We start from the raw sequence: 144179 nt of genomic DNA, 5'->3' as shown, positions 1-144179 counted from the left end.
CCTTATGCTGTAATGCCAGCCCTGCTGGGGGATGGCTGCTGCAAGCAGTGAGTCATGTATTGTTTTATGGAGTGAGAATTGTTGTATTCATACATGCACATTTTTTAGTGTCCAGGGCTAATTTTTTTACTGTGGGGGCTCACCTGCTGGACCATGTAAGCACGCGGAAGACACTGTCCTTAAAATGCTCAATTTTATAGCATAGTGAATTAATTCTTCGCACGTGATTTAGAAATAATGGCAAAGGTGAGGACCTTTCAGTGAACTTTCAAGGGATGTACTTAGGGGTGAAACACCTATTTATTTCAGAATGGGCAGGTTCCACCCATGGCTTTTATTTTCCTTTAAGCCCAGTAGAATTTCAGCCTCAAATATAAATGAAGAAGCTGATTACTTTTTCCCTTATTTCAGCAGGATGGTATTGCCAGCAAATGATTCATAGTCTCAAAGGTAACTGGAGGGAGTCATTTACAAATGCATTAAAAGAAACAGCTAATACCTGGGGGATATGTTAGCAAATATACCTTCGGCAGATAAAGGAGATGTTGCTTTGTTGGTAGAGATATTTCTTTAGCAAGAAATCCGATAACTCTCTAACAGCATGCCACAGCAGTAGGATTACTGCAACAGAAATCAGCAAAAGAAAGTTTTCCTAAGGTTGAATATCATTAGAAGTGTGTATTTTTATGCATGTGCCCTTTTCTCAATACTCAGTGTATAATTCCCATTAACGGTTGTGGAAGTTAGATGCATCTATCAAGAGAACATATCCCCAGGGTATTAAATTCTGTTATTCTGCTTCTTTGCATGTAACTTGACAGAGACATATATAAGCATCCAAGCTACTGAATTTGAGAAGGATGTGTATTTTCCCCCAAATCCATTCAAAGTGATTCTACTCCCAAGGGATTACATTTGAGTCTAACTTTCCTCTGATTTACTATTTTAGCTGAGCTGATGGATTATGAAGGAGAGTAATTTCTTTTTCATACTGTTTTCCTGAACCTGCCATTCAAAACTTCTTGTGTGGGGACAGAATGGTTCATAAACATTATTTTCCTGGAGGAAAATGGCTTCTCACAGTAAAAAGGAACTCTGAACAGAGCTTATCCATAAACATGTTTGCCCATCAGTGACTGACAGAGAAGCCACTGTGTGTTAAGGATGTGGACTTGTTAAATGAGACTTCTTATTTGGAAAGTTTTTCAAACAGACTCGGAAGGATGGGTTATATTCAGGTCTAGAGAAAGAAATTACATAGAATTCTGTTTTACCGGAATCTGTAGATTATATGGTAAACTAGTACCATAGTAGGAGCATCCTTTGGTCAGGGTACATGCCTTAACTTAAATTCCAGATCTCTCAAATATTCCTCAAATTCAGAGGTCTTCAAAAAGCTAAGCAAAATGAGGTCTTCTATGCTCCTTGCATTCTTAAGTTGTCTTTTTACATTAAACTTAAACCCAAATCCCAAAGTCTTAAATTGTGACTACAAATTTTGCACCCTAAACACATCCTTGTTTCTGTTTTGTTTCCTTGTTTGTTTGTTTATGGCTGGGAGGGAGGGAGAGTGGCAGTGAATGCACTTAAAAAAAATCCTGCTAATATCCTCCTTTTATCCAGAAAACCAAATATTTATAAATCCCTCTGAACCATGTAACTGTGTAATGATTGCAAGTTTGAAAGCACAGTTGTCTGGTTAATCCATTTAAATGCTTATTTTGAATGGGCAGCTGTGAGTCTTTGTGCACACATAGCTTCTCCCCATACTTACTGGTGCGTTATAAAATACCATGGAAATTCTGGTTTGGTTCAGTAGCAACCAGCGTACATGCATATAGTTTTCTATTGTACAAGATAGAGACTCTCCCCGCACAGAGCACACCCTTGCTTAAGGTGCACTTTAGAGCTGTGGCTGAAGCCAGTTTGCCTGGTCACTTCCAGTCTTGGCTGTATAGGTTGCTGAGATCATGCTTAAAGAATGTGGGAGTCCTGGTCAGAGGCACAAAGCACCCCCTAACTCATGACTTGAACATGCTCCAGCAGTTGACACAAAAAGTGCACTTCCGAAGGGCCAGTACAGAGGCACAATACAGAGCTGTGGATGGAAAAAGATCGAGGAACTTGAGTTTTAATTTCTCTACCTAGGTAAAAATAAAACACTGAACAGCAGGACTGCAATTTATGAACATACTCCACACCATGCCATTGTGCCTAAAATCTTTTGACGTCTTTCTTACGCTATTTGTTCCCTTTGTGCTTCATAGTTATGAAGTATTTCCTACTTGTGAATGTGACAATTAAACTGATATTTGAACGGATGCAGCCCATTCCAATTACTGTGTTCCATTTTGAGGCTGCTTTTGATTGATTTATTTTTTTTAATCCCAAATCCATTATTTAGGTATGGCTTCATTTGACTAAAATTCTGTTCCTTGGTCCGCTGGATCATGCTTCCAGTTTACAGAAAAGGAAGTGTAGTCAGAATCAGGCCCTTTGAAATCAGAGATGGGAATTACAGTTCAGCGAAAGTTTCAGAGCAAAAGGTGAAATTCGGCCAATACTTTTGTCTGGGTTTACAGAGCATTTTCCCAGCTTAGTGATATTTTCAGGTAAATGGTCATCAGACTTTTCCTCCGAAACAAAGCAGAATTGGGGTGACTGGCTGAATTTTATTTTTGTGCTCACATTACAGATCTGCAGCAAAATCAGATGTTTCACTTCAGACAGAGGACATCTGTCCTTCACAGTACTATCAGTCCCTTTTATGTAGTCCTTTCTCTTGAAAAAAAGTGTATTCTAAAAACAAGACTGCTCTGACTCTTTCAGCATCCTGTGAAGAGGAGGCATCTGCTAGGACTGTGTACTGCTGAGGAAACAGTCACAGAGAGTAATACCGGTCTTCTCAGATGTCTCCCATAAAAGTTCTAAACTGACTTGAGACACCAGAAGTTCTTTTTCTACACTTCAAAGTCAAAATAACCTCCCATCTACTTTCATAGTGGACTGAAACAGCTATGGGGCCCATCCTGAGGTGCCTCTGCAAATATTTCTGGGGAGAAACATCAATCCTTGGAGTGCTCCCCAAAGTGTCATAACCCATGCAGATGAGTCCTAGGCAAGTCCCATCTGCCCTTGCAGTGACGATGCCTGGCAGAAACAAATAACCGCGGAGCCCTTGTTTACTCTCCTGGAAGGGCTGTGACATTTTCTGTTTCAGGGCGAGTGGCATTTGAAAGCAGACTGCGCTCCGGTTGGAGACAGCAGCAGAGAGCATGTCCCCCATGTCCCCAGCACAGTGGGCAGCCTGACCTTGCCCCAGAAGTAACTGCAGGCATAGATCCACAGAGACTTTTCTCTGCCCTCAGCAGTGCTGCTGCTGGTGAAATATGCAGTTTTGCATTACCCTAGCTGTGGATTCCCACTCCTCATACCACATTCTTTATTGTGTTTGTGTAGTCAAATAGTTGTCTAGACTGTTCTGGGTCAAACTGGCCTTTTGGAGGGGGGGGGAGGTGTGGTAAAGGTGCAGTCTGATTCCTCTGTGAGGGAGGAGAAAGTGCAATGAGGGATGTGAACAAATAACCAGAGCAGGGAAGCAGGGCTGCTGTTATTTGCAAACTGAAACTGTGCAGGTGTTTTCTGTATGGCCTCACTAGGGAGAAAAGGAAAAGGAAAGATCTTTTGTGTTCACAATACTTAAGAAACAAATCAGTGCTTTTTCTTAAAATGGTCTGAGGACTTCTTCATGAGGCAGACAATTGTTGTTCTCAAAATATGTGTTTCATTGCATCAGAAAGGAACAACATTAAAAATAAGATGTCAGAAAAGGTGTGTGAGTGTGAAGGAAGCTCTCCAGTGGCATCCCCAAAGGAGGGGTCTGCTGAGGGCTCTGGAAGGCTGCATGTGGCAGGAGCCTTTCAAAAGGGAAGATGGATATGGCCTTATGACTTCCAAAACCTGTCAGGAAAGTGTGTCAGTAGCTTTAAGGGGATATTACTAAAGCAAATAAAATGAAAAATAAAAGCATGAAATGGCAAATACAGGAGGGATACTTCTTCTGATTCACCACGCAACCTAGCTGTATCAAAGGGAACCTGGGGGAGTCAGACATAACTTTGAATTTCCTGTTTTGTGTGATTTGTCACAGTCTTAATGTCAGCACTTCATTTTCACTGCTTTAAAAAGCAAGCAAAAGTCTCCCCCCAAACTAACATCATTCATGACCTTTCCTGGAGGTTCTTCTCCAAGACCTGAGAGGGTTTGCAAGTGCCTGCCAGTCTCCTTAGTGAACAAACAGTATTAATAAACATCTGCTCATCTTCGTGAGGGACAGCCGCTGCTTTTAGGTGTTATTTCCTACAGTTTCCCCTACATTTTAGTTGTCTTAGTCTGCTCTTTTGAATACACTAAAGTCCAGTGGATGTACATTTAGCAGGAGTTTAACTGTAGCAAGGGTTAACTGTAGCAAGAGTTAACTATAGTTTGAGAAGGATTTGGCTTTTTGCCACCTGAATTGCTGCATGCTGCCAGCATAGAGATCAGTCTTTAAATCATTACCATTTTCCATTTGGAAGAGATGATTTTCTGCCATCTAGCTAGCCTTCCTTATTCCTGTTGAAAATGCTGCAGGTAGACAGTCAAGTATCATGAAAGCTTTTTCCACATGCAGAGTTCACACCTCTTGAGCTTATAGTTGATTTAAAAGTAATTGAGTAAACCACAACAACTTTGTGTGCGGTAATTCTCAATTCTGACACTGGCTAGACTTGTTCCTAATATAACCTATGCTGAGGTAAATCAGCTTTAGATGGATTTGAGGATCCACATGCAAAACTGTAAAACTTCCATCCCTTTAATTTAATCAGTTAAACTCATGTGGTGGTGTGTGTATGCCAGGCCAGCACTTTGTTACTTGAAGCCATTTGGAAAGTTAAGCATGACAAGGCCATATACTAAATAATGAGTAAAGCCCTGTAAGGAGTGTCATTTGTGAGTGTTTGGCCAAGCAAGTATGTTACTATTTTTGATTTCTGTGTGGCTTTGTGCAGTGGTCTGTGGGAGCTGAGGGCAGGGCTCCATCTGCACAGCGTGCTGTATGGCTGCCTGCTCTGGTGTCACGGTGATGAGCCAGCACGACAGTTGTCTGTGTAAGGGAGAAGTAGGAACTGTACCCCTGTGCCCACCTACTCTGTCCATCACAGGTAGCACAACTTCAATTCCCCATGGGAAGGATGGCAGGGTTAGGCAATATAGTATAGCAGGAAGCTCATAACACTTTTTAAGTTAGCCTCGTTGCCCCAACCATTGATCCTAATGTGTTCTGCTGCCCAGAAATTTAGCAGAAGAGGCAGTCACTTGCCCTGTGACATAGACTTCAAAACTTCTCTGCCTTCCTCCCACCCGTAGCTTGTCCAGTGAGGATGCTCCTAAAAAAGCAGACAAGATTTGTCTTTGCGTTAAGCAAATATCACATGACAGATACTTAGGACTGCTAGTAAGCAATAGAGGGATGCCTTTAGATAAGCAGCACTAATACCTTAAGAATATGATTCTTTTTTTGATGATCTTATGGATTTTTTCGTTTGTATGTGGCACTGAGCACATTCAGTAGCCTTGCAGATAAACTGAAGAGCCAGGATGTGTCTCTATGGAATACTTCATGGCTAACAGAAATAGCTTGGCCATAACATTATTAGAAAATGTCCTAAAGTACTGTTCCACCTGTACTGGGTGGACTCTTGAATTTCCCTGTTGGAAACTGGGAGTTTAATAAATAGGCCCTTGAAAATAGGGTTGAATGACTCTTAAAGGTGGACATTCCTCGTTTCTGTTGTAGTAAGAGAGATAAAGGAAAGAAGTATAAACTAAGCTTTTGGAGGCAGTATGTGCCTCTTTCAGGAGAAATGATTCACCTTCCCCAACACCCTTATGAAGAATGAAGAGCCCTATGATACTTTGAAGCAGGTTGTTGGTGGTAGTGTGACTGTTGAGGGGTCAGGAGTGGAGAGAAGCATGCTTCTATAAACAGGCTTTCTTAACTAGCTGAAGGGAAAGGTACAGTGGGTTCAGAAACTCCATTCAACCTACTTATAACATTCAATTGCATGGTTTTGTTCTGGTGAGGCTCTGTAGCTGAGAGTGGAGGAACATTTGTGTTTTTCTGAGTCAGAATTGTTCCTAATTGTGTATGGTTTAGATGTTGGGGGTTTTGCCACAGAGACTCTTCTGTCATGAAAAAATCTTTGCTTCCTTGTATATCACAGAAATAACTGTGTAATGCTTGAATGACTGCTGTCTATTTTCAGAGCATATAAGTTGGAAAAATAATATTTGTACAAAGCTGAAGTGTTTATACTCTTTCGGCTCTGCTTCAAGTGAGGTAATGGCAGCTTTCAGTGGGCAGGCAAGGATACAAAAGGAGGCGAAGTTACAGGATATGCTTTTTAATGGACAGGTCAGAATTAGCTATGCAAATGTCAGTTCTGAACCATGAATCATGCTCATTCCGACAAGGCAGGAAAGCTGTTTTCCCTGATCTTGTGAACCAGATGAGCATTGCTGTACTTGATACTCACCATATATCTGAAGTCACAGAAGGAGTTAACCACCAAAGACAGCTTCCAGTAAATTCCAAATTTAATGCATTATGCAGGAAAAAACCTAGACCCTGTAGTCACAGTTGAATAAATTGATCTTCCTGTTGTATCACACACGGTTCTCCAGTGCTGTGTGCTGTTTACTGGCCGTGTTAGGGAGGCTGCGGGTTAAAGTCAAGAGAAGATGAAACATCCCTCTGAGTGCCCTATGGGAAGCCATCATTTAGATTTTTTTTCAGCCTTTTTGCCTGGAGACAGTATTCTTTTGTTCCGCCTACCATGGAGTGCTAAACAGTGGCCAGAAAATGTGGAAGAGAGCAGCAAATTAAAAATCTGCAGGTAAAAATCCATCTCATTATTTGAAGCATCACAATAATGTTATTTTTATTCCCTGTTTTCAGAGTGTGTTCACCCTTCTATTGTAAGTGCTGAGCTGGAGTCTTCTCACACCCGCACTAATGTGAGTCAGGAGTCATGGCAGCGAGCTCCATTCTTGGGCGTGTTTGAGGCAGTTCACTGCCATGCCCTGTACCAGTGAGAAGAGCCCAGCCCATGATCAAAACTGCCAATGCTAGCTCATTTTGGAAGTAGTGGATAAAAATAGTGTTATTTTAATGCTTTAAATACAAGAATGATTTTTATCTTCAAGATCTTCAGCTTAGTATGCTGTTCCCTCCCTTATTTTCTCTGGTTGTGTCCCTCCCCCCAGCTCCTGCCAGATTTGATTCTGTTTCTGTGTCAGTGCCTGCAGCAATCCCTAAAGCAAAGTTTTGCCAGTTCCACTTGCTGTTAAAAGCCAGGCACTTCCACTGCAGAGACAAGTTAAACAAAGTTTTCTAACTCCTGCTTCTTTTCCTTTTGTCTTCTCCCTCTGCACATGCCTTCCCCTGCTCCTTGCCTGCTGGTAGGTGGGATATAGTGGTTTCCCACATTTCAGTGTGGTTCATCGGTGGCCTTCCTGCTGTGAACTGGTTCTTCTGCTTTGGCCTTCCTTCAGCTGGGGGTGGCCAAACTACTTCTGGCAAGGTCTAGCTTGTCAGAACGGCCTACCTAGTCTCCCCTCTTCTTTCCTAGCAAACTTCTCAGTCATGGCTGAAGAGCAGGTTGTAGCCCACACAAACGGTTCAAAGGTCAGTGGGCCCCACCAGACCATTTCCCCCCCCCCCATCTCATAGCAGCTGCTTTGTGGTAGGATGGGTTGCAGGGCTCTGTGTGTGTCTCATTTGCATTAACAGTTGTATTGTTGCCACCTGATAGGCGTGACTTGCATTTTTTTCATATGACGGGCAAGAATGTGATAGGCAGAAGCCATGACATGCATCTTCTCCAAGAACTTCACAAGAAATGGATTCATAAAAAGGAAGTTATTTTGGTCTTTATCCTTTGCAGAGCCCCGATGAGGTTTGATCGGGCACAAAAGCAACACAAAGGTCCCAACCACTTTGCAAACAAAAGTGCAATCAGTACACCTAAAGGCATGTCTTTAAGTATTGACTAGAGGCAGCTGTTGTGGTAGGCCGGAAGCCTAAAGATCAAAAGGAAACCTAAGAGGTGAAACAGCTTCCGAGGGGAAAAAGGGAGTAAGTTGCTAGGGGCAGACCAGGGTGGAGTCAGTGATCTGCGACTATACATGATACAGATCGAGGCAGAGAGATTCTGCAAAAGAATCTGTAAGAATGTGGTTTTCTGGAGTCCTGCCACAGGGATAGTTAAATATCTGGTGAGCTAAACTTTTATGGAACCTGTTTTCCTCTGACACATTTTAGTTGTATGTAAAAGATAGCTCATATTTGGCTTTACAGAGGCTGTTTCAGCTCTCTTGATAATCATTGTTGTTAATCTTAATAGAAATAGTCACAGAAGTCTAGTGTCCGTGGTAATCCTACTGGGGTAAATCATAGTTGAGATAAAGGACTGTAGCCCAAAGCAGCATCCAAAACAGTATGAACTATGTGAGTTCATATTCACTATGTGAGTATGGGAGTATGTATCACAGAGTGACACTCCATTTCAACTCATGATGACATTAAGCTCAGAATTGGCAGCTGTAACTGAAAAATTGAAAATACATATTTCATAGGGTTACTCCTGAAGATATTGTCATGGGAGTTACTAGGTGATCTGCAGTGTTGCCAGGTCCTGTGATTTTATGATGAGTCATATGATAGTTGACATTTTTCTTGAAGATCAAGCTCCTGGATTCCAGTGATTTATTTTCTTTTTGTCTTTTCATTTTGTAAGTTAGACAATAATTCCAACCCTCCTGCTTATGGCCAAAGTTTCAAAACATGACTGAAACGCACTCTAAGAGTCCAGGCAGCAATGGCAAATAAAGGAGAACCCAGCAGTTGTTTTGTTGGGATTTTTTTTCCTTTCCTTTATTTCCATGATCTCTCTGGCTAGTTGTGTGATTTTGTAACTCATGACTTTTGAATCTTTGGGGCTGATTATGGTTCTATCTTTTCTTCCTTGTATTACTGCACTAAACATAATCAGTATAATTAAGATTAACCATCAGGATATATCCAGGTCTTAAAAGCAAAGCTCGGATCATGCATTTGCCCTGGCTCCTTCCCTCCTGCAATTAATTCATCAATATTTGTAAGGCAAAGAATGTCCTTTTCCACTTTCATGATGCTGTCAGTGTCCCCATCACTATCAAAGTTCTGCTGAGGTTACAGATTATGTACTGGCGGTAATAGGCAAAATAGAAAAAATGCTGTGTGTAGTACTGTTCCTGGCAAAACCTGATGTCTTTCTGTTGGATGAGGAGGTAATGCAGCTTGGACGTTCTTCATAGCTGCTACTGTGCTTTCCAGCCACTGAGATATGGTGTTGTGGAGCTGTGCTCTTTGGGAGAACAAGGACAATCTTCTTCTAGGCTTTCTGATAAAGGCATCCTCTTCCTTGCAGATTTCCATGATGTAGTGGAGCGAAGTCTTAAATTCAAGTCTTTCCCATCAGGTGGAATTATTTCACAGCAGCTGAGTAGTTGAGTTCCCATCCCAACATCTCCCTCAGCAATTTTTTTTTTTTTCAAGGCATGGAATCTATCTGCTCAGCAATGCTATTTTATATGTATACATCTGCCAGAGGCACTGGATGAGAGAACAGAAATGCAGTAGCAGTATTTTACAAGACAGGAGTAAGAGAAATTGGCTGCTGTTTCTGAAATGCATCCTAAGACATAAATAAAGTTTTCCAGTGTAGATATTCCCAAAAAGACAGCATGTTGGTTTGGGCTTTATTTAAATGTTGTTGGCTTTTGAGAGTTCTGTAACAATACTAAAAAATAAGAGGAATGTAAACTATAGCCTGCTGATACCTCAATGAAAGTTACACATCTACAAACAACAGACACAAAGCAAACAACTTCAAGACAGTCAATAGACTTTGGGTGAGGAGTACTGTTTATAAGGTCCTGAGAAATCTTAAAAAAGACGTAAGCATAGACTAAAAGTGTTGTCCTGCAAGCCTGGCTCAGCCAGAATTCATGGAGTTGATATTTCTTACGTGGCTGCTCTAGTGTCTCTTCCATAATATCCAGCCCACATGTTGGCTTGCATGTTCCATGCATTTTAACCACGGTGACTGATCTATGCTGAACTGGTTGGTTGAACGATTCATAGCCAAGAAACCACAGCCTTTTATTTGGAGCCCTCTACATGGACAAGGAAGCACAGAAAGCTGGAATTAGGCTTCCTGTAGAAGTCAAAATAAGAAAACTAACATTAGAGAGTGGATGGCAAAACTCAAATTTTAGGAGACAAGCACACATTTTAGGATGGCTTCCTTCAGATGTGCAAATCTGTGTTTTCTCCATTGACTTTCCCATTATATCCACTCTTTTTTTTCATGCAAAATGAAAGGTTGCTTCTGTCCACAGTCTTCGAGTGACTTTGGTTGTCTGAATAGGAGAAAACCTTGAGGAGTTGGCTCTAGGGGTATGAAGTGTGCAGCAGGATAGTCAAGCATTTTTAGAGATGGACATTCAAGTGACTACAAGAAGAGGAGCAATCTTGCTGGTTATGAACCACTCATTGCTTGTGGGCCCCTCAGGGAATGAGTGAATACACTTCCTTAGGGAAGAACCCTACCAACTTGTCATTCTCCAGGCAGGATTTTGTTGATTAGAGATAGGTTTGAGTTCATGTGGCTTGGAAGGAGACCAGTCTTTCCTGGATTTCTAAGTCGTCAGAGTCTAATAGCAGGTTGTGATCAGAAGAGAGTGATGTTGAGGTTCACATCTGACTCCAGATTTCAGGCCCTTTTGCAGAGGTTGATTTCCGTATTGGTCTGATAGGAGAATTTCAGCATCAGCCTGAAAGGGGAAGGGCAAACTTGGCTTTAGTTTGGAACTAGATGGGTTATCACAGTGGGCAAGGCCGAGCTGTATTCATGAACAACACACCAACACATGCTAGAGCAGTGTGACAGTATTAGGGAAAGTAAACTGCAGTCTAACTTTAAATCAGATGCTGAAGCATGAAAGAAAGTTTGTCCACCTGCGCAGTTTATCCAGTACCTTGAACTGCCAGAGGCATGAATAGAGAGGCACTGCACTGTCAGCCTGTATTACAAGAATTCTGGGGAGAAAATTCAAGTGTAGTCAGTTCTGGAAGTCCTCAAATCCTGTTAGCTTTTGCTATTAATTTAACCTGTTCAGAAATTAGCTGGCCCTAACTACTCAGCCTTTTGCTAGTAATTGAATTGAGGCCTACCACTCTAATTTAGAAACTTAAGGTTTGTGACCTTGCAGTGGATTGCTGCTTTCCAGATAGCTTTTTTTAAAAAAATCAAGTTGCTTGGTTTGGAGATCCCTCGTTGGAAGAAGTCCAAATATATTTTCATATGTTTGTTCCAGTGGGTGAGTCTTGGCAGAAGCTGGCATGGCCGGGGATGGCACAGGAACGAGCCCTGCCTCTCAGCAAACATAATGTGTTTGAACCAGTTCACCTAAAGACCCACCTTCATGTGGCTTTTGGCTCCAATGCTGTGGGCACTAGAGAGGACTGAGTCGTGTCTGTGGCAGAGGCATCCATCGCAACATGGCTGCCCAGTGAAACATGGAGCCGTGTGAGCTCAGAGCTGAAAGCAGTGTAGATGCTGCTATAGTCTTTGCAGTCTGAACAGCAGATGTCTTTCCCCTGAGCAGCTTGGCACCCTGCCACAGGTTTCCTGTGTGAACTTGGATGAGTCACTTCATCTCTCCCTTGATATTTGTCTTTATTGTTCATCCAGGCTTTTAGGAGCATAGATTGTCTCTTACTGGGTAGAGGGACAGTCCCTCATTATCAGGTTGTTTTGATCGTTACTGGAACCTAGATAAATCGATACAGCTATTAGTTTCTCTTCAACATGTGGTAAATAAGAGGTACTATCCAGAAAAGAGGAGCAATTTGCCATAATGATTATTATATTAATGCATATTTTATAGAACACTAGATTCAAGACCTTTCGAGTTCCTACCACACCTACTTCAGTGAGGCTTTGTTCTTCTGCATGGCTTCTGGGAGTTGTTGCAACACAAATAATTAAGAACAAGAAATGTTTACCTGGGGCTTAAAATTCAGAATGTACTGCTAGCATTCTCCACCTGAGTAAGTGCTCCCAGTGAGCTCATCATAGTCCTCCCCTCTGTGTAGGAGCTTCTTCTATACCACTAAAATCATTGGGAGTTTTGCCACTGGTTACAATGACGGTAAGATCAGAGACCTTAGGTCATGCTAGTGATGAGAAGGATGTGTGATTTGGCTGAAGAGGGAAGACTTTTCTCTCAGTCCCTCACAATGGCTCAGAAATCCATTGAAAATCTTAGCAAGAGGCCTTTTTATTTCCTTCTGGAAAAAGCATGTATATTTAATTCCCATAATAAAATATTCTAATGGTAGTAAATAGTGACGTTCTAGAAGGAAAAAATTGATTTCTCAGCTAATGGAGGAGAGAGGGGGAAATTATGAATCCCTGGTTGCCTGTATCGGTTGACTAGCAACATTTGGCCACAGAGAGCAATATGAACATAGTTTTAACACACAGGTGGCTACAAGAGAAGGGCTGTGCTATATGAAGCCCAGTATCTCCTTAAAGTGGTTCAACCTACTTTTCTAAATATATTATGAAGTGAGTCAGAGTGAAACTGTTGTAGATAGTCTGCTCCACTTCAGATAGTTGCATATTCGTTTTAGCTTTAGAAAAAAGTTTATGTTGGCATTTTCTGTTCCTTGTAGTCATGCTGGCTTTTCAAAATAGTTTTTGAACTAAACATATGTTTCCTGAAATTCATACACTGGGTCAAAAAATATCTCTTCCCTTACTGCTGCCACACACTGAAGCAGATCGTGAGTACTAACACTCTGAACCAGTAAGCAAGTAATTCTTCAATGCCTGGGTGCAGAAATGTAGCTGTTGGGTCAAAGTAAACTTCTACAAGGCAGACTGTCATTGCAAGTTCATTTGAGTTCAGGTCCCCTTGAGCTGGCCCAGGAGGACTCCAGTAGCAGATTACATGGCTGCATAGATGCCCTAGTGCATTTCCAGCTTGAGTTTCACTCACAACCTCTGGCAGACCATCCACCTTAAGTTGAAAGTCAGTTCCAGCTCTGTGTTTTATTATGTGAACAGTAATCAGATTAAGGATGACACCTAGGTTATGCCTCAGGGTAGTAAAGACAAACTTGCAAAACTCATCATGATCCATGTCATAATGATGTCACCCACCTAACGTGCATTCCCACGATGATATCCATAGTTACTTTGGCACACAGACCACGACACAACATATTGTACAGCGGGGACAGATATGTTGCCTGTGAATAAGGCAAATGGGTGACTGCAGAGTAGTTATTTCAGTGCAAACTGAACTCAGAATAAGCTTGATTCTGCAAATTACAAAGCAACTTTTGGTCCCTCAAGTCAATAGAATTTGATTTCATTTTTCAAATTCACTTTGGTTAACCTGGTCTTGACACTGTGGCACTTGTCCTGTTGTAAAGAAAATTGGTAGCTGTGAAAGATCAAAGATTTTCTCATTTAAGGTGGGAGGGAATACTTGCTGCTGATGAAAACCTTATCTTCATAATGAGCAATAACACAATCTGATAATCTCCATTATCGAGTTTTCTTCTCTTTTTTTTCCTTAAGCTGAAATTATGTCACCTGTAGACAGAAATAAGGAAAATGGATTGCAAATGCCAAACCTATGCAAATTTTGTGACATTAAAGTAACAACCTGCTCAAACCAACATCAGTGCAAGAGCAACTGCAACATCACTGCTATCTGTGAGAAGAATAGTGAAGTCTGTGTCGCTATATGGTAAGTTATTTCTTCATACAGGTGGGGAGGGGAGCACACCCTCATTCATCATTACTTAGTACTTTCCTTGATTGCTCTGATATTCAGAATGTCCCTGCTATTTCACCAGGCTTTGCTCTCTTGCTTCCAACTCATATCTCTGCTCAGCATACTGAGAGTTGCTTGAGGTTAACAACAATTCTGATATGAAATGTTCTAGGGATTTTTTTTTTCTAAAGCAGTTCTGTTCCAGCTTACGCTGTTATTGGAAAAGAGGCATGTTTTTGCTCAAACCATTAAGCTGCATCCACCCACAGCACTCAGAGTAGAAACAGATTTGAGACTCAGAGAGGATTGTGGTGGCATTTGCTGAAGAAAGACAATTCTCTCTCAGGTTTCGAAGTTAACGAGAGTATGTAGATCTATCACAGGAGGGTTATTTACCGTGTTATAGGTAGAAATACTTTCTCTTAATGGTAAAAAAAAATCTTCTGTGTATATAGTGACTCTGATGTAGGCATAGTGCTTTTTATATAGCATCTGTCTAGGTTCAAAGAAATCAAGAGTATATGAAAATGAGTTGGATTTTTTTTTAGGATTTGTTGACCCTAAACTTGCATTCCAGTCTAAAAACTGGGGGTTTGCCCTTCCATAAATGGTAAGGCAATCCTACCAAAGAAAACCAGAAACACTCTTAATGAGTTCATAAGTGGACAAAAGGAACAGAACTGAGTATTTGCAACATTGCTGCTGATTCAGGAACATAATTAGAACCACTTACAGAAAGGCATAATTAATTAATTTATTGAGGGATTAGTTGTGTCCATTGACTTGAAGAGATGTTCAGCATAATTGGAAGTAGACACTTGAAATGCAGGATCAGTACAGTGTGCTGTTCCATATTTGTCCTGTGCTCCTTTAGTAAGTGGTCAGTGCCTACTATTGCCATACAAAGTGGCTGTAGTACAATTTAAGATATATTCTGGATTTTTAATGCCAACTTATCCAAAAGGCAAAAGAGTTGAGAACTTTATTTAAAGTGCTCTTTGCCTCTGAGTCTTGTGTCAATGAATTGAAATCTGTGGACCAGGACAAAACATGGGAATATGGTCCAGATTATCAGCTGTAAATATTTCCCTGACAGCGAGGCAACACTAGCTTGCACCAGTTCTATTGTTGGTCTTGTTTTTTGTTTTTTTGGCGGGTTTTTTTGAATTATAAGGATAACTCCTTCAGTGCAGAAATTGTGCTGATTGTAGGCTTCAAAAGCAAAACAAAAAGGCCAACTCACTAGAAATTCCTCAGATTTTGAGGAAATATTTCAGTTTTAAACATAATTTCCCACAAATTTTTACTGTCTGCACAGTGACCACAAAAACCAAAAGTATGTTCTGAAGTTCACAGCAGTTCATTGAGCATTAGCCTGAATAATTCTGGGTGAGATTTTCAAAGGCACTTTTTGGAGCTTAGTGGTAATATGATACAGGAATAGCCGTACCATTGTACAAATGCCCCAGTGTGAGGAGCCCAGACACAGCCAAATTTACCCTGTTCAGGAAAGCCGAAGAAGGACATATGATACTCTTTAAATCCCATTTGAGTTCTCAAAAGAGGCAAATTTCGGGCAGGCGCAGTCCTGTCTGCTCCCTGTGTAAAATATTGCTTCTTTGATTTCAATTTTCTCCCTTTCATTTTTAGGAGACAGAATGATGAAAATGTGACATTAGAAACAATATGCCATGATCCCCAGAAAACACTGTATGGTCACATGTTGGATGACTCCAGCTCAGAGCAGTGTTTGATGAGAGAAAAGAAGGAAGATGGGGGACTGATGTTCATGTGTTCCTGTACAGGTGAAGAATGCAATGATATGCTCATGTTTCCATCAGGTAGGTTTGATAATTTACCCGGCATTCCTAAACTATACCTTGCAAGTACTATTAACTGTGTCATACCAATGGACTTTGGGATCTCATTTTGTGGAGGAAACCTTCTAGTGGCAAGAGCTATTTTGGTCTCTTCTGATCTCTTCTGAGTCTTGCAAAATCTCAACCTTTCTTTTCTATGTTCAGAGGTTATTTCTTCCTGCCAGGCTGTCTTCCTTTTGAAGTAAGTCTGATACTCAGCTCAAGACATTGCACTTAAAAGTTGATGAAAAGAAAGATGAAAGCAAGATGTTTAGAGCTGTTCTGTTGACACACCAAAATGCAACATATGCTAAGTACATTATAAAACATAAACAAGGGGCAAATGCCATATTTAAGGTCTTGCCTCTTCTAAAAGGCTGTATTGCCATAGTGTGACATCTGTATATACAGATACTACTGAGTAACTTGATAGGATGTGAATTTAAAGTCAGCTTCTCTGATGTAACTGACCATCTGCACTTCTTCTGTGGTGGGCATGAAGTAGCTAGAAGGTTCTTTCACTAGTGGATACGCTACCTCATGCTTACTATGGGACAAGGACATGTACGTGAGTTCAGTTAAACTATTGAAATCTGAATATAGGCCAAATCACAAGTGCATAACCTGTCCCCACTGTACTTCATGAATGCCTATATACACCACTGCAAATACAGTAAAGGTAGTGCAGGTGTGTGCAGTGCTGGTGGACCTCATCTTGCACACACAGATATGCATGTGTGCATGCATGCACCTCACTTTATTTTCTCCTGCCTGCTGGATCCCACAATGATTCTTTTATTGAGACTAAGTCAGGTCTCTCGCAAACAAGTGTGAGGCCTAATGTGAAGAACTTTGTGTGCACGGACATCTAAATGAGTATGGCACACAGAACCCATCCTTATCACCTCCCAAGTTCCTTAGAAAAGGATATAATCAGATCTTTGTTATCTGAGATAATGAAGGGCTGGGACACTCTTTCCACTCCTGTGAAACATGGTGTGTGACTGCACTGAGGCGGACAACTATGTGAGTGGCTTCTAGCTCTCGCTTCTCAGCCCTCCAAGAAGGCTAACTAGTTAAGGTTGCAAAACCACACCAGAGTAGCCAAGAGCAAGCTAGAAAGTCTTTGCCTCTCTTGGCCCAGGCTATCCATATCTGGTGCCACCTCCTCCCCTCTTCCTCATGCCCTCCCCATGCTTGATTTGAAACCAGACTGCTGATCCATGGTTGTATGACCTACCCTTGCTTGGGTGGGCTTTAAAGGAGTTGGAATAAATACTGGTATTGATGTGAGCACAGGTGGTAGACCCAGGACCTGATTCTAACAGATTGCCTTGATTTTGTTGAAGAGAATGTGTTCCCAGTGAAAAGGTCTTACTCTGTGTCAGCTGTCTGGAGTTTTTATACAAAGCAAACCACGCCCTTGTGGATTTTGGCTAATTTGTTATAAATTAGTCATGTTATAGCTGTTTCTCCTGGAGCTATGTAGCTGAATACAATCGCTCTGACAAATGTGTGTCTTCTATGTGTATGTTTATGAAAACTGTTCTATAAATTCAACACCAAGTGCCTTCATTCATGTCAACTCTGCAGCCCCCCTCACCCTTCTAGAGCAGCCTAAAAGCAGCTGTAGTATAAATTAAAACCCAGTCTTTTTACCCTGATTTCTTTCACTCTGGAGCGGAGCATTTCCTTCTAGGTCATGTGCTGTAAGCACTCTAGGTGACTCCTGAAAACTGTGCCCTGCATTCACGTGTAGTAAGTGAATAACTACAGATAAAAATTAATGTAAAATTTCAGTTTGTAACATTTCCAGTTCATTCACGAGCCCAAGCATTAACTCCAGTTAGGAGCGGGGAGAGCTGAGGCTTTGTCATTCCTTTTTTATTGTTGTGGATTAGTGTTTCTTTTAAATGAAAACAGCCCCTTTGGGTTGCTTGCCTGGTTAGCCATGGCAGGAAGACAAACGATTTTTACAGTATCAGACATGCGGTTTCCTGTCTGTGTTTAACTTTGAGCAGAACATCACAGCCAGCTGGTCCACGGCTCCTCCAGACAACTAGATAATAGCCTGTAATAATTTTGCCTTTGGAATGACTGTCATTCACATCTATTCTGTACACCTCTTGCCTTTTTTTCTCTCTCCATTTCTTATACACCAGAGCAAGAATTTTTGCAGTGTTTTTGCACATCCTGTAGTTTTAGAGAGTTGACAAAAGCTAGTCTAAAAAAGCCTGATCAAAAAGTGATTGATTGTACTCATTTATTAGCAGAAACTGAGATGATAAAAAAGATTGTAATTTTTCACCTGATAATCACAGCCTTTCCTTTCAAGCTATTGGTATAAATGATCAGTGTTCTAGCTCCTCTTCCTCCTGGGTGCACACTTAATACAGACCAGATTTAGTTTGTTCCTGGTGTTTTTAAGGTAAGAAACAAAATTGTCGGTAAGGCAACAAGTTCTAATTTCCACCAGAGGTTAGTCACTATGTTCCAGTGATTCACAGCTGAGCTGTTATTGCTTACAGAAGAATTGGTTTATAGCACTGTTGGCTTGTATCACTTTTGACTGTGAAGAGTAAATCTCCTTAGTCCATTTTTAGACACAAACATCTAAAGGTTTTGGGTAGTGGTGTTACCAATTAATGTGTATAATATGATTGAAATAACCAGGGAGCTGGTAAAGTCCGTGTACAGCCCCCATCAGTTAATATTTAAAACAGGGAAACAATAACTAGACATGATTTTAGGGTTTAGGAATAAACTATTAGACAATGGGGCTATGTAGATAGGTAGAATGCTTATGTCAGAAAAGAGGATAGATTGTGGCCTGATCAACAAACCTTGAAGAACCGCTTGGAACTCCCAAGACAGAGTAAGAAGTAAGTAAAAGGTAATTCCTACAGGGGGAGATCACAACCACCGACTCATTGACCACCTACTCAAATGATACCACCTACTCAAAAGAAGACAATGAAGGAAGAAGATAGAGTCTGCACACTAATTTACATGAGAGGCGAAGAAGAAAGAACCAATCATTTAGGGAAATAATAATGAATATGTATTACTTAAGTATATAAATGTGGGAATTTTTGAGACAAGGGTGTGCTGTCCTTAGACAGGCACCCATTCATGCGCATCAATGAAATTAGAGTGAAAATACCTCGACTCTGTGTGTTATTGGCTTGCACACTGGGTAAACAAACCCCATTTGTGGGACAACAGTTTTCTGGTGACCCAGATGGGACCTTGCTGACAGCCTTGCTCGGATCATCTTGCCGCACCCAACGGGGAGAAAAGAACTGAGTGGACTCCAGCACGCACTGTCCTGTTGAGCGGGGATTCCATCACCTCCTCTCCTGCTGTTGGGCGGTAAGCGACACAATGGTGCAAAGCTATTTAAAAGAGGTATTTTTTTTTTTTTTTTAGAAAATGAGGGAGAGGAAAACTACTTAGAATCAGTGGGCATTTGGATCCTGCATAAGACGTATCAAGGAGGATACGCAACAGAAGACGAAGGGAGATGTCCCTCGTAAACTGTTTTCGGTACCAAAATGGATGCTACTGCTTCTCAGAAAGTGCCCTCCTGCTCTCCCTTAGGATGCATCCTAAAGAATTGGAATAAATTTGGTGGGGATCCCCTGACAAAAGATAAATTAAACCGTTATTGTAATCAGTGGTGGCCACAATACCAATTAGAGGACGGTGAGAAGTGGCCAGAAAATGGATCTTTGAAATATAATATGCATAGGACTGAAAAATGGGATGAGGTACCTTATGTTGATTTATTCTTTACTTTGAGGAATCATTGGAATGTTCAAAAAAAAATGTGGCTTAGTAGATTCTAAACATCAAATTGATATATATGCATTAAAAAAAAAAAAGAAAAAGGAACTAAATCTTGTTGTACAGGATGTAGGGGTAAAAAAACTGAGACTGGAGAAAATGAAGAGGATGTACAATTACTAGTATACCCCTCTAATAATTCAGAGGCAAATAGTTTGAGTGATGAAGAAAGTGATAATATGAGTCCAGTCTCAGGAAGAAGGAGACAACAGAAACCTATACTGCAGGCTCCCCTTAGACAAGCGGTGGGACCAGAAGGAACACCAGTACGTGTACATGTACCATTTACCACCTCTGATTTGTTAAATTGGAAACAGGTGATTGGATCATATTGAAGCAATCCTGAAAGGATGCATAGTACTAACAAAACTGTGATGATGACTCATAACCCTGATTGAAGAGATATACAGGCCCTTTTAGAATATTTGTTCACTACTGAAGAAAGAAGAACAGTTTTAGAAAAAGCTGGGAAAGGAATGACCCAACAGCATGGCAGGGTGCCTAATATGGACATTTACCTCCCAAAAGAAGATCTTCATTGGGACCCTAATATGGGGGGAGAAATGAAAAGGCTAAAAGAGTACCAAAAATTTATTTTATATGGTATTCAACACAGTGTACAGAAACCTAAAAATTTATCCAAATTATATGAAATAAGACAAAGGGATAAAGAGACCCCTTCTGCTTTCTATGAGAGATTGTGCAAACTGACACAAAAATGGACTGATTTAGATCCAGAAAATCCCAGCAATTTGAGTTGTTTAACATGTTGTTTATTGGTCAAGCTGCAACAGATATTAGAAGAAAATTGCAAAAAGTAGAAGGGGCAGATAGAATGACAATTTCACAGTTATTATCCATTACATATAAAGTATATAATAATCGAGATGAGGAGGCTGAGAAGGAAAAACGAGGATGGGCCAAAATTCAGGCATCCCTAGTAGCTGCCCTAAATGATGGGAGAAGTAGATGGTAAGGAAGAGGACGTGGAAGAGGTGGATTTCAAGGAAGGGGAAGAGGACAGGAAAGTTATGATAGAGAAAATTACAATGTCCCTTTAGGAACAAATCAATGTGCATATTGTAGACAGGAAGGACATCGGAAAAAGGAATGCCCTAATCTCTCTAATGATAAGGGAAAAAGGAAGGAAGAGGCTATTAAAGTACTGACAAAAATCGGGTTAGACTGAAGGGGACTGGAAGAATGTATTAAAATCTCCCCAGCCAATCCTCTGGTTCCAGTTAAGCTGGGGAATGAGATAATAGATTTTTTAGTTGATAGTGGAGCCACACATTCTGTAGTAACTAGTTGTAATGGACCCTTAAGTAAAACTAAAATAAATATTTTTGGTGCGACAGGGAAAAAGACCTTAAGACTGTTTAAAACCTAGGAAGTATTCAACTGGTAATACTAAATTAACTCATGAATTTCTCTATATGCCAGAATGCCCTTTACTACTGCTTGGACAAGACATACTTTATAAGTTAAATGCACAACTAACCTTTTCTGAAGACTCTGTTCAGTTGCATATGCCTGCAGAGACAGCTTGGAAAGCCCAGATGTGTTTAATAACTTAAGAAAATCCTGATGAAGAAATTAATATTCCAGAAGTACTAAAAGCAGTTACACCTTTGGTACGGGCATTGAAGATACTTGGACGAGCAAAGAATGTGATTCCAGTAAATACTGAACTTAAACCGGGACCCCAGCCGGTAAGAAAAAGACAATATCCTATTAAACCAGAAGCCAAAAGGGCTTAGAACCTATGATAAGCTCCTTTTTGGAATATGGACTGTACAAAATATAACACTCCAATTTTACCTGTAAAGAAACCTCATTCTTCAGAATATAGGCTGGTACAGGATTTACGAGAAATTAATACGACAGTAATACTTATTTTACAGTGTTGGGCCTAAAAGATGCTTTCTTTTGTATTCCTGTGGATAAGCAAAGCCAGATCATCTTTGCCTTCAAATGGGAAAATCCAACTACAGGGCGAAAGACGCAACTATGTTGGACTGTTCTTCCCCAAAGATTCAAGAATAGCCCCACCTTGTTCAGTAACATACTGGCTAAAGAGCTGGAACAATGGCAAAGTGGTAATGATGCTGCGGCATTGTTGCAATATTGGTTCTGATAGTTATGAGGCATGCTTGGAAGCCACCATTAGTTTGCTTAACTTCCTGGGCCTGGTGGGATATCGATTTTCTAAGAAAAAGACACAGATTGGAAAAGAAGAGGTCCAATACATGGGGTTTGAAATTATGAAAGGACAAAGAGAATTAAATAATGAAAGGAAGGAAGCGATTTGTAGGATTGCCGTGCCTACATCAAAAAGACAATTAAGAGGATTTCTGGAAATGGCTGGGTAGTGTTGTTTATGGATCCCCGATTTTGGACTAGTTGCCAAACCATTGTATGCCACCATAAAGATCCTTGAATGGACACCAGAATATAGAAAAAGTTTTGATGAAATTAAGAGAAAGCTTATGGAAGCCCCTGCCTTAGGACTTCCAAATTTAAGAAAGCACTTTTATTTGTATGTACATGAAAGACAGCATGTGGCACTAGTTTTGACACAAAAACTGGGAAGCTGGAAAAGACCAGTAGGATACTTTTCCAAGCAATTAGATAAAGTCAGCAAAGGATGGCCAGCCTGCCTGAGGGCAGTAGCAGCTACTGTAACATTGATTGAAGAATTTTGGAAATTAACATTAGGCCAACCAATTACTGTGTTTGTATCACATGCCATGTCATTTCTCCTCAAAAACAAAGGATGTCATTGGATATCACCAAGCAGGTTAGCTAAATATCAAGCTGTGTTACTGGAACAAGATGATGTAGCAATTTCAGTGACTTCTGCTCTGAATTCTGCTACTTTACTCCCGATTTCTGAACCCACCGAATTGCATCATGACTCTTTGACTACTATTGAACAGGTGTATTCCGGTAGACCTGACCTGTGGGATGAACCCTTGCCTGATGCGGAGTTGGAGCTGTTCATTGATGGAAGCAGTTTTGTTTTGAAAGGAAAGCAAGAAGCTGGATATGCTGTGGCAACATCTACTCAGACTTCAGAAGCTAAATCTCTGCCTAATAATACTTCTGCCCAAAAGGCAGAATTGGTAGAACTAACACAAACCTTGGAACTTGGCCAAGGAAAAAGTGAATATCTATACTGATTCTAAATAACCTTTTGGAGTGGTCTGTGCACATGGAGAGATTTGAAAAGAAGGAGAACTTCTAAGCTCGCAAAGAACCCCAATTAAACAAGGAGAAGAAATAATGAAACTTTTACAGGCAGTTCTTCAACCCAAGGAAGTTGCAGTAATACATTGTAAAGCCCATCAAAGAGGGAACAGTGAAATAGAGAAATTGAAAAGCAGATCAGGTGGCGAAAGAAGCAACTCTAAGTCAAAATTTGAAGGAGCCTTAATTCCAGCACCTCATTTAGAATTATCACTTCCACAATATACTGAGAGAGAACATCAATCAGCAGAACAATTAGATTGTTCTAAAAATGATCAGAGATGGTGGGTGACACCTTTAAGATTCTTGCTAGTTTCTATAAAGATGATGGAAATTCTGCTTAAAAGATTGCATCAGGAAACACATTAAGGGGGAGATGCATTAATATTGACTGCCAAAAAAGATATGTTGTAGGACCAAAAATGCAAAATCTAACAGATATAATAGTTAAAATATGTGCTATTTCTTGTGCTAATAATCCAGAAATTACCAAGAGGGTTATAGGCGGAGTTGTGAAACAAGGAATAACTCCTGGGGAATACTGGCAAATAGATTTTACAGAACTACCAAGATGTAATTTATACAAATACTTACTGGTGATACTAAATACCTTTCTGGTTGGCCAGAGGCATTTCCATGTCGTACCAACAAGGCTACAGAAGTAATTAAGGCCTTATTAAAAGAAATTATCGCTAGGTTTGGTATTTCAGAAAGAATTTCTTCTAATAAAGGACCCCATTTTATTGTAGAAATAGTACAGGGAGTTTCTAGATTTTGGGGTATTTAATGAAATTTACATACCCCTTGGAATCCAGAGTCCAATGGCAAAGTAATCATGTAGAAATATGAGAAAGGCAACGGAGACAGGGTAGTTAAATAAAATCCTGCATGGGTTTGGATTCTCCCAGACTGGATGATTACAAAGCTTACTACAGAATCTAATCATTTGGGTTATTATAGTGATTTTTCTTTGTATTTTGTTTGGATGTCTTAAGAGTATCATCATGAGACAGGTATCTCAGTCGTATGTATTAATGATAAGAGATAGAAAATGAGACTTGTTGATGTTAAAACTTCCCAAGTCTTAAAGGGGGGAAAATTGTTATTAATGTGTATAATATGATTGAAATAACCAGGGAGCTGGTAAAGTCCGTGTACAGCCCCCATCAGTTAATATTTAAAACAGGGAAACAATAACTAGACATGATTTTAGGGTTTAGGAATAAACTATTAGACAATGGGGCTTTGTAGATAGGTAGAATGCTTATGTCAGAAAAGAGAATAGATTGTGGCCTGATCAACAAACCTTGAAGAACCGCTTGGAACTCCCAAGACAGAGTAAGAAGTAAGTAAAAGGTAATTCCTACAGGGGGAGATCACAACCACCGACTCATTGACCACCTACTCAAATGATACCACCTACTCAAAAGAAGACAATGAGGGAAGAAGATAGAGTCTGCACACTAATTTACATGAGAGGCGAAGAAGAAAGAACCAATCATTTAGGGAAATAATAATGAATATGTATTACTTAAGTATATAAATGTGGGAATTTTTGAGACAAGGGTGTGCTGTCCTTAGACAGGCACCCATTCATGCGCATCAATGAAATTAGAGTGAAAATACCTCGACTCTGTGTGTTATTGGCTTGCACACTGGGTAAACAAACCCCATTTGTGGGACAACAGTGGGAGGTGTTGTGACTCACCCAGGGGTGGCTTTGGAAATGTTTGAAGTAGTGACATCCAAATCAAATGCCTGTTTCTTGTGTGGACTCTCATTTAAATTGGCAATCTGCAAGATAAGCAAGACACAGTCAGACATGTGCCTAAACATGCCTGTAAGTTCTGCTGTGTCAGGGGGACTTCTGACCCTGATTCAGATCCCTGGCATTTCAGGCCATGGGCAGCTGGTGGAAAACACTGTGTACAGAATCACTCCAAACAATGTTCTGTAGTTCTTGGAGAAATAATATGCAGGAGACAGGTGGCCATTGCAAATCTGAGTACTCCGTGTTTATTTTTTATTCCCTCTTTTTTGCCAAACAAAATTGTGGGTGACTGGCAAGCAGCTTACACCCCTGTGGTGGAAAAATGCTTCTCACAGCAAAACTCAATGCCAGTCTGTTTTAATTATTATTTATTCAAATGTCTAATGTCAGTGTTACCAAAAGGCAAAGCCAGGGAGCAAAACCACTGGAAAAGATTAAACAAAATTGGGGGAAAAAAGGCTCTGGCTGGTTAGAAGTTGGCTAGGTGGCAGACAGAGGCCTGGTCCGGCTGTCATGGAAAAGATGAGTGCAGGACTGGACTATCAGGGGTTTTTCCTCCCTGATGTCTAGATGTGTCTGGTGGATCTTCTGCACCTTGCTTTGCCTTCTTATGTTTTGATCTGTTGTGATGAACCAGGTCTGTCTATAGCTGTTTGTACAGTTCCACGCCTCCCTTGGTGTTTGGGCAGCTTTGTTCCTCAGCCTTCCATTTGCCACACCATCTCCCAGCCTCTATTCATCAGCCAGTGCGAGGATGACAAATGCCTAGCAAAGTTCTTCTTTATTAAGAATCCTAAGCTATTTGGCTAAGGTCATGGCTTGTTTACCCAAAGGGACCAAGTAGGACTGTGCTCTTTGCAGCCTCACGTCTGACCCATTCTCCGTGCGCAGAGATGACCACACATTCATTGTAGCTGAGGAAATGGGATACCTGCATGTTACACAGTGCACGACCTACCTGCTATGCAGTGCAACTTCTTCCTATTGTGCAGGCTCATTCAGACACATTGATTCAGCAGTGTGCAAAAGGGTGACCCCTGCACTGGAGACTGCAGACAGGAAAGCAAATCCTTTAAGTACTGTTGTTGTTATATATGCAGTTGTTATCGTGGGCATCAGGTTCAAATCCAAGCAGAAATGCAGAGATCTCAGCATTTGGAAGTAGGATTTGCAGACCTGTAGCACAGCTCTGTTGTGTGGTTTAGAGTTGTTTCATTCTGATAACTTGCATGGTGATCATCTTTCATCCTCACCTGTCTTGCCATGCTATGCAGATCTCCATGCAGCTTGCAACCAACGTGTCTGTGGGATTGTTCAGGTTGACTGTGTTTATTACTCCTGTACTGCAAGATGAGGTCATTACTTTGGGCATTCCCACCACACCCGGTCATAATATGGGAGAAACCTTTAACAGCAACAATGTATACAAATTTTAATGATTATCTGAATCATTCAGTGACAGAGATGACTGACAGGTCAACAAGGGTTCATGAGAGTAATGAAGCTAATTGGGGAAGTGTGTCAGAGGAGGGGAGGGTGTTGTGCTGCTAATAATCTTCTCATTGATCATGGTTTTACTGAGTTTACTAATAGAGAGCGTAAGAGATGTATTTGATTAATCAACTGTGGCTGAGTCATTTGCCTGAATGAATTACAGCCTATGGATTGCAGTGTGTCAAGTGCTGTGATTGCTCACTGTGTACGGTTGTTACCTGGGAGACCTGGTATTGTTCTGCTGCCTGAACCACCAAAAGCATGCCTGTGTGATGCCTTGTCCTGTGCCCAGATCACAGGAGATATGGATAATGTTTTAGAGTTTCCTTAACTTGATATCTCTCACTTGTCTCTAACATGTTGCCCCTGTCTTTTCCTTTCTTTCTCTCCTCTTCCTCTCCTTACTAGAGTCAAAGCGTTAGTGATTTTACTTGCCTACATAGGAGGATCTCAGACTTAAGAACAAACTTAAGATCTGTGCACAAACAGCCGCCAGGCCATAAATACTCATGTGATGAGTTGTCCAGTGCTCAAGGAACAGCAGAAGGGAGATGATTACAGCTGGACTGCTTCCAAGTGGATTTTAACAAAGGCTTTCATTAATCTGTTTTTCTGTTATCCAACTAACATGTTCAGAAGGTAACTGTCTTCCAGCTGCCCCATAAAAGAGGTCAGTAGCATTACATAACGTTGCACAGAGCCTCTCACTGCTTGTATATTGGCATTGTTCTCATGGTTTCCTCTTAGGTATTTGCAGCCACAGAGTCCCACCCAATGCCTGCAGCTGTATGTAACCAAAGGAGAGGCTGTCTAATACTGAATGTCTGATTCACTCAGTGGGATAGAAAGGAAATAGAATGGAAAGAGGCAAAAGAAGCCAAAATTTTGTTTTGCTCTGCATTATTTATATTGTTTGCTTCCTAGGAAAATAACCATGCAGAGCTCAGTTACAGATTTGTGTAAAAACAAACTAGGCAGAGCTCTTCCAGTCTGGTTGGCATATTTGTTACAATTTGCATCACTTGAGAGCTTAATAAGTGTGGGAATGTGGCCAACCTTTTATCAGGTTGTCATGGAAGAGACTTTAATAATTACAGACAGAAACAAACTGTAACTAACACTGGCAACATAATATTTTGGGAAAGGTTGGAGGGGTGAAACTCAGGCTGAGAATAAAAATAGTGGTTAATGTGTGGCATCTGTTGGAACATACTGAAACTGGAGAGATTGATTTGTTCCAGAAAACCACCAGCAAACAGCAGCAGACGCTGAGTTGTATAACTGAGGCATGTATCACAGAAACACAGCCACATCATGTAAAGTTAGAATATGTTGGCTTTCATATCGCTGAGTAGGAAAGTTCAGCTATAAAAGTCAAAATGTGTGAAATATGCCATGTACGCACAGTGAAGTGACCTGTTAGAGTGGGAGAGATAAGAAGGGAATGCATCCAGGGGTGGGAGATTTTAAACAAATGGGTGCTGTGCCAGCAAACCAAGGAATTACACTTTCTAGCCAGCAGTGAGGGAATAAAACAGCAACAAACTATTTGTTCTTTGAGCTTAAGAGTTTCTTAAACCTCCTGGGTGCTGAATAGCATACTTGGCAATCAGTTGAAAAATGAAATTCTGCTTACAATAGGTAAAATATCCATTACATCATTGCTGCCCAGCCTTTTCACTGAAGTAAGCCACCCAGAGGCTATCAAATTGCCTGCTTCTTGCTCCCGTGACTAAGATGCAGCCATTCCCACTGGGTCATGGATGCATATGCATGACTCTTCCAACAAGTAACACATATAACTGAGTCATGTAACTGGGGATTTCCCCCGGGCATAACAGAGAGTCCTGATCACTAGACTGTGGGTAGTCATGTGCCAAGGGCAAAACTGTTGGCCCCCAGGGGAGAGCAGCAGTGAGTATGCCACAGGTCTCCAAACCTGCTCATATTTTTGCCTTTACTACCTGTCAGGAGAAGCGGTAAGTGGTGGCACTGGGGAATGGCCTGCATTAAGTGCTCTGAGGGCTGGGTCTGGTTTGCCAGCCATATGTTGACTGCAGAGCAACATTCAGGCTGGCAAATAACCAAAAGGTCAAGTGACTGAATTCCCACACCTTTGAGCAAACATCCTTAGGGCCCAAATTCTGAGCCATGCGGATGGCAGTGCTTTAGAAGGACAGCTTTAGAAACAGGCTCTAGAGATGGCTTTACCTTGTTCCTTCTACTATTTGAGCCCCTGTAGCAGGCCAGGCAGACCTGCCAACTACCAGAGCTAGTGCCTCTTCAGGAGGCTGCTTCAGCACATACTATGTATTGGATACCCTGGCAATATCCTCTTTAGACTGAAAGATGAAGACATACAACTCAAACACAAGTTACTGGCCTTGACAGACTCAGTCTACCTAGTCCAAAAAAACTCTTGTCAAATTCAGGAACTGGCTGCAGGAATTTAACTTTCAGGAAAGTCTACAAGAAATGTCAGGGTTTATTTTCCACTGGATAGCAAGATAGAGTCCACTCTGGTTTTAAAATCTAGTAATCTCTGTCTTCTGCCATCAGATGGTTCAGCACAGAGCTGAGGGAGGGGTGGAACTGATTTCCTGCCCCACAAAACTATTAAGGTGAAAAAAAATTCTTCATCTCCAGCAAGGATGGAAAATTAAAATGTTTCCAAGAAACTGTCAAGATAAAAAAATGAAGGTTAGTTTGAGGTGCAGCATTTGAGTTTGATTATTTCCAAGTATTTTGTGTCAGGATCAACCATTGTCATAAGGAAAAAGCCCCCCCCAATAAAAAAATCTCCCTCACCCCCATCCACAAAGCCCCCAAAAAACCAAAAAACAATGCCTGTAAAATTAACAGAAGTTTTTAAACACAAAAGTTGGACCAACTTTCAGACCACTTTTGTCCTAAAGATAGGGGTTTCAGGGAAAAGTACAGGAATGTCAGAAGCAGAGTTTCTGTTTTGAAAATCAGCATTTCCCATCTAAAAATGTTTTGCTGAAGATTTCCAAGCCATTTTAATTCTAAAAAGACCAAAATCAGGAAGGTACATGAGACACTGATCAACCGAATTTCATTGTCACTTGAAGATTCTTCAACAGAGATAAACTAAATTACCCCAAACAGCTGCTCAGAGTGAAACTTCATTCCACTGAAAATGAAGCATTTTATGGAATTAGTTTTCATCCAGAAAGTAGCACTAAAGAGATGAGCAGACTTTTCTTTATTTTATTGCCTAGTGTCTTGCCCAGAAATCGGTACATATGTAAGGCTCAAACTCACATTTTGCTTGATTCAGAATAATCGGAGATGAAAAGCTCTTCCCTGAATCAAACAGAGCAGAACTTGAACTTGGAGCTCCCATAACCCAGACTAGTCCCCTCACTGGTCGGGATTCAGCACTCACATGTCTTGGCAAATTGAAATATTTGAACAGAATTCTGTTTATGCAAAAACATTCAAAAAGTGTTAGTTTTCATTCCAGTGTGGAATTAAAACCAAACTTTGAAACCTCAGAACTGCTGCAAAATGGAGTTGTCCTCCAGTCAGCTCAAAGGGCTGCTTTGTATCTCAAGAGCTTGCAAAATAACTGGATCACTGTCCCAGGTCTGGGCCCATATTTAGTCACTGTGTGTTTCTGGGGGTTTTTAAGACACTAGACAAACTTGCAGTACATCTGTGTCGATATGTTTAACCTGAGTTCTGCCAATATCAAATAAATTCTTGCCCTGCTGTGCGGCTTTGATTAGCAGTTGAATAGGCAGTAACTTTAGAACTTGCACAAGCAGCAAACAGCACCAAAGTAGTTCTGCTGGTACTGGCTGGGCATTCCTGCTACCCTGGGCATTAAAGTGCAGGTCCTAATTTTAATGCCATTGTTTTATTTCTTGTTTCCAAAGTTCAGCGACACTGAAGTTCAATCAAAGGCACCCGATCCAACCTAAAGGATTTGCACGCAAAGCAATGTTGTGCTTTGAAGCTTCCTGACTGAACAGAGGCTGTACAGCATTTCCATTTTCCTTGGCACCTGAGCCCTATTCCCTAAGGGCTTAGGTAGTGTTAAGGGTTGTGCAGATGGCTTGTGCTTAGTTCAAACCGCATACAGGAAGGTTTCTTTTAGCTCAACTTCTCTATTGTTATGCTATATTAATAGGCTCTTTTGAAGCTTAAGAAAGGACTAATCTGCCTAAATAATAGTTCTGGGTGGGGAAAGTTATTTAGAAGCACGTTTGCAAAACCTGAAAGGCTGTTTCTTTTAACCATTTCCTTGCCTGCCTGTGCTGCCAGGTTTTGCTCATTGCAGTGCTCAGAAAGAGGAAGCAGCACTCCCATTTTTGAAATTGTGGGGTTTGAGTCATAGGTATTTATTTATAAGCAAATGAACATATTTATTCTTAGATTCCTGTAGTCAAGCCAGAAGATGTTGGCTAGCCACTATGCAAACATACAGATATGCTCTGAATTTTGATCCTGCCCTGACTTTGTACACAAAATCAACAGAGAGGTACCCCAACCTCAGCTTGTGCTGGAAGGGCTGATTTTGTTCTGCTCGTATCAGCAGTCAAAATCAAAGGCAGTTCCAGAATTGCCTTGCTTGGACCAGCCCTCAGAGCCACCAGCTCTTTGCTGCTGCTGTCCCCTTTAATTCTGCTGGCAGGCAGCTCAGTGCCCTCCTAAGCTCAGGGTTCAGCCTTGTCAGTCCTGACACTCAGTTCTCCCTGTTGAGTGCCCATCCTTGCACTTCGCAAGAGTTGTGTGGGACTTGTCTAGTGTCTTAAAAACTGAAAATGAGCATACCCTTCATCCGTGCTGCTTTAGGGAGGGGCTGTGCAGCTGTATATTTTTCACCCCTTGCCTCTCTACTTCCTCCAAGGGACAGTGCCAAAGCGGATGTGTCACTTTGCAGCAGGGGGGCAGGACCATACAGCCCTCAGGGGAAGTGGCCAAACTGCTCAGCTTCTGCTTTGATTAAAATTTTTTTTCATTCTTTTTCAAGTGACATTTGGAACATCAACAGCTTCTCCCTTCCACCCAGAAATCCCCCTGCACCACAAGCAGAGCTTTCTCTTGTGTAAAAAGAGGAAGAGCCAAAGGGGCTGTGAAGTCTGCTGGAGGCAGTAGCCCAAAATAATACAGCCTGCTCTAGGGCACTATAGGAATGATCAGAGACCCTCACACAGGTAGCCATAACAGTCAAGGAGTGGCGGCTTTGCATGAGTTTTTTTCTCAGAGATGAACATGCACCCAGCTACCTCCAACTGCTTGGACTGATGGGGAGAAATTTCACAGAGAACTAATACATCTTGGGATTTTTGTTCCTCATTTAGAAAGACATTTGTATTTCAAATATCTGGGCTACATATAAACCCCTGTGGTAAAGAAAAAGGGCTCTAAAGAGGCACATTCATCTTTGTTAAAAAGTATACCATATGATATAGATGACATACTACTCAGTTCCAAGAGCAGAGTCCAAACTTCAAGCATGCTTTTCTATGGTCAAGAAAAAAACAAAACAAACAAACAAACCAAAACAGAAGCCCAAACATTCATCAAAACTATTTTATCTGATTGTTACAGATCATAGTTGCATTCATGCAGTTGTGGCCTGCTCGCAGCCAAAACTCCGAAACAGCCATCCCACAATGTAGTCAGTTCTCCTCCACCAGGGTGTTTCCCAAGTTTCTTTATAAAGCAGATTTTCTGAGATCGAAGAATGCACATGAGCATAAGCAATGCAAATCTTCTATTTACTGACAGTGACATTGGACTTTCTAAATATATTCCTCCAGTAAGGGTCATTAAAAAAATGGAAGTTTTTTCCCCTCTTCAACATCTTAAGAAGCAGAAGGGGTACCTGTAATCTGTGATGAACTTTTAAGTATGTTTTTTATTTAAAATTTAGAAAGGTTAACTTTTACTAACATTTTGTCACCAAGGGAAATCACTTGAGAATAAGGATTTGTGGTTTGCATAGGTGTGGAAGAAGGGATTGGCTTAAAACATTCTCTTGCATAAATGAAGGAATTACGTTCTTTGTAGGTGCTGCTAGTGAATGCCACTGACTGTGTCCTAGCTGGGAGTGTCAGTGCTGGAAAGGTACTTCCTCTTCCTTGAAACCCTATGAGAGAGGCTAGGATTGAATTACTTGCTCTACATCTGGTTGGTGAACCTTTCAAACAGAGGAAGCACATCCTGGTTCAGGATTCAGGCCTTCTTCCAAATAAAGAAAAATATACTCTTCAGATGTCCTGTCACCTGCCTTTGAATAGCTGATGGCTCCTGCTGCTTGCCAACTAACTGTGTTTCCAACAGAAAAGTGACTACAAGTGAAATTGGAGGGTCAGAGGTACCACTTGTTCTAACTGTAAACTATTTTCCGCCACCCCTTTCAGCATTGCTCACCTTCATCTTGAGAGGCACAGAGTAGGGGAAACAGAGGCTTGTGCCTAATGTAGTTAGTGGCAACTTCCCTTCAGAGCTTATTAAACTTTCCATATTGACGTATTTGGCCCGATACACAGAACCTGAGTCAGTGACATTTCTGTAAGCATCCACCAGACCATTGTGCTGCCAACGCAAGCCACTTGCTTAACTGTGGTTGCAGCTTCAGTTGTTTTAGTCCATTCAGGTTAGGCTCCCAGGGCGTCTTCCAACCAATCCCTTCCCTCATGGAAAGATAATATCTTTCCATGTGTCCGATCAAATCAGGTTCAGATAAAAACTCTGACCCTCCTTCTTTAATCTATTTTCAGAATAAAACTGTTCCCTTTTAAACTGTTTTATCTTCCCTAAGAAATACTGAACTAGAAGGCCACTTCTAGAGGTGAGAGGGCAGCTCTCACCTCTAGAATAATGATCTGTATCCTTCCCAGAACATCTATTCTAGAGTATGTCCCTGTTGTTCTTCTGTTCCCTATACGTTCCACCTAAGAATGTCTTAGTGTGTGGACTGCACCAGCTATGGAGTTTGGAGTGAACCATCCACTGCTTTACAACAGGACAGCCAGTATGTGACACATAGAGGAAGTTTTCAGATACATAAATGCATGCAAAAAGTACATGGGGGTGGGGGGGACAATTCTGATGTGTCATACATGCCTGATTGTGCCTGCAGGATTCAAACACCTGTGTACGTGCAGCTGTTTGAATTTGTTCTAGCAACACTTTCACATACATCAAAGTATGAGAGCAAGCTTTGTTTTTCAGATGTGTATGCAGGCATACATATTGTGCGTGAATATTAACATGCAGTAGTTGTGTGTGGACAGACTTCCTGAAGATGTCTTTACATGGATCCCACTGAAATATACTGGATCTGGAGTGATAACTGGGCAAGTGGGAGTTCACATGCTGCATTGTCTATTTATTTATTTTAGAAAAATTAATGTGTTCTAGTAATTTCTGGTTAAAGGGGCAGATCTGTCAAGAATACATCGACAAAGTAAGTGCAGGAGACTTTGGCTATTGTATTCAGGAAAATGAAGCTTTCATCCATAATGTATTAAGAGCCTGAGAGAAGAACAAAGCTATTACATTACATTAGGTTCTTGATTATTCTGTTCTGGCTTTTTATAAAATAAGCAGCCAGGGAAGTCCTGGTAAGTGGAGGCCTATATGCCAAACAACATCTTGAAGTAAGAAAGCAGTGGCAATTTTTATTATTTACTGTTAGTGGAAGAGATCATGTATTGCAGTCTGGATAAAAATTATAATTATTGACAGCCTCCTGTATACATAAAGCTATGATATCATTTAATGTATGCCTTCCTTCTGTTCTTCTCTACAGATGACCCTCATAAGCCGGAGGAGAAAGATGAAATTTACAAAGTCACAATCATAAGTCTTGTCCCATTACTGGTGATTTCTGTTGCTGTGATTGTTATCTTTTATGCCTACCGTACTCATAAGAAGAGGAAGCTCAACAAGGCATGGGAGAAGAATGTTAAGCCCAGGAAACATAAAGACTGCAGTGATGTTTGTGCCATTATGTTAGATGATGACCGCTCAGACATCAGCTCTACCTGTGCCAACAATATCAACCACAACACAGAATTGCTGCCCATTGAGTTGGACATTGTTGTTGGCAAAGGAAGGTTTGCTGAAGTGTATAAAGCCAAATTGAAGCAAAACACATCAGAGCAGTATGAAACTGTGGCAGTCAAGATTTTCCCCTATGAAGAATATGCATCCTGGAAAACTGAGAAAGACATTTTTTCAGATGTAAACCTCAAGCACGAGAACATCCTCCAATTCTTGACAGCAGAAGAGCGTAAGACAGATCTTGGTAAACAGTATTGGTTGATCACTGCCTTCCATGCTAGAGGAAACTTGCAGGAATATCTCACACGGCACATTATCAGCTGGGAGGACCTCTGGAAACTGGGTGGGTCCTTGGCCCGAGGGATTGCCCATCTGCACAGTGATCACACACCCTGTGGTCGCCCCAAAACACCTATCGTACACAGAGACCTAAAGAGTTCCAACATCCTGGTGAAAAATGATTTAACCTGCTGTCTCTGTGACTTTGGGCTATCCCTGAGGCTGGACCCTTCTCTGTCTGTGGATGACTTGGCTAACAGTGGGCAGGTAAGTGAAAAGTTTGAAAGGAGGGATGGTATTGTACTAGTTGGTGTGTCAGTTCCAGGGGTGGAAAGAGGAAAAAAAAACTTATGCTGCTATATTTACTTAAAATCATTAAAAATTAGTATGAAAGTGTTCATAAACAAAGAGGCTCTAAACTTCATATTAAAGCAACAGTGAGAGAAGTGCAATGTAAGTTTTGTTATGATTGGAGAGCTGCATATCTATATGATGCAACCATCCTCTCTATACACTTATACTAAGCATGTACCAGCTTGTTAGCAACCATTTGTGGTGCTGCTGTGATGCAGACACACACATATGATAAGGAGGTGCTTCACATTGTGAGGTTGTGCCACAGTTTTCATGCCTGATGGCATTACAGTTTTGTGTGAGTAGACCCACTCCTGGTGTACCCCAGCATATGTGAAGTCCATCTTCTGTCCTCAAGAGGTGTAAGCAAATAACTAGAGTGATAGATAATAATAACTTTAAAAGGCCTAAAATAAACTTGTTTAAGATTATGGTACATTCTGCACATGCAAGCAAATAAAAGAATATCAAATAAAAATAATTGCCCTGTTGTGCTTTTTCAACTAAGTGGCATTGATAATACTCATCTACTTCACAGGGATGCCAGGAGGATGTTTCTGAATGCTTTGAAGATGAAATTTTTCAAGTACATCTCTAAATATTGGCTCTTCTAATTAAAACTCCGTTAGTATAAATTCAGACCATTTGTTAATTAATTCCTAATTATTTAATTATACATATATTTGCATGTATATTTTTTAATTTACATTTTTATACATAGGTCCCATCAAAGCCTGTCCATTTACACTGACTTTTACTTCACATGGAACTAATATTTTGGTTTAGAACGTTTTCAGGGACAGCCCTTCAGTCAGCAGTATTCTGTTGAGTTCACAGGAGATTTTCTGTTGTTTATCTAATGAAGATCTGTGAGAGGCAACTGTCCTGATCTCATTTTGAGAAGGTTTATTAACCAGAGCTGGGAGTGAATGATAACCAGTGGAGCCGTATTTAAAATAATACAAACACCACTCACAGTTACATATCATTTCTCTCCAGCATGCCAGACCTTTTTGGACTTTGGTGAAGTCATACCATATTGTCAAGTCATAAGACTGGTCCCATTTGGAATAAAGTCAAAACAGAGTATTTGGCAGTGTAAGGCAGGGGTTCTGAAACTGAACCCCACAGACACTTTGATTGCTTACAGCCGACCCTTATTTCAAGCTGATTTCTCTGGCATTGCTCACAGACACTTGGAAGTAGAAGGATAGCGTTGATACTGCCACTTCCACAGTCCTCACCAACACTGATGACAAAGTACAGTGCTACCCAGAGCAGGTTACTGCTTTGGAGTCAGTGTCCTTGGGCACTGGTGTTGAAACCCACTGTTTTGTTTAGCTCCAGTGAATCTGTTTGAGGGTGACCCAGCTAGTGTCATTCTTCTCTGTGACAAGGAGTATGATGATGTGAAGTGACTGCACTTCAGCCTCCACCTTGATTCTTCTAGAGACACAAGCACCACCCACTTAAATTCCCCAACATGCCAACTTTAGTGCTGTAGCTTTTGCTAAAAGGGTCTTGCACCAGGATTTGCCTTATGCATAATTTCTAAGCTTTACCCTTTGGCTCAAAACCTTCTAACCAGGAGATCCAATTTTTTAAAGTATATGATGGAGCTGACCCAAATTTTAATTCAAGAAAAGCTCTAGCTTCCTGTGAAATAAATAAAAGAGTGTTAAGTATTTCACGATTTTTTCTGGTCAGCCTTAGACAGTAATATTCAAGCAAGTTGTTGGGGTTACAAAGCCATCTCCTTTCCCATCTACCCAACTATCTTCCATATGCAAATGTAGCCATTTTTGATCATAAAGTACCAGTGCCCTTAGTGACTGGCTGGAAACCATCTTTTTCTCCATTAGAATCTTTGCAGTCTTTTCAGTTTGGCCACCCACAGTGGTTGATATTTGCAGACATTACTTAATGTGAGTACATAAATCGGGACCTTTGTCCCATTGTGTTCAAAGGAGAAGTGGGTGCCAGCAAGGCCAGCAGTTCCTCACCTCAGCAGCATCAGCAACCTTGTAATAGATGGTCTCCCTAATCAGATAAAGAGGGATAGCTACTGCCCCTCTGAATGACACACCTCAGGGCACAAAACATCCCCCAAGAGCTTGAAAGAAATGTAAGGTCTCCAGTAAAAAAAAATCCAACAGTCACAAAAATTATAATGTACCACAGAAAGAGAGATGGTCCCTCACTAGAAGCTTTGGAGAAGCAAGAACTGAAAGCAGACTGGTTTTGGCAAAGAGAAAGCATGTCCAGACTCCAGAGGGACAGCCAACTCTGAAATGCTGGAGTTTAGAGACCTAAAACACCTTTGAGACTTAGGATGCAGGTTTCTGTGAGATACAGGAAAAGTATCTTTGACCCAAAGACCTAATAATCTAAATGCAGATAAAAGGACACAAGCAGTGTGGAACACATGATAAATCCTAAGCAGGATGGAAATGGGATTGATTTGATACTATTCTTCAAATTATTTTGAATTTTCTCTGCATTTCCCACGGTACTTTTTAGTTATAGGGTTTGATCCTCCATTCTTGAGCAAAGCTGCAGAATAATTTTCACCACTGCAAAGAGGGTATGAAATGCCAGACCAGAACAGCACTTTGTGACAATGTTAAGAATCTGTATTTAGGCACCACTGTGCCTTGTTAAAATCAGCAGGATTTGGGAGTGTGGGCCTGTGGGCCATAGTTTACAGGTAACCCTTCTTAAGCTTTGGATGGGATCTGCTTGGGGAAGAAGTTCTGTGTAGGGGAAAGGATGGGAGGTAGGAACAGCCTCTGCTGCGGAGTTACCATACGTTCATGTTCTGTAGGGGAGGGAGATGCTGGTCAACTCAGTGGTGCTGAGACATGATTACCCCACATACCTGTTCAGTATATGGCTGTCATGCTTGGCCTTAAATTCTTCATACAGTCCACGTAATAGGAGTTTAACTTTGGGACTGATAGCACAGGGTTTTTTCTGTCCTCTATTTATAAAGGCTTTGATCCTACAACCATTTGGATATTTTTGACACAGAAATCCTCTGCTGTTACAGGGTCCTATGACAAAGCTATGTCCTTGATCTTTCCTGCTGTCTTCTTACAGTGCATTGCACTTTCTGTGGAACTTCTTCCCATTTGCCCTGAGCCCAGGGTTATAAGACGTGTTTACAGAAGCTTGTAAAAGGGATGTCATAGGGCTCGCTCAGGGACTGTACATTTACTATGTGTCTGCCTGCAGTTGCAGACCCAGTAACTGAAATGAACTTTTGCAGTCCTGCTTGCCGCTGGGCTCTCGAGTGATTGCTGTAGTGCAGTCTACAAATTGCTCATTTGAATCACAGATCCTACTGCATCACCCACTTGTGCTCGTTCATCTCTGTGATTAACCAGTCTCCAATTTGAAACTGTCTTTGTCTGATCAAAGACTTATTATGTTTGCAGCTTTTCAAGGGGGATAATTTTTTTATACCTACCCTGTGAAGAGTTTGTCATTTGAAAGCAACTGTTGAGTGATCCAAAAATTCTTCCTTAAATCCTTTCTTGTGATAAAAACAGATGTTTAAACTTTGCCTTCTGTAATGCAAGGTCATAATCTAGATCTCAGCAAAGCTGCTAAAATCATTGCTGAAAATTGCTCAGCATGAATAAAGTTTATGAGAACGGCTTTTCAAACAAAGGGGCCAATTTTTGGTTTCAATTCAAATGTGTGCTTCTGCATTCAGTATTTGTGTATTTGCTTTCTTCTGCCAGGCCTGCATTTACCACTTTCCTTTTAAGCCTACCATGAAAAGAAACAGCTAACACTGTAATATGCAGAGCAAAAGAATACAAAGTGTTTCTTGCTAGTGGCAATTGCTTCAGGCCCAAAGGGCAGAGTTTATCTGTGAACAGCCAAAGAGTGAGAAAGCTTGTTAGTGTCAAAATTATTTGCTTAAGGAACAAAAAAGGGCTTCTTTTTTTTTCTTTACCAAGGGAGGTGCAAGTAAGTTGGTAGTCAGGACAGTGCCAGATTCCCCTGGCGGCAGAAAATACGATCAGTGCCAAGTATGGCCTGAATTTTTGGATACATGTCAAATGGCACCATTTCTGTGACAGCTGAAGTTAAATCACAGCAGAATCCAAAACATGAATTACGACTGCAGCTCCTGAGGTCTCCCTGATCTCCTCTCCTGTAGGTTGGCACAGCAAGGTACATGGCTCCTGAGGTTCTGGAGTCCAGGATGAACCTGGAGAACGTGGAGTCCTTCAAACAAACAGATGTGTACTCCATGGCTTTGGTCCTCTGGGAAATGACATCTCGCTGTAATGGTGTCGGAGGTAGGTGCCATCAGTTTTCTTCTCTCTATGCTCTTGTGGTTGTCTGGGGAGGGGATGATTCTTTTTAACTTTCACCAATTGTTCTAGTGTACCTGGATGCTGTAAATTAACAGGCCTTCAGTAGTATGAGATGCACATGTGCATGAGCAGGCTTCAAGGGCAGGCACCTGAGAGCACAAGAAAATTGGTTCTCGATTGGTGTAAGGATAAATCTGTTGTTAGGTAGACCACTTTTAAAGATAATTAATGTCTTTTTTTTCCTGTAACATCTTGAGCAGCCATGGATTGACTCAGTCTGGTTGACCTCACCCAAACATGATTGGAAACATAAGACAACTTGAAATATTAAGACCAAGAAGTGATAACTGCCTCCCATTTGCTTTCATGGAATGTTAATTCTGAAACCTAATGAGGGCTAGTTAAGTGTCACAATTACTAATTGATCATTTCAGTAAGAGCCATCATAGTGATACAGAAACCTTCCTGCTTTCCCAAAATCCCCAGCTGTGGCTCATCATTTTTTGTGATGTTGCAAGAGATCATCCATATGCAAAATCAAGGGGTGTTTGTTGTATGAAGTGCAGTAACAAAAAAAAAAAATGATTGGAACTGACTGTCAGAACAGCTCCAGGAAGAGCTGCTGTGCTTGTTCATATTCAGTTTGTTCACTGAAACAAAATCTCCATTTCTGCTTTGCTTAAAGCTGCCCCAGAATTCCCAGTGTGCAGCACTGGTATATGCTAAAAATCAGAAAAGTTGCTGCTGAGATATCTCCATTACATATTGCCATGTTTGAAGATTCTCACCTTACTTCAGGGACTAAAATGAGACTAAGTTATGTATAAAATTCTTCAGTCTGCTGGTATTGTCTAACATTCATTCTAATAAAAACTGGTGCAGAGTCCAGGGCTCTCACAGGCAGTCTAAGGAGCGGGGCTGTAAAAGATATCACTAATGTGGATATTATAGTAGATATGCAAATATGATTTGATATGTTACCCTTCTTCCAAAACCAAGAGGCTCCCTTTTCATCAGACTTTGCATGGTTGCATCTCAAAGAGCTGCCACAGAGACAGGACAATCTTGCAGGCTAGAGCACTACAGTATGGGGAACATAGTGTCCAGGAGGGAAACCAGTGTCCCATGGGAAGATGTGCATAGCTGCTCCTTGTTTCTCTACTAACATCAGTGGGATACCACAAGGGTGTCCATGGAGGCCTTTGAAGCCGCTCTACACAGCGGCTGTGTGGCTGCATCACGGTGTCCATGTGCAGGCGGGAGGAATGCCTCCACCTCAGTCTCCTCCTATGTCTGACCAGCATTTAGTCTGGCTGGGTGGGCTGGACTGTGGGCAACAGATTTGCCCCTGTTTGCACCCTGCCAGGAAAGCTACAAAGCAAGTATGTGTGCAAACAGCTAGTGCTAGCATAAAATCATGAAAAAAATTTCTTTTCTAGTCAAGCATTTCAGGGAAAAAACATTTGGTGCTTCAGGAACTAAACCTCAGTCTGGCATATTCCAAGGCAAACCTATCCACATTTAACTGTTGTGGTCATGCTTGTTTCTAAATGCATTGGCACAACCTCAGCCTTTCATTAGCACTTTGTAAATGTGGCTGAGGAGATTTAAAACCCAAGAAAAAGGATCTTTGCCCCGTCTCTTGAGCTCTCTCTGTTTCTTGCATTTAGGAACTCACCTTATTAATATAAATATGAGCTGTTCACTGTGGAGTCTTTCATCTTTGCTGATGCCTGAGTCCCTTCCTGTTCGTATTTGCTGAGTACAGTGAAATGGAGATTGTGGCAAGAGCAAACCTTATTGCTGCTGTTCTCAGAAGGCAACTCCCTAAAAGAGGATATAAAGAGTTTCATAAGGAAGGAAAATCACCAGCGTGTTTAACTAGAAGAGACTGACCCATTATAACCTTGAGAAGAAGAGCTGAAGTCATTTTAGGAAAAGGAAAGATTTCTCTGGCCCAGCATCACCTTTGCTTTCAAGGTGGAGCTTAATCCCACCCACACCCTAATTTTCCCTATTAATTTCATCCCTCAGACATCCTCATCTCCAGAAACTCTTTCCTTGAATTTTGTCTCCCTGTTTCAGTCATCTTTCCAGGGCCTGAAATCCCCAGCAAAATCACAGGAGTACTTGGGCAGATTTGTGGGGGTTGGAGCTTGGGCTTAGTGTCTTCACCCAGAGCAGTTAAATAAAACTTCCAGGACGTAGCTCACTTAACTTGTTACTGGTACTGAGCTGCAGCAGCATTGCACGGTTGCTCTCATTTCCTTCTTAGATGTTCCCCTGGTTTGTGCAGTCTGGCTATCTTTGCAACCAGCTGGTGAAATACCCTTACAGTGATTCACGACTACAGCTCCCCCTCTGCTTTCTCTTTCCATCTGTCACTCGTGAGACTCCCTCCTCTCCTTGGAGCCTTCCCGAGGAACTGCCTTCACTCACACAAATCCCTCTTTTCTTCCTAAACTGTTAGGCACCAAGAGAAATGACCTCCTGCATAAGCTGGAGTAGGCTGACCTGATTGCAGCCAGCCTTTCCAAAGGAGCCTAAAAGACGTAGGCAATGTCTTTGCAGGTCAGGCTTGACTGTGGTGTCAGCTCCCTGTCGCTAGAGAAACCTGTGCCAGTTTAGAGGGCAGGAGTGGTAGTCTAAGCTGAGGCATCACATTAGCAACTTTAATTAGGAGGGAAGCATGGGGGGGGCTAATTGCCATTCAGCTGTGTAAAGGTACAGTGACTTATTTCTTTTACAAAGGGAGCTCTCAGGATTCATTTGTGAGCGTGCAGGTGTTCAGTGAGCATGGGAGGTGATGGAGGCAGGTCCTTTCACTACAGCAGCTTTGTCAAACACAGTCTCCACGCTATGCCAGGCCTTTTCAGTCAGCAGACATTTAAACAAAAATACCCAGCAGCATAATCCATACTGTGAAGCTGCCGTAGTAAATAAGCAGGTGGGGATCTGCTTTCAAGAAAGGCCATGCTGTTCATTCTTACTTTGTTGTGCTAAATATGGAGAAGCAGAAATGGGGCACGAGGGAAAGGGAGACAGAGGCAGAGATCGAGTTTGACTGATTTTTCACCAGAGTATAATTTAAGAGGCATATTTAGAAACTCAGCAATATTACTTTGGGGAGAACTTCAACTGCTCCATGCTGCCGTTAACTTGGTATTTCATTCAGTGCAACAGCTGTGCACCAGATGCTGCACGTTGCAAGAAATATAATTTTCATCTCAACCACTTGCTTTCAGAGCGACACAGCTTTGTCGACTGAGGCAAGTGTAATTTCTCTGACAGCCTCCTAGAAAGAAAAGAAAACCATCTGTCTTGTATCAGGGCTGCTACGGGTGGGGGACTGTTGGGGGGGGCAGGGAGAAGGAGAGGAAAGGGAACTTCTGGATACGTGGGGTTGGTGAAGAGGGAGAAGAGAAACCCCTCAGAAAATGGCGACGTTGCTTGTGCAGTATTGTACTGCCTGGAGTGGTGGCTGGCTTCGGTATAGCAGCAGAGCTTTGTTTGAAATGGCAGCCTTGCTTTACCAGAGCTGTGTTTAATGTGAATAAAATCACTAATTAATCTTACGCTTACTTGGAAAGAGTCAGCCAAGAGCCACAGTTTGGTAACTAAACATTTGTGCATCTTGTACCTCCCTTGTGAAATGCTCAGCTTTCACCATATTGTCATAGAGAAGTGACAGTTTCTGGCGGCAGGGAGCATTTTGATAGCCTGTACGGTGGGGTTGTGCCTGTGCATTGGGCCCTGAGGTGGCTGCAGCTGGGGCCTGATTTAAGCTTATCCCTCTGTGGAGCGGAGCCCAGTTAGGACACATCTGCACTGCACTGGCTTGTGGTGGCATATAACGCCGAGCTGGTACGTCCACATGGTGTGGCGTCACCCTGTGACAGTAACTCATGTCTAGAAATTCTCTATGTGTCACCACACTACTACATATAAGGTAGCAAGTGCTTTCCTTCAACAAGCCCAGGTAGCAATAGATAAGATCGCTGCACTACACTCCATGCTGGGTGCTGATGTACTCATGTGCTCTGTGTTCCTCTATTTTCCCACCTCAAGATCACGAGAGAGGGTCGACAGGGTTTGCGGGTATGCTGTTCTGACCCAAAGGAAGAGAATCTCACTGCAAAGAGCTTAGAGTAGAAAAAGATCACATGAGCAAGGCATATTTTTCTTGAGGAACCCACAGCCAAATTTTCCAAGTCATTCATTAGGAACAACAAATAGATTTTCAGTAATGTCTCTGGGGCTAAAACTCTAGTCCCAGCCTTTCTGAGAGTTCTGGCCAGGCCAGTGTCAAAGGGAACCAGAGGTACAGCAATTATTAGTGCAAGGTAGCTCACAACCATGAAGATTAAATGCTGGAGGTTAAAGTTGAAGGAACCCTGCCATTACTGAACACTAAAGGTGCTGTAGTTCATGGTACCTTAGGTATTTATGGTACTTCAGTCAGTTGTCATTTTTAGTGCCTGACTGGTCTAAAAACAATAAAAAAAAACATATAAGGCATGAAAAAGATTCAGCATCTGTATACAGCCATGCACAAGCAGCCAGGCACAAACATTTTAACCTGCCTCAAATTGACATCTGTTACATCTCCTGTAGCACGTCAACATGATCCATGTATAACCCCACTGCAAAATGTGCCTGACACCTGAGATTCCACAGTATAAGGATGATTTACTGCAAGAGGATTCAGTGGGCTTTTCTTTCTAAGGGAAAGAGAAGCAAGATAATAAATAACAAGATGTTGCATGCTTTTCAAACTGAGGGAGGGCACTACTGTATACTATGAAGTTATTACAGCAAATTGGCATCTGACTTCAATTTCTTTTTCTTTCCCATTAAAAAAAAAATATATATTAACCCCTCGCCCCCACCAAAACCCCAAACCTGAAAAACCTATTCAGTCTTTATATTTGGAAGAGTGCTCATAGCATAGAAAGACCTATCAATTCCCCAGGAAGGCTTTCCCTTCCCCAACTCGGACCATCTCATGAACCTGAATGGCCTTCAGATTAAGCTCAGTGAGAGGGAACAGGTCAGTGCAACAGCACCAGCTTCCCTCTGTTGGACATTCAGGCTCCTCTGACTCCTCATACTGCAAGAAGGTCTCAGAGCCTTGGCTGGTGTCCATGACCACTACCATAATCAAACCATGACTGATGGAGATGGTGTAGGAAATGGCCGTCTAGGTCATGCTATTTAAATTTTCCCAGCAAACTTCAATATTTTGGTTTGCTTTGAAAGTAGAGGTATCTGCTTTGTAATCATTGTGCATCCACTGCACAGGAATCCAGGTCTTACCAGCAAGATGGCAACTTCCCAACTAACTCCTAGGGCTGAAGTCTTGTAAATTTACTTTGGCTAAGTAATCTCTAACTCAGATTAATGTGGGTGAAACTGGTATGACTTCTTGTAGAGGAAAGAAAGCAAAGCAGGCTTTGGCCCTTGAGTCTTAAAGAAAGTTATTTATGTATGAGAAGATAGGAGTTGTGTTTTGGGACTATAGCCACTCTCCAGAGCATTGTGTGGCCAGTGGCCAGCACCAGCTGGTTCAGGAGAAGGAGAGCGAGCTCTGCAGGAGGCATCTGTAAGGTGATGTGCTGCATTGCACACACAGTTGTTTGCAGCTGGATCTCTAAATGCTGAACTTTGAAGCACAAGGTTTAATATCCCTTCCAAAATGTTTGTTATTGTATCTATCTTGGCTATTCTTTTTAACCATTAGAAATTACCTCTCTTTTTCTGTAACCTATAGTCTTCATCTGCTGGCCATCACATAGAAATGAGATCTACAGCCTGACTCTAAGGTTTTGGATAAAAGTCCACCTTTTAGTTATGTTCAATACTACCTTGTTTTTATCATGAGACATGACAATCACAAGGATCTGACCTGTTATCTTGATCATTAGTTATTTTTGGTATTTTACCATATGAACTCTTACCTTTCTCTCCAAAGGAAACAAAGCCAAGCTTTAGAGGTTCTTCCCATTTTTTCTGGGCCTTTAATCGTTGTTATCACCCTTCTTGGAGCTTCTTTTTACCCCTTGAGAGGAGTAGCACTGGACACTGCGTTTGAACTTAGGTTGTAATATTACACAATAGTACTGTGTCTCCTGTCTCGTTCATCTCTCTTCACACATCTTCTGGGCACTCACATGCATTCTTCAGACTGCCTTGTGGATTACACTTCAGTTTTTCTTGCCCTCAATTAATTCCTAGAAAGAAATAAGAGGCAGCAGAACAGGCCAACTTCATAAATCTTTATCTAATACTAGCAAGTCATTAGGCCTGTGAGTAAAGTCTCCATCTGTTCCCAAAGAAACCACAGCATTTTCTACACTGTGTCAGCATCTACTATAATATTTCCGCTCTCAGAGATTTCTTGAGTTTTCTCCAAAGGTTCCATATGTCTGCCTCTTCGTTTCTTGCTCCAAAGAAAAGCAAAGAAAAATATGCAACATGCAAACAAAAACTGGAATGGCAGCAGCCCCTTCAGGAAGCTGTGCCCCGTGCATCATGGGCCAAAACTGACCCATTGTGGGAAAGAGGCCTAAAATAAGAGCAGACTACTACTTTCCTCAAAGGAATGTGGCTCAGTAATAAATAAGGACAGCCTGGCAGCTTCCAGCGCTGCTCCTTACTGTATCTTTGTCCTTTTCAAGCAACTGTTTCCTCCTAGCAATCTGGCATATTAACATCTGTTGTGACCTAGATGATAGATTTCGGGTTATATTTCACCTGGTAAGTGTGTGGGGACTCAAGGGGACTTAAAGGTGACTAGTTCTTGCAAGCCTGGCTCAAGCAAAACTCACGTTGAATCTCCTGTGTGTTTTGCCTCAGCACAGATTGAAAGGCTTACAAACCATAATAGGTTACTCTGCTGCTCTGACTGTTGCTAATATGATTATGTACTAAAGGGTTTAAATGAGAATTGTTTGTTTGGCTAGGAAAGAGAAGGGGACGGAGGGGGCATGTGGGAGAAACACATTTGAAACATTTTTGAAAATGCCAACTGGCTTTGCTTTGTTTTGAGCTGGTCAAGCAGAAGAGTGGCACTGAGCAGCTAATCAGTGGCTCCTACTCCTCCAGAGAACAGTAAGCTCCCTTCACACTTGGCACCAGCACGGCCCAGCTGAATACCCTTGTGTTTGCTTATTCTCTTGGCAGAAGTGAAAGAGTACGAGCCCCCATTCGGCTCTAAAGTGCGAGAACACCCCTGCGTGGAAAGCATGAAGGACAATGTCCTAAGAGACAGAGGGAGACCCGAGATCCCCAGCTCCTGGCTTAACCATCAGGTAAGAGCACCACATGTGAGCAGCAGGGAGCTGCACTATACATTTAGCTGCTGCCTGGAGGCTGAGCCTTAGTGCAGTGTCCTGTCCAACAGGCTGGACCTCTCTTTTGCACGGATTAGAGCTCTGTCACATGGTGACACCAGTGCTGCCATGGTTCAGACACCACAGTGCTCTGTACCATGCCTACCCCAAAGCCCTGGGATTCCTGCTGCCTACGAGTGTAATCTAGAAGTCATCAAAACAAAAATATTGGAAACCTGAGATCCGACAATCATTCAGACAGCCACAGAATAATAAGGGCCTTAAAGCGCACTGTGTGCAGGCTCTGAAAGGTCAAAGAGAACAACTTTGCACATGGGCCCCTTCAGCAGAGAAAACAAATCTCATTACTTTATCATGGAGACCAGTCATAGTTGTATCCCAGCTGTTGACAGGTTTAAGAAAATAGGAAATGAGTCTTCAGCAAGCCAGTCTGGTTTTATTCAGGTTGCGCATTAGCAGTCCGTTTCCCTTGCATGTCGTGAAGCACTCTGTCAGTTTTCCCCATTCACAGACACCATGGTTGCCCTTCCTAGGCGACAGTAGATTTCTCAGTAGATGAAACTGAATGGAAACAAGCCAAAGGCATGCATTTCTTCACCTTTGTTCTGAGTAGTTTTATCAGTAGAGATAAAATGAGAATCGTATCAGAGACGAGGTGAGGCTTGGTCATTCCACTTGTCAATGAAATATGTTGAGTGGTCTTTACAGACAAAAGGAAAGCATCGTAAACATTTATAAAAGCCCAGGCAACCAAGATCAGCTAGTATTTCCATCAGGAGCAATGTAACACTCCCTTTTTCATTCCAGTAGAGATGTTAAAATCACAGTCCCACACCTACTTAGGAAAGGCCAAGTGAGTGGCCAAAATCAATCATCTTTCCAACCAAGAGCAACGCATCTGCTGCCTGATGACTATGGCAGAGTGTAGCACCTTCCTGGACCACAGGGACTTGCTCCTTATGTAGTCATCTGTGATGAGTAGGGTTATTGAAGAGGGGTGCTTTAACTTGGGAGGCAAGCTGTATTTTGAGGGACGCCTAGATAGCTGATATAATGAGTACTAAAAAGCCCTTGACAATTCTAGGAGCCATAGATACAATCATCTTCTAAATGACAAGTTGAGCTGGGATGGAGGGATTATACTAATGCTCATCTTTCTAGAAAAGAACTGGTTGCAGAAATTTTATAAAAATTGTGGGTGACCTGGGAAAAGGAATCATGAGTTGACTGCAGTTGTTTGTTTTCCATGAAGCCAAAATGAAGCCCAAACTGGTAACACATATGTGGTACTTTAGAAGAGCCCAATTAACAATGTAGAAAAGAATCCTGAGCCAGATCATTTGGGAGGTAAAAATTAAATAGTAGAAAATGCTTAAAATGAGGAACAGTGTGAGAACATTTCTTGGGATATTCAAAAGACATGATCTCATGTGTGAAAAAAATGAAAGTAAAGAAGGGTAGAGAACTGATTAAGGAAACAGAACAACAGGAAGATCTGTGGTCAGCAAGTTTGAGGATAATCACAGTTTTCTCAAGAGCAAAAGGAAATCTAACTTAGTACCAATCTGTTGTTCATTATGAAAGAAAGATACTGCTTATGCTAATGCAAAAGCAGACATGGTCAGCAAATATTTCTGTTCTGCATTTGGGAAGAGTCAGATGATGTACATGTAATAGAAGGTGATGAAAGCTCCTGTAAAGCAAGAGTCATTGGCACTTAAAGCAGGCCTGGGGCAGTGTTAGGTGGCCCTGAGACTTGTCTGCCTTCAGAACAGGGTTAGTCCTGCAGGCACTGCAGCAAAACACTGCACTATGTGGCAGTAGAAATGGGCAATACCGCCGGTTATGCCTTGGAGAGAGGTGTCCAGGAGCTTGTTTCATGCACAGCCAGGCATAGCGGCAAGCGTCGGTGTGCCAGCATGCCTGGGGTGCCTGGGTGAGGAAGCACCGGGCTCGGTATCCCCGCGGTGCTCAGGCATGGGGCAGGCCCATAGCTGCTCTCATGGCAGCAAGCCTGAGTGTGTGGAGGGCTGCAGCTCAAGGTACTGGCGTAGAGCTGTAAGACACACTGAATTTTGTCACCTGGGTTTACGTAGCAGGTAGAATGATTGCAGATTTGGACCTAGATGTCCTGCATTTGACTTCAGTTTTCTTCCCTGTGTAAAACCCAGACCTCAGTCTGCCCCCAGTACGGGTCACCCACCGACTGGGAGGACCATGCATCTGCGCTTGCGTGTCACCTGGATGGGCACAGCTGGCTCCAGCAGGGTTCGGCTAAGAGTCTAAGGCGGGAAATGGATGCCTGATAACACGCTCACAGGACATTTAATGAAGGTGGATTTAATTCCCCTCATCTGAATCCCTTCAGCATTTCACATTGTGCTATTTAAAATGCAGTGATGCATCAGCTTCCATGGGGCTGTGACAGTTTGCAGCAGCTGAGGACCTGCTTTGAACTCCATAGAAGTTGCTCTTACTGTAACGGCTCTTCCATATTCATTTCCTTCCTCTGCAGTCATGTTTTTGTAATGAACTCATTATTCATCGTGATAAAATTCTGGAATGGATTTACATATTACAATTCCCCCCCCCCGCAATGAGATTTGTTGCACTATTGATTTCAAGTTAATGTTTAATATTTAATTTAATTTACTGCTTGTAATTTCAATGCCAGCAGAAAAGTAGTGTTATTTGTATACAGACAATGAGATTCTGCTATTAACATTGACATCAGTCAACATCACCAATTAGGTAAATTATGCAATTAATGCGGTGTTGTGAAATGTTATTTTTTTAAATAAGAAGTTTAAGATAAATCCTACTTAATGGGCTTTTAGTGTCATAAAGCAAAGCACACAATTTCCTGGCAAATACCTCATGTTTATAAAATGCATTACAGAGATGCAACTGGTTTTTTGTCCTGTAAACATGTGCATCAGCATTGAAATGAAGATTAACTAGTTACATCTGTGAGTGACGTGTGTTTAAGTGTTTGTGGGTCTGTGGCCAATATTTGCACATAGGTTTAGTTAGTCTGCAAGGAATCCATAAAGGGCTGATGTAGGGCCTGATATTGCTGGCAATCAGAGTTTTGTTCGAAAAAACCCAAACAGAATTCAGGCATGCAAAGGCACGGGTTGAGCAGGAAGCCGTGTTATCCAGGAATTCCGATCATATTTCTTAAAAAAAAACCCCTACTTGATTCTATAGTCCAAAGCATCATTTTTCTTGTTATAAGGTATCAGAACACATGCTCAGAAATGACAGTACCAATTAAAGTGCTGAAAAAATTGTAGTAGGGTTTCTTTTAAAAAAAAAAAAAAAAAGAAAAGCATGCCCCCCCTGACAGTAGCAGCAGAGCCCATGAAGCACCTCCAGGACACACGTGAATAACCCCCTGAACTTCAGAGGGCACCAAAGCAGCTCTGACACATGGGCTTTGGCGGTGACTGGCCCCATCACGGCTGCTCTCTCTGTGCTCTCCGCAGGGCATCCAGATGGTGTGCGAAACTCTTATTGAGTGCTGGGACCACGACCCCGAGGCCCGGCTCACGGCGCAGTGCGTTGCGGAGCGTTTTAGCGAGCTCAAGCACCACGACAAGCTCTCGGGAAGAAGCTGTTCGGAGGAGAAGATCCCCGAAGACGGCTCCGTGACCACCGCCAAGTAGCGTGCACCCAAGAGCTCCGAAATGGAGGAAAGTTGCTCCTAGACGCATTCACCTTGGCAAAGGAAGAAGTCTCGATCAGTGCCTTGACTTGCTTCCTGGAGGACTGAGGCTGTCACTACTCCCTTTAGGCTCCGGCTCTGGACAGGGAGATGTATTCATGGGAATTAAAAGCCAGGGAGTAGGTGTCATACCCTAGCATTGGCTGCCAGCATCATGTCATAGGAGGAGCTATGTATGTTAGCACTTCCTCAGGAAATGAGATTTGAAAATAGCCAATAACATTATGCACTTTATTAATGCCTGTATATGACTATGAAATTGCTATTTTTATATATATATATATGCATATATATATATAATGTGTGTGTATGTGTATATGTATCTATCTATGTATCTATAAACAGCCATGCTCTGAAAAAGAGTTTAAAAAAAAAAAAATGCTTCCAGAAAATTACCAGTGCATGAGAGATCCCTCCCCTTTAGGGAAGGAGCCTGGGGAGACTGGCATAGCACGACACCAGCAATTGTGCACTAAGCACCCTGCCAAAAAGATAGGAATAATATGCAATAAGAAGATGGCTTTCAAAGCATGTGCTGTAACCACCCGGCTGTGGCTTGGCAGTTCACAGTTGCAGGAGCAGTCTCACAGCAGACAGGCCAATTCGGCTTTGCAGTTGTACCTATGCGGTCTTGTCTGCAGCACATTTTGGAAGGTTCAGGGATGCCTTTGCCCTCTCACCTTTAACCTCAACATCCTCACAGTGCCCCAGAACAGGAGTGCGAGGAGGTTTGGTCCCTCCCACACGTGTGTTTCAATACAGAGGTCATTAATGTTATATGTTTATTGCTTTGAATTCATGCTGCTTGCAAGCAGGTTGTGAAGTATCAGCAGGATGAGTTTTCCCCTCCTCCCATCCCCACCCCCAAACCATACAAAACAAGACAGGGCCACCAGTAGTCCAAGCAGATGTTTTATATTTGCTCTGCATTCTAAGTGCAGGCAGTACTATTTTTCTGTCTTCCTTTTACCTCGATTGTGTTACTGTAAGAACAAACATTTTTTTCCCTGTATAGCATGTCTAATTGCTTGACACACCACAGTTTGACTCTGTTCCACACTTTCTAGAGAAAAATAAGAAACAACAGCTGGTGCCTTTACTTTTGCAAAAGGACCTTGGAGGTGAGGGAAAGCTCAGCAGCATTAGGTTAATGGCATATCCTGCCCTCATCACTGCTTGCATATAGGGCTGCCCTCAGCAAGTCAGCAATTAACCGAAAAAAACCCGAAAACCAAGAAAGATGATTTATGCCAAAAGGATCCCTCAGACATGTTTTCAGTTCTCCAAAATGTTTAAGACAGTTGACATCACATTGGGCCTATATAAATGACAGCAGTGTGTTTAACAAGTGCTAACAATTTTGTCTTCAGGAGTTTTGCAGTGAATTTTTCCACTATTTTTCTTCCCCACGGCACATGAGCAGGCCTTGGAAATTAGAAATTCAGCAAGCACAAACCAGTCCTGTACAGATGTATCTGGTGCAATTTATTAAACACCTTTGACAGATAAACATCGATATTTCTCTAGAAGGCGTTGCCGTGTACGTCAATAGGAGTCATGCTTATTCAAATAGGAGTTAAGATTTATGATGACAAATATTTTATTTGAAATGGTTTTCTATCTGCTTTTTTTTTTTTTTTTTCATTTTAACCAAACTGCTCAGAAATATTTAAACAGAGCGGGGCAAAATCTCAACAACTATAGTGGAATTCAGAGCTACTATGCCAAATTTTATAGGGGGGGGGATTTGTTTTCTGTAAAAAAAAAGGAAAGTGGGCAGTGGGAGTGGGAGCTGAGGACCTGCGGGTGGTGGGAGCGGGAGTGGTGGGAGCGGGAGCAGGAGCGGGGGGAGCAGGAGCTGAAGGATAAGGATAAGGCGTCCGGTAGTTCCTGACAATACTGACATTTTTAGGGGGGGGGGGGGGTGTTGGTTTGTTGGGGTTTTTTACTACTACATGTAAAGGAAAATTTTTATTCTTCTAAGGAATATTTCACCTGTACATCATGTATGAAATAGGAATGTGAACAATATATACTCTTGTATATCAAAAGTTTCAAGCACTTAACTTGCTTTGTAAACAGTTTGGGGTTTTTTTGGTTTGTTTTGTATAAAACAAATGTTTATTGGAGCAAATAAAATAACACCCATTCAAGTTTGTCTTTCATGTCTGGAGCATCCAGAATAAGGAGAGTGCTCTTCCTCAAGTGAACCCTATCCTAAAAATGACTCAGGCCCATTCCTTCCCACCAGAGGCCTGAACGTCATGCTCGGTGTGGCCAATGGCCTTTGCACGTGTCCTGCTTTGCTAATGACTCCTTCCCCAGCCTCCGTCCTGCCCTTCAACAGCACTAGCAGATACCCAAACTTGCTGGGCCATTAGCCCCTGCAGTGTGAAACCTTCTCTCATCTCAGGGGAGGGAAGGGAGAAGAGGGTTCACAGCTGAAGCTCTCATACTTTTAGGTGACACAGTTTTCAGTGTAGATGTGGCACTTAGGGACATGGTTAAGTGGTGGACTTAGCAGTGTTATGTTAATGGCTGGACCCAATGATCTTAAAGGTCTTTTCCAACCGAAATGATTCTGTGATTCTAAGATAAGGCTTTAGTTAAACCTGTTATTTTGGTGCAGGTATTAAAGTGAGCCAGAAGACAGCCCACTAAATCTGTGTCTCTGAGAAGTGTATGATTAATGTGCTTGTGCCTTACAGCTACTGCTCTCCACTCAGAGCTTTCACCCTTTTAAGCTGATACCCCTTCCATTGAAGACATGAAGAACACAAGCACCACATAAACAAAGAGTGAGATACCTCCTTCTCCATCCACTCAAATTGCCTCAAGTGTGACTTTTAGGCTGAATCTAAGCCTTTACACAGGATGCAGTCCACCAGTGCCTGTTGTAGGTATCTGAGACTCTCCAGGCATCACCATTTTTTTCAGGGATGGTACTTTGGTACCAAAATCTCCAGCAGAGCTCATGCTTGGCTGCACTGAATGTCTCCTTTTGAACCTTCAAGTGGAGATTCCCCAAACAGGCACCCAGGTGTCTTTGTTCATGAGTCGAGCAGAATCGCAGAATAACAGAGGCTGGCAGAAACCTCCAGTCCAGGTGCTGTGCTTGCTGGTCATCTGGTCCAGGCTCCTGTTCAAAACAGGCAGCTTAGATCAGGTTGCTCAAGACCTTGTTGAATTTTGAGTATGTTCAACGCTAATGATTTCACAGCCTCTCTGGGCACCTGGTGCGCCAAAGAAAGCAACGTACATAGCCGCTGTCAGGTGTGGTGCAAAGCACAGAGGCCGCGTCTAGTCTCAAATTGGCAAAATGGGGGCTTTGTAAAGAAGGCCCTGCCTACGTGCCCCCTCAAGCGGACAGCTGCAGGTGACCAGCTCTTCCTTCAAGCCAGCTACCCTCTGCCCCATAGTACCAGACTACAACTCAAGCTGCACAGCGAGGATGCTCTGCAGCCAGCTGAAACCAGCTGCCTGGGGACACCATGGAGGGGCCTGCAGGGAGCCCTGCTGCAGGGCTGCTGCCACCGAGGGTGCAGTCAGGACAGGACCCCCGCCAGCAGCACGGCAGCGCTGCCAGCACCAGCTTTGCTGTAGTTGCTCTGACATTGAGGGAGGGTGGGATCTCTACAGCCTCCCCCTCCCCAGCAAGCATTAATGGTGCAGCCTTCCCTTCTCTCCTGTTGCTTCAGCAAAGGCCACGTACAAAACAGCTCTCGGCTTCCCTATGGACATGCAAAGCCTCACTGCCCACATCTCTGTGGTTTCCAGCAGCGACCTGCCAAGCCCTAGGCAAGGCTAGCATCGCTGTGGTCAGCCCCAGCGTTTGCTGGTGCGCTGATGGCAGTGGCCACCCCTCACCAGTCCCCACTGCTGGCCACATATTGGCAAAAAGTTCTTCAAGCCCTGACTTGCTGTTTACACTGGCTCAAAGTCTAAGTCCTTTTGGCTTAACAAGGCAAACAAGTGCTGCAAAACCAAATATAAAGTGTATTAACAAAATTTAGCAGGCAAACTCCACAGACCTTTCAGTCTTGAAGTACACAATATCCTTGAAATAAAGTACCCTATATGCTTCTAATATTTTTTTTCAATTAAGGCTTTTGCCCACCTTTCTTATCCTAAATATGGTATTCAACATCCTTCTGTAAGCAGCTCTTAATTAGCATGTCAATCAGTATTTTATCACCAGGGTACACAGCAAGGAGGCTCCAGCTGTGCAATGCAGAAGGCATTGGGTTTACTACTGAGCCATCCAATGGTCTAAACTAGATGGCAAAATTTCCCACCGCAGCCTGCCTCTGTGTTACCAGTTCACGTAATTCCCAGAACAATGGGGATTTCACCCCCTTCTAGGATATTCCCAACTGCTACTGGAATAAACATGAATGGTAAAAGAAGAAAAAATCATGACCCTGCTCCTGGGGGGAGAGGGGGGAGAAAAAGAAAGGCATTAAGACATTGTTATTCTGAATGCTCCTGGAAAAAAACTGGGCCAAATGTAGAGCACCTGCAATATTGTCCTCTTGTCAAGCCAGCTGTGCTGGGACCCAAGGGCTTCCTTTGCTTCCAGAGGAACATTGATTAATTTATTTCCTGATCCTTAGCTCTCTCTCTCTCTCCTGCTTGCTTGCTTGCCTTTTTTTTTTTTTTTTTTTTTTTGGCATTATGTTTTTAATAAAATGCTGCCTGTGGCAATTTTTCCCTCTGGCCATGAAGAGGATGGAGTGAATTGTGTTCCAGACTGTCTGCTTGTTGTTCCTGAATGCAGTTTGGCTGCATTCATGCTGCTTATTACTTGGCAAACATTCATGCAAGTGGGTGCACACCATGTGCGTGTTCGGAAGGCTCTTGCTGGGGCAGGTGCCAAAAATTCCAGTCTCATCCTGGGTGGGTATAAGTGATGGCACCTCACTGCAGGATTTTGGTGTTTGGGGTTTTTTTCAGGCGCCTGTGCCCTACTGGGTTACATTTCCCAGCATGACCCACAAGACCCAGTTGGCCTGAGCCCATGGTGTCCCAGCCTGGCTGTCCAGGCCCCGTTTCCTCACCACGCCTTGACCAACTGGCAGGTCTCACCTATTTCTGACCTCTGGCAGCTGAAAGGCCTTTCTCATGGACAGAAAGCTGAGGAGAAAATCAGTGGTTTGTTGAAATACGGCCAAATTGCGAGGCTCTTGGGAGGACTGAGTCCAGGAAATAGATTTAAAAATCTTGAGTAATGAATGAATGCTTTGAGCACCATCTAATCACTTCATGAAGAGGCAAAGGCAAAAGGCAGCTCATAAATTTTCTGCTGTGCATTATTTTCTTAGTTATAATGGTGATAAACCAATCTCTTCAGACAGTTGCATTTATGTAGCTAAATTCTTTAAAAAATGAAATGGTCACCTGATCAAGTCAGCATGATTAAACACCCACTGCTGAAATGTCTGTTTCGCAAACATGCTGCCATGTGAAAGCAGGTAGAGCAAAGATCCCTGGCATTTTTTCCCAGGTTAGCCATCTCATGTGTCACAGGAGGGACCACTCAGAGCTGAAAACACTCCCCCTCTTCCTCCCCTGTTGCAGCAAGGCTTTCCTGTGGAAGAAGAAACAAAAAGCAATTCGCCCCGCTCTCTTTTTTCACCCATTTGTGGCTTCAAGCCCTGGCTGCCACCTTCCCTCCCTGCTGTTTCCCTCCTCCTGCCAGGCACCTTCGGGTGCCTGAGTGGGGGCTGCCCAGTGCCCGCCCTTCCTTCTGCCTCTGGCTTTGGATCAGGGTGCTGGTCTTTCTCTCATGAAAGCAACTCGTTGTATTTGTGTTTCAGAACAAGACCTGCATCAGATATTGGGGTTTAAGTGTTGAGCTCAACCCTGCACGACCTCCCGATGGGAGGAGTGGGATGCAGGACGTGTTATCATCAGAGCCGTATGGTGAGCTACAGAAGTGGAGCTCCTCACCCCCCACCCGCTGCCCTGACAAAGACCAAACCTGGCGCTTTCCATCTCGCACAAAGAGCTTCAGAAACAGACTTCCTTCTGTTAGAAATATGCCAGGGTCCTCATGCTTCAACCTTGCTGGAGACCATTTAAGGTTAGAAAATGTTTTATGGAAGACATTGATTGCATCTAATTCCTGCGTTTGCTTGAAGGTGAAAGCTGTCTTTCTAGTTCTCAAACAGAAGACAGTATGAACTTCTCCTGAGATAAACATCTGCCTGTCTGTGGCTGCAGATGTTTAGCTCTTAAAGGCTGGTCTTTATCTACTGAATTCCTTATACACGTATGTGAATGCTGAGAGGATCTCTGCACTCGTCTGGCAAGGCTGTCTATGCTATGACTACCCAGTAAAATAAGATTATAAAAGTTTGATATTAAATTGGGAATACATCATTTGGCAATGTATAAAAAAAATGCCTCCCCAGACTCAGAAGTGCCAAGGGTCCTTGCTTCAGAGATTGAGATGAAAATACGAGGCCTACTTTGGGCTCTTTCAGTGCATCATTGCAACAATTGTTTGAAAATCATTTCAAGTAAAACACTATTTTTTGAAAGAGCAAAGCCTTTTATGCAGAATTATATGATTGCCTGGAGTGACAAAAACAGCGTTTCATCTTTGATCCAACAAATCTGAACTGAAGGCTGTCAGAGAAAGGATCCAGTAAAAGAAAATGCAACCGCGTCTGCTCACACCACCAAGAAAAACAGCTACACGGTGCTGCCACCAGGGAGAATTATAACTTGCAGCACATGGGTTAACAGACAGCGTATTCAGGAGCAGCCTGTCCATAAGAGAGGCACTTAGCAAGTGAAAGATGATAACTGCTGATACTTGAATCCAGCCTTATTTCTGGAAAGGTGAGATTTCCTTATTTGGTGAAATTAAAGCCAGGGTACCGATTCTCTTCAACCAAGATATTCGCTTTCCATAAATGATCCGGTGCTCCTGGAGGCAGAAGAAAGTAGGCCATACCTTTAATTAGCTAAAAGGTTTTGAACAGGACATAAATCTCATACCAAGACTTTTAATTTTCCAGTTGTTAAGCCTCGTACGCTTTTACACAGACTTGCTCATTTGCTTTGGCTACAACCCCTTTTGCTCATCTAATCCCCATGTGAGAAGCAGGAGCAATATTTCTGTAACATGACAATGTCACCGACACTTCAGCCTCACCACTGAGGAGGAGTTTGCAAGAAGCAACTTGCAGGGGATTAGACTGAAATTTTTCTTGTAATGCTTTGAATGGCATAGTGAAATGCTCCCGTGTTCCAAGGCATTAAGGGCATCTCACATTAAGCAGCAGGTTGTTTAGCCTAAGTACTTCTGGAAAGGACATGTAAGCCTTATTAAATAAGGGGAAAAAAATAAGGCAATTTCATTTTAATGTAGGAATGTTAACATTAATTTGCTTGTCTTGAAATAATTTCTGGAATGGTTGCTTTAAGAACCTAATCTTAACAAAGCCGTAGGAAATGGAAGAAAGAATTTAAATTAACTTACTTCATCCATTTATAAATTGTTTAGGTTAATCACAGTAAACCAAACAGGATTCAGCCATACTTAAACACAGCCTTTGCGCAAGTATAAACTGTTTATTATATCCATGACACACAACCAGGCAAAATTCATTCTTGATCTGGGGAAGAGTCTAATTTAGTTTTATTAGCTCTGAAGGAAAACATTTTGGCAGAAGAAGGTTCACTTTTCAACATAAAACATTCTCAGAAAAACTCTCCTGAGAGCGAGCAAGCGATGCAGGAGAGTCTCACCATCTTCACCACATCAGCAGCTTGGCCTAAAATTGGCTCCTATGGCAGGGCGGGTCCTTCCCAATGGGAGGGGGGCTGCGGGTGAAGCCTGAGCACAGGCAGCGAACAGTCAGACAGCTGAAGCTTGGAGAGGTGAAGCCTACTCCATGTGCTTTCAGGGGCTCCCATTAAGACCATCACTTCACTCCACTGTAATACTGCTGAGGACAATAGGTTTGACTTCAGCGATTTGACCAATTATGTCTATGAATTATAGGCAGATCTTTAGTATGGACAATATGCTTTTCCCACCAACACATGGAGAGTGCTCATAGACTAGCTTAAAGACTGATTTTTCTTTTCTTTACATTAGTGCTAATGATACAAAACATTTGGTTCAAAAATCCTAGCAAGAAATACAACGGATTTTTACAAGGAAAATTTTGCCTTTCAATTTTCCAGTAAGCATTTTGACAATCCTTGGAGAGTCTTGATTGCCACACGGGTTGGCTAGGCTGGGGCTCTGTACTTTTGCACTACTTGCCCTGATGTGCAAAATCAATCATATTAGCTTCGAGAAGAGATAGAAATTTATTTCATGGACAAAAGCATGAAATAAGCCTTGGATACAGGGTCAAACAGGTCAAATTATGATGTTCATCTTTTTTCATCTCCTTTTCTATACGTGCAGCCAATGCATTAGCCATTGGAATGTATGAATGCTATAAAGCGAATGACTCCTGTTGCCATCCTAGCAACACATTTCTTGCTTGAGCTACCCATCTTGGCAATAATACAATTATTAACTTGAGGATATTAAATGCTCTAATCAATAACTTGTGTATGCTTGTGACTCCATTTTGCTATACTTTATGGTAAGAATTGCATTTTTAAATAACTGCTTTTATTGTCTTCCAGGAGTAATTAAAATGAAATTAGAGGTATTGTGAGCTGCACGTAATGTCTTTATTAAGACAATAATTACGGGGGAAGGGCTTTTCATCAGGCAGGGAGGAGGAGCTCTTTTTTTTAATGTCTTATGCAAATATCTCCTACATGATTGCCTCATCAGGCTCAATACTCTGGGACCAGAGCAATGTCTTTGTCTTTCAGTTCTAAAGAAATGCAGGAAACTAAATACTGAGGGTTTTTTTATGATGAAAAACATTAAAAAAAAAAAAAAAAGAAATCTCTTCAGGAAGAACTACACAACTGAAAAGAAGGGTGGCTGGAAAGGCCAATGTTCAGTACTTGTTTGGTTGCAGCGGTCTTCTCTCTAGCTACAATCAGACAATAAAAGATTAATTCTCAAACTAGCACCGGATAAGAAAGGGGTGGAAACCACATAATATATTGTACTGTTTTAGCCTGACTGATCTGGATGAAATTCATCCTCACAACCTCAGATCCATTTGTGCTTGTCTTTGACTGACTCTCCTGCATAAAATGGGAGTACATATCCAGCTCCCAATCCAAATGCACACCCCAGCCATGTTGTGGCTCTGTATCAAGGCAAGACTTTGATGCTCCCCCATCCTCCCTTTCCCAGACCTCTTGTCATGGTTTAACCCCAGCCAACAACTAAGCACCACGCAGCCGCTCACTCACTCCCCCTCCATCCAGTGGGATGGGGGAGAAAATCAGGAAAAGAAGTAAAACTCCTGGGTTGAGATAAGAACGGTTTAATAGAACAGAAAAGAAGAAACTAATAATGATAATGATAACAATAATAAAATGACAACAGTAGTAATAAAATGATTGAAATGTACAAATGATGCGCAGGGCAATTGCTCACCACCCGCCGACCGACACCCAGCCAGTCCCCGAGCGGCGATTCCCTGCCCCCCCTTCCCAGTTCCTAAACTAGATGGGACGTCCCATGGTATGGAATACACCGTTGGCCAGTTTGGGTCAGGTGCCCTGGCTGGGCATGAGAAGCTGAAAAATCCTTGACTATAGTCTAAACACTACTGAGCAACAACTGAAAACATCAGTGTTATCAACATTCTTCCCATACTGAACTCAAAACATAGCTCTGTACCAGCTACTAGGAAGACAGTTAACTCTATCCCAGCTGAAACCAGGACACCTCTGCTTCCCCAGAGAGTCAGCACCCAGGCACAAGGCCCTGCGAGGCCCTTCAGCACCCTCCAGCCTCAGCTCCATCCACAGTCAACCTGAGGTTCAACTACTTGAGGACCAAATTCTCCAAGCTGCAACGACCCAGTGAGGATTTCTGCAGTAGCACAGTTTGCTCCCATGTTGCCAAAGGGGCAGAGGTGGTACTTACCATTTGAAAGGGGGCAAGAGGGGCTGGGGAACCCATTCAGTTCCCTGCATCTCAGGAAATTACAAGGGGTGGGAAGAATCACATGATGAGAAGAGGGTAGGACTCAACAAGGATTCATCATGATTTTTTTTCCTACAGAGCAGTAGCTCTTGTAAAATGGAGAAGACAAAGTAAACATCATATGTCTTGAGCTTAGAAAGGCTTTTGACATCACCTCAAGTGATATTCATGTTAGCAAATTAGGGTAATATTGTCTAAATTCAAGTTCAGAATGGGTGCAAAGCTGGCTTGAAAGATATAATAGTTACTATGTAGGTCCCTAAGAGGTGTTGAGTACAGTTCCACAGCAACCCAAGTCTAGCTCCTATTCAGTATTTTAAATAATAGCCTAGGTGATGGACAAAAATACATGCTTATTAAATCTGCAAACTGTATCATGCTGTGAGAGGCTGAAAACGTGCTGCAGGACAGACTGACAATTCAAATTGTTCTTCACAGATTGAATAAACATTCTGAAAAAACATGATCCTCTTTAGTGGGAACACTTACAAAGGAGTAATTAAGTGTACAGATATCTAATGGGGAAAAGCCATGTAGAGCAGTTGGCCAAAGAAGTTCTAGAGCTCAGAGTGGATCACAAACCTGACAATAGTCAATAGTGTCTTGCTGTTACAAAAGAAGGTGAACATCATACTGTGATATATAAACAGCAGTGATAGCTGAGAGATATACCAAGTGATCCTGTCTCCCTTTTAAAACTTGGTAAGGCTTCAGAGAACTGCTCTGTCTTGTTTTGGGCAGCAGAAGCATCAGAAGACTTTCAAACATGGCCTCTAAGGAAACATGGGAGGAATGGCTGTAATGCAGCACTAGAGAAGAAGATAATTAAGGGGCAATAAGATAATCATCTATGAAGTTGCAAAGAGGAAAAATATGTTGGCATTAATCATGGTGGATAGATCAAACATAGCAGGGAAAATCCAGATTGTCCATTACGAAAACCTCATGGGAAGGCTGTAGGATGTCCAGCATTTTTGGTCATGAATTATAGACCAGGCAAAGGTTAGACACTAGTTTTCTGGTATCACTGATCCTATCTCAGGACAGAGGTTATATTGTCTTGATGACATCGTGAAGATCCTTTCCTGCCACAGAGGTTGCAGTTCCATGTTCAGAATGTGTCTCCAAAGGGCTGAGTTCAGGGTGGTCAAGAAGCTGGAAATTTTGTTCTATGGGAAATTCCAAAATGTGCTGGGGCATGGGGGCAGGACATCCTCTTTCATAATTCACCATAGAACATTGATATTTCTCATGGAAAGGAAAATATTAAAAAAACAGACATACAGATTGCTTCAGAATAAAATCAAGCCTGGAAACTCAGCTCTCTGTGGCCATATTGCTTAAAAGTGGCTTGCACACTCCTGACTTCATTTTTTTAACCTTGGTACAGAGCAAGAGTAAGGAATCACTGCTCAGCTGAGACGCTCAGTCAGGGAAGTGCATTCTTCGTGGCACCCTGAGCTCCCCATTGCTCAGCTTGGATGCCCAAAACACACCAGTGTCATCATGGGTTACACAGCATGGAAACATGTTCCCATCACTATTTAGGCAGTATGACAAGAAATGATCAAAGGTCTGCCTGTATTTCCCTAAATTCCATTGAAATCCAATGTTTTCACAAAAGACTGCCTAAAACAAAGCAACATCTTCTGACAAATAAGTTTTGTGTGAAAATTCCCAAGGCATTTTAGTTCCAATTCCCTCCTCTGCCACATGTGAGACATCCAGGAGTGCCCTTCGGAAGAGACATCCTGTGTGTGGCCCAAGTTGGTTACCAGAGGACACACCAGTAGATGGAGCACACGACTAGGCAGTGCTGCTCTTTGGCTCTGTAAAACCAATTAATATTCTCACTCTTCACTGCTTGCAGCTTGAGACAACAGAGCTGGGGCATAGACGCCTGGACCAGCCACTGAGACTGCCGCCCAGCTTTCCTTGCTGCTACACTCCAGATGAGAGGCTAGATCTGCTTTGATCTGCTCCAGATGAGAGGCTAGATCTGCTTTCTTGGCTGACTTTATTTATATGGCCTTTAGGCTTAGCTCATACACTGCTATTTATGCCATCGTTATACCTATCCCCCCAATTTTCTGTTTCCCAAGAGTATAGTACATCCTACTTCTAAGCAGAAAGTTCCTGCAGCTTTTTGCAAGTCCCCGAAGATTTTGCACTTTGTTTGACTGAGTCTCCCCTGCCACAAGCTCTTAAAATCACCTAGTTCTTCATGCATGTCAAACTCTAAGACTTCCAATGTAGCTTCATCAGCAAATTTCATGAACATATGTCTGACCTTTCAGAAAGGGTTAGTGATGACAGTATGAAGTTAGATGAGCCCAGAATCAATACCAGTTCTTGAGTGGTATCTTCCTTTCTCCATCACTTGTTTTCATCTTTCACAACATAGTCTTACCCTCCTTACATTTTCTGTCCTGCTTCCCATCTTACGTAGGTTTTCCCAAATTATATCACATCAAATACTGTAAGAGTCCAGTCTAGAAAATAATTTTTTTTTCCCCCAGAAAGCTCTCTGGTTAGCCTAGCACCATCTGCCTCTGCTAAGCCCGTATCACACTATGTCCCCTTTTTCACTCACTGCTGTCTCCTGGTAGTGACTCCTTCAACAATTTTTCTAAATCCACAGTGCAAGTTTTCACAAAAATAGAAGTTTTAAGTTCCTTGTGCATCATTCTTCTGTAAAATAGGACAACTAACATTTCTTTCTCCCACCCCTTGTCTTATTTAGTTTCCCAGGGCCAAATTGCTCTCACACGTTGTACAGTGCACAGAGAAGTCCTGATCTTGGTGTTACCTTAGTTCTGACAGGAGCAGTGATTGATCATCATCTGACCATCTAGATAAATCCATTGCTGAGAAAGAGAAGGCAAAATGTCGTTTCAAGATAGCAACCTGAGCACTGCTTTTGCTTCAGCTTCCAATCTTCCCCCTTCTGCTACTCTGACATTTTTCCTATGGTGCCAAATACTGAAAATCTCCTGCTGAAAAAATGTCCAGGCATCAGAGAGGGCACAGAAACAGAGCAAGGGTAAAAATTTGTATCACCTGGCACAAAAGGGGCAGGATGTATAAAGCTGCCAGTACTAATGCCTGCCAGATTTAAGGAGTCACTTCCCAGAATGACAAGCTGGGTGAAGGTTTCTTGGAAGAACAGTGTTGTGCAGAGAACAATATAGACTGCACAGTCCCAAAGGCAGATGTTATTTTCCATGGGCCTCTGCTATTTCATGGCAAGTGCTTTCATCATACTTTCCATTTTTAAATAGCTCTGTAGAAATTAACGCTCTCCAAGTTACTTACAAGAAAGAAATTACTTCATCAAAGCAGAACATCTGTGTTTGACAGAACTGTTAAGAGTTCATGTCCTTCGCTTTCTATTATTTGCCCTTATCCTTCACAAAATAAAGATTTTACTGGGATTTTACTTCAATTGTACATGAGCTACTAAGGCTTAAAGTGGTCATCTCTGTGGGACTTTTTCAAGATTACCCTTTCAGTATCACATTTATTACTGAGATTGCCTTAAAACAAACTTTACCCTGATATACACAAAAATTGTTACTGTACTACAATGTGTCCTGCCTTCTGAAAGGGCTTGTCTAGGATCGGTGGATGGACCATGCTATGTTGGTGCAGATTGCTGCAGCGTCAGGGTATATGCAAGTTCTCTGATGGCTGCATAATTGGTACTGCTTCACCACTCCACTCCTGCAGCGCAGCCATGCGGCACATTCACGTACATTAGATTTAGCAGAGGTTAATCGTTCACATGACCATTGTTTCCTTCTGTGGGTTGCCTCGAAACCTTTGACGTTCTCTTTATTGTACCTCTTGCTGTGCAAATTTCCTTGTTTTGTTTTGCTTCTCAAAGTAATTTTTGGTTGATTATTGTGTAGTTACAGAATTAGAGTAATAACATCTAATTGTACATCTGAAGCAAAAACATGTAATTGTGGGAGACTAGATTAAATTTAAAGAAAGAAAACCCCTCCACCAGGGTTTCTCATGGTTTGCACAGTGCATTTGCCAGGCAGTGCTGCTTTGATTGCATCTAACCTGCAATTAGCATGTGCAATTAAGACATAATGAATGTGTGCAATTGCATTATTTCGGGATGTAACAGTAGCAATATTTAGCAGTTACTGTACTAGACACAGTGCTTATAAGCTCAAATGATTTATCAGCATTTACCAATTATGCCACAGGAAGGAGGGCAGGCATGTGAGTGCGCCTTACCTACAGCCGATTTCCAGGATGAACACACTTCACTCTCCTGTTGAAAGCCCATGACAGTAGCCAATGGGGAAGAGGAGCTGGGCAGATTTTGCACTGTTGAAAATGAGGGGCTCAAATGACACTTCCAGCTTACCTTTGGCTTGTCATAGAGCTCACATGTGACATAAAAGGAGAAAGCAGACTTAGCATTTAGTATTTCTGAATTACTCTCCTCTGCCTTCAACATTTCATATCAGTTTTGTAAAACCAATCACGCTACCCAAGGATTTAAAAATAAAAATTATTTGAGCATGAACAAATGCTGTGATCTGTGTGTATGAGGAAGCCTCAGGCACGTAACAGGTTTTTACATGCTCTTACCTGGCATTCTGGGAATGCAAGTCTACCAGTTCCCCTACCAGGCTTTTCTTAAAGGACATTTCTTGTCCTTTAAGGGTCAAATGATATTTGAAAAGCATCTTAATACATCATTGAAGGATACAAATGAAAATACATTCCAATTCAGTCTCACAGAAATAAAGATAAATCTGAATCTCTAGGCACAAACCTTGAGTAGATAAACTGAGATGTTCTGAGTACCAAACTGCTGGTGTTGAAATGAAAGATCCCAGTGATAAAACTCAGGGCCCAGTCCAGCAAGCATTTCCAGTTAAATCAGTGGGAGTTAGAAGCACAAAAATCATACATAACCAGACTCTATTGATTAGTGTTAATCTATCACAGAAAATCGTATTAGAAGTCTTGAGACAAGGACTGCTTGTTCCATGCACAATGATTTGTGTGAGAGATTTTGCACACGGACCCAGCACAAAATGCCCAGAGTTCTCAGAAGATGCATCCATGCAACTAAAAGCAAAAACTGCCTTAGCATTCCTTCTGTCTAAGTATTTCCTTCCTTTCCTATTGAAAAAAGATTATTAGAAGTAGACACAAGAAATTACAAACAGCCAATGGATCAGCTTCTATATTGATTTATACCCGTACCTCACTACTTCCAGAACTTGGTTTAGCATCCTGAGAGATGGTGCTTGTCAGTAACTAGGAGAGGGAGCTCACGGGCTAATCCCATCTAGCTAGAACAGTAAAAAAATAAATAAAACGGCCATTTCTGCAACGACAATTTAGCTTCTGCGCTTGAAAGCAAGAGTAAGATAAATTGTGACACATTTTCATCCAAGACATTTATTAAAGATGATATGGGCACAGCACGCAGACAAACTACATCCTGAAGCAGGGGTAGACTAGGTTTCACATTTTAAAGCTGTGCTGGCAGTTCTCTGTCTGGAGCGCTCATAGGTACCTTCTTTATATATAATCTCTGCAGTTTTAGATTGACAAATGACAAACACAGCCTGTATTTATAAGGGTGTCATTTACTTCACTTTTTATTAAAATCACCAGCTACAAAATAGACATTTTGTACATACTAGTCCTAAACAGGCAACTATGAGAAAATTACATTAGTCCTGAAATGAGACCATCATATTGTGCACCTGGGACGTGATAAAGGGTCAAAAGTAATAGAAAATGTATGGAGATTAGATAACGTACTCACATCACACTGGAAGGTTAACCTATACCTTTGAAATAATCAGTGCACATGTTGATCAGAGACTTATTTTCTGCAAACATTAAAAAAGTTCCCTTTTGCTCTCATTTAAAAATACTATAGCCACTACTGCTACAGAAAGGAACTGTGTTACTTCAGTCGGACATGCACCGTAGGTGTCACGGTATCTGGAAACAGAGAAATGCACTAACAACATGAAGAGAAACAAGACTAACACTTTTTTGATAGTAGTGGTGTCACGAAACACCACGGACCAAATTCTTAGCTGATGGAAGGTGACATAGCACCCCCTGAATCAAAAATCAAGTACTCACCAAGAATCTGGACCATAATCAAAACATCCTGACACTGTATTCTGTCTTTCCCTTCAATGTCAAAAAAGAGAAGGAGAAGGGGTAACAGTCCCATCTAACTCAAGAAGCAACAGCAAAGTCATCCCATCCATCAACCCAGCACCCCTTGGGTACTCTGCACTCCACCCAGAGTGGCTGGGAGGCTAAATAAGCCTTTTGGGCCCTGAGTTTTAGTTAGGGGTGTTCCAAGATCATGATAGCTGGTATTGTCATTTTTTGTCTTGTGCTTCTGGCTAAGTTATCTGTGGGTATTACAGGGCAGAATCCAGTGGCCACATTGTGATATTAATTTTTATATTAATGTCAATGTGGGGTTTGGCTTAAAGTCCAGTGATCACTACAATAGCACAAGAATTTCACTTCCAGGACACTGTTAAAGGCATCTGTGTAGTGCTGCAGGGTGATTCTTCCTCCTATCTACTGCTCTGATAGTGTGATCTCCTTGGTTATCACAACCTTGTTAAACTTTCTACACCATCACCCTGGAAGTAGGAATGTCACGCAATGTTGGATCCTGGTACAATGTAGGAAATGAAAACAAGAAAGCATTGTGTTCAAAGACAGCTTTCAGCGGGACAGAAAACATTATAGCAGAAAGGTTCATATTGGTCAGTGCTACCTCAAATACAGAATAAGGAACAAACATCAAAACATTGAAGCTAAAAAGGTGTTGATTACAGGGTGAAAGACATGGTTATTTCCATTAGTTTGCTGCAAGAACTTTACCCCAAGAAATACATTTCTATCTCTATAAAATGGATCATTTTATAGAATAAAAACAGATCAAAAGTATACTGTAATTGTTAACACAAAGACAAAGTTTAGAACTTAGTTTTGCAAGTTAAGATTGACCAAAAATGTTCAAGCTGTTCATATCCTAAAATCACAGGCAGGCCTTCTCTGATCACCACCACCTTACTTTCAGTGTCAAAATATAAATTATACACTGATAACGTAAGATCAAGTCATCTCAAAACTGTAGGAAAATACAAACGGATGATGACAAATGAGTAATTTTGCTATATTCTTAATATATAGTCACCATGCATAAAAAATACATCTTTCAGGTAAATACATTTATTTTTTTCTCTGTTATAATTTTAAAGTGCATCTAGAAGCTGCTAAATAAATCTTTACACTTTAAAATAGAGGAAGGTAAGCAGCAGTTCAGAAATGATAGGTAACTCCTGTTAACAAAGAGGTAAGAAGTTCTAAGTGCTATTCCAATATTCTCAGCTCTGCTAAAGTGGTGGTGATATTTTGGGTAGGCAACACTGGCAATCACTCACTGACTGGGCCCAATGATTATATTTCACAGAATCGCAAAATCCTGTACGTTGGAAGGGACCTTAACAGGTCATGTAGTTTGACCTGCTCTAACCAGGGTCAATATCGGTTGCTTGGGGCTTTGTGCAGGGGGATCCTGCAAACCTCCCAGGATGGCGACTGCACAACCCCACTGAGCCCCATTCTACTGTCTGCCTGTGCTCACAGTGGAAAACCTGGGCAATCCACCCAGTTAGGGGCCTTGAGGAACTCTTCATGTAAGTCCACAATTTCCAGTTTTAGCATTCTAATTACCAACCAGGCCTCTACCCTTAAACACATACCAAACTAAAATATTGACAGAGTAGACAGAGTATTAACTCGCATTTTAAGGCTCACTGACCTAAATCCACTCCTAACAGTAACTTCAGAGGAGTATTGCCTGCATATGTGACCAGTTTGAGCTACACTATGCACAGGCACCCCATAAATAGCTGCCCTCCCTGGGACGTAGACACCATTTTCAGAAGTGCTCCCTTCTCGAGGAAACACTTCCCAGAATGGCAGTGGTGCTGCAAGCACCGGCCTGCCCCCGGCCACTCTCAGCCCTCATCAGCAAATACTTTCCTGCAAAGGGGTGTTCTACCTGCAAAGCTCTCAACATCACTCCATAAAATGACAGTTTCCAAACTATATGTCAAGCTTTTTACTACTTTTCACCAAATAGCACCAGAATGCTGCTGCCATCCTCTCTCCATAACTACCACATGTGAGCAGCGCCTGGTGCTGTGGAGCTACAGCTACAAGTCCCTAGCAAGCAGTTCAATTTCATCCAGCAAGAAGTCCATGTCCTCTCGACTAACATGCGGGCTGATCACCACCTGGCGGAAGAAGTTGACTTTGCCCTGGTGAGGCTGGTATCCAAGCATCATGCTGCCCTTCTTCATCATCCTTTCTTTAATTATAGGAGCAACCTGAAAATAGAGACAAAAAAGGGTTGATGTCACAGTCAGAAATATGGCAGATTTGGGCAGGAACTGTATTTTGTGACTTATGAAGTTTTTTTGAAGTGTCTGAGTTTTGCATCCCTTGCCTGCCTTCCCACTGCTTGCCCCAAGAAACATTAAAGCTCAGACCTGCAGGTTTAGAGGCAGACTGTGCACTGAGACCCTCAGGTTCTGGGACTCCCAGAAGAATCAGAGCAAGATCTAAAACCCCCAAAAGCCTGCTGCTTGGGGCATTCATCTGTGACATGGGAAAGCTTAGGTTAGAGTTCCCTAGTCTTCCTGATTTAGATCAAAGGTTTGAACTCGGGAAGAACATCAACCGCAGCTGGTAAAAGGCCAGGTTTCTCCCCTTGTGCTAACTAGGCTAAGCCTGACTAGTCACCCTCATGGCCCTTCTCCCGCCACAGCTGCAAAGCCACTCTCCCTAGAGGACACTCTCCATTGAACCCCTGTGAAAATTAAGCTGCCAAAGAAGTCAGTGTGATGCAATACCAAGGGAGAAGACCTGATCCTGGCGCTTAAGATTTCATCTCTTAGCTTTAAGGTGTAAGTAGCATTTGGCTACACCGCTCTTGTGTCAAATGGGGTGAAATCTCATAGGTGTCTCACTGCAGAAAAAAACCATGCGTAAGATTGGCAGAGTCTGGTCCTTATAGCTGAACATTTGATCTCATCTCAGCGGGGCTATTAACCTTGTCCAATTAATCTTGCGCTTAACTTTAAGCGTGTGAGTAGTTCTGTGTTCTCATGCTTGAAATCAGTCATAAGCTTAAATGCATTGTCGGCTTAAGTACTCTATTCCTTGGAAGACAGAATTCAACATAAATAAGTATTTTGATAGAAGTAGTATTTTTTAAAATGTGTTTCATTTTAATATATTACTAATAACACCAATGTATTTCAGAACAGTGTGTTCCTTTTCTTCCTTTTGTGATGGTTTGACTTTGAACTAAGCAAATAGGTGTATGACCTAACCTTAGTTTCTGCATTAATTTATTTCAGCTCTAAAAGTTAGTGCCAGAAACTACCACCTGATGTGCAAAAGAAAAATGATGATGCCAACCTTGCCTTAATAGCTTTATTTTTACATGGCACCTTTTAGTAGGCGAGTTCTATACAGTTTGCTTAGATAGAAACAGCTAAGGTTTTCAACACTAACTGCCCAGCTTCCCCATATTTGTTTAGTGGCACATGTCTAAATTACCATTGTTTCAGAATGTAGATTGAATTCAGAGGATGAGTGTTTATGGTTCTAACTTAATTTGCCTCTCTGATTTTGGTTTATCTTTGTGACAAAGCTACGTGTTTTATTTAGTGGGGTTTTTTTAAGCTATGAGAGTGCTGGAGTCAGAATTCTAACTGAAGTCTAGAGTGTGACATCAGTATGAATTATACATATGAAAGCAATGAATATCCTTTCAGAATGCAATGTGCAATCAGAATTTTGGGTTTTTTGCATATTGCTACAAGCAAAAAATTAGATATAAGTTGTGAAAGTAGTTCTGATAAACATTTGGGAAACAAGAAAATAACAATGAGGACAGGAACACTCAGAATTACAGCAGAAATGTTAAGAAGCATACTCCGATACCTTCAGTCACATTCAATAGTACCTTTTCCCATAAAATCCGTAAAATCTAATGTGGAGCTCCAGGTGTGCCTCCTGTGTAAAAATTCTAATGAAAGCTACCAATGAAATCACAATTCTGCTGTGTATCTGCAATGCGTATGTCACTTAGAAATAGAAGTCATCAAATACATCCCTATACCATCAACCACCTGGGTTTCTGTCTGCCTAGCAAATGATTCAAGGATTCCTCAATTTTCTTGTTTTATAGCTCAGAATTACTTCAGACTAACCTCATTTAGTCCATACTCAAGAAAAAAACCCCAACATTGGAGTTCTGCTTGGATAGAGATGGTAGTTATTTTGCATGAGACAGCCTTCTTCATCCTGAAAAGTATTTTACTCAGCAAACAATCCTCTCTGCTTCAGATCAAATATTCCAAACTGCATCCTAACAAACCACTGAACGCAGTACTGTGCAGTACTAACACTAGGGCAAAACCTGGGTCATAAAATTGTTCTTGCACATTTTCCAGTGGTGGAGTCAAATGGGAAGACTCTTGGTTGGGAATACTCCTGGTTATGCACACTAGTCAATAACTTTGGCATGCTAAACATTCTCCTACTTCTATAGTTTGCGTGTGTTGCACCCCTGAACAGTGCATGAGGCTACTAAGGGCTCTACTCTTCCATTATTATTCATGCCAGCTATGGCCTGAGATAGCAATGACACAGTGACAATGCTCAGCAGACATCGTGCCCAGGAAGCATTGTGCTGGGCACCATATAGATAGAGAAAAGAAAAAATTCCTCCCACCTCTGTACATGACAAGAACCCCCAAGTGACTTCTACTCATGGAATAAAGGCACTACAAGTGCAAGGGGAGAAGTGAATTCTTCTTAATATACTTCCTCAAGCTCTTCTTTAAGATTCAAATCCCTACGGCAACTTTTAGCCTTTATTGATGTTCCATCAGAGTTATTTCATCTTTTGTATCACACTATTGATTCTTTCCATCTCAACACCCAGTGCTCCACAATCCATCATCCCAAAACGTGCAGTAGCACAAATGGAGACCATGAAAGCAAAAACATTTAGAGCTTCAGTAATTTGAGGACTGTAAACATACTGCATTTTAGTAGGTCTTCTCTCATGGAACGGAAAGGTAGAAAAATCTCATTTTCATTATCTCATTTATTATCTCGTTCATCCTCCATGCTAATGAAGTTGTCCTCTTAATTTGAAGTGCATCAATCCCTTTTTGATGGCAAAACACTTCCTACTTAAAAGAAACAAAACAATATGGGCTTTTGACAGGACTATTTTTGGAAAGGTTTTCCATCAAGTATTTTGCATGTTCTATTTGTTAACATGATGCAGTCAGTGTAACAAAACTATCAGGGATCCTACCCACAGAAAGCTGTAAGGAACAGAATATATGCACAAATGCTTAAGTACGTGTCTCGCAAAAGAACCATTAAATGATACATGCATGCTAAGGCTTGAACTTGCAGATCACAGGGTACGACTGCTAACTGAAAGTAAAGGCAGCTACCACTTTACAGCAGAAAAATTAGACCTATAAGGAACTAATTGCCTAGTGAAGAGTTCAATGAGTTTAATCCCCACTGAAGTCAATGAGATTTGAGGATGCTCAAATATCAGAAGGAGCTGCACAGCCCCGTTCAGGATAGGCTCCTCAGAAAGCAATTTAGTGAGAATGAGATTGCTTCACCAGTCCAATTATTTTACTACGGAACTTACTTCAAATTGTAAATCTAATTCTTTATGTTACCCGCTGGTGGAACAGTCTCAGAATTTTAAGTGTAACGTATCCTAAAACTGAAGTCCTCTCCTCTGCTCCCTTCACCACTTCCTTCCCACTGCTGGCCTCCCCTGCCAATCCACCCTGGAAATTATTATTTCAAGTGCTCACTTCACCAGTGTATTAGCTATCAGACATGCCCTTCTTCCACCCAGGAAGGTGGAGAGGAGGTGCAGCGCGTGGAAGACCATCTTGCAGCGGAGCTGCACACATTGCCCTGTGCAACCAGAGGCCCAGGGAACTGCTTTGCCTGAGGACTGATGGGTGCATCACAGTCTCCCCATGCAGACCTACACAGAGGCTGTAACATCTCGTGCTTCCCTTACTTTTAATAGCAGAGGTTTTTAAACTAGAGCAGCAATGACATAGTGGTTTAGCTCCTTCTCCATTTATACCCGGATGACAGGATAATCTCTTCTCCCACTCTCAGCCAGCACTCAGCCATACTACAAACAACACAAAGTTTTAGCCCTAAAGTTGGGGTTGTTAGCTGTTTCTAACCAGAGTCCAGACCACAGCTGACCTTCCTATATATTCACATGGAAGATGCCAATATTCCTTCCCAGCACATACACACACACACAGAGCAGTGTGAGAAGTAGCCAGGACCAGCTTGGACACTACAGCTGAAGTATCTAGTGCACCAGGAGGATCAGGAAAGCAATATATCTCTCCATATCTCAAGTGTCTTTGAGAAGAGTGGTTCTGCACAATCGTACCACAGGGCAATACCTTAAAACCCACTGTGCTCCCCCTAATTGACTTGTCAATGGCATTCAATGCAAGTTTCTCCAACACTTCAAGAATTTCCACCAAGCTTGGGCTGTGATGGCATAACACATTTCAGCAACCACCACTGAAGACAGACTCATCAATAGTTGAGCACATTCTCAGCAGGAGAAGCATGTACCTAGTGTCTCCAAGAGGTCATTCCCAAGTCTGGAGACTTAAAATCTTTTCAGAGGACTTGATGAAACACCTATTTGAGATAATTTCTTCTTCTTCCAGCTAGCAAGGCCTCTGAAACCATTCTCACAGTGGTCAAGCTGTGTAAGCCTGTTTCTTAAGCAAAGAACAATTTCCTAGCACATGGTTTCCTAGGTAAAGCGAAATCTCCAGAGCAGCTCTGTTTAACATGTGATGGTCCCACCACATTAGTCACAGCACAGTATTATGCTTTGGAATTCATTCACTGTAAACTGCCTCCTGTTGAACAGTATGGACATTTATAATTAGAATTGGTTTGTAAAAGTTTATTCTAACTACAACCCCCCCCCCCCCAAACAAACCAAAACCCCAAAACATAGTAAGATAACCATTTGCCTAGCTTTTTCAAATCACACAATCCTGTTAACTTCTAAAATATATACATCACTATTACCAGCTTATAGTTCAAGTCCTATCCTTAGTCCAAAATAGTTGATGCTTTCTGATGACAAGGGACAGAAAAGAGTAATGTAGCTCTTTTGTTCAGCTGAGGTAAATCCACTGAGCCCTCAACCCCAACTGCACTAATGCTGCTGGGTATGGATAGCCAAGTAAGTTGTCCTAAGGAGAAGCAGAATTTCCCAACAAATATGCTACCTTGTTCTTCTTGCTTAAATAAAGAAATAAGCACCTACTGATTTTAATTAGCCCCTTATTTTTCTGCTCTAATGTTGTCTCTGACAACTGCAATTAACAGATATTCTGAAAGTACAAGAAAGCTTGGGCTGAACAACTGCAGAATAACTGCTGATAATGGAAGATTATGCCCAACCTTGGTTATGAAACTCTTTCTCCATGCCCTCCCTTAATCTGTAAGGGCTCTCATTTTAGACCTAATCCAGTATTTTCAAACTGTCCCATCACAAACTATTTTCTATGCCTCTGACACTGTACCTCTGTTACCTGAATGCTACTTGTACTGCTGTCATTCTCACAGACTCTACTCGTATTAGTCTAGTCATACCAGATGTTGACATATTACAACAGCTTTTCCAAACTGTAGGCTAGAGGCTATGCTCTTTAAAAGCAACATTCTGTAAATTTTGTATTTAAACACTAAGGCAACAGGAATGAGTTGCAAATTGATAACAATGCTGGGTAAAAACATTCTGCTAAGCACTGCTAAGCGATGAATTTACAAAAATATTTTGCTTCAGGGGAAAAAAAAATTGTGAATTTGACAAATAGCCCAAGTGAAAAGATAGCATTAGCCAGAAAAATAAAGAAACCAGAAAAACCTAAAGGTTTTCTAATTTTTTTAAAAGAAAGGTATTTAGAATATTTGTTTCAAAACACTGTTTTCAATTAAAACTTAAATTCAATTGGAAATGACCCATTTTTATTGCAGTGAGTAGAAAAGGACTCAGGAAAACAAAACTAACCAAATTGTTTCATTTTAGCTTGTCTGAAAACTTTCTGGTAAGCTAAAACTAAGAATTGCTTCCCGTTTCTTAATTCAATGGCCAAACAAAAAAATCCATTATTTGTACAACCATAAATATGTGCGATCAAAAGTGCTGACACTGCTTAACTGAAACATCTGTAGAATTTTTGGCCCCTAGAAAAGACAGAAAGTATGAGAAAATTCACAGGACTGCCTGTTCTGTCGGCAAAGTTTGGCTGGGAATCTCATGTGAACAGCTTTGAGTAGCGTGGATGACTCTGAACGTGCTAGCCCAGCAAGTGCTACAAAGTCAGAATGCCTATAAAAGCTAGTGTTAACACTGGCAACTGCTATCAGAAACATTTTTTCCAAATCTTTTGGACAGTCCCCAGGTTACTGAGCATCTATGCAACATAAAGCTGAAGAGCTATTCCAGCTGCTGGCAGCAGCGACTCCCAGTCACTGGACCCCATTCTACTCCTCCTGAAATTCATTTCAAAATTGCCACGGACTTCAATGGAAGCAGAATGCAATTATCTAAATTTCCTCCTTATGTGTCTGCTTCAGGTGGCACTTTGCAAACAGCCTTCAGCTTTTACTAGAGAAAGGCACACTCACAGTAAATCAATGACCTTTCTAGGGAACCACAAAAGCAGGCTAGACAGTGTTGGAAGGACAGGAGCATATTAGCAGCTCAAACTATTTCTCTTCCTCAAATACAGCCTTGATGAAATTTTCCAAGGTAGCAAATACTGCACTAGAAATTGGCTGAAGATTTGTAGCTAAAAGACAAAAAAAGTCGCCCTTTTGACAAAATGGAAAGATCACATTCTCATGATTTCACAAAAATGGAAAACACATTTTGTGTTCTTGCCTCAATTATTCCTTGCAATGAAAGACAAGTTTATACAGCACAGTCTCTCTCAACTAACCACAAAAATCTATTTTGGCTACCCCAGAAGGGGCAAATTTTCATTTAGAAGTTCATGATTGTTACTTAAAAGGCAACTTATTGGCTATTCAAAGTCTGACAAGTTATGCTTCCTGCTAGAAATTACCAGTTCGGATTCATGTATATACATAAGAAAACAACTGTTGTACAGCAATTGCCACCAAAAAAGTAAACAAAACCCCAATTCATTGACATATTTGAACACAATTTTAAACTTCTACATATGGGCTATTAATTTCAGTGGGTCATGACAATACTGTTTCTTATCTTGCTTAAATGACAGCACAGTGGTTGAAGTACTAGATACAGACTCAACAAATAGGACTGGTCCCAAACCCTGCCAGAGGCTGTTCGGACAAATCACTCTATCTCTTTTGGGTAACGTGTTTCTTCTTCCCTTCACAGGAGGCATATAGCCCTTCCAGGCAGTGAAGTCTCTATGTGTTCATACATCTATTGTAACCAGCCCTGATACCTCATGGGTGCTCTGTACGCTAGTATGATATATATAAAATAATTTCTGTGCCAAATAGGTCTCACAGACATCTGTCACAGCATATCTGCTGCATTTCCCAGTGTGACTGCAGAAGATAACTTTGATATCAACGATACCAGTCGGCATTAAGAACAGTAGCTAGCATTTTAATATTGATCATTGGATGCAATACTAGTGAACAAAACACTTTCCTTGGTTGGTTGTAAACACAGAACTAGCTAAATACTATAAATATTTGGAAGTAATAGTGCTTTCAACATATTATAACACTGAGAAAGTATATCCTCCACTGGTAAATATCTTTTCTTGCCTTGTGCTGCAACATCAGTTGCTGGCTTTAAAACAACAGGCTTTTTCCCTTTTGGTGATAATTAAAAACAAACTCAGACCATTTGTCAGCTGTCACCCCAACCGGGACGATCGAAATACCAAATATTTGCACACCCAATCACAGCTTTGTTCCTGTAGCCAAGGCGCTCTGTAAAACCCAAACATGTTTTTCTTTTGTCTAGAATTTGTTCTGGGCCCACATCCCTAAACCACTAATAAATTATTGCCGTACACTATTGCGCCAGTGTTCCCCTTGTGCCACACCAGGCAACAAAAGGAGAAATAAGTGCATTTGTCAAAATAGCAGTAACCACTTCCACATTCTTCAGAGCAACTAACATATCAAAGGAGAACAGATGCTGCTGTATTTTTGTCCTGATACCAACATTCTCCATGCACCTTCAACCCAGGGCTGTGCGATATGTCTACGCTATCATATTTTGCACATCATCTTCTCACTCGTTGCTTTTTGCCAGAAGACACATAAATGAACCCCACAAATTACTGAAAATGACCTGACTAATAGGAGATGGTGGGTTGGCTTTGGGTTTTGATTGCCTTAAATGACTTCTTTAGCCAGCCATGTATTCCAACAAAAAGTAGCCTTCAGACAAAGGCTTTTACACTAATGGTATTTGCCTCTGAAAAGGAGGAGGCAGAACAGACAGCACCCAGAACAGAATCAGCACTTAAAGATGTTTGTGTGTTTTTACTTACAGCTAAAATGTACATTGGTGAACAACACAGCTTTTCAGGTGCACAGTCCCATGTTATCTTCTGTCTGAGCACACGTGGCTTTTCAAGACAATTCATGTGGATGTCTTATTATTTTTCTGTCATTTCTGTGGTGCTTTACCAAGGTCTTATTAACAAGCCATGTAGAAAGTGTAGGCATTGAGAAAACTCCAAAAGCTAGCACACAACGCTATGGATCCAGCACTCTGATCTGTTTAAACAGTAGCAAGAGAGTTCAGCGCTACTGGTTTTATAAAAATAATTTTTTTAAAAGCTTTCATAGTGTACATGAAGTTCTTCCATGCAACATTTTGTTAAGTTCCCATTTTAGTGACTAGGTTTTCCAGTCTTTCAACCCTGCCAAAGACAAACTCCCTTTCTCCATCCAGGATGAAAGAGTAGCTTGTCATCTTGAAAGCAAGAGTAACTAATCAAAAAAATATCCTTTTTAGTTTGTATGCATAGGGATGAGCTTCTGTTCTACTCCACTGGGGGAAAAAAGAAATCACAGTGCAGTGTAAACGTCTGGGACTAGGAGGAGCACTTTACAACAGGAAGGTTACATTTATGGTGACACAAATTCAAAAAACTCAACACACCTCTGGTGTACAGAAAGGAATGTCACTTCAGAAACTTGGAATGATTCCCAACTGTTAAGTTCTCTATTTACTACTTGCACAAGTCAGCTTCTGGCACAAGGTAGCAGCACCTTCTGTATTTGCATTATAGTAAGGATTAAAGAACAGTAATGCGTCTTTGTTCATATTCTTTAACCAGATCTAAATAAAAATAAGTATTTCAACAAAACTAGGTATCTTTTATGTCTTTTATTTTTCTCCTTAAAAACATCATAATGACTTTCTCAGAGGCTGCTTACAATCTCTTGGGAAGGATGAGGGGATGGTGTCTACCATGACCCAGACTGCTACCACAAAAGCAAGGCTGCTGTCTGATCTGATCACCCAATTTAACAAAGAAAAGGATTCCCTTTCCCCCTCCACCCACTGAAATATAGGACCAATAACTGTCAGTTACTAGAATTGTTGTGCCTGCCTGGGACTCATTTAGCTTAAGCCCAATCTGGCCATGAAATAAAGGCCACCAAACCCTTCCACGTGGAGCCCTATCAAAGTCAACAACACTTTTCCCATGTACATCTTGTCCCACGACAATGTTCATTCCAGCTCTGCCTTCCTCCTCTCCTCATCCCCAGTGAGTAGGTTTTCCTTTATTTTTTATCTACAACTTAATTGCAACATATGTTACAAACCTCTGTGCTTAAATGCATGGACAGTCACGAAACTGAAAGAACAAAGCAGGATCCCTAGGGTTTCAAAATTCACAAATTTTCTTGCACTTTGAAAGTGTGGAAAGTGAAGAGAAAATAATTATTTGCACCTACAAGTATTTGCAAACTAAAGAACCAAAATATAGGTAATTATGAATAATAAAAGTCTTACGTAAATAGAACGAGACTGCAGTCAATCCCTAGATAATTTAAGGGCACTTGGAGGGGGAAAGGCACACTGGGCTCAAAATTTAGCATCTCTTTTGCACAGATTTGTAACCTTAAAGGAATACATGGAATAAAAAATTTGCTAACCTTGGGCCTGCTGTACACCCCTATAGATCTGGCTCAGCGTTCAGAGGCACAGATTAAACCCTCTCATCCTGTACACCAAATTGCTTTGAGAACCTTGTTCTTTCACCAGTCTGACCAGCTATTCACTCTGGACCATGGCAAATACCACAGCTACCTATAAATCACACCAAAAAGGTAAAAATGGTACCATTAGAAGGAAAACAACAGCAGGGTGAAAAACTTGCATGTTTTTGTCAGGCTTCCGCACCAGCATAGATATTTTTATGGGGGGAAGGGGGGGGGAGAGAGCAAAAACAATCTTGAAAGCAGTTACGATCTACTATATAAAACTCATCCATTAAAGTCTGCTAGATTTCACTTTTATCGAAAAGGTTCCACAGAATTTAATAAATACAAATAATCTTCCTAGAAAATTTATAAAGGCTCCAATTGATCCGTGGCTCTGGAGAAGATTCTCTACATTAATCAACATTCACCTAAAGTCTGCCATTGAAGTCATGGGGAGTTTTATAGCTGAATTCACCTGCAGTAGACTAACATATTTCCTTACAACTCTATCAAATTTGAAAGGAAGGTCTAACCACCTGCTGAATGGATATCCATCCAAGCATTTTCTACTGCTTTTAGAGGAACTCTTCCCAGCTACGAGAAATTTTGTAAGACTTGTAGATATTTCTGACCATACTGACCTCTTTAGAGAGTAACAAGAAATTCCTCCCTTGTAGGCATGAAAAAGAAACATATTCCATCTCAATCCTCTCAAGACGCCTACAGTTAGAAAGGAATCTGTGCTTAAATATCTGAAGCACAAAATGAAATCTAAAGTCTCAGTATACATAAAGGAGCAGGATTTCCTCCCACTCACACCCACAAATATTTTTGACACCACTCACATTACACAAAATCTAAAGACTGTTTAATTGAGCAGATGATGCAAGCTACACACTTTTTCTGTGGCATTACTAGTAATTGATTTTTTTTCTGAACATTTCTGAAATTTCTTATCAAGCAACAACAAGAAAGGGCAGTTTTATGTGAAGAAAGGACAAAGTTTAAGGCCCAACCCTTTTTTCTTCTACTTGCAAATTCAATGTTTTCTTGCAATTTCTTAAAGAAGCATTTGATGCAGCAGGAGGGAAGTGCAGGTCCCCTCTCCTCCTGCTGAAGTTGGTGATAGGAAACAGAGTGCTAACGTAGTAAGTAGATACTCATTTAAGTGGAGACAAGCTTAAGATTTATTGACCTGAGAGCAAGAGGTCAATATTTATTCAGAGAACAATAGATCTTGATACTTGGTTCTAACAGATGTTAATCCAATGTATTATTAAATCCATCCCAGTAAAGCTAATTAGACTGTATGTCCTCGTGAGCCTTGTTGCCAATAGTCATTAGCATAGCATGGGTCATAATTACTGTACTTTGATAATTAAACCATATAATTTCCAGTAAGATTAAATATCTAGGGATAGAAATACTTATTTTTCTCTACCATAACTATATTATGGTACATTTCATTGGATTCTTCCTTCATGCTGCTGTAGACCTTCCTTCTATTCTTCTGCCAGGACTAGCACAACTAAGGAATCAAAAGTTCTGTTGGAACTTTTTTTAAACTTTCTCATTTGTCTTAAAACCCTGATACTCCTATAGCCACATCCATCTACTATTCATGTACTAGGACCGTAAGGAGCAAGGACATAAATCCACAGGCAGCTGCTGTCAGGGAAAAGAAAAAGGAGTCATACTCCTAAGTATGAGTGAAAAATTCCTTCTATTTTGGAGTTTTACAGTGCTTTCCATCCCCACATTTCAATGCACTTCATAGATAAGAGAAAATGCTATCATCTCCACCTTAATCTCTGGAAAGAACTGAGGCACACAGAGGGGAAATAACGACCAAGATCTTAATCACAACTCCATGCCAAAGCTAGACATCACTCAGGTGCATTAGTGAGTTAGTGAGCAGGACAGGGTATTTTTAGTGCAAATTTGTCTCGCAAATACTCTTGCAGAATACACACAAACACACCACCATTTTGGTCAAAGTGGTTTCCTTCCTGAAGGAACCGCAGCTGAACTCAGGCATCAGGGTACAATGCGGAGTGCCCCACGTGCAGTGCAGATGATGGCTCCTCCAGTGGTTAGCACTCCATGCACTCACAGTGCACACCTAGGGCTGCTGACTGGTGTGAACTTCACTGTTGGGGAAGACTTAGTGAGGACATTAGGGATCACAGAAAATCAAATCATGGTCACTCCGTCTTCTTTACGCCACATACATCAGTAATATAGACTACAGTTCCCAAGTTTCAGCTCCTTATATTGACTTATATTGATCCTTGACAGTATTTTTCCATCAGGACCTGCATTGTTTACAGGCAGTAGTTACTTATTTCTGTAAGTCTCACACATAAGGGGATAATAGCTTGAGGGGAAGCGTTAGGTGCATTGAACTGCGCATCATGTGTTACGCAGAGACATGGCCTCCAGCACTGAAGGTAAAACGTGGGAAGTAGGATTCAACTCCCATCATTTTGGTGGTCTAAAAGTTAAGACACCTAGCCTAAGCTAGTCATCTAGGCTTTGCCTTTAATTAATCGAGAAAGAGAGGCACCTCTAGAGAGTGATTCACCTCATCCTAGAGTAGGCATCTAAGATAGATGGGGCTCAATTTGGAAAAGCTTCTCTCCTCCTTCACGGGCTTCAGTGGAAGACCTTGGCCTAAGTTTCAGATGGCTAAAGCAAGGTAAGATGAAGTCTATGCAGACAGTTTATCTTAAATTCAAGATATCTAAAATCCACATTCCTCTGCTGTTTCTAGGCTACGGAACTGCTGGAAATGCCCAAGAGCTGCACTGATCACAGTGCAGAGGGAGGATATCCAGAGCACAAGCAGAATCAAGGGGAAGCAAGTGCTCCTCCAGTGACTAACGGTGAATGTGCATTAGGTGATTAAAGGCTAACCACAGAGAACACAAAGACCCAGCAAGGATCAGAGAAACAACAACAAGCAGAGGAACCCTAGTAACCTGATCAGTGAACATGGAGCATACCACATTGATTACTCCTCTGACTATCAGAGGAGGATACTTGCCCCTAGTGTGAAACCCACAAACAGAAATAAATGAAAAACTCTCACAGGAATTCCAGGTGAGGGGTACAGTACTTACTATGCTCACAGAGGGAAGAAAATTCTGGGACTGTAGTAAACATACTATGGGATGCTTAGGTGAAGGACCAAAGATGTGGACAGAAAGAGGTCAAGGAGGCTTGGGGAGGAACAAGTGTGGGAAAACAGAAGGAAAAGAAGATAAACAGGGAAGTCAGATACAGACAGACTGCTGGTCAGTACACTCATCTAGATGAACCCTGCACTTCATCACTGCAGACTATCCTTTATTCTTATTAAACCTTATTTCTTTCTTCTGTGTGGATGTCTGAACACTAGTGAACTTCAAGACGGACCAGCCAGCTAGCAGGATAAGAGGTCTGAGTACCTGCAACCTGAGAGGTTTGCAGACCAAGGTGCCAGCAACTGGATAGACTCAATTTCTAAGACCAGCTACCAGAGAGACCATAACATGCACATATTTACCCCACAAGATTTCAGTTCTCATCAGCTGAAGAGAATTTAGTTGTTCATACTATTCATGTCTGTATGACTGCTATATGTGTTTAGGTGGGTGCCAGTAAAGACACTGCTTTCTGTGTTGATCTGTGCAGCCAGCTGTGTCTGTATCACATACTTTGTGTGTGCGTGCATGCACACACATGTGCACCTACCTATTGGAATATGTGTACTCACTGGACCTGGGGACTGGGAACCAGTGGCCTCATACCTATTGGGCTAGAAAAGCAGGAATGCTCCTCGGTCCCAAGGGCATCTGGATTCAACCACCTTCTGACATTGTACTGAATTGCCACTGCTCTGAAATCTTTTCTGTGGTTGACAATTTGCATTGAAATGGTCGGGACGTGCTTTGAATCATTTTCTATATATAAGGACTCATTTGCATTTGATCCCAGGAGCATCCCGTTAGTCCCACACATGCACACCGATCATTAGAAAACTGTCTTCGAGGCGGAGGTTCATCTGGCATGAACTTGAAATGGAACTTCAGACTAGGATTAAATCCACATATGCTTTTACCTCATTATTCTGTTGTACATTAAGTACTCTAAGATCAAAAAATTAAAATGCACAGAATAAGACAATGTGAGGTTTACATTTCTGATTCTGTTTGAGGAAGAGCCATCTTTAACCAAGAACAGTTGTGAGAATACGTGCTAACGCCATACTAAGGGCATGCCTCAGCTCTCTTAACATCCTTTCCCTTCCACGTTCAAAGCCAGTTTTTATAAATTTAGTGCATACAAATCCCTTTGGTGCACTGCCGCCAAGCTGGCTATGTGTACATGCGAAGATCCATTTTTCATGTATACACAGATTATTTGCATGCAAATATCACATGCATGCAAGTGCATACATGCAGCTGTGTAGGACCAATTTAGAACAAAAGTCAGACTTGCAGTGGACTCCTCCAAAAAAAACCAAACACAAAAAACAAGCCAAAAGAAAAAACTCCATCTAGTACGTGGCACAAGCTCCATCTCTCCAACGTGCTACAGAGCAATTTACTCTTCACAACTAGCATGGCTACAGGCTACTGCCCTCCTACAAGCTTCAAACTGTTGTTATTTTACTTCCCTCAGATGATTCTCATTATAACCTGGCTGAGTGCTGAGTTAAAAAGTCAGTGTATGAATCATATCATCAGCTCAGTTGTCTGGAATCTTGCTTTTCCATGCATTTCCTCATTGCTACATGGGATCACCAGTGTAAAACATGTTGTAGCTGCATCAAATTTCCTTTTGCTCTTTTTAGCCCTACAATTGCCTGTGAGCAGTTACTTATTTACTGTTATCCAGCCTCCTTAACAACTGATGACCTGTACCTTCACCGCCTGCCTCGCAAAGAGGCAAAGTTGCAAAGAGTTACAAATATTTGAACTTGAGGTTATTGCCCAAGGGGGGATCTCTTTATCCAGCTTCTGGGATAAGGCCTCAGCATTGAGTGTCTGTGTTCTGCTCAAGAAGAAAAAAAAGAAGAGTCTCAATTTAAGCCTAATTTAAACCATGCCATTGCTCCATGCACCATCAGATCTCCTCCATTTTTCCACTGGTGAGGGTGGCTCCACAGCACTATATCTTTTGCCACAGCCATGCCCCATGGGACCTCCTCCCATGCTGGAGCAGCAAGCGGGTTGGTTCCACCAGCTTTTAACCCTGCCAGAGGAAGGAGATATGCACGAGAGTGGCTCTGAGCACTAGTCCTGAGACAGACTTCTCCTGCCTTACTTGCAGACATACACAGAGGACAAAAAAAACCCCCCAAAAAACCCGCTCCCAGCTAGTAAGACTTACTATTTATTCTCCTTCTTTCAACTGTTTATTTGAACTACACTGTTGGCCTATAATGGCTATAGTACAGTCCAGTGTGCTGCACAATGGCATCTTACAGTCCCATGTGTTGTACATTCACCTTCTACTATCCAATCACCGCAACACTGATATTTCTACCTACCATCACTCTACGCAGTATTGTACCAGCCTTCCCCATGTCCCTAATCCAAGTCCATCTATCGGTCTCCTTTCCTGAAAATTATACTTTGATTTTTTTAGTAAAAATAATATTTTTGACTGATTCTCTTCAGTAGAATGCATTTTTCCAGTTACAGAATCCAAAATACATCTTGCAATCTCTCCCTTTGAAGCCAGTAGTATTCCCAAGGTACAAGATTAGAGCAGCTTTTATAATTTCAGGGTGGGCAGTATGGAAATGATTTCTTCTTGGTTTGTTTTTAGTCTTATAAAAAGCTGTAATCATGTTTCCAGAGTAGTGCTCCCCTCTTTCCATTACTAGCTTGTATTAACAGCCAGTAATCAATTTGTACATTCAGAGACTGAGTTTCCTTCCATAGCAACTATTTTAAGAACTGGTATATTTCAATTCCTGTATTGTGGAAACAACACTAACACCAGCTTGAAGTTATGGGATATTTCATGAATATTTTGTGATCACACAGACAGAAGTATCTCCTAAGTGTTTATCAAACAACTGATTTAAAAATCACAGTTCCGACAGGATAGATTAATTTAGCAGCACCACTAAACACGTTAATTTCTACCTTAATCTTTAAGAGGATTCTCCTAAACAGATTAATCATTCATGGACAAAGAAAAAAGTTTAAAAGCTTGGCAGGAAAAATGGTCAGTCTCATGTGCTTTCATTTGCCACTATCAGCTATGACTTTGGGAAAGCGAAGAGAGCATATAACTTGGGCTGCTTTTGATCACCATCTAGTGCATGAATTAATGAACTGCACAAGCTTAAGGAGTGAATTCCCGATTTAAAGTTAAGCAGCACTAGAATTAACGATTCTTTTCATCATTTTTAGAAGACCGCAGACAGGCTTAGTGAACTTGAAAAAGTGGGAATTTCCAGACACCCCTAGTTGCCTGGCGAAAGCCAGATGTTTCATGATGACACTGTTTTCTAGTAGTCTGTGACTATGATGGTCTAGGGATATAAAGCAAGCAAGACCTGCATAGTGGAGTACTATCTTTTTTTCCAGGCCAAATTACTGAGTGAGAAAAAGCAACATGGTTTCAGGCAAGCAGTCTTTTCATCAAGTCTCCGTTTCTTTTCCAGGTGCCTAAATGCTACATTCATTTTGTTATTATCTGATTTTTTTTGTCAGGAAAGTCAGAAATACTATTTGCAAAAATTTTCACTTACAAAAATGAATTGTGTGTGTTGTTATAACTAAAACCTACATTCTGACTGTGCTTCAACATTCATCCAGGCAATGGGGACTTCAAGGTTGGTAAAGCAGTAAGATGACTGGACAAAGGAAGACAACTAGTACCACTGGGGATGAAAGTCCCTGGCAGCTTTAGGTTTTGATCATTGCAGATAACTCAGGATAACTTGGACAATGCTTCCCAACAGCACTAGCCAAGCAAGGCCCGATCTCGGCTAGCAGCCTTGCCTTTCAGAAAGCATGCTGTGACTCAACACACAGAAACTCAGTATCTTCACACTGAGGAAATTAAAAAGGCTGAAACAAACACAAAACACATCTTTACTGAAAGAGGGTAATACTTTCAATAATAAGTAATAATACTGTAAATTTTCATCACAGATTAGAAGAGGAATTTCAGGAGACGCTTGGAAGAAGCCTTTGCCTGTAGCCAGCAGAAAAGCCTTCTTTTTAAATGGAAAAATACTACTTCTCCCCCATTTTCTTGCGAGGCCAGGTCAAGGAGCAGGCAAAGATACTTTGACACCATGACTTATTAGTAGCCTATAGTCACTGTTACACAATATCTACCCAGGCTAAAATCCACACAGAGCAACTAGCCAGAAGGGATGTCTTTAGGTTTCCCTTCACATCTGAAATTCAGACCATCAGCTGAATTGTCACTCAGGAAAAAAAAAAACAACCAACCAACCAACCAACACTCACTGCTGTTAAAACTGTATACTAACTCCTCAAATATTACTGGATTCAGACCTCATAGAGGATACTCAAATGCCTACGAAGGAGACAACTGTAAAATCTTTACAACCAGTTTCATATTTTATTAGACACTGATCTCTCAGGGATAATTATTCAAAATATCTTATTCAAAATAACTTAATAGTCTAAACCTTGCAAGCAATACTTAATTTTATTCAAAGGAAAAGGAAGGGAAAAAGGAGGGGAAAAAGGATGGGAAATCTAGTGCTGCCTGGAAAGTAGAAGATAACTCATGCCTGCTATAGGTTATTCTTTAACAGCTCATGCCTTCAAAACAGAGCTGGCAGTATTACTGAGGAAATTATGCTGATTTAAGAACTGGAAGAAATTTCCTCCCCTCCTCAAACATAGGGTTTTTTTCCTGACTGCACCGAACAGACAAGAACAGCGTGTGCACCCGTGAGCGGTTCCCACATATTACTGTTGTTCTGGTGCCCCCCAATGGTCGCCTGGCTTTACTACTACCTACGGCTTAAAAACCTCTCTTGGAAAAGCTGTGCTCCAGGTGTAATCCCCAAATGCACACGTAGCTCTTCATCCGGCTGGACCCGAGCTCTGAGCCCTGACCCAGCGACCGGCACCGCGGATTTCCCACAGGTGGTACCCGGAGTTGGGCGTGCAGGGCAGGTCCTACAGCCAGGTTCTAACCACCACCCCGAACCACTTCCAGCAGAGCACTTCAGCAGCTTGAGCCCTGAGCCCTCCAGGTCAACGCAACTACCTCATACCTACTGCTGACTGCGAAAACTAACCTGATTCACCAGCACAGATGCTACATACAGCCAGGGTCTCTGCAGAAAACTGCATTATATTAACTGAACTGAAGCACCATTCAAGCAGCTAAGACACAAGATACCCAGCACTGGCTGTGCCTTCCCTCCCTTCCCCAGTCGCTGCATCCCGTTATCACACACACTGACCTAGCGTGACCAGACAGTCCCCATCGCGTACGACAGTCACTTCTGCACAGCAATGCATCCTGTCCCAACTCACCAGCGGGGGTGGCGCGGACCCGCTATGATACATCTTCATTTCCAACCATATCGTGGCACAGAGAAATTAATCATCGGTCTATAAATCAGCACCTCCCTCTGTGAACTGATCACAACCTGACTATACTCACTGCAGCCAAAGCAAAAGGATGGTCCCAATCACAAAGGGTGTTTCACGAGACTTAATTTCCAAACAACTTCAGGTGGAAAAGCTAGATGAAAGCTTCAAGCTCTTTAAGAGGAGATTAGATGGCCAAAAGCTGCAATCCTTCAGTCAAGAAAGACGACAGCTTTATCTAAAAGCCCATCCTGGTTTATTGGCAAAGCAAAGATAGCAAGGCAATATTTAACAAGTTGAAAGGGGGAAGCGGGTCAGATAGCAATCAATACAAATGTGACATGGAGAAAATTTATCGGAGGGAAAAGAAATCCTTGATTGACAGGACTAAGGAAAGAAGAAACACTTTAGTATGTACATTAGGAACAAGTGAAGCCCTACCTATGGTTAATCATTAAAAATGCCAGCAAGGCTGAAATGTTCAATAAGCTTTCAATTTCTGCAGGGAGGGATTCCTACCACAGATCTGATGAACTTTCCGAGCCATCAGCAGCTATTGGGATATTAAAGATCTACTGAGGGCAAATTTTTAGATCTACAGGCCTGGATGGCTTGTACCCAAGATTAAAAAGGGCTCACTGTTATCTTTGGATAATTTGGGGGATACCACAGAAATTTCAGAAAACAAGCATGAGTATTAGGAGTGGTAAGGTGACAGACCTAGTGAAATAAGGATGCTTAAGCCAATATGAACATAAAGTTAAAAAAAAAAAAGAAACACTGACACTGGATTTAATTTATAATGAATTAAAGGGTAAGAATATGTAGTCATTTTAAAATTGATAGAAACAGACTTCAATTTTAGTCTTTTGTGTTCAGTTACATTTACATCTTTGCCAAACACCTTTTTTTTGGGTCAGCCTGCCTTCATTATTTTGCTGATATTACAAGTTTTCTTGATGATTTACTTGCACTTAGAGCATTAATAAGAAAGCCTTACACAAGCCATTTAGATGAAAAATAGCAGGAACAATTCACACAGCAACAGCACAAAAAAATTAGGACCACACAATAGCAATACAGTAAAACTAAGCAAGATTTGAATAACTAGCATATCTCCACAGGTAGTAAATAGGGTGTCAATCAAACGTTGCTGCTAGTGAGGCTCCACAGAGATCAGGATTAGCATCAAGGCTAATCCTCATTGTTGGTTTTCTGGAAGTCAATAAATGACAGCTGATACCATTTGCGAGTGAGAGACTTGCTAAGGGAGAAAACCGAGGAAGACAAGCCATTGCACAGACCTGGAGTACTCAAACCCACTCTACCAATGACTTTTTAATACAGCCAAAAGGTTAAGTTGTGCATGTAGAAAAAAAAAAAAAACAAAAACAAAAACCAGAGACAGCTCAGAATGAACAAGTATCCTAAAAACAGTGACTCTGAAAAGACTGTAGCAGTCAACAATAAAACAAAATTTGTATGAGCTTCCAGGTCACATATCAGAAACCAAGCATCCTTCCTGACAAGAAACTGACTTCTCCGCAATTGTTTTCACTCTACATTGGAGCCAAAATCAGCTTTAAAAAGTTCTGTCAAGAGACAACTACAAAATTTTGGAATTAGGTCATCTATGTGGATGTTTTAAAACAGTCAGGGCTGCTCTTAAACATGGATGTCCAGATCCTAGGACCACTGGTTAATCTGGGATGTCAGTTTGTTTTCCATGGGCCAACAGAAAAAAAAAAAAAAAAGTCACAAGATGTCTTGACAATTTATTTTGTCTTGAAATAGTCATTTATATGCACAAGTAAAGATTTCATTTCAGCATTCATCATCATAATATATATAAATACAAAGCCTCATCAGCTTGAGCTCCCAAAGAAATACAGTAGAAGAAAAAAGTTAGTATGATCCGTGATTTTATAAACAAGTGCACAGGCATTAAGGAAACAATTTTATCTCCACATGCAGTAGTGGAAACTCAGGTGCTGGCAAACAATACATAGTTCAGATGTTCCCGTCCTGTCCCCCCCCCCAAACGATAATGAAAAACTGGAAGGATGCTGGTGACAGCCACAGAAATGATTCAATGGCTAATGAAGACTTAAAGATGTGAATCTATTTAGTTTATAAATAAAAGAATGAGAGGTGACTTGATGATAGCTTATGAGCACATGAAAAGGGAAAAACAGAGAAGGCTATTTTAGTGTGGAAGGCTATTTTTTCACTACTTTTTTCCCCCTTCTCAATCAATCTCCTTTCACACAGGAAGGCTAATTAGCCACTGAAAGAAGGTGCCAAGGAAAACGGTCGTTTTACCATTCCTTGATATTTTCCAGTCAAGAACAGATACCTTTCCAGAAGATGCGCTTATACAAAAGTCACTGGACTACCCAGAGACAAGTCCCCAAAATACAGAGGTGGTCAGGTTATTCCTTCTGTCCTTGAAGTTCTTTTTGATCATAGGCTTCAGTTTTATGGCTAGATGCAAATCAGCTGCAAACATGCAAATTAGTTTGTTTATTTATTTTCATAATTCACATGCAGCAACCTGCAACTTGTTAAAAAATGGCTAATACATTCCTGCCTGGGAGGCACAATTCAGTTTAAGCATACCTTCAAGGGAAAAAGGTAAAGCGAGCTGATGCCTTCCCACAGATCTCTGGGCTGACTGCAGCTGGTTCACCCAGTCTGCCCAAAAGAGGGAAAGGGGAGATGAACTGCATCGCCTGTCTGGACGCATTTCTCCCAGAACACCTGCTCTGTTTAGAGAGTAAGAGCACAAACACTGGACTGGTAAAGAGCCGCTGCTGCAAGAAACAGCAGGAAAGGGCAGAGAAAAGAGGGCAATGGCAGGGAACATACAACAATTTCATTGCTCTTCTTTGGCAGAGAGCATGCTTTCCTCTGTGATACTTGCACTCCTATTCCAGTGCCACAAAAAATGTATCTTTTGGACTACCAGGAACAAAGTAAGGACACTTCCATGCAGTACCCCTCTTCCACAAAATCTAGGTAAGCTGTCCAACGTTAAGGAGAGGTGTAAAGCTATAAATGTTTCATTTGTACCCTAAACCAACCACTAAACAATTCTATGATCAAATATTTGTAATCCAGATACGTTTGTCGTTCTTTTCTAGAAATGCTGCATATGCCCAAGTGCCCACATCCTTTGCAACTCCACCAAACATGGGAGTTCCCCACTTACACCTGATATAACAAATAAAATGAAATATTTCCCCAGATAGGTTAAGTCAGTGTTGAAATTGTCGCCCATGTTTCAGACTACAGCAGAAGTTTACCTTTCCTGTGAGGTAAAATAAAGGCTTATACTGTTAAGCAGCTTCTGTTTTCTGGCTGATAAGGCAGAAAGATATCTTATCTTGTTTTCCATCAAATACATAGTAACTCATGCTGTAGGGGTCCATTAATTAAGGGTGAAACTCAAAGATTTTATTTTCCTTCTGTCCAATTCCCTATAAAATGACCAAAAAAAAAAATCAGTGTACTATTTATCTTGTAATCACTATTATTGCGCTACAGCCAATTAATTGCTGTTATTTATTAAACATGCCAAAACCAACAGAATGCTAGAAAACAATTGGTTCATTCAGAAACCACAGCAGGTACCAGCTGGCAGGGCAGAATGGTCACAATGCCACCAGAAAGATTTGTAACTGGAGGAAACTTAATTGTGTAGTGTAGAAAGGGTTCATTAAAAAGCCACTACCAACAGACCACACTAGCACTCATTATTCATTCATGAGATTGTTATTTAGCCCACCTGCAATTTCTGATATTCAAGTACCTTTATAAGATATTTAAAGCTTTCGGTGAAGCTCCTGTTACCACACCCTTGCAGAGGGAGAGACTGCACTTAAAAAGGTGCCAACCAAGAAGTGCTGGCTTCCATTCCACATCGCAGTTTTGCTGTGTGCAAAAGCAAGAAAAATCATGCACTAACAATTGAGCAACTGCTGAAAATAATTTTTGTTTGGCCGCATTCTTTGCTTTCACTCTTAGTAAGATTCATCCTATGCTAAGGACCAATGGGAGAGGCAGATGTTACTTTTATCCTACACACATCCTTCAGCATTGAAATATCAATTATTAGCAAGGTAAAGGAATATATATAACCATCACACAGGAAGCCAGTGGCTCTGCTGGGCAGTCACCTCATCAGCCCCTAGCACACCCTAAAACATCCATTGCAAGCACTCACTTAAAAATCATCTGTTATTCCCTCTTTTGCATTTCTCAGTCATCAGCCCCATTCAGTTCAAACTCCCACTGTATAACAGAAAAGACAAACCTCCTGATCCTCTGAACTGCATACCAAAATCCTCACAGGGATGAGGACCCACAGCTTGGAAGGGCAGCTCTAGGAGCAGCTTACAAGCACAAGGTGAAACAACGCGGTGAAACAATGATGGTCCTCAAGGAGCACTATTGCCCACCGTGAGATGGGGCTGATCTGAGCCGCACAGCTGCCTCACTACTTCTAACCCCAAGGGCTCCTTATCAGCCAGTATGCCCTGCACCAGCCCAGTTGTGCTACAATCACACGATGCAGCCCCGGCACAGGAACCCTGTGATCACAACTCATGAAAGGCCCAAGGGTCTCAATTTGGCCAGGCTTCCTACTGTTTCATTCCAAGGTTTTTTTTTCTGTCAGTAGGATGCTGCAAAAGTCAACCTTCCTTCCACCACCTTTGCATAGGAACAGAATTTATCCCCTGTGCAAACCACAGAGCACCAAGTCCACAAAACCCTTCTGTGACTGCTGTTTTCCTGAGACAAGACTATACATCCTCCCCGTACCCACACAATACCACCTGTGCAGCCCCAGGGTTGCAAATTATTGCGTTCTCATCACCAAGGGACCAGTTAGGATCCTTCACAGAGCCCCCGGGGCTTCTCATATGAAAGGAGTAAATTCAGAGCTGGCATGCAGACCAGCTTCACAGGCCCAGAGAACATGTCCAGTGCCCCTATGGGACCGTTCTGCAGACACCCAGCACAGAGAAGAGATAGCCGTGAGTTGAGTGTACTGAAGACACTCTGAAATGCTAATGCCTCTGAATGATTGTTTTTTCTCATTTCACAGAAAATTAGGAGGGGGAAGGGGAAGAAAAGGAAGTTCATTGTTCCTCCAAACACCAGACAAAATAATTTAAGCCAGTGCATTAAAATATTATTACCATTTGTTACAAAAAGAAAAGATGATGGGGGGAGGAGACAGCTTTTATTCAGGTAAAAACTGAGCACAGAAGGAAACTTCTAGTGACCTCAAGACTCAAGTACTTAGACATTCCCGGGATGCTTCAATTATTGAGTTCCCCTGTGATGTATATTAGGTTTCATTTTGATCCACAGGCTATTAAACATGATCTATGACACTTTCAGAAAAGCTGTAGTTTGGAGTTCAGCCTGTAACTCAAACTTTTTTTTTCTTCCATCATTGGTTATTAATGTGCATATGGCACTGAGAGAGCATAATGACAGGGCGCACAGATATGCAGGAGCACAGTGCTGCTTTATAAGAACACAGTCAATAAGGTCAACTACAACTAAATTAACTGTGTTGAGTGTCTTCAAACTCTGCTTTCTTATTAAAAGCAGTTCTCTTCACAGGCAGGCACAAAAGGCCATTTAAAATATTAGTCAATATGTTCTAACTCCAAAATGAAGGAAAGGAAAGGAAGAGTAATTAGTCCTATTTAAGCAGAGGAAAATATATGCTGTTTGGGCAACCAACCACTATACAGTCAGGAATCTGGATGCACCAGCTGAAACCAACAAAATACATCAGGAGTACAGCAATTTGCCATGGCTCAGAATGGAAAATATTTGACTGTAAATAGGCTAAAAATGCATACTGTATTTTTGTCAAAGAATAAACTATAGATTTAGAGGTCACCATTTATTGGAAAGCATATATTTGTGAGGAATAAGGTTGTGTTTGCTTCTGTAGGGTCGTGGGTTTGTTTGGGTTTTTTTCCCTAAAAGTAGCCAAAGACTATTAAGATAGCAAAAATGTTGACCATGTTTAAGAGAAACAGGAAGATGCACACAATAGAGGTTGGACAAATGGGCTGACAAGAACCTCATGAAGTTCAAAGGGAAATGCCAAATCCAGGACCTGGGGAGGAACAACCCCATGCACCAATAAATGCTGTGGGCCGCCCAGCTGGAAAGCAGCTTGGCAGAAAAAACCTGGGGGTCCTGGTGGACACCAAGTTGAACATGAGCCAGTAATGTGTCCTTGCCACAAAGAAGGCTAGTGTAACCCGGGCTGCATTTGGCAAAGCACTGCCAGCAGGTGAGGGGAGGTGATCCTTCCCCTCTACTCGGCACTGGTGAGGCCTCACCTGGAGTACTGTGTCCAGCCCTGCGCTCCCCAGTGCAAGAGAGACACGGACATGCTGGAGAGAGTGTAATGAAGGGCCATGAAAAGTATTAAGGGACTGGAGCATCTCTCCTATGAGGAAAAGCTGAGAGAGCTCGGACTGTTCAGCCTAGAGAAGAGAAGGTTCAGGGGGGATTTTATGAATGTATACAAATACCCCAAGGGAAGGTGCAAAGAGGACAGAGCCGGACTCTTGCCAGTGGTGTCCGGTGACAGGACAAGAGGCAATGGGAACAAACTGAAATACAGGAGGTTCCCTCTAAAGATCAGGAAACACTTTTTCACCCTGAGAGTGACCGAGCACTGGCACAGGCTGCCCAGGGAGGTTGTGGAGTCTCCATCCTTGGAGATATTCAAAAGCCACCTGGACATGGTCCTGGGCAACCAGCTCTAGGTGGCCCTGCTTGAGCAGGGGGATTGGACAAGACCTTCAGAGGTCCCTTGCAACCACAACTGTTCTGCAATTCTGTTAACAAGTTTTTCTAAGAATCCAGTTACTTCCGTAATACTATGCCTTATTCCATTCTCTCCCTTTTCAATAATAATTTTCTTTTACATGATCCCAATATGTAAAAACATGATCATGTACATGTGTATGCATGAGCACACACACACGTTTACATTCAAAAAGCGCATACAATTCTAAAAAGCCTCACAGTGTTGCATTACAAAATATTAAATTTTTCATTTCTATAGCAGTAATGAACAAAAATGCAATACTATTCTGTGTGGCAACAGAACTCTAAGAAAGAAATGCCTATTTTTATAATGCTAGGAATGCCTATAATCGGGAAACACAAATACAGATGATAAACTATTACATCCATGCCTTTTTTTCCTTATTTTCTTTATCTGTAAAATATTGATAATTCACCATTAATTTACCTGCCTTTCAAATATTAAAGCAGGGTTCACTAGTGGGACAGATTCAATGTAAATTCCCTTTGGCTTCCTATACTCTGAAAATAGTTTAATGCTTGCTTTTAAAAAATGTCATAGAGTTGACTTAGCTTCCAGATTAGGTGTTTTTGACTATTAGCATAAGGACAGGCTAATAATAACAGAAAATGTTAAATTATTCTTTGTTCCTGTGTACACAGAAATGATCGTTGTTTTTCTTTTCTACCTTGGTCATTCGTAGTAGAATATACCATTTCAATGCTTCAGTTTTACCCTAGCATAATCCTTTAATCAAGATGACCATTATCTCCAAATTAGGAGCACTTAGATTTCAATTCTTCACAAACACAGACAGAATGATTTTCTGAGGTATGTCACAAACTGCCTACCTAATTTATATGAACTGTGCCGCTTCCACATAATCCCCCCAAAATTCACTTTTCTGGAAAAGAAACAGGGTTTAATTTTACCCTCTTGGTCCTTCTACAATCTGCAAGACTCACAACGATGGATGCAAAATGTCCACTGCTCTGGGTAACATGCTATATCTATTTGAAAGCCATACAAATTAAAGAGTACTGTCTTTGTTCACACAGAAATAGCAAGCAGGTCTTATACAGTGCTTAGCACCCTTTAGTCAATTGGATCTGTGGCAATGAAGTGGAGAATGCAGTCCCACTGAATCCCCACAGCCTTTGTTTCTGTGATCTTTCAGTTAGAAAATAAGGCTTTTTAGATGCTTCCGATATGTAAATAGAAGGATTTATTATGTCTGAAGCTTTTCACAATGCAAAGGTTTAAAATCAGCTTGTTTGCTTTCTATATCTGAACTGAAAGCTAGAATGACCCTCAGGTTTTAGCGAGGCAGTATCCAAAATTCTTAAGGCATTGGACAAATGGAACCTATGCTGCCTCTGTAAGAAGGGAGTTTGTTTAGTGGTGAATGGGGTGAAATCCAGTTGGTGGCGGGTCACAAGTGGTGTTCCCCAGGGCTCGGTGTTGGGCCCTGTTCTGTTTAATATCTTTATTGATGATTTGGATGAGGGGATTGAGTGCACCCTCAGCAAGTTTGCAGACACCAAGTTGGGAGGCAGGGTCAATCTGCTGGAGGGTAGGGAGGCTCTACAAAGAGATCTGGACAGGCTGGATCAATGGGCTGAGGCCAATCACATTAAGTTCAACAAGGTCAAGTGCCGGGTCCTGCACTTCAGTTGCAGCAACCCCATGCAGTGATACAGGCTTGGGGAAGAGTGGCTAGAAAGCTGCCCAGCAGAGAAAGACCTGGGGGTGCTGGTCGACAGCCAGCTGGATATGAGCCAGCAGTGTGCCCAGGTGGCCAAGAAGGCCAACGGCATCCTGGCCCGTATCAGAAATAGTGTGGCCAGCAGGAGCAGGGAGGTGGTTGTTCCCCTGTACTGGGCACTGGTGAGGCCGCACCTCGAGTACTGTGTTCAGCTTTGGGCCCCTCACTACAGGAAAGACATTGAGGTGCTGGAGCGTGTCCGGAGAAGGGCAACGAAGTTGGTGAGGGGCCTGGAGCACAAGTCTTACGAGGAGTGGCTGAGGGAACTGGGGTTGTTTAGTCTAGAAAAGAGGAGGCTGAGGGGAGACCTTATCGCTCTCTACAACTACCTCAAGGGGGGGTTGTAGTGAGGTGGCTGGAGTTAGGACAAGAGGAAATGGCCTCAAGTTGTGGCAGGGGAGATTTAGGTTAGATATTAGGAAAAAATTTTTCACTGAGAGGGTTGTCAAACATTGGAATGGGCTGCCCAGGGAAGTGGTTGAGTCACCACCCCTAGAGATATTCAAAAAGCAAGCAGACAGGGCACTTCAGGACCTGGTTTAGTGGGCATGGTTAATGGTTGGACTCAATGATCTTGAAGGTCTTTTCCAACCTAAATGATTCTATGATTCTACAGCTACACAAAACATACTCCACTATCATAGGTGATTTGCTTGGGTGCTGACAGAAAGTCATGTTAACTAACTAGTCCTTGTGAGATAGTTTTTAACCCAAATTAAGTACCATACTTACATGTGGCCATATCGCTCCTAGTACCTGAGCTAGCTAAGGTACCCTCACAAAGCATTACATACTGTGATGAAAATACATCTTGCATTGATCTCCCTGGAAGGTTTGGTCCTTTACCTTGAATCTGTCAGTCTCTCATGATTTTATTTCCTCAATATTTTTCTCCACTTTGCCTATCCCCCCCAGCTTCATTTCATGCCGTTATGTGTATTACCACATAGAGAAATGATTGGACCTTCCATTATCCTTAAAAGGATTTCAAACAAGAAACAGCTAGTGTGAAACCTACTTCACCTCTGGATATCTGAGCAATCTTGCTCTGCAGGTGGCTCAGGGAAGTTGAAATCCTTGTTCAGCCTGAATGCAACATATGGAGCTGCAGCAGACTCCCTTCCCATAGCTTCGATCATTTCTGTAGGCTGAGCACTAGGGATCAAGAGACCTCGGTCCCCAGCGGGCCTTGAATATGCACAGCTCAATGTTAAGTCTCTGACAAAAGTTGCCTTGAACTCCAGTCTAGTAAACCATACATCAGCAAAGCCATTTGGGTTTCTTCTCTTTGTTCCAAGAATTGAAGGGTAGTTTTAGCAGCTGTGCAACAGTGCTCTTACAGTAGAGATGTTTTGCTGCCAGACATGTTATCATTGCTGAATGGGATGTAAATATCGTCAGTTCAAAGTATCACCTGATATTACAAGTCTGGGAAGGGACTGAGGGGTAGAACAGAAATAGTCAACTATCCAAAGGACCGAACTTAGATGGTTAAAATAAAGTGGAAGGTTATTTAGTGATGTTGATTCTTGCCCATTTGCCTCAATTGAAACAGCACCACCGACTCCCAAAAAGTAAAGATTTCGGCATAAATAGGACTGCTTCTAAATAGAGCCCAACTGGTACTACCCACTCATGAAAAGCCAGTCTGGAAGAGGGGTAGAGAGCTAGAACAGAAATCTCTACAATTGCCATATCATGAATTACTGAAATACCACAACTATTATAGAAAGCGTGGGTTGGAAGCAGTTCATGTCTTTGCCTTGTCTTATCACATCTACCATAGGTTACAATACAGTCATACAAATATACCTCCTTTTTATTCCCATACATACATCTGATATGCCAGTCATCCCATGAAAGAGCAAGCGTGAGATCAGGTCAGTCTCACAAACCATTATATGTGGCTGAAAGTTAAGCAGGTATACAACCCCACTGATGTAAAATATCTACTGAAGTGTTGCTAGCACCTGGGTCTAATGCTAAGGTGGGATGGACTGCATCAAGGTAAAATGCATTGATCCCTACTCCTGATGGAGACTTTAATAGTGAATTTGGCCCCTTGGTCTAGCATTACTACTTCAGTACTCATGCAAGAATAAATAGAACAGAACAAAAACATAAATTCCAGCTATGTCCGGTTATGCAGTCAGAAACCAAAGTATTCTATTTTGAATTAACTTTTTTAAAGAGACATGTTATTTTTGTGTTCTTACAACTCAAATCTATGGAGGAGACATTTAAAACAAAGTCATGCTAAATATCTTTTTTAATTAACAGCTACAGCCCACTTTTCTACTGATAAGTTATATAAAACCGCAGGAAAAAAAATATTAAAAGGGAAATTGTGCAAATCCCTCATTAGCAGTGTTTCAGTACCTTGTTATATTTTTTCTCTGCTATTATATTACACTGTACTGTTCCTTCTTATTTATCAGAGCTCAGATCTCTCTTCTTAACAATAACAGCCATTTATATGCAGCTAAACTACAAAGACTTCATTCATCTGCTGCTGTATATTATGTACTATTAGTTGCAAAATAAGAGATGTTGTGACCTTAACAAGTGACTGCTCATTTTATTATTAAATTTCTGAGCACCATCCTCTGCTGAGGAATGGTCACACTACAGCATAAGTCCTGGTTATTATTGTATTACTCATTCTGTGGTTGCAGGCCTTATTGTGCCTCTCTCCCCTAGGGTCCTTGCCTGCAGCCCTGCCTCCACCAGGCCTCCTGCTGTCACCTCTCCAAGAATGCTGTATTTCTGCCACTCTTGAACAATACTGAGAATTCATCTGGGCCCATTGAATTAGGAGGAGATTTTGCAGCTCCTCCCTCCAGCAGCCTGTAAAATAGAGGCCTAAAACAGCACACAGCATGCTGAGGATTTAGTGTTGGGTTCTTCTTACTTGTGTTTATGAACTAAAGCAGCCGAGCTAGGATCCTGGCATCCCTAAGGTTCCCCTCCTGAATAATGAGGAATGACAAGTTTTTCCCAAGGGTGCTTCTGACTGTAGGTTGCCCAAGTCATGATCTGGGAGTTCCCCTTCTTCTCCATGTTAAAGATGGAGGGAAACTGTGCCAACTCCTCAAGCAGCTTCCTTGGGTAACTGCCTCAAGTTACACAGGATTGATCTGAAGCTTCTATTGACCCTGAGGATTTCCCTGACAAACCAAATTTCTTCAGACAACCCCTTTGGATGTCCCCATCTGATTCACCGAAATGACAATCCATCCCCCCGGAAGGTCTTTCTTTTAGACCTGCCAAAGCAATCTCTTCCATTTGTAGATTTTTGCTTCTTGAAGTCCACAACAGATTTGTAGGTTGCTTTAAGAGAAAGCAAAAAGGTTGAGGGATGGCACCATCTCTTAACAATCCTCACATGTTGGCAAAAAAACACCCAGAACTTGACCCACTCTTTTTCCTTCCATTCTTTTTCAAACGTATTTCTACATGATTACATTATTTCAATGTAACAAGAAAGCACGTGGGATCAGAAACAATTAGATCGACATACAGTATTCACAAGTGACTGATGAACAGCTCCAGATCTGTCAGTCACAATGATTTAGCCAATCTAACTCCCATATACTTCTGTGTAAATCTTACCATTGATTTTCCTGTCGATTGATGTGGCCCTCCACAGAAACTAGTGTCAAACAGAGCTAGATGCTAGAGTCAGTAGGCTACTTGTTACCATAAAAATTACTCATGTAAGCAAAGTTCACAGAAAGAGGTCTCTACCATTGCTCTTCAAACACACACAATAAAACATTGTTTAATTGTGTTCTCGTTCAAGGGTAAGAAAAACTCAACGTATAGTATACAAGGATGCCAGGCATTCAAGTAACAACATTTTGCACACAAATCCCAAGTGGTGATCCCATGCAGTGACATGTTGGGGACCTTTCTTGTGCATAAACCTGGGCTTGCCGCATTTAATGTTCTGATTTTAATCTATGTCATTTTTCTCTTGTTCTTCCAAAATATAGAGGGTTATTAATATAACCAATTGGAGGTCTTGTTTTCCTTTCCCATTCAAACCTCGTACCAGAGCCAATAGATATTTTGAATACATAAAGAATACTGAATCGGGTCCTTGATTAGTGTTTGATTTATACCACAAAGACCACAAGATTCAGAGGTTGCCAAGGCAACACCACTTCAACCTCCTTACATTTCAGCTTTGATATGAAACCTCTCATTATATAAATGTATCACAACACCAGTCAGCATGACAGGCTATTTTACAAATATGCCTTCACAGAGCAGACAGCTATATTCTTCTCTTAAATAGGGGGGGAAAGGCAGGAGTAAGGTTACCTTTTACTAAGGAGGAGAGGGGAGGGGCATAAATGGCATTCCAAGTTATATAGGCTTTAGTATGAAATTGTATCCTGAGCCTTCTAATACAGCCAATAAATTTTGTATTATTTGGCCAAAAATCCACAAAAGGGCAGGAAGCAAACAAAACAAAAACCCCTAAACACACCACACAAGTAGAGTCTGAGCCTGAGATGCTAGAATTTTGAGCAACTGGAACTAACAACTGCATATAAAAGCTTTACTGAACCACTGGAATCTGATACTCCAGCATATGCTTAGAACTACAGTCCAGGCAAAGTCTAGTAAAGCATGAAAGACCTATCAGGAATCTACTGACACTTTTTTAACCCCAATTTTGAGGTCTAAAGTGGTACTTAGCAATATACCACTAGCCTTCTTTACTGAGCAGTATTCAATATGCAGTAGTCTACCTACAGTTACGCTCCAGGATCCTTCGGCAAAGCCAGGCTCCTGCAGGAGGAGGGCTCTGTTAAAGATGATTACTTCTGTGTCTCCTTAGTTTTCTAGACCACACCGAGTTTGAGCAGACTACAAGCTGATCCAGAATGCACAAGGCATGGCTGGCTGGGTTAGCAACAGGATGGCAATAGTTCCAGATGCATCCCTCCAAATGCTTCCTCATGCCCTAGCACCCTCTGTGCTGCCAGGAGGCTTTCCAGAGACAGTATTACTAACAATCAGCTAATTCTGCATCATCTAGAGACACTTCAGCATAAGCTGAGAAAGATGACTTTTCTAAAGAGAATATTGTTACAAGTAAGAATATGCATAGATAGTTGTGGTTATGGAAAAAAAATGAAAATTGGAATGGTCTGGGCTTAAATTTTTTAGTTCTCTCACTTCTATTTCTGGCTTGTAATTTCCAGTTACACTTTTCTGACTGTGACCCTGTGACATACTGACCATCCTCAGCGGTACAAAAAGTAAATCCAATGGTGTGTCACAAGAGGAAGAGGAGCAAAAACATCACTAGGAGGCACATACAGTACTAGCAAAGCAACTGCTCCTTCATCCTGTCAATTATGTCCGTTCCAGGTCAGACACAACTGCCCCTGGTTTGCAATGACAAAGTAACACCACTTACAAATATTTCTAGTTGAATGTAACAGCAGCTCCCCAATTACCCCAGAGTGCCCGTTTGTATGGTTGCTGCAAGAAGAAATCCCTCTTCACTTGTGAAGAATGTCACTGAAAAAGGTTCCTTTACAAGTTATCCTATCTGCTACGCCCTCCACATACTGCAAAATGTTCAGGGCGTGGACTATCTTGGACCACCCAACTGCATGCAAAGCCTTGCTGTACTGTCTATAGAACCAGTTTCACTACAGCGCCAATTCCTGCTGTAATCCCAAAAGATGAAAGTGTTGCAAGACTGTAGATGTGCACAGAATTCCCAGTTTCACTAGGTAATGGAGTAATGTACCACTTATGCTCCTCTTTACTTCCCCACCACCATGTTGTTTCTTTTTCCCTAAAGCATTCAGGTGATGAGTCAAATAACCAACTAGTGGCTGTCCCAAATCCTTCAGGCCACTCTTTCCTATCACCTTTCTGGTTTGCATGTTGGGGGCTCTGAAGAGGGCAAATTTTATACCTAAAGTCCAAGGCCCCCAAATTTAAAACAAACAGCCTATCACACACACACAAAAAAAAAAAAAAAAAAAAAGGTTCCTGAGAGACACAGTTTATGTAGGACAGCTGGAAGACTGACATCAGAATCAGGTATCACTCTGCAATCCAGTCAGCCCTAACACATTTCCACATAAAGTGGGCCATGGAAGCTGGAGAAGAGCCAGTACAGCAGAATACCTTCAGGGTTATTTTGCACAGGACTATGCAAATTCTTCACAAAGCTGAAGACCTGAGATCAGAGCTATTTGCTTATCAACTTTCACCAGCACTAAAACTCACATAACTAACCTTAGAAGACAGCATCTTATGCTGAACAATATTGCTGAACAAGCAGTTGAATAAAATCAATTACTTAAGGGTTTTTTAAGCCATACATTTCCTTAATTATTGTCAGATATGCAGGTCAACAAAAAGGAAGATTGATTTCTGGATAAACAGAATAACTGTGATGTTAAAATGTTGTGTGAAAATACAAATTGTAAATTAAACCATTTTAATGATCACTTTAGTGGAATGTTGGGAATATTCAGGGAACACTTGCAGTCAAGAAACTATACACACCCCCATCTGCCCATCAATGGCATAATGCAACAACCTCTTCAGTCTTCATCTTCTTATCACTTACACCTTGCTAATCAGGATGCATTCCTTCTTGGCCAGCCATATATTTGTACTGATTAATGTAATAGTAATACAATGACTATGCTGTTTGCATCAGCAATGTTAGAACAAATTGACATTAGCTGGAAAAGTCAAGTCAGTCTTATCTTTTGTGACCCAGTGCTGTCATCTCATCTGCTCACTGATACATGTTGTGCCCCAAAACGGCCCTCAGCATCCAAAAAGCAAAGTAACCCCAGACCTGTCCCTGTAGAGAATCAGGGAGATGAAATAATGTTTTAGTTGTCTAACAGGCTCATTTCTGTAGTGTCCAAGAACTTCCCAGCAGTGCCTAAAACAATGCAACTAACAATCATCATTTGTTGTTTCCTCCAGGAGAGAAATTTGTGCCATTCGTGCCTTGCTTTGCCAGGGAGTTTTGGTCTGTTTTGTGGTAGATTTTTTTTCAGGCTTTTGTGGGGACAAGGGAAATAGGTTCTGGTTTATGATTTTGGGTTTCTTAGTGCTTCATCAGAGGAGGCGTAGGAATCAAGAAAATGTCACCTTGCCCATGAAAAGAGTAGTCGAGATCTGCAGTGGTGCTCAGTTCTCGGGAAAAATTGCACACAAACTGCTTTCCAAGTTCTCTCCCACAAAACACTGGCTAGGAAATCTGCATTTCCAGCATCAGTTTATCTATACCAGTACATAAAATAAAGCCAGGCATCTATTCCCCACCCTGACTGGAAGCATCATAGAGCAGCAGAGCAAAAGAACCAGTAAGTTACACGCAATAACCCACTGACAACATACATGCTTAAAGCCATTCATTGGGCTTCATCCCTTCCCTCCTCAGTCCCTTCCCTAGCGTACATAAATCAAAAGATGGCAGTTGCAGCATTATTTCTTCTATGCCTTCCCATTGCTTCTTTCCAAATCCTCACTCCTCCATGGGTAGAGGAGCTGTTATACAGCTCTGTCTGTGTGTGTGTGTGTGTGTATACATATATACACACACATAGGCCTTCCACTCTAACAAGAGGAGGGGAAGCACCATATGAAAGGATCATAACTCATCCATGCTTTGTGAAAGCATGGTAAATACAAAGCCCTTGTATCCACACTGTGGCTATACATGGCTTTGTACTGTGAAAGATAAATATACTTTCCAAAACAATACAGACAGGGTTAAGGAAGACCTCACCCCTAAAGACAGCAGCATCCAGCATAAACTGAAAGCAATTCCTGTAAAAGTAAAGCTGCTGAAAGGAGAGCAGATGTTATAGAAAGTATGCATGTATATATAGTATGTATACCATATGCATGCTTGCATATGGTATACACATCTATGTTCTAATTCAAATTTCTAGTAGCAAATTCAAGGAAAGAATAAATGCAGAACACCAAAGCTGCTAGAGAGAAGCAAACAATGAATTAAATTCAGTTCCTCACAGAATAGCTTATTCAGTAAAACACAATCCCACAGTGTCTACTGGCTTCTTAATTAAGTCTTAACTACTGATTCCCCACTAGTAACTTCAAAATTGTACTGCTGCTTTTTTCAAGATGTTCATGATTTTCTACCAGGATGGCAAAGAGTTACCAAAATGCTCACCAGTGAAGTTTTTTCCCCATTGTATTCTTGTTGTCATTTATGGGTTGTTTAACATCAGAAATGCATTCTTAAGCACTTCCTCACTTGCATTATCATAGATTATCATAGGTAATGCAAGCCAAGTTCCAAGGACAGCATTGTTAAGTGTCTGAAACAGGTAATGAATACTCACTCCATCTAGACAAGAGATGCAGACAATACTGTTCCTCTTCTCTCAGTTCTGCCAGCTGCTAACAGCTTTGATAGTAAGCTGAATACTTGTAAATGCCTTCATCTCTTACATTAAGAAAAATATTAATTAGCTTTGTCTAAACAGAGAACAAACTTAAATCCTACCAACATCTATTTAAGGATTAAATCCCCATTCTACTGATAGGTTAACGGTGAGCAAAGCCAAGGGCTATTTCACATTCTTATCTGGCATACAGATAAGTGAGTAAACTACAGATAACACTGTTCATGTGACACTCACCTGGTGTAGCTTCTGCCAAAATTCAGGTCCATCCTCCATTTTTCTTAAGCTTGGTGGAATGTACCAAAAGCAAACATTTGCATACTCCGGCTAAACAAGAGAACAAGTGATTTCTTATAAGATATAACAAAAGGGACAGGAACACATATATATAGTTTGTCAAAGAGTTCTGCTTTTTTTTTTTTTTGGAGGGGGGGAAGCCTTTGAGTTTATACCCTTTTCATTAAAACTTCAATCTCCAACTAACCTCTTGTTTCCCTTTTTTGGAACTAGAAATAGTTTTCATATCATCCATTTCTTTTCCTGCTGCCAGCAAAAGGAAACCTGTTGGGGTTCCTTTTTCACTTCTTCTTCCTATATACATATTTAACATTGCTTTGCTCACTACAAATTTTGATTAGAAAAAAGGGTAAGAGAGCATAGAGAGGTAACTTACAGATTTAAAAACTGAAGCAACTTTAAAGAGAAGAATACATTTTCTTTTTAGTGTTTTTCTTAAATGGAAATTTCCTATGATGCATTTTACACAAAACACAAACTCAATTTTTGTCACCATTTAACACTTGTACACCTAGTCATTTTTCTGCTGAATGCTGCTTATCTCCTTTTATATCATATATCACACAGCACACTACACAGTGCTGGAGTTAATGCTGGTTTTCTCAATTTCCACATTTTATAAGAATCTCAGGACCCCTTGCAGGGTACATGCCATATGCTGGATACATCTTGTCCAATATCTAAGCAGGCCTTTTGAGCAAAGACTAAGACTCCAGATCTCTGCTTCCCTCCAGAGAAATTTTGCCTTTAAACTCAGCAGAGAGTTACCTGCAAGACTCCCAACAAGAATGGCTGTTCACCATGCACCATAAAATAAGGCATTTTGTGCTTATGAGGTTTCTGTTTCATACGTGATTGAGGAAAAAGTTCCCAGCAGACCAGTCCAGGGCCTCTCTACATTTCCTGCTAATTCTGAACTTTTTTTTTTTTTTTTAACATGTACAGATAGCAATAGCACGAGGAATAGATGTGCCTTCTAATCCCATCCAACATTACCCATAAAACCACTCAGTCAAACTTGACCTACATTATTTGCAACACAGTATGTAACTGGGGTCTACATTATAACATGGATTATAAACTCACACACCCCTCTTCTCCTCCCACATGCCATCCTCATTAGTACTGGTTGAAAGGAAAAAAAATTGAAGTTAAAAGGGAGCTTAGTAGCTGGGTCACACCATCTCTTTGCCCCACTGTGAACATGGCTGCTATCACAATCCCAGGCAGTTTCCTGAACGAGGAGAGCCCACCAGCTGAGACATGTTCTTTCATGAAAGGGCACTGAGAACTGCTCATATCATTTTCTGCCTCACTTCAAAGAATGCATTAAATACAATTTAATCATCAAGAAGAATATCATTGTCAGCAGGAACAGAGCTGCAAACCTGCCACCTGCTGCCACTGAATGAAATAAAGCTCAGCTCTTAAAGTCCCATTTCTTTCCCCAAAGAGCATGCATTGAGTACACACATAAACACAGACCCTGAAAAGGCAGCGGCTTCTTCATGAGCACAAGCACTAGCTCGCTGTTACAGGGTTTATTTTAAAACTATTTAAAATCAGATGGCAGGAGTAGACAGATGGCATATATTACCATATTGCTTATATTGCCTTCTTGATTATCTCAGTTTCCTTTCACACATCAAATACATCATCCCCCTCTGAAAATACCATTCATCCTAGAAAAACTTAACTACCCCCATGCTTCACTATTTCTGGTTATCTTGTCACAGCTCTTATCCAAGCAGGTAAGCAATTATACCACAGAAGAGTTCAAGATGACTCAAGCGCAAGTGGCACTTCCAGGCCACAGAGCGTTTCTTGTTGCAGGAATTTCCTCACTGCATGTATCAGAGGATCATCTTCCTGAGCTTCTTGTCCAAAGTCCAACTTCCTTTCAGAAAGGGCTCACATAACTGGGCCGAGCTGCCTCCCAGCAGTTTTTCTTTGAATTCTCAGTGCTTGTCCCCCTGCACCCCTGAAAACCTTTTCTTACCCCTTGCTCAGTTTCCTTCTCATAGCCCGTACTATAGCACTCCCTCCAATCCCACTTTTAATCCGAGTGTCCTGTTCCTGCAGGAACTGAATAGCAGCCTCTGCTCTCACCAACAGCTTTCACATGTACAGTAGATCTGGGCTCTCTGCTAAGCTCTACAATAACAGAAAATGGAGAGCTTTTAACAGACTTGCCACTTTAGGAACCCCAGCATGTGCTGCTGGCCCGAAATTCTTTACTCCATGTAAAGTTTCCCAGTATGCACTTTGAAATTAGCCAATTTCAAAGTTAAAGGGAAAAGTTTATATTATATGAATAGTATAAAACATTTTTTATATTTCATATTTCTTCTAGCCTAACCCGGAATGCTCATGGCATCAGCAAGTGTAAAGCAAATCTGCATCGTTTTGGTTTGCTGGTCTCCATGTGTGGCACTTACTTGGTTCCCCTTCCTCCTCCATGTGGTCTCTTCCTCCCCACACTACACACCCAGCTGTCTTTCACACACACACTTACACACACAGTTTCAACAATGCAGGTTTTTCTAAAAAGACAGGTCTTTGCAACATCCCCAGCATGTTAGTCTTATTAACCAAAGAGCTGAGGATAAGTGAAAAAACAGCGCTTTAATTCTGCCCCCTTTACTCACTCTCCCCCAAGCAAGATCACCAAGAGGTTTATTACTGACAGATTTAGCAAAGATGAATGAAAAACACAATATTTGGGTAGTTTGGGGGAAGATTAGTGTAGAAACAGAATTAAGGAAAAAAACACGGACTTTAATCATGAAAAGTCCATTTTTAGGATCAAAATATTCTTCCATCCAGCAGACAGTCTTACACTTAAGTCTGGCAAGCACTGCTTTTCTGTAGCCAGACTTTTCACTTTAACAGAAAAGAGCTCCATCTATACCCCCTTAGGCAATACAGGCCCAGAAGCTAGGAAAATAGGTAGAGTAATGGTAGGGAATACAGAGCATGTTATATGTGTTCAATCACATCTATGTATCTCCAATACATAAACTTATTATATTATATACTTCAAATACATAAAGGCAATTGGCTAAAAAGAACAAAATCAAACAATAGACACACACAACTCCCCAATAACGACACCAGTTCAGTACCATTTTCACTTACCTCCAAAAGAAGCTGGAATCCCTCTCTTTTCTTAATTTCCTCCACTAGGTATCTGTAATTAAAAATGCAGGGTTTTAAAGCATAGAAGAAAACAATACGTACAGACAACAACAAAAAAGGTCTTGAACATGTACACACTTTTTTTTCCTCCTCTTTTTTCTTCTTTTCCTTTTTTTTTTTTTTTCCCTCCCTAAAGAAACCAGAGTTAAACCTCATCTCTACCTGCTGTGAAAATGCAGTAGCTATCAGTTTCTGAAAACAAATGAAGGCTACAGCCAGCCAAGGAGCACTGAGGAGAGCCCAAATTCTGTCCCCAGGCAGAGATTTTCAGTGGAGCCACATGGCACAATTGATCCTATTTGCATCAGGCTGTGAACTTTCCCAATGCAAATTTCCATTGATGTTGCTCTCTACAAATTAATTCCTCCACCTCTTTTTCTCAAGTGATGATGCTGTGCTGCCATGCTATTTCATGGTCAGCCTGGTATCTCTTACACTACTACTGTCACCAGGACCTCTTCGTTTAGCCCAGAATTTAAAAGTTTCCACATACTTCAAGGCCAGCAGTTTTCCTAGTACTGTCCTTATTCCACACTGTATGCAACAGTGCACACTTCCATTCAGTGAGCCACTGCTGATGCACAATAATCCCTGGGCATCCTATGCTAACAATGCATTGAAATAAGTATTTCTTTTCTCTTTCACCTGTCAGTATGAAAAACACAGAAACCTTCAATAGGAAGATGGATTTGAATCAAAACTTTGGATCCAAACAGCTTCAATTTATAGAAGTTTTTTAAAACATGACCTCAACTTTGCCATGGCATACATCACACAGGAATTCTGAAGCAAAGAGGACACCGTGACATAGCTGGGACTTCTCTTATTCCCCCCCTTCCAAAGTGTTCCCAAGGAAAACTCCAAAGAAATCACCTCAAATTCACACAGCTTTTCCACTTCAACAGAATTTTAGTCCTCTACACAAAGATTTTGCTGTCTAACAGTAATAAAACTGAGACAGTTGACTACTCATTGTGTACAAATCTGTTCTTTTGTTGCATTTATTTGGCATTTTCCTGCCCGTGGCTGCATTACTGGTCATGACACAAATAATTATTTTATCCACTACTTGAGGAAGAAGAATACCGTCAGAATAACTCCCCTTGGTCCTATCCACATGCCTGAAACCCACCCCCACAGGGACATCTCTAGCACAGTTGTATCTGAAATGCCTGCTATTCCGCAGACGTGCTGCAGAAACAGGTTGGCTAGGGAGCCAGTAAACAATACCCTAGATGGTATATGTTTTTCAAAACAGAGCATAGGGAGTTGTCATGCTGTTTATCATTAACAAGTATCATGCGTGTGACTCATTACCTCTTAGCACACATCCCTGCAAAATGATTGCTGTGGTAGAGTGCCAGTTCCCACGACACACAGCTCTGAGTTGCGCCGCACTGTGCACTGTTGAGATGCTTCCTCTCACTATAACAAGTTGAGGTTCTGGGTCTTTTCCGCCATGACCATTTAGATCCTACTGTGTGTATTTCTTTGTTACCTGGCTGTTAATGCCCACGCTACTGTTTAGGCTGAAAAAGAGGCATGCTGAAAGGTAAGTAGGAGACTAGATATCATGTGAGCATGTTGGGAGGAACTTGTTTCTGTAGGGGAATTGTCTTAAGTAAAAACAAGCTCAGTCCTTTTGTCCTGTTGATGAGAAGATACTTGTCTGTGCCATAAAACCAACATTCAGCAAAATCAGCAGGCTATTCACAAGACAGTGGCCCTCCATTTTTTTTGTTTTAATTAAATCTTGAAAAAGAAACCTACTTATGACCACCTTTCCTCTGACAGTTCCCCCTCCCCCTTTTTTTTTTTAGGTCTTAAATTGTTAAAAGCTATTTTACAATGCTTAATACCCTTCCCTCTTATCACAAGTGCCTTTTTTTTTTTCTTATACCACCATCTGACATAGGATATCTGATGTCGGTCAAGCTCACAACACTGTTAATCACATTCTTAACTGCACTGCCAATAGCCTAAGAAGGCAGCCATTAGAAAATCCATCACCCATGACTTATCTTGCCAGGACCATTTGATGGCAGTGGAGCAATTTGCTTTGTGCATCTTTCCACAGTTGACAGTGGAATTTTATTATCGTGTCATGGTTGCAGAATGTTAGAAGGGCTTGAGTCTCAGTGAGGACTGGAGTGCACAGAGAAGTGGTATTTGCTATGATTAAGCCTTGCAGAAAATGAGGGGTGGAGATCTGCAGTGAAAGTAGACATATGTCTGCTAAGAGTGGGTGTCAGAAGAGGAATCAGGCAGAAAACCTGCAAAGATGCTGAAGCATAAAATGCAGAGCTGGTTATAGTTGTATTCTAAAAGCAGTTTACTTCTATTTTCTTTTTAGTGTACTTCATAAAGCAATATCCCTGCATCAAAAATAATTGGAAAAAAAAAAACCAACCAGAAGAAAATTTTCTGAAGTAATCAGCAGGATGCTCTACTGTAGGTATTTTAAAAATAAGCCTTTCCAAATAGGTAGCATCACAATGTTCCTGGGATATCTAATACACTGAAAATATGATTTATCTCCAGAACAAGAAGAAATTAATGGAATAGCCAATAAGCCAAGTTTGATGCAACAGAAATACATGCTTGCCATTACCCTAAAACCTTTGCAGCTCTGCCTGGCCATGGGGGGAAAAAAGTAATCTTGCTGTTAAATTCAATAGTCACTGGACTAGTTCCAGAATTAATCCAGGTCTGTGTTCAGAAATGCTGAAATACTGTCTTTGCAACATCAAAGTAACACCTACTGTAACAAATCAGGAGAAAGGCTGCACAGCTGTTGAGTAGTTAGGAAGCCTGGCATAGTGCCCGTGTCCATGCAAACCCAAGGTAGCAATGCAGCTACTGTAAAGAATATACTTCATCACATAATGACCAAGAATTAAATTTCTTCTTAAAAAAAAAAAAAAAAAAAAAGAAAAAAAAAAAAAGGACAACCCAGTCACTCCTTGGGAGCGCTACCAGCTGAATCCTAACATTCAAAGAAAATATCGATCCCAGAAAGGTCATTAATCACTACACTCTGTCAAATGACCTTGCCCAGTGACCTTGATAAGGCTCAATTCTCCTACTGATAGTGGAATGAATTACTTAGTCTGTAGAGACACAGAACAGTACAATGCTTTGGAAAAAAACCAAGGTGCAATTTAACAAGAAGATATTAAGGAACACTTAACCACCCAAACAATGAATGGCTTTAAAGAAATAAAATAGAGAAAAAAGCCACAGCTCATTTGGGCTTTTCTGGTTTTGCTTCTTTCTTTTTATTCCTTTCTCATCTACTCTGGGTTTAGGTCATGGGTATTTTTACCTTTTCTTTAAGTGACTTCATTAAAGTGAGACTATTCCTTTAATTGTCACTGGAGTAAAGATTCAATTCTTTTCAACTTGGTAGTCCATATCAAAAATAAAATGGCAATATGATATGGGTGACTTTTTCAATATTAATGATTTGACATATGGTAGCATATAGCTAGCCCACGAACTGGTGAAGATTTCATTGGGGTTTATCTTGTATAAATTCTGAACAAATATGATACTTCAGGTGAATTGTTTTTAATGGGCCATTATCTGATAGAAGAAATAATATTGAAATAAGATGACAAAGCAACCTGTGTATGGAAGTTTCTTCCCAGAAACTGAGACATCACCATCACTTTAGAAACAACTTCTAGCAAGAATTTTGCAGAATTCACTTCTGAACCTCCGTTCTGCAAGACCAAAAACTTAGTAAAATTGAACAGGGCAGGCAAGGGGAAGATCGCAAGCAAAAGGTGCTTCAGTCCCTAACAGAACACACTGTAAGCATTAAGAACTTCAGCAAATTTGTGGAGAAAAAACAAGCAGTATCTCAGAACAATATGCCTTAATAAACCTCTACTACATCCTAACATTAACAGAGTGTCCTCATACAAATTTCCCCACATCAGCTTTCTGCGTTTCCTCAGTCATGAGGAATGAAGTGAAGAGAAGAATGGTTAATTCACTTCTTGCTAGACACAGCTCAAGAGCGTGGCACATAAGGCTCCTTTTACAGTAACACCAGAACACAGTTATCAATTAGAAAAAGGTGTATTGGCAAACCTGTCCTAAGTCTGGTTCAGATAACACAAATGTTAAACAACATAGATTGATAGTCGAATTTGTACTTCTATGTTTACCAACACCTATGCTTATTGCTAAAAGTAATAGTTACTACTAAATATTGTAGCAAATGTAATAACACTAATTATTATTGCTATTAGTTTCTCCTATTATACACAAACAAAAGGAGAGGGGGAAAAAAAGTAACAATGTGGTCTGTTCCAGGATACGGAGTATCAGCAGTGTCAACATTTCAATCAATTAAACAGACTAGACATATTCAAAATTGTGAGGCAGTACCTAGCCAAAGCCAGTGCCCTGTTTACTCTCTCCTCAAGGCCTGTGGTTCCCAAGGCTTTCCACATCAGCCAGAATTTGAAGGCATCCGGACGCCTGCTGCACTGAATGGACTTGTCACCAGTGTCATAGCTGACATCGTAGAACTTGTCCTGCTGGAACAAGTATGCAGCCTTGGCAGAGTAACACTTCTTCAGGAGGCCCTATTAGAAACACAACAGAGACTTAGATTGCTGATTAGGATTTTCAAACCTTTTTATCTTCACAAGCCAAAGTCTTTTTTTCCTGTCTGTACCAACTGCTTAGTAAAACAGAACTGAATGTGCAGGAAACTATCCAAAGTTTATGGTGTAGTTTAAGAACCCTGGATGAACCTGAACCCAGTGAAGTCAGCACTGACAACAAGGAAACTTCTTTTTATTATTATTTTCTTCATTAATGTCACTGAAGAGTTGCAGGTTGAAGAGGAATTCCGACTCAGATCTCACAAAACCATGGGATTGGGTGGGTGCCACAGAAACAGTTGCCCGAAGACATACATAGGTGGTGGGAAAGAGGGAAGAGAAAGGAGAAGCTTATGTCCACTGCTCCAGTCCATAGATTAGAAGAACAGCCCCTAAGCAGCTTTCTACATGTCCACAAATGGCTCAATCTATTCCTTCTCTGTCAAACAAAGAACTTTATAAATGGCACAGTTAGTTGTAGGTAGGGAAGATTTTTAGCCCCAAGAAATAAATGTTTAGCCCTCACCAGAAAACGGTCACTGAGGATCTAGCATAGGCTATCTAACTGTTTGAGTGGAAACACCACAAGGAGACTAGTACAACTTCAATTTTTGTCTCTTTTCACAGTTCAGATAATTTTAACATTTGAAAATAAGCCTCAGAAAAGGTACTTTAGCATACCCTAATTAAGGTTTGTTAATGAAATTATTTTTATTCAACAATCTCCAGTCTCCAACTTCTGAGAAGCTGTCTTGGCAGAGATGAGCAGCAGAAAACAGACAAAGATAAATGAGTAACATGACAAGTTCCAGCAAATAACAAAGCTGGGAAACAGAAAGGAGGCTGTCATAGGTTTAAAGGTGCAAGGGAAGAGAACAGGCATAGGACTGGCCATTGGCTGAAGAAAGAAATATCAAAGTATACTCTGTAATTCTATGAAGTAGAGAGAAGGGCTGGCAGAAAGCAGGTTACAAGAGCAGAGATGAGGGTGGCCCTACAAGGAGTCCAGGAGACAGAAAATTGTAAATTTGTCAGTGATATTAAAAGTGGGTAAGAGAAATAAACCACAGTCTATAAGATAATACCAGAATAGAAATTCAGATGAGGTTAAAAACATGGCTACAGCATCTAATTCAGACCTGCAAACATGTATGTAAGTGACAGTTGAACCAGAAGTCTTCCATGCAGAACAGACCAAGGAACAGAAGTGGACAGCATGACAGAAGTTGCTAAACAGTATCTCAAAGAGCACAATTCATTTTCCAATTCAACACCACTCTTCAGTTTGAACGAACTGAAAAAGCATTTCACATTTCATCCTTTTCTCTGCATCTGCTGCAAGTCTGATTTTAAAATGGCAGACAGTGTCTGACTTCACTCTTAATCAAAGTGTCATATTCCTGTAACAGAGGTACAATTCTTGATCTACATTACAATACACTACTGATAACTTTGGAACTGGCAATAAAATAGAGACTAAAAGGTCAAGACAAAAAAATCCAAAGGAGAAATAATCCACTGGCATATACAAAATAAGTCTCCCTCTCTCCTAGCCTTTTCAGTTCCCTCCATCAATACTAAAACCAAAACAAACAAAAAAACCAGCCTGCACACCTATTCATAGATCACAAAAGGAGAACACAACTAAAGGTTTCTCCACAACTTCTGTAGGGGTTTGCCAATCCCACTGTAATACCACTGGTTTGCAAAAAGGACAGCAAATTCAGTCTGAACTCTTTAGCCACAGGATCAGCACATTCAGCCTCGTGAAAAGAGTTTATGTGACACCTTGGGGAAAAAAAGGGGCAGCAGCTGCTCTCCCTCTGCAGTGATATTGTGCTGCTGCAGCACACGGTAGCCATAGCTGAAAAGCCAATGCTGGGTGCAGTTTTTTGCCATAAGATACTCACATCTGCTTTCCAACCTTCTCAGGAAAAGAAAGGCAAGAAGCTCACATTAGAAACCGAAGAAAAGTCAAGCACTGAAGCATACACCCTTTACAGTTTCTCTACAGCTCTTTGTTCTCTGGCTAGCAACTGTGCAACAGGAACAGGAGTCTGTTTGTCAAGCCATTGTGCCCTACTCATTTAGATCTCCATACCTTGATTTTCAGGGGAAATACAAGTTTACTAGACATGGTATTTAAAAAAAAAAAAAAAAAGGCAGCAACATCTACGGATTTAAGTTCATTGCTTTGTCTCTTACTGACTTTAAAATTCTGCAGTGTTTCTGCAGTGAGAGTATAGCAGGGTTGATCAATGTAGGACTATCTTCTGCCTTATCAGAATGTAGTACAGCTGCACAATAGAGGACATCACAGGATATTAGTTCCCCTCATGCCTGTTGTCTGAGAAAATAACTTTTGTTTGTCACAAGAAACCTAAACTCAGTTGGTAATATTACAGAAAGACTGACAAGTTCACCTAAGATCACAGTACAGCTGCAGAGTTTCATAGTTTAAAAACAAATGCTCTAGAGTGAAAATATAACAAGAACAAATAGTTCAATACCTCTGAGTGAACTCATGTTCCTAGGAACATATTACATGTAAAAAAAATAAATGTGGGTACTGTCCTACTCTCCTGGTACACCTGAAGCTGACAAGACATGCTGGCTTGATGATCCTTTTTCATCTGCTTATCTTACTAATAATGCAACATGCTCAAGAAATCCTGCTGAAGATACTGCCTGCTGTCAATCTCCAGAGGCAAGTACAGTGACATCCTCCAGCACATCACTAGAGCAGACAGGAAAAGAAAAAAAACATGCTTTGTGAGAAAGAAAGAAAGAAACATGCCAGACCAATGCAAGAAGCAGGGTGAACCAGAAAGAGAAGGGAAGAGAAAGGGAATGTTGCAGAATAGAGTTTGGGCAGGGAAGACAACAGAAGAGGAAAAAAAATCCAAGATAAATGTTACGCTCAAGAAAGCAGTTACTACTGCTGAAGACAAAGTCATCTCAGTTTTCCTAGTCAAATGATAGAAAAAAAGAAAAAAGGAAAAAAGTATGCTTTCTAACTCAACATTCTCAGTCCCAAGAAGACCCCAACAGTTTTCCACACAGTAACTAAGCTGCTTCATCTGTTCAGAAGAATTGCAAAAATTTCATTAGAACTGCCCCATTTGACAAGTTTGAGATTCTTTCTTCAGCATCTTTTATCTTTCTACCCTTTGTACAGAGACTAATGGTAGTGCTCTGCCTTATACTGGGGCTGTTAAAGTTTGGAAAATGGAAATACTATTTTTATGGAGGCTACAGTCCACTACAAAGTTTGAAATAGCCTTTGGTTTTGATGAAGCTGCAATGTGTTCTAATTAATGGCAAATAAATGAATAATTATTGATACTGAAATCAAGTTAAAGAGCTCCAGTTTCATAATTCAAGATATTTTTCTCATTGAACACACTTATCTACAGCAAGCCTTCTGTTGTCTTTCCATTTCCATTGCTAGTTAAAAGTGAATTTCAATTTCATTAACAAAACAGCTTTTTCCCCCAAAACAAACATCTTCCTAATTTGCCTCATCTGAAGCAATAAGGATGCTTTTTGAAGGCATACTTTTGAAAGGCATATTTGAAAATTCTCAAAAGCAGTGCAGTGCAAAAAGCCATCCCTGTAATACATCTCAAGAAGTGAGGAAGAGCTCTCAGTTGTACTAAGCCCACACAGAAAGCAATGGGAATAGAGTATTTGCTGCAACTGCCCTGGAAAGGAATCAGCGAAGTAGACACCTTTGTGATACTGCTAATTATGAGGAAGAGATGACACTGTAGATGGCTACTATGATCACCTCAATCAATTCTATTCTGTGCTAAACTGGGATTTCATTAGCTACATTCTTTGAGACTTTATTTTTAACTAATAAGTGAAAATTCTGCTCATTACCTAGAATTGATTGCTAATTACCTAACCTAGTGCTACACTCCAACAAGTCACAGAACTTCAGCATTGGTGATAAACGTTAGTTCTCTATTTATGGTGATAATATTCACATTTATATGGATTATAGCAAGGACAAATTAGAGTAGCTCTGTTGCCTTAAGGGTGTATGTAGAACCCAAGACTGATTCATAGCATTTTAAGAACACGTAAGAACAAAAGTTAACACTCATGTTTTGAGAATATCAGTCCATCTAGCTTTGTGTTTAAACAGTCACTGCAATTCACGCCACAGGAATACAAGTGTTTTCTGAGTAAGTCTATCTTATTATAGAAGTGATGAAATTTACCCAGGGCATGGCAGTGAAAAAGGGATAGCTGTGCATTTCCCGAGTGCTTTAAGCACTGAGGAACTGCTGTCATTGATCTGAGCTTTTACAGAGGATTAACCAATCTCTCTTTCCCTTTGGTGAAAACACTTCTCCCTTCTAAGCAAGTCAAACATTTGTTTCTCTTTTCACTCTCTATCTTCTTTGGAAATCATTCCAATTTTGTTTCACTAAGGCTGGAAGATAGTCTTTTACCAGCATTTCACTGCAGTTTATCTTTTTTTTTTTTTTTTTCCAATCTGTATAGGAAAATATTTAAGTACAATGTTTCATTCTAATAATCTAGCTGCAATGTCTTAAGCCTATTAACAGTGCTAAACCACATAGCTTTATTGATGCTATGTGGCAAAAAACCCAACACAAATCAAACAAAGCCAGTCACTATTACTTTTGCTAATGAGAAATTAGGGCATTACAATTACATCAGAAATGTGATTATTCCTTCTAAAGATTATCTTTTCATACATAAAGTAAAATACAAAGCTTGGGCTTGTTGAACTATCTATACTTTTGAAAAAAAAAAAAAGAAAAGAGAGAGAGAAAGAAAAACTGAAGGGGATTATTTGTCCACTTATAATCACCTAACACTAATCCTGAGGTAGTCCACAGTTTCCAAATGGACGTCAAAGCGAATGGGAAGACAGGCTAACAAAACTTCCTTAATCAGTCCTTCAAAGGGAACTAGGGCTTGATTCATAAATGGGACTTAACATCTATGTTTAACATTTTTCTGCTTTTATTTCTTGCAGAATTCACCACTTCAGAAACTACCTGAGGTTCCTCGAACATTCACTAGCAAAGCAATGTGTGCCAAACTCCTCCAGCTCCCACTGATGCATCCTAACCACAGTATGAAGGAATAATTATGTTCGCATATAAATATGTGCTTCATCTGCAGCCATAGGCATTTACGTAATTTAGGAGCAGTGGAACAAGCTCCTAAGTGAGAAACCAATACATGTACTCTTCCCTCCTCTTACTGGTGTGAAAATACCATTTTTAGTGGGAAACTGGATTCAGCTGCCTGTTCTGCGAAAGGATCAAAGCAAAGCCTTTCTTCCAAAGTGTCTTAAATATGCATTTGATCTTTTTTTCTTAAGGATGTATATTCCAACACTTTCAAAAAGCTGATAAGGAACTACTCAAATTTGTATGCGTGTCTGTCTGCATATAAAGACTGCACTGGCACATACACAAAACATTTAAGTGCCAATTTTCCAGGAATTCAACAGAGTAAAATGCCCTCTCCTCCCCATGCAGAGAAATCTTCTACTTTCCAGAAGACCTCTAACAGTACAACAGGATCTGATTGTATGATCAGTAATACTTGTGTTTTCACCCCTCAATGGCCTAGGATTCAGCTCTACAGGTACTTCCAGGACAACACTGCCTAGCTGTGATTTAGAAGTGGAATACAATTGCTCTACCAGACATTACACTCCAAGGAAGGAGAATACAGAAAGGCTGCCAGAGACCTGCAGTTGGAACAGTGTTTGTAAAGCTACTATAAATGCCAGGGACGCTAGAATATTTCATTCCTCTCCATTTCTTTCCTCTTTCTTCCTGAGAAATTTCCACTATGCAGCCCAAGTAGTCTAATCATTACCTGAGGCTATATCTATGTACTGGGCCTAATTAGTTAAAAATATAGCACTGAATTCTTCCCAAGCCTGCAACTAAGACACCACATTAATCTTAGTCAATAACTTCATTCTGCTTGTTTTTCATCCTGGAATAAAGATAAAGTGATGGATGGGTAGTCCTGGAGTCTAATCCTCTTTAATCCCACAGACTCTAGTTGAAGGAAATGAGGAAGCACACTTCTCCTTGCTGTCCTGCCATGACTCACCCCTGGCTTCGAGCAATGAGCTCCAAGAGAGCACTGATTAGCGTCTATGCTCTTTGGTCCTCATCAGTTCTTACTACCAGAAGTTAGTAACCAATTACATGGATAGCTAACCACTAGCAGCTGAAAAGAAACTATCAGCTCTTTTGACAGAGATTTATAAAAGTGATTTACAAACCCTGGCCACAAAACAGTGATGCAAACCTCAGGGGGCTCCATATCTTCAAGATGTTCAGTCATTCGTAACTATGAAGTATAAGCTAAAACTCACCCATGATGGTGGACAATGGGCATAAGTTTTAGCAGGGCTGAGTTTGAAATGGGGCTTGAAATAATTGCCCTCTTACTGGCTTCTTTATTAAGATAGAAGACTTCCATAAAGATATAAGCAGGGACTTCTACCACATTGCAGACTCATCTCACTTTTGTGCCACTTGAGGTCAGAGCTCTGTTGTTTGCTTGCTAGACCTTTTAATTAGTCATGGCTTTTGGTAAGCCTAAATCACCCTGGTGATGAGGAAGAACTAGTAGAGTGAGGAAAGAAGGCTCACCACCTTTACCTGCATATGCTCCAGCTCCTATCCCTCTCCTTTCCCACCCTGGAGCACCCATGTAAGGGGATGCAAAGAGGAGCTCTGCCTCCTTCAAACAGAGATGCAGTACTGCTGCAGTCCCAATGAATCACAGCTATTCTGAGGACTTTGATGAGCTCGGTGTTAAAGTGCTGCAGACCTAGGTGACAAAATACTCAATTCTGAATGCAAATCATGTACAGAAGTTAACTAGCAAGGGCACCAGCTGCAAAATTTGGCCACTGGTGAGTACAGCAACTTGGATCAGTTTGACCCTGCTCTCTTATTCACCCTTTATTAATTTTGTGGTGAAATTCAAAATAATATAATTCAGCCTTGGCACTGCAGTGTAGTAAAACTGACTTGCAGTTGTTTTCTAATTATTTCCACCTCCATATTACAGCAATGACAGCCTACTGCATTAAAAAAAAAAAAAAAAAAAAAGACAGAAGGACTTACAGAGTTGTCTTTCACCAGAAGAGCACAGCACTGGATTCCTGCCAACAGCATTTTATGGGGATTCCAGGCGACAGAATCAGCCCTGCAAAATTTATAAATGGAGAAAGGGAGGCAGAAATTGCACATATAGTCATGGGTACTAGAGAATCAAAAATGGCCAAATGCAATCTAAGCGGACAAATCAGATTTTCCATTTCACCCCCCTAGTTTCAGAAATCTCTCCAGCTAATAGTAATATGTATTTTTGGAAAATGCAGGTCTCATGGAAGCCAACAGGCCCTATGACCTCCATCTCAGTCCCTGCTAAGTGTGCCCATGAACTAAACTGACTTACCTGTGGATGCCGTGAAGAAGTCTGCAATGCTTCCTCGATATCAAAGCCGACCCACCCCAAGAAGCCTGTTGGAAAATTTATAGAGCCAAGACAATATTATTTGTAAAAAGTTCTTTTGATAATGCTTCAACTAATAATTTCTGAAGATGTTTTATCTCATTTAAAACTTAAGTTTACTACATAGTCAGTGGGCTAAATTTTGCCTTTAGTATCATCTACTGAAATAAAGATGGCAGCCTGGGGTTGTGCCTAAAGTAGAGGAGCTGATGGTTTGTGCCACTATGTCAGCCACAAACTACGCTGTCCCTTCTGTGTAAGCAAGGGCATGAACTGAAGTGTCCTTGCATAACCAGATCCATTCCTAATACTGAATCAGAGGTGCTTCCTTTCCCCCAGCCTAAACCTAAGCAGTGAGAGCAGAAAGCCCCATTTTGCATACCTTCTTCCTGCTAGCCTTTTCCTTTGAGACATTCACAAGGGAAACAGTAGAGAACGATAATATCTGCCAATTGCAAAGTTCATGCTCAGATTTTCCACTGAGTTTGGATATGAAAAGTGAAGTCCATGAGTAGGCAAGAGCAGCATTTCTGTTACCAGCAATCCAACTGACATTAAAATGGAGTAAGACTCACCACATCTCCCTCAGGGAGATAACCTCTAACCTAGGGTGGACCTTTGTGGAATCCTGCTCAAAATTTTCTCCCCTTTCAGCAGTGAACCACTGGAAACTGCTCTCTGGGTATGATTTTGCCAGGTTTTCACTCACTACCACAGCTGCAGCTTGGCAAGTTTCTCTGGCTTTCCGATGAGATATTGCAAAGACACAATGAAGTTAACTGCTTCTCCTCCAACCATGAGACTACAGAATGCAGGCAGATTGATCAAACTAGGTTGACATTTTGTTTATGACAAGTCCAGCTAAGAGCAATGCAGGGTAGCTCAAAACAAAGATTATCACCTGCGTCCCATGCAATGTAATTGGTAAGTAGGTATGAGAAAGTTACTGTGTTTCATATGCAACAAACCACTTAGAGCTGAACGATGGGAATCACATTGTTCACAGTGTCATTAAACTAACTACCTAAGCACAGGCTAATAGGTCAAACCTGATTTTCTGTACTGGTCTAGCCATAGGAAAAAAAGTCAAAGGACCAGCAGGGAAGAAACTCTTGTACATAGTATTTAAAGCTACATTAATATAATACATGACATATATAAGTGCTGGAGCTTGAGTGCATATTGATGATGCAAAACAAGTCATTAAGAAAGGCATCATAATGTATGATAGAATGCAATAAGCAACTGGAATGTGTGTATGAATGCTGTAACGTGCACAAAATAAGCCTGGTTATAGTCTCTGCACTTAGGCTGTTGAATGGCTTGACTGCTGAGACAGTTTGGGCTTACTGGTATTATCTTCTTAAAACAACTTTTTCCTTAACTCACTTTTCCTCTTTAGGTTTGTCTCCATGTGAGAGCTTATCTACTACTCCTGACTTCATTGAAATTTATCTTCCTGAAGCCCACTGATTTTATGCTGATGTTCTCCCTTTTGCCCTTCCTAAGAATCATAAGCTTTATCATCTCATATTCAATGAAAAGAGTCTCCCTAAGGCAAACATATCAATCTTCAGGATCAGAAAATATTCTGAAATGAGATACATAAGTGTAAATCTGGAAATAACACCACTGACATTCATATAAGATATTCTTATAAACAGCTCGAGACCATTTTCAGTAGATAATCTTGATTCCCAACAATGATACACGAAAAGTCCTAAATTAAACAGAACTTTCCCTGTTTTTTAATCTTTGTTTTAATTGTACTGTACATTTTTTTTCCTCCAAAGTTACAGCAGGCTCAAATACCAGTACTTACTTGCTATAACTCAGACTGCATAATGTGTAAATCATTCAACAAGAAGCCGGGCCTTTCAGAGGAATGGAGATCCTCAGATTTCAAAAATATGATATTCCTGCCTATAAAGCTAGAAAGGAAGCAGGCTTGCTTAAAAACAAACAAAAAACCCCAGCTCTTCACTATGTTTCTCATACACTCTTTCTGAATGGCAAACGCCTAGTCCCACTGTACCTTTTCACATATTCTAGCAAACCTATTTCTAATGGTGCTGTGAGTGAAAAAAGGTCACATTACGAATTACAGTCTGCTCATTTTACAGTAGCACATTTGTATATATGTGTTTGCCTAATGTCTCTTACGTGGAAAGTTTTCAGTCTTTTCCCCATACCCTGTTCTCATATAAATATAGCTAGAAACTTTAAACAAAAAAATAAAGAAACAGCCATCCACTCAACTCTTCATAGAGGGTGAAAGGAAAGATGGAAGAAATACTGATAGAACTCCTGAGAACCACTCAGAGGTTCATAACACGAATCACATCTTAACAGAACAATTGGTCTTCCAGACTATAAACCCAATTTATTACTGGACATTTGTCCTTCTACTTGGAATCAATTAACATCTGACAACAACAGTCACTCTTCAAACAGAAAATTAACTTTAAGATATTCACTGGCATTTTTACCTTAGTTTAACATGAGGCAAAACTGGAAGAAGTTAATTCTTTACAAAACACTATCAACCGCCTATGAAGTATATAGTTCAGAATATGGCCCAGGCTCATCCCACCCGATTTTAGTTATTCAGCTACAGGGAGTCTGTCAGGAAACCACTCATTGTCCTCCTACAGACACTGGAGATGGCTCCAGCCATGTCTATTCAATTCACCTAAGATCCAACACAGATTCTGAATACATCCCTCTTTCCACCAACTATACGCAGACACGCAAGAGACTAGCACCTAAAGTGAATGCTGCACTTCTGCTGAAAATCTGCTGGGTCATTCTCACCAGCACACAGCCATGAGGAAGCTTTGCAGGCACTTTAAATACTAGGGCTAAATTCTGCATCTTTGCCTCCAAGTCAATAAAAAAAACCTCTTTTGACTCACACATACAGCAACTTTATTTATTAATGTCTGTGAGACATTTAGTTGAAACACACATTGCTGCCTACATGATTTTTCCTCAGATACTCAACATTAAACAAACACTTCACAAATTTAGAGCAGGTCTAAGATTCTCCACTAATGTTGCTCCAGATTCTCTCATTGCTCCATGGCTTTTAATCTAACCATTCTGGATTTGTGACATTGCAATTATAAAGAAAATGCAATTTTAGAAAATATGAAGAGACCTAGTTTTAGAAAAATACATTTACAGCTAACTCTTTCAGGTAATAAAAAGGCTCAATGATTATTCCAAAAAGGTTTGTGAATGGATTTTAATATCCAAACCTAAAATTATAAAGAAATGAGAAAAGAAAAATTTCTTAACACTTTAGGAAAACATAAGGAGATCTATAGGAAACTCAAGCCTGTAAATATGAAACAGAATAATTTATGACAGGTTGAGCCAGAAATTTACCTGTATGAACCATACACCACAATTCTAATGTGTCCATTCTCCAACAGAATGTGGAAAGAATCCAAAGTTGTATTTGTATATAATCACCCTTGAAGCACTTTTAGGAGGTGGCAAGAAGAAGAAATCTATTCTAAAATAATTTTGAAATATAACCTGACAATGACAAAATAGCTTTGACTGCTTGTCACAACCAAATTATTTGCTGTTTTTCAGCACATGTAACAGAGACAAATCAGAATGTATTCCTGTTCTCTATGCAAAAAAAACCCAAACCAAAACGTTATTAGAGCCCAACTTACTTCTACAAAGAAACATCAACAGTCAAAGAAAAATAGCAATTATAAAAAAAGCAATGCTAAACAGAACTACACAGTATACAAACTCACATCAACATGAAGCCAGAGGCCATGCTTTTCACAGATGTCGGCAATTTTATCCAGAGGATCAAATGCTCCCAGCACTGTTGTGCCTGCTGTAGCACAGACAAGAAATGGTGCTGACCCCTGCAATAGGATTCAAAACAAAAAATTGTCATTTGCACTGCTCATTTCCTCCAGTATATCGGCAGAGCTAAAGTATAAAAAGGTTTAGGAATGTAGGACAAAGACACGACAGTCTACATTTTAGTTTCCCAGCAGAAGGTACCGCATTTAAAAGTGCTGACTTTAAAAAAAAAAAAAAAAAAAAACAAAAAAAAACAAAACCAAAAATGAAGACATTTTCCATTTCTAGTTAACACCATCCCAGGGCAGACTTCACCAGCTTCAGACTGTTTTGACAGATGCTAGTTTTGTCAAGATCAAAACATACTGGATATTTGACATCTCTCTTTATACAGCAATTTTCATTTCTCAGTCTTCCACATTTTACTACCATATTTGCTGCCACTCTGCCAAATAAAATAAAGCTACTAGCTCAGCCAGCAGGCTACCCATGCAAGAAAAGGGCTCATCCCTCTAGAGGTTCCACCTGCATTGTCTCTACAATGCCCCTGTTCTTCACCTGGTGAAGGGGAACCTTCAGTTAGGGAACACAAATTGCCTTCGGCAGCACTTGCGCTACTGTGACTGGGATAGTCATCGCTGTCTGACCCCCAAGCCTGATCTACAGCAAAGCACTATTCTCTTGCTCCTACCCCTGTCTAGAAAACGGGAAGGACTGCAGTTGGTAACTGAATGTTAGGAGAGACACCACTGGAAATCTCAGACCATTTTAAGGTTAGACAGGCGGGATAAGGAAAACTTTTGTCAGGTTGCAGTCTCAGACAGCCATCATAAGCCATCCATTTTGGTATCAGTAACTTTGCTCATCGCTTTCCCACTCAACTAATAGCAGGGGTACAATTACAATAGCAGACTAGGTCATGCACCATGGCAGATGTGCTTGTGTCTACTTAGGAGCAGAAACTGAAACAATGAAAAGAACTGGTGGAGTCTGTAACAATTCCATGAAATTGAGGGTATCAGCCCTAGCAATGACTGCGGTCTCACTTGCTGTTAAATACGTGCTGAAGGAACTCTTCTGAACGTTTCAGCATCTGGACCACAGGATGACAATGCAGTTACTGAAGAGGATTAAGATGTTACTAAATTGTACAGTCTGGGATCCCTGGAGTTCATTTGCAGTGAATTAAATCTCTCAGATGATATAAGTTTCTCTGCTGATGTAACTGAATGTAGCTTCACTGAAATCAGACATCAGCTGAAAAATCAAAACTCAACACGTGAGTCTTTTATGTATCTCCACGTCAGCTGAAACCTGATCTTTCTTAAAAAAAAAAAAGTATTGCCACTTTTAAACATCTGCTAGAGACAGACAGGCTTGATTCACATTTGCACTCTGACCGTTTTATACTTCTTTAACAGTGTAAAGGACTGTTGGAATGGTACATAATTATGATTTATTTGTATTTAAAGTTTCTTTACAAATTGCTAAAGCAGTGAAAAATAACCTTGGAATTTAAATTAATCCCATACAGTCACAAAGAATTACCAGCCTATAATTCACTTCTTGGTCATTCATTCCTAGTACAACCTACCACAAAAGTCAATCAAACTTACAAACCAGCCTGAAGCTCCAGTACAAAACACTTGCAAGTGAGGCAAAGAGGTATCTGCTGCATCTAGTTTCTGTTAGCGTTCTCACCAATTTTCTCCCTCAGCTACATCAAAGTCAAAGGTCCCCCAGCAGCCAGTAGGTAACATGACTGAATAGGAGGACAAGTCCAGGACTTCTACAAATTCCAAAGATCATTACCATGACATTTTTCCTGCAAAGAATGGAATTAAATTTTTATTCTTCTTGACAATGTAGTTAAATAAATCTTCCTGAATAAATTCTCTAAAAAGAGGCCTAAGTCATGCTACTCAGTCAGTGATCATTTTGTGCTCCTATCACTAGCAAATACATCCTCTGTGGTCTAGAGCCTAGAATATTTACTGTAATTCATTGAAGTTACCTTTTGTAAAAGTTGTAAAGTAGCACTTTATCAAGGACAGACACACTGAAGCTCTGATGAACTGAAAACCTTCCAATTCACCTGTAACTTCCATTAAAGTGCAAGTGAATTAGTGTTCTCCTGTAAGCAGAGCATTTTAATATAGAACATTTGCTTTTAAATTGCAGAGCACCATACTGAGATTGACTTTTTTTAAAAATCATAAATGCCAGAGGGTTTCTTTCAAATAACCATTAAATTTATTATTACATCAACAAACAAGAATTGTTTTTGCAAGAGCAAAGAGCTCGTTCTCCTGTCAGCCTGCTTCCTCTTGCTCCATTTTGTTTCAGTCCTTTTTTTGTCCCCAGCTTGCTCAAATGGGTAAAGTAGAGGTTGTCTTCCACAGATAATGCAAAGTACAGAAAGAGGCAAGCAAGAGAGTTTGCTAGGTCATTAGGGCCACCATGTATCAATAGTTATGCCATCTAGCATGAAACTCAAAGAAGAGATGGTTGTTTGGCAGAAGATCTATCTAAATCAGATCTTAGTGAAAACTGTTATGGCCATGCCAGTGCCTGACAGGACAACACTGCCTTGGCTTTTCTATCAGCCACAAAAGTAGGTTTCCCAAGGTAGGATTCTGTGGTAGGCATCGTCCACACCATGGACATTGCACTAGTTGCTTGGTATTCACAGATCATGGACTAAGGGCTGAGCTCTGAATCCTAATCCTCTGATGCACAAAGTGGAAGTGAGAAATAAGGTGAGCTAACCAAGCCAAAAAGAAGATGCTCTGTGCCTTAGAATTCACATTCAGTCCTACAAGCTCTCCAAAATAAAGTATGTTGACTACAGCAAGCACTGTCTTACAGATTGTGGAAATGTGTTAACGTTGCCCAAATACACACATCAGTACATTTCCAAATGCTGGCCTTTGACTTTCTACTTGGCAAAGTCCCTGGGGGAAAAGAGGCACAGGACACAATCTCTGCACTCTTGCTACAATGCTAGAAAGGACCAAATTTAGCATTTGTAGTTTGTATGATTGTTTTAGAGACTAAGCCACATGTTACAGTTCTTGTTCACTGCAGAGGACAGAGCAGTACTGCTGTAATTAACTGAAAAACCTACAGTTTTCATTTACTGTTTAAGGAAGTCAAATACTGCATCCATTTAAAAAAGGATCAAGGGCAAAATAAATCCTAGAAGAAATGTGCTAAATACTTCAGAGCAGTGTTGTACTCGGGACTTTCCTTAGTAGTAAACACCCTGTTGAATTTTAATCCCTTGCAAGAGTGCAGCACCTAGAAGTCTTGGCTTGTTCCACAAGTTTATGGCAAATGGATTGCACCTGTAAGAAAGACACTGTTACATTAACTGCCCTATTTTTAAGATTTCACTCACTCTTAGTTTTCCTTCCTTTCACTCAGACACAAGCACATAGTCTGCATGCAGTCTTCTCCACACTCTCTCTCCCCCTCTCACCTCTTTCCTGGCCCGTTGGACTTGTTTCTCCAGTTCCTCAGGTATCATCTTACCTCTAAGGGACACAGATTTAAAACTTTTCAGTTACATTCAAATAGGCTGGTTATGTACAGCACTACTGCATTTTAAAAAGGCTCAGAGACCACAGCCGTGGCTTTTCCTTGCTTACCTTTCATCTGCTTTGATGAAGTAAACATTCTCTGTACCAATACCCAGGAAGGAGGCTGCCTTCTTCATGGAGTAATGACACTGTAAATGAAAGAAGCATGGGAAAAAAAAAAAAGAAGTAAGCAAGCAATTAAAACGAAAGAAAGAAATTCCTTAGCATAGGGAACAGTGACACTGAAATTAATTTAATAGCAGCTAACAGTCATGACTACAGCATATCCTAACAAAAACTGACAAAGCTACAGAGCACCAATACCATCTTATATTTAACAATGACACACACTTAAGACTGGGGAAAATAAGACAAAAAAAGATGTGCACCATGTTTAAAATGTGAGCTTAAAAAAAATAAAAAGCTCTATTCCATATACTTTTTTTTAAAGCTGGTTCTGCATTAGAATGAAAAGTAGAAATCTTGAAGTGTCATCAGGGAAGAATTATTAATTGTTTCAAAATGTTTTAACAGAACTGAGTCAAAAGTATCAATGAGTGTAAGAGTTAGGAAATGCATGAGAAGAAAGGTCCAAAGGCTATCGACTCAGCTGCCTAGAAGCAACCCATAGGTCTGAAAGTCCAGAAGCACCACTCTTTGGAAACTGGACCCTTAATCAGGATATATCATGTGATATAACTAAAGCCTTTACCAATTTATCCATGTCATTTTTCTATGTGCTTTCTCTAAATATCAGCTGTTGGCCACTGCCAGAGACGGGATACTACACTAAACTGACCCTTGGCCTGATCCAGCAACTCTGTGCATAGCACCAAGGAGCTCCAGCCCCAAAACTTACCAAAGCCTTTAGATGTGGTACAATTAGGACTTCCAAGGCTTTCAAAGCCCTATCACTGCAAAAGGATCTAAAAATCATGGTGTTATGAAGGTTGTTCACGTCAATGTGACTCTTAGAAGTCATTATGAAAGCAAGCAGACTTTAGATAGGACTCAGCACATCTTCAAAAGTTAATATGAATTTTGCAAAAGGTTCCAGTATGGACCAGTCTGCATTTTTCAGAAAATGAAGTTACTATTTCAGCAAAGAATTTTAGCTAGGTGTCATCACAGAGACGTTTTTGAATGACTACAGATATATGCAGCCCACTTTTCAGTTTGCACTGAATAAAGGGCATTAGTGTATGAAGCTTGTGAAGCAAGTGTAAAAGAAGAGGCCCCTTCACCTGCTCAAAGGATGTTAGAAATGGGTGTTTATTCAATCAGAATGTGATAAAACGGCTCTGCTGAGAAGGATACTTAAGCCCACAGTCCACTCTGTACTTTTTAAAAAGCTTTTTTCTGTTAAACAAATATTGAAGGTATATCTTACCGCATTTCCAACATTCACCTCTATAAGGACCTGCTCTACTGTGGATACTGTTACTCCAGCATAAGAACATTTTATCTTATTCCAGAACAACAGTATGCTGATCCCTGGTTAATCCATCTTCAAGATTAGCCTGGGAATTCAAGATACAGTAACCTTCTTAATCTGAAGATATTTTTAGATGTCAAAACCACTCTGAATAACCTGCAGCATGCCAAATGTCTACACCACTCAGCAATGGAGTCAGTTTTGACAGTATGCAGCATCTCACAGGACTACACAGTTCTTCTGAGAATCAAGATCATCCAAGCCTTGGATAATCACTGCTCTTCTCAAAAAATATAATTGGCTGTTTTTCACATTATTACTGAAGAGTTAAAATAACGCATACTCCAGCAACTGCGAAGATGTCTAGAATTGTTACTTTTCATACGGGAGGTGAAGCCAGGTGGTTAATTAATTCCACTTTCTTCCAGAGAGTTCACACAAATGCAGTTACTGCAGAACATAATTATGAAAAATGTACAACATTTTAATGTGTGGGTATGAATATATTAAGGGTATTAAGGCCTGTCACGCTTATTTTGATGAGATGGATCATCTCAAAGGGCTCTTTTTGACAAAAAGGTTTCCCCCACCATGATCTACTTTTTAAATAAAGGCATTCAAAGATACTACCTGATACTATCAGGTAGTTTTAAGAAAGCTTAATTCTGTAACATCACACATTCACAAAGCCTTTAGGGCTCACTCATTTAGACTGTTAAAAGAACAGAAACATACATAGGTGGATAATTAGTCCTACATTATATCAAATTACATCAATAATGGTAATAATGATTGTAGAGTGGCTGTGTGTTGTTCAGTAGAAGTTTGAAGATGTTTTCAACTGGTTAGTGAAGCGCTCAAAATACAAGTTGCCTCCATCACTGATTTCTATCCATTAGGTTAAAATGAAAGGTATGAATCACCAGGAATAAGCAGATTGCTCCAAACTGAGAAAGCAGTAGACCTGAAAATTCACTATACTAGTAAACAGGCAATCACTAAATCATGTATTTTATTATAAAAAATGGTATGGGAGACTGGGAGAAAGATAAGAGGCCTGAGCACCTGAGAGAATATACAAAAAAGCAGAGGGAAAGAGAAGGACAAAGGGAATACTAAAACAAAACAGGCTGCAAGACACATTATTTCTCGCCTCCACAAGTACTTCTGCGCCTCTTGGAAAATTTTGTCAGGTCTTCAGTAGGACAGCAAAGGGACAAGACTTATACTACCCCACAGACTTGGAATATGCTTTCCTTGATGAAAAAAGTAGTCTTTCAGTTATATTGATTGAAAGCATAAAAAATTCTTTTTTTCCCCCACTATCATTACTAGAAGCCATTATGCTAAATTACACCACATCAAGAAAAAATATACCAGAGAACATTTAGCAGCTCCAGTCACAAGTGTCAACTAATTCACTTGTTCATCGTTCCATTTCCAAAAAAAAAAAAAAGAAAGAAATATTCAGATAAAAGGTATTATTTGTATCTAGATTATGTATGTAATTTGAAATAATAATTTTAAATACTGTGAGTTCAGATTACTCTTGCCACATCTTTTGCAATTTTGTTTAGACCCATTATTAAATCTGTAGCCATTTGTAGCAAGAAATTAATTCCTTTGAGCACAAGATCAAATTGGAACAGTGCATTTAAGATGTGCTGCTGTACTATTTTAACTATAGCTAGACATAGTTTTCATTTCCTAATAACATTTGCAAAGACAAGGTACTTTCCCCCTGTGCTCATTAAAACAGAAGATAAATTTGGATCTTCTTGCTTTTGAAAAGTTTCCTAGAAACATGGTTGCATAAAGCAATTACATTATTATGAGATTGTTTTATTGCTCATTTTTGTCTGTTGTAATTTCAACAGGGGACAACATGGTGAGTTAATGTTGTGTTCTCTCACTTTATTACTTTCATGATCAAGTTGCACTGGGGAGGAATTTAGTTTCATTGCATCTAAAAAACTGCTCATATCAGCATGCACATTTCAACTGTTTACACATCCTCTTCTACCCTCAGTTACCTCAAATTTAGCAGATTTCTACCTTTCAGGTCAATGCAATACATTCTTGGGTCCAAATAAAGTTCAGATGGGACTCAAATAGCAAAAAGTCATAAAAAGGTGGGCGGACATCTATAACTACAACTGTATTCAGTTCATATGGAACCACAAATCATGCCTCAAGAAGAGTGGGATATAACCATTTCTCTACTACTGCTACTGTCTCAAGAGGAATCACTCTGTGATGGTCCAGCAAGAAAACTACAAAGTAGTAGCATAAAGAGTTTTCATTATCACCATAATTTTAAGTAGCTAAGCATTTTACTTGGAGGAACAAGGAGCCTTTTCATTCCTGAAGGCCAAACAGAGCATGTGAGGACCTTGGGTGGGCCATGCATTAAAAATACATCTTTGTGTTATCCAAGAACATACAAATAGCCCCAGATCACATAAAACTGAATCAGTGACAAATCCATGCTCTCCCCTGCTCTACAGCAAGGCAACTCTTTCAGTCTGCCAAGTGCCAGACTGAAACTTTGAGACTTGGCAACTCAAGGCAAAAATCATTTTATCTGAACACAGTGTTGAAGCCAAGCCCTAAAAATGACAAGTGCCTTCAGCAGCCATATGTTTTGACTCCTTATCAATACTCTCAGTTGATTATAGCCTCGTGGCTTCTCCGTGCCAGCACTGTTAGCGTGATCACATTGAAGATAAACACAGGTTGTTAACTTTCCAAGACAATTTTTTTTTTTAATCATTTGCCTCTCCAGGTACCTCTTCAGTGAAAAAACAAAAAAAAAAAAAGAAATAAAAAAAAAGCAAGCAGCACAAAATGCTAAGTAAAAGAAGGCTCAAAATAAAAACAAATAATAAAACTTCAGATTGTGTGACACAAGCACTTGTGTACTTATCTTCAGGGTGGGCCATTTATTACATATATTCTCAATATGACATATCTGAACTAAACAAAATTCCAAAAGGTAACATAACTTGGACTCAGTACAGGTGGTTCTAAAATAAGTATATATGAATATGCACATCTTCTCCCTCATGACCATGAATAAACACTAGAGATCTTAGACAATAGCCACAATATCTAACTACTAAAAGTGGCAGTTTAACAGTAAGTGATTATTGAGTACTAAAGACAACATGGTTTTGTGAATCAAGCAAAGTATTGGACATCAAGAGCATTGCCTTACAAACAGATAACCAATTTATTTTTCCTGGTCAGTTCCATGTTTTATGGGTTTGGTCTTTCTGGTGAAGCAAAGACATCAAAATAAATTTACTCTGAGGGTCAAATAAAATTTCTTTTGTCATGAAATTAAATGCTTGTTTGGTTTGGAGTATGAGAGTATACATTTTAGTTAAATCTCACAATGAAATAAAGTGTTACTTAGTGATAGAAATTCTACATGCTTCACCTCAAAAGCATTAACAGAACATGTTTCAACCTCATTTTTTCTTCCTTAGCTATTTTTAAGATGTAATGTGATGGATTAAGTATGAACTGGCATGTCATTTCATATACACACTTTTCAGAAAGAAAAAAACTAAATATATTTTGCCCAGGAAAAAAAAAATCCCTTTATTTATGACATTTGGATTCAGTTCCAAAATATATGTGCTGTCTTGAACAACTTATGCGATGCCTTCATCCCTCCGGCCTTTTCAAAATAAGCCTCTTGTCTATTTACACTGCAAACTGTTTGGAGCATAAACTTAAGAACTAAAATTATTCTAGTAACTATATACATCCTAGTACAACAAGGTTCTTACTTCCACTGCGGCCTTTATATAGTGGAGTCAGAATTAATAATAACTCTGTACTAATCAAATGATAAACTCTTAAAATTGGAGGGACAGGTGAAAGAAAAAAGCCTCCAAAAATCAGCTTCAGAGGAAACGTATGAATATAACTCAATTTCCCACAGACAGTTTGGACAGATATTCAAAAACTTTAAAACTAGCCACATATTTTCAATTATTTAAAGAACTGTCTGAAGACCAAGCAGTTTTTTTTCCCAAAATGCTTTATGGTGAGTTTGGTTCTGTACCACAACCAATCTGTATGCAGACATAGGGCAGAGTGGGAGCTGCAGAGAGCCATCTCACAGGTCCACAAGTGCTCAGCTTAGTACAGATTAAACCTGCAGAAAACAGCTTTGACATCCAAAACCTACCTATGGCTCCTGCTGGACTTCCCATGATGTGGGAAATCAAACGCTGTAGACCTCCACAACAGACCACATGCATTCTGCTTCAGGTTTGCCCCACATAAAACCTATTCTTATATCAGCAGTTTCCAAGAGCAGGAACATCTGTGTTTGTTTTCTGAAAGCACAGAAGCTTCTGCAGGGAAATTTACTATCAGGCTTCTCCATTTAGCTCCAATGTTCCACATCATACACAGATGACAAATTTATTGTACCAGTGCCCCATCAGATATGCAAATGATATAATTTTGCAGCCATTGAAAAATAAAGTTCAAAAAGCTTTTTTGTTTTGCTTTTACCTCTTCTGAAGTGAACAGGACTAGTCTTGGCAAACCTGAAAGTCCTTTTTCCTTTATCTCAGGACAAAATTTGTATCTTGCTAAGTTCATAGCATACATATTAGAAACAGAGCCACCTGCAGAAAGAGACATACAAATATCACATTAGCCACAGTCCTGTCACCTGTCCTGTGTCTGAGTGCTTGACCTATTGGGGGGGGGGGGGAATCAAACATACAGTTTTCCTATAGATGCATCCATCTAGCTTATTTCCTCCCCAAAAGCCTACAGACATAAAATGAACTTTGGGTTCTGCAGCATGCATGGAAACAGAGCATGTTTGAATGCTCTTTGGGGATATTTCCTGAAGAATAAGAACTGTGCCCAAACAGTCCTCCCCAACAGAGAATACCCTACAACAGCTCTTTCCCATTTACACTGAAGCAGTGCCAGCTCAGCTGCCCGCACCGAGCTCAGCTGTGGCTTCACCGTATGGAGCCTAGGAGATCTCTTGGGCAACAAGGCCTCAGAGTATTACGGGGAGAAAAAAGCCATTAGAAAAAAAAAAAAAAACCACGAGTGGGAACTGGAAGATCTGCAAGGTAAGATCTGGACAGGTTTTATTCACTTAAAATAACAAAACCAAAATAATAAGAAACGCCCTTACATAAAACTAGCACAAAAAAGTACAATCCGTTTATCTTAACAGTATCTCAGTAAGTTTTAATTAAGCAAGTCTGCCATAAAAGCAAGGATTCCACTGAAAATACACATCAAATCTGATGTGAAAAAATCCATACCTTCAATATATTTAAAAAAAAAATAGAAAAGCTTCACATCTAGCCTACCAGTTTGTTATCTGAATAATCTGTGGAATAAAATCATTATGCTTCATTATTTCAATACAGTGGGCTGGAACGCTGTTTTACAGAACATTTGAAAACCGTGACTTATCAAGAAGCTTAAGAAGTATTTGTTTGGTTGGCCTTATCGCAACTTTTAATAAAACTATCAAAACTCAAAGGAGTTAAGCTCATGACACTCTCAGTAAGATAAACTCTGGCTCCCACAGTTGATATGCAGGATACACAGATCAGTGCCCTCAGGCACCACTGGTTGGTGTAGAGCATGTAAATCAGCTCCCTGTCTGTCAACCAATTTGACTCAGTCCAGTGAGGTTGTTGGTACTATTGTTAATAAGGTCAGGAAGGGCATCAGTTACAAACAATTAATTTCCACATAATTATATTTAATGTAGAACTGTTTTCATTCATTCACTGATCAGATTCACAGAATTATTACTAGAAACACATAAAATAAGCCTGGATTAAATAGTTGTGTGTGCGCCATCACTGGATTTTTGCATGCATTTTCAAATATTCTACATGAATCCAATATTCACGGAATTACTGGTATTAGTTGGTTTATAATGACTCAGCTTGAAATCTGAACTGTTCCTACCTGGATTAAATATACCATCACCTTCTTCCCAGCCTATGAACTCAATCATTTTCTTGATGACTGCTTCTTCCACCAACAGAAACACAGGGGATACTTCATATGTATATCTGAACAAAAATAAAAGCATCATGAGTGGTATTAAGACTAAAGAACTCGTGTCACAGAATATTGCTAAAACTAGATAAACGTTTCTTGCACTTTAATCTATCAGAAGCTGACCACCATCAGCAGTAGAACTCTAAGCTAAAAACACTATGGATCTGACCCAGTAGAGCAATTGCTTAGTTCCTGCCAGCATCACATTGACACTTCCACTCTCAAAGTAATACATCAGAGTTTGCTTTTCATGTATGTCACGGGCTTAAATTTCAGCTATAATGATCTATTGCAAACAACAATTACTTTTTGTTTAGGCTTTACATTTGCAAGTAAACAGTAGACAGGTAACCATTTGCATTCAACTCTGTGCAGAATGCTTCAAAGGAAATGAAAACTGAGTAAGTCTGATTAATTAATTTTTATGCACTAAGAAAGATGCTTGTTTAAAATGCTTGTTTAAAAGCATTGAAAAACAAAGATCTCTCCTCTTAAACCCCATGTCACAAACTAGAAAAAAAGGCCTCATCAGATTAACCAACCTTCTGGTTAGCTATTCAGCCAATCCAGACTGTTTTCTCTCCCAAATTCCTGCACAATTCCTACCTCCTCTGTAATACTGAAAACAGAAATTAGAAGGGGGTAGGGTGCAAAAAAGCTGTTATTCCAAAAAGCATGCTAATTCATCATCAAGAGGACAATGAAATACACTTACACACTTGGGTTCAGTGCTTCTGTAATGAAACGAGCCACTAACGAGTAATAATCTATTCCAGCATACAGCTGGTTGAAAAATCTTGGATGACCTGAAAATAGAGATGAAAAGCAAGCAGTGACAGGACATACGTGAAAAGAGAATATATCACAGGCCCTCTCAGTTGAACACTGATCACTGCAAATCACAATTCACTCCATTTTCTCAGTATTTTCTGAACTTACTGTCCTTTCCTTAGATTAGGCAATCCCTTGAAAGTAAATTTAATAAGCACTTTCAGGTCCCAAAACAAGGTTTGAGAGATATAAATAGTGCACAGAATGAATGTGGGTTGTTCACAAGTTTTACAAATCAAAGAAAAAGAAAAGGAATTGACAACTGAGTATACACCATGGCTTTTAACGGCAATCTTGAGGCCACGATGGATGCTCAGCCAAATTTTGTTAAGCAGTAGAATACAGGAACCTGCTGATCCCAGGCAGCTGTGCCTATGCTTCCACCGAAGCCTCAGCATTGAGAGAGAGAGAGGCAGTTTAACATCTTGGAAAAACCTGCTGCAGACTTGAAATGACAAGTTAAGAGAATTTGTTTACCTGCCTCAAAACACCGAGATATAACTAATTGTGAGAAAATTCTATACCATCGCTGACTATAAAAACAAGTCAGTTCAGCAGCTGGATCATCACCTAAATTTTAATGCACAGCATAGTACTTTTACATGCAAAATCAGGTAAACTGTATGGCTCCATTTATATTATATCTGGGGCTTCAATAAATGTTTATACTTAGATTAAAGACTATTTGCACAGCATATTTTTATATACAATATTCTTTCTAAGGTGACATAGTGTAACAAATGAAAATCTAAAGCCAATTTGCAAAAGTAAGATAAACAGAACACCTTCCAGTAACTCAGTAATTATATCTGCGTATTATTAGTGCACTCCCCCTGTAGATCAGTATTGCTACTTTTCTGTGGTTTTCAAAGGCATGCATTCACTCTCAAAATTATTTTACGGTTCTACTTTGTTCCTTGTACCAAGGAACATGCCCTGGAAATCCACAACTAACTACATCAAATGTCATTCTCACTTTCCAAAACACAGTCTAAGCTATGCCACATCTGAAATCCCAAGCTACTGATCCACAGCAGTTTCCGGAACAGATGTTGTTAGTCCCTTTTTGCCAAGATTGAGTTATACTACACATGCTGCAGAAAGGTTAGCCGTAGAGAACTAACCCTATAGAGATGTGGTATACTGTCTCTGAAACATTGCAAACTCTTTTCTCACTGTGTCTGGAACAGGAATTACTGCCTATCAGCAAATTAACACCCTATCGCTCAAAAAGAACAATAGTAAATGTAGGGTAATCATCACTAAGAATGCATGAGGGCAATGACTGCGACCCCACTCCTCACCACCCAGACAGCAGGAAATCACACCCAAAGGTCCTTCTACCTGTTTTGCTAGACTGTTATATCATAGCTGTCTAGGTGACTTTCTCAAGACTTCAAAATGACAGAATCTACCATTAATGTCAATGGCATTACAGGAACTAGTTTTCAATTAGTTTGCCATGATTACACATTTTAGTCAAACCTGTAGTGACCAGCATTCAGTCAAACAACAGGAACACAGCCAAATGTTTGCATAGTTGTATAGGCAGGCAGAAAACAAACATTCACACCCCCAGTCTCCCGAAAGGCGACAAAACTTTGTAAACGTTATCCTGTCTTCCTAAGTCAGCATACAACATAACTTCACTAGAAATCACATTCCTACTGGTTTTGACGCTGTATTGTATAACATCTCGGCAGAGTTGCAAGAGTTTCTGATGAGATTCTCCAGCGTCCCTCATTTCCAGGTCAAGAATCTGCTTCAATGTTTCGGGGGCTCGCCATTCACAAACCTAGTGATGGGGAGAGGGGGAGACACCAGCAGTGAACAGGTGAGCCAAGAGGAAGAGGTCATAAATGTACAAAGTAAGCACCACATTCAGCACTGGTTTCACAAAACTGCCCATTGCAGGGCAGCATGCCACCACAAAATATCTCTGGTAAACTGGTCTCATGGGATCTTGGTTTTATTGTGTGTTGGGCATTGCTTGACCATAAAAATTAGAGTGGGGAATGCTGGAAAGCAGAAAAGCAAAAGAGCTGTTCTGCCAAGGTGTGGGAGCAACCAGTGCATGCTCAAAGGCAAGCCCGATTCATTTGCAGCTCCTTTTCCCATACAGCCTCTTAAGTAGTGTTTCTGAGAAAACCACAGCAGTCTCATAATGTTGCCCTTCCACACTGGTACCACATCCACTGTTCCTCCTTCTCCAATACCAGTGCCCCTCAGGAGCAAACAAATAATTCCCCCCAGCCCAAACAAGAAAAACACTACGCCCACTTGTCATGTCAAAGAAAGTGCCCATTGTACTCCAAGATTAAAAAATTCATTATTTTCTGGAAAATATTTACACTAATTATGTTATTGAAAGATTTTATAATGCGATCTTTCTTAATTTGTAAGGCTGTCTTTTTATTTCAGAGCCAGGCACAGACTATGTAAGCCTTAAAATTGCTTCTAAAGTGCAATAAAATACAGCTTAGAAAAAAATTGATTTATTGTTCATTTTCTCTGTTATAAATGCTCAACAACACTCTATGGCTTTACCTTTTCTGTTACATCATCAGCTTTCTGGATGACTTCTTCCATTATAATATTACAGGCCTCTTCCACAAACTTCTCTCCTGCTTTTGAGTCCATTATTGGACCATTTAGGATGACCCCATCCACCAAAACAGCATTCTTCTTCTGGAGCATCTCCTGTTTGCAAATGCCATCTGTAAGATAAATAATTCACCATTAGAGCAAGGCCTGGACAACTAAATCATAAACAAAAAAAATATTCTTTCATCGCTGAAGATTTAGTCAACTTAAGGAAAAAATACACATGGACTTTACACATGTACAAAAATTCTAGCTTTTGGTGGAAGAATCTTTACAGACAGAAAACCCAATGTGTTACTTCAAACCTAGATTGTTATTATGTAGGTAATAACAGCCTACTGTATGGTATCTACTGCTTTCTGTAGCTTACAAAAGCATGCAAGGCACCTTCTAAACACAGAGGAAAATACAGTTCTGGCCTAGAACATGATACAGCTGGATAAAGAGAAATGAAGTGCAAGATAATAGGCATTTTTCTCAGCTGAAAATGTTTCCCTCCACACGTTATCCCTCCTGCTCCCCATTTTTCATGAAATAATTTTTAGTTTCTTTTCCCATATCTTCATGCTGCTCTTTCCCACCAGCCAGTCCTATTGCTCTGAGTCTTCTGCATCCTTTGCTGAGTGTTTCACTGATCCATGCTCCATGAAGATAAAACCTTTTGAGATTACTGTCAATATCACATACCTGTACTTCTCTCCTTTCTGCCCTCATCCTATTATGTGCCCTCAGTCACTAATTACAGATTATCTTGTTTATTCACTTCAACAATGATCTCTTTCCTCTGCCTCACCTTTATCCACTAGACTACTCTCCTGATGTTTTCCATAAACACATCGCTACTTCCTCCTTTACATTACCTCTGAAAGCACATCCAAGATGCTTGTAAGACACTGGCCAATAGCGTCAACTACGTATCTATTTCATGTATTGATTTCATATGGTAAGATCAGGACTCCACTTTTAATCAAGGTGAGGATAAAGGCGAAAGTGAGACATTTGGAGATATCAGGGGAACAGACATTTGAAACAGTATAGCACTGAAAGGAGAAGCAGTAACTACCATATCCAAATTATCTGGCTTACAGACAGCATCTGTCCACTGATCTCGCCTTAGAGTACCTAAGATCTATGAAGCCACGCAGCATTGCCTTGAAGGGTCATCTTCATCTACAGTGAGGATGGTGGAAGGGTAAAGATGTATGAATGAGAAAGTTCTATACCCAAAACAACTTTATCTTCTGCTTTACTTTTTGCTCCAGTTACAAAGTACAGAAGAAAGGTAGCTTCTTCACAGGTCTAAACCAACTGAATTTCCAGAAGACTGCCAGACACTGCAGTCTGACACATTCATCATGCTTATAATAATTACAGTTCCTCATGCACAGGAGGACATCGAAGAACAATGCTGCGTAGAAAGGTGCATGACTTCGAGGTTCATTGATTGAAAGAAATCCTGTCAATCCCATGATCTTTTATTTACTGATGACTCAGAGAAGCTATTCAGTTCACTTTCACTTATCAGGAGAGATATGACAAACAAGATAAAATTCCAACATGAGATGGAACCTCAGGCTTCCTATAACACTGATGACAAAAATGAGACCCCCCACCCTCTGCATTTCTGAAATTACTTCTATTTTTAATCCAAATGAGCAATATACTATATTTTGCTGAACAGAGTAGCCTTCAGCACATTGTTATAGGAGAGGCATAAATGTTCTTGTGGGAGAGATACAGAACAAGCAGATAAACAGTATTACATCTTCAACAGGCAAAGAGGGAAAATCACAGATGTCAAAAACGTCAATTCTTATCATGCTTCCCAGCACACCACAGCAGAGGCACTGTACAGAAATTGCAGCTTTGAAAAAGTCTTAGAGGTTTCTCTCTGAAAACACAGGCTAGTAGGTCAACTTTACAAGACTTAAAACACCAGGTATTAACAAGGAATTGGAAGGCATCAGGTCTTTGGGCAGACAGAACAGGCACTATTTTTGGATTGAGAGTTAGTTATTTGATGCATAAATAGCTGCCTTAAGTACTAACCAGAGTTCAACATAAACACAAAAAAGAATCTCAGCCTTGACATCACCTGAAGATGCTATCATCTCCATGTATGTCAAAGGTGTTTTCTTTCTATGGAAAAGAGGACAGGATCTAAAAAAAACTACATGGGAGATTAATATCTATTGCAGAGCACAGATGTTAATACTTCCTTTGGTTACAAGAAGAATAGATGGTGGAGCTCACCAACCTCACTAACTCCTTTTTTCTGCTGTGCTCCACCTCTCAGGTCTCTGCTAGAGCCAGAGCTGTGCAAAAGCTTTCTGTTGGTAACTCCATCAGCCCTATTTCTGACACTTTTGCACAGAGATGTGATACTAGTACTTCCATGACTTTACATGATCTCTCCCAGGGATTCTGAGAAAAGCAAAAGCAGACTTTACATCACTTTTTCTGCCACGTCTTTAGGGGGCTGGGTCATGGGTAAAAGAGCAGCTCCCTGTTTGAAGTGGGTCTGTTCACCTCTACACACAGTTTTACAGTCTCCACAGGACACTTTGTGGAGCCTGAGGAAGAAGGGATCCTCTGGAAAATAGGTGACAGTCTACCCCTAGTCCCAACACATCTAATGCTGGGCCTCAGGCACAGTCTATGAAAGAGAAAGGCAAAGCAGAAGGGTCAAAAGAAGGGAGGGAAAAGAGCCTTCATTTCAACAGCAATTTACCTGTGTAAGGCTTCAGCAAAGAGTTCAGGACTTAGCCCACATTATATTTCATTAAATAATACACTTTGCAATTATTTACCACTTTCTCAATAATTTTTTGGTTATCACTTATCATTTCAATCTGAACTTGCTGAGCTCAATTCTACCCTGGAACATACCATAAGACTATTACTAGAAATTAATAGGAACAACTATTTCACAATCAGCAGCTAAATCAAGCCCCAAACATACACATTTTCCAAGGCAAAGGTCTTCAGGTTTTGCAAACCACTGGTGGATATATACACTATTCCCATCCCTCATGATTTTACTGCAAATCCTGTGATACTTAATCTTCTACTTAAAACTGTCTGACTTCTGGAGTTCTTATGAGAATTCCAAACTCTTCTTTACTGAAAAATAAATGTGTTTCCTCCTGGTTGCAGTAAAAACCTTGAAGAGGAAAACTAAGTAGATGATAATATCAAGTCTGAATTTCCATAACATTTTTTTTCCTTTTATCACATTTTTTAAAAGATCCATGACCAATTTATTATGTTTTAGATGGGTGAACCTCCAGAAAGATTCAAGGTTCACTTTGTATCACAGTACCCAAATTAAATAGCATGATTTTAACACCTTCTCAGAGCTCAGCAACCAAGCTAAGAAACTCACACACTATCTTTATAAGCTCATAATGTGTTGTCTCTTTAAAAAAAAAAATCTTACCTCAAATGCTCAAAACATTATTTTCCAAGAATTTGGGGCCTTTTACATATCTATCTCAAACATACCTCATTGCACTAAGGGAATGTTCCACATGGAGCCTACTTTGTAGAAACATCTTGTCACATATACATTTTTTGTTTTCAAACATGATAGGCAAACAATCTAGAGATGTGGCTGCAATAAATATATTCTTTTCTATTTAAGAATACAGAAGCAGACTCCTAAGCAGACTCAGAAAAACAGACTTCCAGAAAGCATATCAAATGCAGTTTCAGCCAAATGGTTCCAGGCTTAAAACAGAACTGAAACTTTACCAAATGGAAGTGCTTTAAATCAGAGATTAAGGATTATTGACTGTTCAAGATATCCTTCAGCAAAAAAGACGACTCGATCTTGCTCCAATTGAAAGCAATTGGGCATTTAGCCACTGGCTTCAGCAGTGACAGAATGAAGCCTGTAATTCTCACATTTCATCCTGAATGAAATATTCTGTTACAGAAGCCGAAGGATTTCCAACCAGCATTTCATTTTTATGATCAATATTATTTTCCCAGCAGAAAACATAAATTAATTGGAGCTGAAATAAAGTACAGAAAGACAAACATTTTCTTCAGATGCTTCTATATCTTTATGTAAGCACTACCAAGTATTTTAAAAGCTGCATCTGTGTTTCCATAAACATATAGAAACTTTCACTGCTGAATTCTTGCACTACAAAAAGAAACTGGAGCCTTGTACTTGGCACATTCTGACAACATTTGGGAGAGTAGAATAAAATGCCCAGAAAGATTTACTGCTCACAAGGAAAAGGCAGAAACAGAAGGGGGTGGTTGTGAAAGAGTAGCTTGTGCTTGAATGCCAGAGCCAAATCCTGTTCAGTTTACACTCTACCAGTACTACTGACTATTCAAGCAAACGCAAAAGGCTTGACCAAAGGCCAATTTCTGCTTTGTAACAAATACAATAATAATTGCCAGCATTAATCAGAAAAAAATCTTAAATTTCTCATTCTGCATGATCTAGTCATGGTTCTTCTTTCAGAAGACCTCAGTATCTTCTTTCAGTGTGTCCAGAAAAAAGAAAACAAGTGAACTTCAGTGTCAAGACTCCACACCACCATGTTTAATGGATTACTGTGGTGCCATATCATGTATCAAAGTATTAAAACACAAACCTGTTCCATACTATGCAGCAATTTGAGTCCCTTGGCATACATAATCTTTAAAGACACTTTTGTTTCTTTAATCACCACTTTCTGTATGTCTATGACTAAAGCAAAGCCACTCCGGTTTTAAGGCAAAATACATAGTTTCTTAGTAAACTGATTTCCCAGGCCTGTTGCCAAGTAAAGGAGATGCAGGTTTCTTAGAATCCAGTATATAAGTTGACTTGGTGTCCTGGCAAAGCCATCCATAAGAAAAAAAAAAAAAAAAAAAGTAGGCACAGGTATGGTAAGGCTCATGCAATTGCCCCTATACTACATGTTCCTGTTTTGCAGGTTTATGGACCAGGCCTGTGGACAGGGAACAAGTTGGGTGCTTCCCTTCAGAAGGTCTGCAACAGCCCCCCCCCCCCCCCCCCCCCCCCCAAGGAATCCTCTGACTGTGAAAATGCAAACATGACCTTTACAGAGCAGGACTGAGGGAAACAAAAGTGCTTGTGTCCAGGCTCAAAGGCCCCTCAATAGGCTCTGGGCACACTGCTAGCACTGAAAGGCAACAGTACAACAAACGGGTCCTATTCTCCGTCCCACACCTAAATTTCCCCTTTGAAAGGAAAGGTTGGGAGGAGAGAGAGAAATCCGGAGAGGAGCCCCAGCGATTAATATCTGACAGGGAATGCAAGGTCCGCACTAGGAGAGAGGTTCTGTTTTCAGAGATGTTTCCAGCATCCTGAGGGGGCACCTGTATTAGTTCAATGCTCATGACATGCTGTGCCCATTCACTGCGTGCCAAGCACTTGCTATACACAACAGTACTAGGCAGGATATGCCAAAAAACAGCAAACAACAACAACAAAAAAAAAAAGAACCTAACAAAAGTTAAGAAACAAGAATCAGAAACTTTTATGCGGCCAAACCTCAGGAATTAATGTTAATATTTAATAACAGCTTCTCAATGCCCTAACCAAGTAACTGCAGGAATGACTCATGCTGTAACATTTCCAATTAGGAAGAAAGGCTGTGGAGAATTCCAATTCACCTTGATGCGAAACTGAGAAACGGCAGATGCCAACTATGAAATGGAAATCCCAGCTCCCTGACCCCAATGAGATTCTCTCTACTCACATGTTCTAATTTTTAACATCTGCCAACAGCATAGGAAGCATCTGAGAAACAAAATGGCTTTTACTTTAATTAGAAGTTGTACACTGATAATGAACATTTAATGAACATTCCT

At 40.7% G+C, this 144179-nt stretch overlaps 2 protein-coding genes across 3 annotated transcripts; one reads left to right on the top strand and one right to left on the bottom strand.

The window, feature by feature from the left end:
- The first annotated feature begins 13747 nt into the window (after positions 1–13747).
- On the top strand, positions 13748–50401 carry TGFBR2 (transforming growth factor, beta receptor II (70/80kDa)). Its single transcript, XM_010584320.1, has 6 exons — positions 13748–13911; positions 15589–15779; positions 33947–34746; positions 39005–39146; positions 46347–46474; positions 50005–50401. The coding sequence occupies exons 1-6, from the start codon at positions 13748–13750 to the stop codon at positions 50182–50184; spliced, it is 1605 nt and encodes a 534-aa protein (XP_010582622.1). The 3' UTR covers positions 50185–50401.
- Positions 50402–68570: 18169 nt separating this feature from the next.
- GADL1 (glutamate decarboxylase-like 1) lies at positions 68571–141233 on the bottom strand. Of its 2 annotated transcripts, XM_010584319.1 has the most exons (15): positions 141219–141233; positions 138285–138422; positions 137406–137532; positions 135622–135712; positions 134811–134917; positions 133371–133486; positions 127472–127551; positions 127303–127357; positions 123764–123880; positions 119931–119995; positions 119597–119678; positions 112231–112430; positions 107773–107824; positions 104575–104664; positions 68571–68744 (listed from the first exon to the last, which is right to left on the bottom strand). In XM_010584319.1, the coding sequence occupies exons 1-15, from the start codon at positions 141231–141233 to the stop codon at positions 68571–68573; spliced, it is 1509 nt and encodes a 502-aa protein (XP_010582621.1). The 2 variants fall into 2 exon arrangements, with proteins under 2 accessions (XP_010582621.1, XP_010582620.1); XM_010584318.1 differs by lacking the exon at positions 141219–141233 and having other exon boundaries at positions 138285–138434.
- Between the last annotated feature and the right edge of the window lie 2946 nt (positions 141234–144179).

The sequence above is a fragment of the Haliaeetus leucocephalus genome, unplaced genomic scaffold (assembly GCF_000737465.1).
Source record: "Haliaeetus leucocephalus isolate CR32 unplaced genomic scaffold, Haliaeetus_leucocephalus-4.0 Scaffold973, whole genome shotgun sequence".
Lineage (NCBI taxonomy): Eukaryota > Metazoa > Chordata > Aves > Accipitriformes > Accipitridae > Haliaeetus > Haliaeetus leucocephalus.
This window is presented reverse-complemented; position numbering and strand designations above follow the sequence as displayed.

What these genes read in the sequence shown, in the direction of transcription:
- TGFBR2 (XM_010584320.1), top strand. Translation starts at nt 13,748, where the DNA reads ATGTCACCTGTAGACAGAAATAAGGAAAATGGATTGCAAATGCCAAAC. An exon ending in TATGCTCATGTTTCCATCAG is followed by an intron (nt 15,780 to 33,946) that starts GTAGGTTTGATA and finishes TCTTCTCTACAG; the next exon opens with ATGACCCTCATAAGCCGGAG. An exon ending in TCGCTGTAATGGTGTCGGAG is followed by an intron (nt 39,147 to 46,346) that starts GTAGGTGCCATC and finishes TTCTCTTGGCAG; the next exon opens with AAGTGAAAGAGTACGAGCCC.
- GADL1 (XM_010584319.1), bottom strand. An exon ending in GATTCCAGCTTCTTTTGGAG is followed by an intron (nt 104,665 to 107,772) that starts GTAAGTGAAAAT and finishes TCTCTTGTTTAG; the next exon opens with CCGGAGTATGCAAATGTTTG. An exon ending in TTTGGCAGAAGCTACACCAG is followed by an intron (nt 68,745 to 104,574) that starts GTGAGTGTCACA and finishes CTCTATTTTCAG; the next exon opens with GTTGCTCCTATAATTAAAGA.